We start from the raw sequence: 104,931 nt of genomic DNA on the forward strand, positions 1-104,931 counted from the left end.
TTCATGTGGTAAACTGTCATTTCTTATTTTAATTGCCTGGGCTGGTAATATCGCTTTTTTTCTTTTTAACCACACATCAAATAAAATGTACTTAAAGTGTTTTGGTTTTGAGACAGTCATTGTGGTTAAAGACAATTAGCTTTGTCCTACTATTTTGCTATCTACACATAGATAGTGCGATAATGACAAAAATAAATATCTAGACATGTTTTGCAATATATCTAGATTTTTTTTTGCTTTTTTTTTTGCATTTTTAATTATTATAATTATATATTTTTTCCTGTTGTGTGAAGCACTTTGAATTGTCTTAAACTTTAAACTTGCCTTGCCTTGAAATACAACTTTTTACACTTGTTTGAGCGATTACACTGGACATTTCTGTTTCTTCTTGAGGTAATGTTTAATAGTTTTAAATAGACAATATACTCAATATTTTAATATATAATATCTCAAAAACAACAATTGCATTATAAAGCATTATTTGATTTCTCTCTCAACTCTATCTACACAATATATTGCTTTGTTTTGGTTAATTAGTGACTCTGTTAGTCCCAAAAAAGGACGATATTGGATACGATTAAGTGTTGTCTTGACCAATGTAATTGTACATTTCTTTCTTCTTCTTTCCCCCCCCAGTATTTCAGCCTGAATTTGCACTAGACTGCACTTAGACGCTCATATCCCACATTTAGCTCGCCCCTCAACATGCATTACTGTATTGTGTGTTAAATGTCATCCGCAGCTGGGTCTGAGCTCTTCAGCGCTCCACTTTATTGATAGAAAGGTCATCACATTTGAAAAGGATTGGCATGGTTACAGACACACCGTAAAATTGCAGCTTCCTTTTTAATTTTATATCATCTGTATCTAGGATGGCTGCTCCTCTCTAGCCTTGTAAAAGAAATGTAAAGACTCTAAATATCACCTCCATAAAGGTCATCGTTTATTTCTAATATACTGTAAAAAGGAGCAATAGAAAGTGATTGCACAAGGTAATTGGATAGATGATAAATGTATTGTTTTTTCTTCCTTTTTTCTTGTTCTTTTAACACAATGTTCTTGAATAAGATTAAGTTCAACAACGTATGAAAGCCGTGTACAAGTATTAATAATATGATACATCATTTTCTTTTGTTGTTTTACTCTGTTTTTATGTAATGTCTGGCTAGATATGTTTAGTTTGAAAAGCCTTAAGATGGACAAAAGCTTTCACAGGGCCATTTGAGTTGCATATTTGATTTTAATTAATCCATGTGCTGTGCAAAACAATATTTATGTTGCACAAATCAGCTCCAACTATAAGTTTACCATTGACTTTTCAGTTCACTGTATGTACTGAGGTATCTAAATGAGAATGTGAAATGTAGATTTAGCTTGAAAGAGTTTATTATATATATTTTTGAAAAGTCTTGAACAAAATGACCATATGTAGTTCATTAATCGATCAATGCTTGGTTGACTAAATGCTTTATTTCATGCTGTTCACAAGTACTTCTCTGTTCACTTAGTAGTTTTAGCTCAAAATCCTTCTAATTTTGAGAGGTTTTTCCAGTGCCATGTTTCTTCCTTTCTTCTTGTTCTTTCACTCAATTTATCAATACACATGTCTTTAGTCAACCAAGAATGTCGACTACGTCCCTACAAAAAGTATTTAGGATTCATTTGTTACATTTTCCACAAAACTAGAATGTCGTAGCATCCAATAAATATGTCCTGTAGTTTCGATCAGGTCCAAATTTATTATAACAATATTGTTTCAGGCTCGTAAAACAAACTTGATCAATACTTTGTCAGTGTAGAAACTGTTTTGCTAGTCTTCCCAGATTGTCGATATTAAATGCTTCCCGTGATGGAAAGTCTTACCAGTTTTCAGTATCCACAACAAAGCAAACAGAGATGACAATTTGTATGACTTTTTTCCGGTTAGCATTTCTAAGGAGGTAAGAAAAGTCACAATAAAAAACATTTCACGTGTTTCATGTGTCTTTAATAAGCCCATTTTGGAAGTTTTTACACGTTTTCAGTATAAACCACATTTTAAGACTTCTCCAGGCAGTGATTTTGTACTACCAAAACCACAGCGGGGGTCCAACCGAAACGCAAACAAAGAAATACCAAGAATATATGGTAAAGACTGATATTTATTTTCTCACCACAGATAAAAAGAAGAACCATGCGGACTCATCACAGAAAGTAAAGCAAAAACAGTCCATGTCTTTGATCGTATCAGATTGCGGATGATAATAACACTCTATCCAGTTTTATAAAAATCCGAGAATATGTCCCCACACACCTACCCCATAGACTTTACACTCCAATCATTGAGTCCCGCCCGAACAATGATCACAGTATTTGTATAAGTAATTTGGTGTTCGCCTCAGTCCCCAGAAGTCTTGATAACTTGGAACAGTGTAACGTTGTAGAGCACTTGATGTCCGTTATTCCAAGTGTACAACACTCGCTCTCTGGGATTGTAGTCCATCATAGAAATGTGTGAATACTGATTGTGAAAGGGGATATCCGTGTACTCGTAAGTGGACGTGTTGGTGTAATAGGCAAAGTAGATTTTGGCCCCGGCAAGATGGGAGTTGGTGACATAAAGCGTGCCGCAAATCATGAACGACTCTCCGGCACTTCTTTTGGGGAAACCGGTGTCCCACGTCTGCAGAACCTCCAGACTTTGGGGCTCCATGCGGCTGATGATGATGTTCCCCGCGTTTGGGATCGTTGTGTACACAGCCCATAGTCCGTTCTCATCCGCCATTAGATCGATGTCTGAAGAGCCGCCCCACGAGTACGGAAAAGTGTTGTTGTAGCCAGCGCCGCTAAGACTTCTCTGGATCAGCACGCTGCGGGAGCGAAAGTGGTATTTGATGATGATGTTGCTCTGGTATTTGTTGTAGTACAGGGAGCCGTTGAAGACCACATGACCAGTGCCGGCCCAGGGGTGCGGCAAGAGATGCTGCACGAAATTTTGCCCCTTTATAAAGTCGTTCATGGTGCGGTACTCCAGCACGCGGCGCCCTTTGAAGTAGCCGTCCATATACCAGACCTGCAGAAACAATACAATCATCAAATTAAACACATAAATAACTGAAGTAAGGTACACAAACAATGGCGCCCTGGATGAATTGTGATTATTTTCTCAGAGGGATAAAGGTTTTTGAGAGGCGATTGAGACAGCTATATGATGGAGGGTACAAAGAATGCATTTATATAAAGAGGGGTTCTAATTGGTATAAAAGTTGCGGTTTTGGCCAATGGTGGAATATTTGCCAGAATCTAGTAGCTTAGAACAATGGTTATGAATGTGGGACTCTGGGGGACACTGTCCATTTTTAAAAAACTGAAACAGTATGTTTCAGTGAAATTGTGTCAGATAACATAATAAATTACTCAAATTTATACAAAAAAGTATAATTTACAACTTGGAATTATTAGACGTCCATTTCATTTCACTGTGGGGTCCCGAGTTGGTTGTACTTATTTTGGGGGGTCTCGGCCTGAAAACTTTGGGAACCCCTTGTTTAAGACAAAATGCCAACAAATATGAGATTTTACTAAATTTGACCGAGATGCAGCCAAAGTGATGCCACTTGAGAACAAAATGGAGGATAATTACAGATTAACTAGGTTTTTGGGCAAAAACACAACATGTAATTGCTTTGTCTGAGTCATAAAACTTATTTCAGCTCATAGCATGTTTTGAACTGTCTCTATAGTCCAGATAATGATTTTCTAGATTTTTAAATATTGAAATAACATTTGTTGATTATTACTTCAATAAACAATTAGTTGAGGTGAATTGATTAACTTGTTGCACTCCGAAATAATCTATATGCGCTGCAATCTTTCATCATCTCTAAAAAACAATTTACACAAACAAAGTACAAAGTTCTAACAGAGCTAAAAAACAAACTTTAAATGTCCAAATGAACTAGACACTATCATACTACTGTATCTATACACTACACTTTTGGCTTTACACGTTTGATTTTGTTAAGTGTCAATTAATATCAGGTTTTAGCAGAGCAAAGTTCAAATTGAAGTAACAAAACATCCCAACAATAGTTCAGCCTTTGTGATCGACCACAGCTGGACTACGCTCGTGACGATAGTGATAGTGTTATTTCGCCGCGAGCAATGCCTGCAGCAGAAAGCAGATTGTGTATGCTACAGTGTGTGCCATTGAGCTGTGCCAAATGCCTCTCCGTGTGTGCAGCACTATTGATCTCAGCCGAATGTGGGAGTGAAGACATTGCATGAGCTTTGCAGTCAACCACCGCCTGTGCTCTCTGGCCTTTACAGTCCACAGTTACAGAAAATCAATCCATTTAGCAGCTCTATCTTTTTCCTCAAGCACTCTCAGCGGATTGCTCCTCTGACATAGGCCTCGCTCCTCCTGCATTTCCCTCAGTGCAACGCTCAGGCACAGTTCAGCTCCGATTGATTCAATTAAACCGCACTTGGCAAAGATATTTATTTTGTGCTTAACATATCAAGCAGGGCATTACTGAAGCCTAATTCACATTGAACTAATATTTCCACTTATCCGTTTTGCCACGTCGACAAATACAAGTGTAAAAAAATTAAGGCGGTGTGTAAATTATGCCGTATTTTATTTAATTCACATTAAATCATAAAACATTTAAAGTAGAGATGTTATTTCAGTTCAAACAATACTGTAAAGCAATAAACTTGAATGTAAAAAGCTTTTATATGTGGTTATTTATGTTAACATATTACCTTTTCATTCAGAAAGTTTGATTTTCTAAAGTTGGTCACATACTAGAGACACTATTAGACTTGAGATCATTTTTGGGGGGGTTCTCCTCTGGGCCCTGTGTCTGTGTCCTGTAGCTGCAGGCGACTCTCCTCCTGGTGCAGACTGCCGCTCCTCTGATGGTGCATCCTCAGCTGGTTCATCTGTACTCAGTCGCATGTATTTTAGCGTATACGTGCGTGTGCTTCTGTTTACATGATGTTTGGTTGTGTGGCTCAGGTGGTTATGGAGTTAGGGTGGTTGGGTGGCATGTGCGCATGTTTTTATTGTAAAAACACTTTATTTGTTGTAATAGAATCGCTTTGTCTTGTTTTGGACAACATACTGTCTATTTTTCACACCGTCCCAAATGTTTAGGAATACGCTTTTTTTTTACAGATATTCCACTCTAGGCGTTTTCACACTGTAAGAGCTGCCCTGAAGTGTGTGAAATATAGTGCAAAGACGGGGGAGATTATGAGGCATTAGGCATTGTTTCTCCTCTGGCTCACAAATGAGTCCCCTGTGCTGAACTCTGTAGTGGGAATTTGGCCAAGCTCCATTTGGAGGACATTGAGACAAAGTGGTTTTCTTATGCTTCTTAGCATCCTCAAGGATTTAATGTTTCCCCAAATATAATTAAATCATGATTTGTGTCGTTGATGATAACAACTTTGCTGATGCATCATGGGATAAATGCTATAATTGATTGATGTCACAAGCCTAAATTAAGGCATAAATATCAAGGCATTCAATCAATAGTTTTATATGACCTTTTCTGTCATGTAGTGTTTATTGTGTATGATTTAGAATTATTTTTTCTAGTGCTGCATAATATTGCAAATTAATCATCATAAAAAATTTGACTTGTCGAACAAGCCTCGAGCAGAGTGTACAGTTGTTGTACAGTTGGTTTTGATCTGATTTGGTCCTCATGTTGTACAATGTTAACTGCTGAATTAGCTGTAAACATCTTTAGTGGTCCCAGTACACGGACCTGGTTTAATCCTGGCATAGTCTTGGTTTAGCTCATGTTTGTCCTGATTCAGTTGTACTTGTGGTTTGGTTCTGGCTTTGTTGTCGTATTACTTTGATGTGCTCCACGTTTAATCCTTGTTTTGTCCTTGTTTATTCACACTTAAGTCTCATTTCCGTCTCCGTTGAACTTGGCTCAACGTCTCTATAAATTCCTCGTCTGTGAAAAACCATATGTCATCTTTAATCAGGAGGACCCTCCACTAAATCATGTGCCTGTGGACCATCTCTCAGCACACTTCTTGGTAATTACTTCAGTGATTTAGAGAACTTTAGCCCAACAGCTCTTCATTTGCCTGTTTGATAATAAAGTGATTAATCAGAGTGGATGGGCGGTGGCAGAGGGAGACGGGGATGAGCGAGCAAAACGGGTTCCATCCATCATTGACTCAGTTTTGCATTCCCACCTCAAATCTGCTGCTGCCTGTGCAGGAGGCTTCAGTCAGGCACGGCACTCCGTCTGCATCATAAGCAACATGACAGCCGTGCAATGAGGACGTTTTTCACCTGAGTAGATGGCGGAGTTGGACTGCTCTGCGCAATGACTATTTTGTTGTGAGACGTGGTGCCAACAAAAATGTGTAAAAATGGTTGAAACTGGCACAAGACTTACTCTGTTGTCTGAGCTGGGGATCATGGTGTCCGTCATCCAGGAGCCAAACCTTGACCCCGACGCTCGCACCGTGATGGGATTACTGACTCCGGTGAGCTTCCCGCAACCTGCAGGTCAAGCGCAACAACGGTGACATTTCATTTATCGATTACGTGCCCACAGACTGCCAACGATTTGTCATATATCCACACGCAAGACAAAACATTGTACACTTAACTTAACTTTCTGTGTAGCATTCTGTGTACTGGACCTTGACCTTGAGTTGAAGTATTACATATTTGATGGGCAATAATACTGGAATATTCCAACAGTAGCTTCCTACATGCTTTCAGTCTGACCGGAAAGTTCACTTACTTTCCTCAAGACTCTCAGCTTTATTAAAACTCCCTATCAAAGTATATATCTGTCTATTTACACTTAAGCAGAAATAGCTTTTGGCACACGTCCTCCTACATATATCAGGAAGATTGGCTCTGACTTCATTCACACATGCACCGCATGTGTGGAGAATGTGTGGCTTATATTTTCATTTCCGTAAGAGGAACTAGTCCGGGTGGCTTAGTGCTCAGAGAGAAATGGTCCTGAATGGTTATGACAGCAGCACACCGTACCTAGCTTCTGCATGCATGAGTGCAGCCTGGTTTCCAACAGCAGAACTCTGTGCTGCAGTTCTTCATAATCGTAGGCGCCCATCTCTTCCTGGATGGCCATCAGCACCAGAGACAAATTCCTCACTTCTTCTCTGAGTTTCAGGATCATTTTGGCATCGGTTTTGTACTGTTCCAACACGGGCAGCAGTGGGAGCACTTGAGTCACCTTGTCTTTCAACTCCTAGAGGACACAAAATGTAAAGGTCAACAGCAGGTCTGCATATGAAGAAGACAACATTTACTTTCTTAATAACTTTCTCTTTTTTTAAAACTCTTCTCGACTCTTAAACCCAGGAGTCCACTTTGATCGTATAACTTGTTTTATTGACTGTTTCGGTGCATTTTGCAGTCCCAAGATTATAGTGAATTTTGTTTGCAAAGGTTTGTTAGTTCGATATGCTCAAAGTGAACACCATGACTCCATCATCTTATGGATAAAAGAGAAAAGGCCACTTCATTCTAAAGTTCAGTGCAGGCAATGGCGCCCAGGGTCTGCTTAGAAGACACATGGCTCACTGGGAAAATAGGTGTATCAATAAAGCGTGCCGGCCACAGCGGGGGCGGTTTCCTCCTTGTTAGGGTTTATCGTAAATCTGGTGATGGAGCTGCTCTCAGCCTTATGGCCCCGCATCATAAATCTCATTTTCCCCTTTTCAAGCCACAAAAATTTGGTCTCGTTAATCTCCCATGCGCCGCCATCGGCAACTTTGAGCTCCGTGCATTCATCAGCCAACCTGCGCTGGTCCAGTCCCACTATTGTAAAAGTAGACGCCTTTAATATGGAGTCTTATTGGATCGCAGAGATTTGCATTCAAACTATAAGTAATACAATATGCATAATTTAGACAGCTAAGACAGATGCATTCACTAAGTTCATAAGCACCTTTATTGCGTTTACAGGCAATAGAATTACTTTGATGTAATATACAGAAGCAAGTCACAGTCAGTCATATCTGTGCCGAAGTGCCAGCAATGAAGAACTTTCACCATTTATCACAGCCCTTTTAATCAAACTGTTTAATGTGCAATCTAATATCTATAAGAGATGTATGCTGAGTGCTGGACAGTCCCTGACAAGGAGACAAAAAGCCACACTGATAATGGCAGTGGAGCCTGAGCTTGTAGAAAGATAAGAAGTAAATGCACTGAACGCTTTTATGCAGCGCTGAACAACACAATGTTAAGTCCAAGAGAGAAGACAGGATGTAAAGACCAGCTGTTTAATAATTCAGTAACGTGTGAATTTGTTAAAATTTCTGCTGTTTCTGGCTCAATGACTCAGAAAGAGTTAGAATTGAATTGAAATGTAGCAGTGCTTATGCAGGAGTCTGCCGAGAGTCGTCCAGAGTTTTATTGTCTATGAGGAGGAAAGGAGATTGCGATCCATCTGCCAGAGTTTGCGCGTGCACTCACAATGAAGCGCCGCGTACATTCACTGCTAACCAATAACACACACATTTGTACACACGGCACTGTGCTGGAGGTGACAGGCAGCCAATTACCTGAAAGCCCTTAGGATTGAGGCTGCGCGGGTTATCAGAGGCCACCTTCAGCTTCCCGTCCACTACTTTCATCAGACTCTCGGTGTTCCTTACATACTGGAGGTCTCTGTATGTCCGTAGATCCAGCACCTCCATTGACTGGCTGATGTTTTGGACCTGTTCGACACACAGTAATGGAGAGGGAGCTAAAAATCATTGTTTTAACCATTGTAGATACACCTCAAACACTCTGTCACAGTGGTTAGGTTTGCACACCAGTGATCAAATACACAAAAATACGAGAGCACAAAATCGTGTTTTGCTTCGTCAAACCCTACAAACAGATTCACAAATACTGTATAATGTATGGACTCTGCTCCTTAACAATTAATTGAATATGGGTAACTTCGGTTGAGTTATAGGCCAATTAATATAGAAGAATTAAAAGACTAAGTACTTTTGTTTCAACGCTTTTGTCGAGTAACCAATCATATCCCTATTTCACCACAGGTATCGAATATCTATGGAATGAAAGCATAGAGAACAAGAGAACAAGAACTACTTTATTCAAATCTGACTTGAAACCGCTCAACATTTAGTTTCCTCCAGGGCGGTGACAGTTGGACAGTAATTATGCCCAAGTTAATATTTACAACATGCAAATGAAGTCAGTTTTATGAAGTATGTTGGGATGCGAGAGAGCTCACTTTGCCCTTAAGTAAATATTTATTCCGCTGTTAATTTTTGGTAAGTATGTTGCTTGCTCATTGCTCCACAGCCCACTCTGTTGCTGCGTAACAGGCCTACTGTTCCTTCCGCCCCCTCATCGCCTGCACCAAGTTCCTCCTGACAGAGACACACCACATAGGGCAGGTGGTCTTATAGGTTTGGGTTTGACCGTCTGCCCGTTTAAAGGGATGAGCCGCGTCCCCAGTTCATTCAAAATAAAATTTGTATTTGAGAAACGTTCTTGATTGGAACTGAACAAAAACACGACGAGCAAGTGGCATGTTTCTGAGGTCATGGTTTGGCATGAAGTTCGTTTCGCACCATTTGCCTGTGAGCGCTCTGACGGCCCCCTCAGTTACTTTGCGTTCAGCCTACTGTTCCTCCTCCCGACTCGTCTCCCACGACGCAGACGCCGACCAGGGAACGTTTGATCTCTGTAAACATTTTGCTTCAAGTATTAAGTCGTATGGCACGACCAGCCGATAGGTGTTGTTGGAAGTGAGGGTGTATGTAACCAGAGGCATTCAACAAACACAAAACCCCATTCAGGCATTGAACGTTCTCCGAATTATCATATGAAAGCACAAATCTGGAGTAAATACTGTGGTAAACTAAATGCATTCTAAGGGTATGTTTGCAATAGCATGAACCTCAAGGATCACAGCAAAATAGGAACGAGGATTGTCAAGATTATTCGTTAATTGTGATAATTCAAGTCACAATAATTTATAGTACTTTGTATATTTGGCTGTTTTTGTCACATTTACTTGATTTTGTCATTCAAAAAGTTACATTTCATAAAACTGGTCACAAACTTGAGGAATACAAAGACAATGGAAAATGTCTCTTGTTTGGTCATGTTCTCAGTAATCATGAATAATAGTTGAATCTTGATGTTTTTTCTCACAATAATCCTAACACTAAAATGTGATAGTGACATCCCTGGAACTAAACCCATTCTAGATCAGAGAAAAAAATAATTTAAAAATCAGGACAACAACAGGACCTAATTTGTTTTACATCAGGACTAAACTGGGCTCAAAACTGGACCAAACCAGGACCTAAAAACTAGCACTCAGGCCTGATCAAGCTTGCATTTATGATGATACAGCATCCACTGAATGTCAGGCCTTCACTCATTCCTAACTAGTTCAGGGGTAAATGCCCCATCAAACAGACCCTCATTCATTCATACTGTGGTCTAGTAGTTGTTCCTTCCCTTGTGCCTGGGTTAATGTGCCTTTGTCAGCTGAGCTCTCTGATATTTCCACTATTTCCCAAAACAAATCTAAACCAAATGGGATCAATGAGGGCTTAAACAATGACTAAATGTGAGGATATTTCCATCAACTGATAAAATTACCGAAAAATGAACAGAAGGGAAAAGTGCCAAGCTCCAAATGAAACAGTTTCTATTCAATGTATGATTTTTTACACCTTGTGAATCTGCTGGGATGATCTCTCTGTCATACAATCTCCTTAACAATTAGATTACAAATAAGAAACCAACGGATGCCTAACCTGTGGCAGCTCTTTTTTTCCCCATTTTGTAGTCTCTCACAGGTTAAAAGATAGAGCACTCTTTCTAATTTGGCTGAAGCGGCGCACTTTTGTCCTTCAGGCGCTGCTCGGTCGCATTTTATTTGTCTGTGCAGAAAGCTCTCAGCGGTGGCTAGTTTACATTCTTTGAACATTGTGGCTTTGTCATTGTTAGCATACCCTTGGCTCTCTGTTTCCGAGGTAGAGCATCAGTCTTTTCCAGCGCTTTAAGCCTTATTACAGTGGGTTCATTTGAGGTTGTCCCGACAGAGACGGCATCGCACATTCACTTGAGCGTGACTCAAGTAGCTGACCACAGGAGTTCTCATTAGACCGGACTAAATGGAAGCACTTGCTCTGCATCTTATGGGCGGTTTTAGAGAGCAAGAGACGCTAATAGAAGGAATAATGAATGCAAAAAGATCACAACTTCGCCCCAACAATTTTGCCATCCACTTATAAAAGTAAAAGGGCAGTAATGTTTCAGCATTATTGCATTAAGCTTTTAGAAGGGTTATCTTTACCGTTGCAAACTTTTGAATGTTTTTGCGACTAAAAGTATCCTCGTTCAATAATAATCAAGTGAGCTGATCCGTGCTGGTGTTTTAACCAGAATCGTGAATTCAAATGCGGTTGAAAAAACATACTTTTGTCTACTGTCTGCTGTGTTTGACGTTACAAAAACAGGGTAAAATAGAAAAGTTGGCTTCCTCCTGCCAAGTGCTGATCCCATGCCCTTAAGTCTGATACTCAAATACGAGATTTCTAAACTGGATAAATGTGTTTTTGGTGTGGCACGACGTAATAAGGAAGTGAAACAGACATTACTGAGGGAGTAAATCTGTTTTATGGATTTTAGCGTCTCATTGATTTATCTCTGTCCTGAAGGATCTGCTGGATTTTAATTTACCATAGCCCTCACATTCAAGCCTTCTCTCAAAGCTCACCCTTTTTCTGAATCCTTATTAGAGACACTTTCCATTTTAGTTTTGAAATATAATCTGTTATTTTCGTATGGCTTGGCTTGCTTTATGTGTATTCATGTTAGACCAGAGCACGGGAGGAAATTACATTAGCATACACATTACAGTAGGCTAGCTCTAATTAAGATAAACTATGTTTCCATGTTTCCAATTACTACAAATATACATGCAACTGTATTTCCTTTTGAATCAGGAGAGAGGGAGAGAGAGAGAGAGAGAGAGAGAGAGAGAGAGAGAGAGGGAGAGAGAGAGAGAATATACATATCTATATGAAATGTATTATTATTTTAATAATAATATGCTATTTTGGTGTTATTGTCAGATAGTGATTGATTCATTCTGTTTATGCTCAAACAGACATACTTTTCCCTGCTCCTCCTATTGGTCAGCCTCTGTAATGCTCTGAGAGATAAATGCATTGTAGATTAAGATTAATTGCAAAACACAATTTAAATGAACGCAATTATAGAATCAGCATTTTTTCCCACCACCAACAACAGCAACAACATATTCGGCATAAAAACTGCTAACCCTGTACTTTGGGCATTCGTTTATTAGTTTGTCGGTCAATTGTCCTGGTTGTGATTAAAATGTGATCTTTGAATAGGATTTTAGGATTACTAAAATATAAATTACAAACATAACCGCAATCTCAATACTGTACCTGTCACTGCACTGTACGATACATGATGACTTTTTGGCTTTATCACCAAAGTACCGCGTTTCCACAAAGGAGGAACTCATGAAACTGCGGAGAACTGTCGTCTTACCCGGAGATCGCCACGTTATCCCGTCGCAATACTGACCTAACCTAATACTGATGTGCAATTCTGTCATATGTGCAATTACTGTGAAATGCATGTGCAATCTATGTGCTGTCGTGACACATGTTCATGTGCAATTACTGTCGGGATCACATGCCATGGTATTTATTTATTTGTCTATGGGAGTTTTTATATTTATTTATAGGAGATCTTCTACTGAAAGTGTTTTTCAGACTTCCTATAAGTGATCTGTTCTTCTGTATCTACCTCTGTATCTACCTGCGTTGCACCAATGAAATTTCCCCATGTGGGACAATAAAGGAATATCTTATCTTATCTTATCTTAACATTTATCAAGTATTTATCAAGTTTTGGCCAAAAGTACAACACATATTCAAGCGTTGGACTTCTGCAAGTAATATTTGTTGCTGTTTGCGAGGCAGTCGAGTGTTAATGACATGCAGGGTTCAAGTGAGTGCATGTGAGAGCGTCGTGTCTCGTGGTGCGATGGGCAGTTGTCACCTTCTCCATGAGCTGCCGGAGCTGTCTGCTGCGTGGGTCTCTGTTACACATGTTCTGAGCCGGAGCCAACACGGTGCAGATACACTTCCCATCTGCGTCCTGCGCCGAGCTGTAGATCTGCCAGCCCTCCTCGGGACTGGGGTACAGGCCCTGCAACCGAACACACGGACACGTTTCAATCAGGAGAGTCTCAAAAAGGGACAAATCAGTTAGAGTTGAATGAATAATGGAACGTTTGCGCTTGGATGATGCCCGGTTCTGTGCTGAGGATGTCGCACAAAAGAAAATGTTAATGTTCATTCATAATTTTCTTTCATTGTTGAATATGTTGCCGGTCTTCTGAGCAGCTTTACGGCGTCAAATGAAAAAGTAATAGCTACACTGTCTGCAGTATACATGTGTTCGCGGTGACGTCATGCAGCCGGGACTTCCCCATAGCGGCCATTTTAAAAGGGGCACGCGATATATAAAAAACAACACGACTGCATCCTTTTCTGCGACATAATGAGCTATGAATACTTTGATTCTTTAGATGATAACGGCAAACTAAGGTACACGACAAAGCTATCATTTCTTGGTCTGACAACAGAACAATGTCCTAACAGAACAATGACCTTACAGAACAATGACCTTACAGAACAATGACCTAACAGAACGCAGGTTTTTGGCATTTTGGCCTCATATTTCCTGGAGTAGTATTTCTCTGTCCTATGTAGTAGACGCGCTGTTGTGACCATGGTTGTGCCCCTTTCAAAATGGCGGACTCGGTTGCCACTGCACAAGTTCCCGGATGTGCGAACGCATGTATCGTGGTTTGAGCAAAACTACCTGAAGCAAAACAAAAATGGCGGTGCTGTACTTCGGCCGGAAAATAGGGATTAGTTTGTTTTTATGAATGAAAAAGAGGACTGCTTTTGTGAACACTGGATTTAACACACATTTTGATTGTTCTGCTTCTTCTGCTGTCGTGACGCTTCGACCAATCAGCATGAAGTATTTTTGTTTATGTCCCGACGGCTTTTGGCGAGTGCCTTCCAAGATTGATTCATGTGAAGAACTCAATTCAGAGTGAAAAACAGATCAATATGCCATGAGACAGGTTAGGAAAGAAGGCCATAACAAAGAAATGGATGACACCAACTGAACCGACTGGACTGACATTATAACTGACATTCAAAAAACGGGATACATTATATTCAGAATGGATCTTTTTGACAGACTTTGTACTAAATGGGACCTTTATGCTGGACGTGTTATGTTAATTTACTTGTGTTTTTTGTTTGTTTGTCGATTTGTTTTTGCGCTCTCTCCGTGTTGTGTTCTATCTTCAGTATTTTATGTGGTTAAAATTCAAAAAAGTCAAGATCTATTAAATAAACGGCAAGAAAAAAAAAAGAAAATAAAATCCTTGCTGTCTTTTCCAGATTTATTTTTTATAGCACAATTTGTACACAGCGTAACACAATAAAAATATGTTAAAATGACAAAACAAACACTTAAAAACGTAAATAATGACTTTAAAATAAATGAAAGAGATACAATGATGGGGGACAATTAATTTGAGGGAGGTATGTTTCACACTGTCAGCACGTATCAACAGTAAAGAGCGTTTTTCCCGTTTCAAACATTTCTAAACTAATCCATCTACGTAACACTTATGAGAGTGGTAGATGGGAAAACGACTCTCTTCTTCAATATCTTGATTAAACCAGCCCATTCTGTCACCATTCGTTAGTCGCAGTCATATTTTCAATACTGCGCACACACTCCCTCTTTTGGCCTTGTCAAAAGTTACTCCTTCCTAAATTGAATTAAGAAGTATTGATTTATCCAAAGTCATTTGCAGCGGAACATTAGACGAGGACGTGTGGACAGTAATAAAATGCTGAAGAGGTATCTACTCTAGATTTGGTTCATACGGATTATTCATTTATGGTTTGAAACACATTTTCTATCAACTAAAAACCCTACAATCTCACAAAGAATACATAGATTTAAGCTCCGTTTTGGCTTTAAAAATGATCAAGGATTTGTTCTGCAACTACAACAATACATTGTACGAACAAACTAACAGATTGATGGAAAAGTGCAATGTAAAGTACTGTAAGTATAATTTTTAGGTATTTGTAATTAACTTCATAATTTACGAATGTTTACTTTTTGCTTTACTACATCTGAGAGCAAGTATCTGTACTTTCCCTACATTTTTGAACAAGACGGAAAAGCAGAATTTTTTTTTTCTCACATATTTTTGAGGTTTTTGGCATCCAGTTTTTGAGTTCAAATCCTGGGCCTCGACTTTCAACAAAATATATAAATACAAGTTTTAGTTTTTTTAATCTGAAATCGATTCAGTTGCGTCTGATGAACACACATTGGTACAATCTTTTTTTTTATCAAGACAACTACATTTGGAAAATTGATTTCTGTGAAAAACGTTTACATTTTACTCGTTAAGTACATTTTCAAAACAGGTACTTCAAAACTCTGTCAGTACATTTGTATATGCTACATTTACTAGTATTAGTATAGAGTAGAGTATTTATAGAGAGCATTTTTTGCCACTATACTTATAATGGTAGTTAAGTAACTGTCCACTTCATCCCAAAAATATAGATAAAAAGAGTGTTGCTGCAGAGTGTAACAATCTTTGGTACATTTTCTTGAAAAAAAGAGGGAAGCTGAGAGAATCCAAGCGAGCGTCGTGCGGACAGAGAACATAATACGTTTGGACGGCGAGAGGAAATGGAGCCGTTTGGAATCGATAATGCTGCACGATACGAGTGAGGGCGGGGCAGACCTGATTGGTGAATAAATGTCTCTCTCCAGCTAATCCAATCCAAAGTAATTTCTGTATTGGAGACGCGCTCACACACGCGTAACCGAGCTAGAACACGCTCAATCTCACTGCTTTAAAAAACGACAAACAAACAAACAAACAAACAAACAAACACTTAGCTTAATGCAATGAGGAGAAGAATGCCCTTTTTAGTGATGACTTTAAAGACCTCTCTGCATAAGTGGGTGGGATGAGAGGATGCCGCGCTCTCTCTCGGCTCCGGTTCAGGCCGATCTCATTTAAAGGTCTTAAGGGAGGAGAAGACGGTGCGATTGGAGTTTAAACTAGTAGCTATGGCCACCCCCGCCCCTAAAATAAAAAGGCTTCCAGTCTGAATATGTGAATAACTAGGCGTGTCACGATAAGATGGAGTCAGATTTATTGCTACAGAAAATATCACGATAAACGAATAATATTGAAAGTACTTCCTGACTCAATAATCTTGAATCTTGTCAATCCCTTGTAAACCTTTTTCTAAATGTATATAATATCATAAAAAAGGTATCTTATTCTGTATGAGTTACTTATTTGACCCTCTGCAGCTACAATATCATCGTATTACGGTACTAAACAACAACAAATTCTCCACATATGATAAATATTGAGCCTGTATAAATATTGTTCCAGCCAACATTTATTGAACAAGTTGGAATAGTAATTATTGTGACAGGCCTACAAATACATGTTTTTTGTGTGGCTATACAAAGCTAATTTATACATTTTTGTCGTTGTGTCTTTTAGAAATATAGCTGCTTGACATTAAGAGTACAATATTTTTTTCCATTCCATTGTTTTCATTGCTGTGATCTCATTTGAAACAATAATGTCTTCTTCAAGTCCTATTTCATTATTCCCAGTATTTTAGCCTCACTTCAGGCATACGGGCTTCTGTGTCAGCGTCTTTCGTGTCATTATTCGACTCTATAAAGCAATTGAGATGCCTGTTTGGTGGAGAGACGGGGAGAAGTCTGTGGAGGCCAAAGATGAAGGCAGCGACGAGACAAAGGAGGCAGCCTTGCAGTCGGATCTTGCTTTGAAGATTTTGTTGCGCTATTCTCATGCTGTCTGCTCACCTGATGAAGACCTGTTCTATATTAAACTTTACTGCCAATGTTTACATGCAGCATATTGGTACACAGGTATTCATATCACCTTTTTGTGTTTGATGTCGCTGAAATATATTTTAGCACTGTCAGTTGAGGGTTTTTTTCCTTTTTCTTTTACTGTCATAGTCTCAAAATGCAATGGATACATTTAACACACAGCATATTCCTCTTTTATCACACCATATATTTGAAATAATTGCAGTTTTGTTGTATGATGTCTACACCAAAGATTTGCAACCTTTGAGGCCAAAGTTAAATAATGTTGAGCCTGTCACAATAATACATTTTAATATATATGGTATTGAAAAAAATATACAGAAATAATTGTATGCCATTGATTATATATCAAGTTTGTTGCACTTCAGATCAGGTCTCAACATTTTTGTCTTACAGACCCACTGAAACAGGAAACCACTTTCCTCACTCTCTGTGGAACAAAACACAGAGAGTTTTTAAATTAAATCATTTTATGCCTTTTAATGATTTTTAAAGCACTGGCCGATGCACTTGTTTTATATAATTGTATCTCATATTGTGAGTGTAAATGTGTTTTTAAGTATCGGTTAATTTAGTAGACACACACACAAACCGGCGTTTCCGTGTCCGATCACCGGCTCCATCACGAGCGGCACGCACCGCCACGAGCGGCGCCGCTTCTCCTCCGCTGCACCGGCGTTTCCACGCCCGAACACCGGCTCCGCGCTCCCGCACCCGCCGCCCTGGAGGTCCGTACCTGGGCGAAGGTGTGGCCCCAGCCCGCCACAGGAGCAGACACGGAGAGCGGGGCACCGGCTCCACCCGGAGAAAAGCAGCCCCATACAACCAAGGTACAGCCCCGTTTCTCTGCTTTCCCCGCTCCACAGACGGGGGCGATCTGGTCACAAAACTGGACTCAAATGCGTCTTGATTGGGCTAGAGCAACGCCGGCGTCTGGTATGTGGACTGCCGCTTCTGTCCCAATGTCTTTGTTTTGTTAGTCGTTTCCATTGTTTTGTTTTGTTCCCGCGTCTCTGTGTTGTCTTCTGTCTACATCCCTGTTCCTTAACTTCATCGGACATTACTGCACCGTCCATCGCTCATCTCCTCCCTCACTCCTGGACTATCTACTGCCCTAGCCGCCAGCTAACAGCTGGCTTAACACCTGCGGAGGTCCGTCATGGTATCGCGGGGCCTCCCTGCCGTGCAGACAAGGTCTGGGGCAACCAACGCCACTCACTCCACCAGCTTCAACACCCGGTCCACTGCTGCTTTTTCACAACTCTCTGCCCACCAGCTTCTAGTTAACCAGCCTCTAGCCACCGCCAACATTCTAACTGGATTACTCTCATCTGCTGCTACGTTCCATCTCCTCCTCGGACTATCACTCCCACGCCTCCAGGCCACCGCTCCACCAACTTCTCGCCTACTCACCTACACCGCTGCTGACCTTCACCTCCTCAACCATAACCACCGTCTCCCAGCTGCTGCTGCCTCTGCAGCTAGCTCAGCTGGGATCCTTTGCCGGCCCCGCTACATCCACAGGGGCTCTGGTCTCTCCCATAACCAACACTCCAACGACGGCTCACCTATCCCCTCACTCTGGACTAGTTTTCGCCCCCCTGTCACCCCCACCTGCCGCACTGCCAACCTCAGCAACCTCCGCCCCCCCACCCCTGCGCCCCCATCCATCTCCGTGCCCCCATCCATCTCCCTTGCACTGCTGAACTGCCGCTCCCTCGCCAACAAATCACCTGTTATATCTGAACTGCTACTGGACAATAACATTGATCTGCTTCTCCTCTGTGAAACATGGCAACAGCCCCTGGACTTCTATGCTCTCAACCAAGCCACTCCCTCCAACTACACTTACACTGCCAAACCCCGCCTCTCCGGGCGTGGGGGAGGTCTTGCTGTTATTCATAAAAAATCTACATCCATCACTGAACTGAACCTCAACCTTCCATCCATCTCATCATTTGAATACCTCGCCTTCTCCCTCCCCAACTCTATCACCGCTATCCTGATCTATCGTCCCCCAAAGCCCCACCCCTCTTTCCTCACTGAATTGTCTGAACTCCTCACCATCGCATCCTCTCTCTCTCTGCCCGCCTCCTACTCACTGGTGACTTCAACATCCACATTGACTGCCCCAACGCCCCACTGACATCCGACTTCCTCTCTCTCCTGGACTGCTTCCATCTCACCCAACATATTGACTTCCCCACCCATACCAAAGGCCACACTCTGGACTTAGTCTGTTCCTCTCTCCTACCCATATCTAAGCCCCACCCCCTCCCCTTCCCACTCTCTGATCATCTCTGCATCCTTTTCTCCGCCCCCCTACCCTCGCCCCACAACCCCAAAAAACGCACCATCACCTACCGCAATATCAAGTCAGTCAACCCCCTCACGCTCTCCCAGCTCATATCCTCTGCTTTCCCCCCTGACTCCCCCCCCTCTTCCCCCGACGACTATGCTGTCATGCTCAACACCACCCTCTCCGACTCCCTTGACTCCCTAGCCCCCTGGAAAACCTCCTCCGTCTCATACATCAACCCCGCCCCCTGGTACACCCCTGAACTCCGCACCATGAAGCAGACTGGCCGCCAACTCGAACGACTCCTCAAAAGAACCCGCCTCACCGTCCACGCCGAAGCTTTCAAATTACACATCTCCTCCTACCGTGACGCTCTCCAAGCCGCCAAATCTGCCCACCTCTCCACCCTCATCAACAGCTCCCACCGGAGCCCTCGCACCCTGTTCTCCACCGTCAACAAGCTGCTCCAGCCACCGGACATCACTCCACCCTCCTCCCCTGACCTCTGCAACTCTTTCCTCCTTGCCTTCAATGACAAAATTTCCAAAATCAACAGCTCCATGACTGCCGTCTCCATTAACTCCATCACCACCCCCACCCCTGCCCCCCCTCCTCTCCCTGACCACCCACCCTTCCCTCCCCTCACCACCTTCTCCTCTGTTAACTCCTCTCATATCATAGACCTCATCACCGCTTCCAAAACCACCACCTTCTCTCTCGACCCCCTCCCAACGACTCTAACCAAGGCCTGCCTCCCTGCTCTCATCCCCCATCTCACCACCCTCTTCAACCAGTCTTTATCCCTCGGCCATGTTCCTTCCATCTACAAACTGGCCTCCATCACCCCCATCCTCAAAAAACCCACCCTAGACTCCGCCAACCTCTCCAACTACCGCCCCATCTCCAACCTGCCGTTCCTCTCAAAAACGCTGGAACGCATCGTCGCCGCCCAACTTCACACCCACCTCCAGTCAAACAACCTCTATGAACCCCTCCAATCTGGCTTCCGCCCACTTCACAGCACTGAAACAGCCCTGGTCAAAGTACTCAACGATCTCCTCACCTCTGCAGACTCCGGGGCCCTCAACATCCTGTTACTACTAGACCTCAGCGCAGCCTTTGACACTATAAACCATTCCATCCTCCTACAAAGGCTGCGCCAACTGGGTGTTGAGGGCTCTGCACTTGACTGGCTCACATCCTACCTCACCAACAGGCAAGAGTTCATTTCCCTCTCCGGTCACTCATCCACCCTCTCCCCAGTAACGCAGGGGGTCCCCCAGGGCTCAGTCCTCGGCCCCCTCCTCTTCATCTGCTACATCTTCCCCCTTGGTCACATCCTCCGCCAACTCAACCTGGACTTTCACTGCTACGCTGACGACACCCAGATATACCTCACCACCAAATCCACCCAAAACCCTCCCCTCAGCCACATCGAAACCTGCATCTCTACAATAAAATCATGGCTCACTCTCAACTTCCTCAAACTGAACAGTGACAAAACAGAGCTCCTCCTCATTGGCACCAAATCCACTCTCAATAAAACTGGTCCCTTTTCACTCAGCATCGACACCTCGACCATCACCCCCTCTACCCTGGTACGCAATCTCGGTGTCATCATGGACCCCACCCTCTCCTTCACTCCCCATGTCAGCCACATTGTCAAGACCTCATACTTCCACCTCCGCCGCATCGCCAAAATCCGACACTGCCTCACCCTCCCCGCTGCTGAATCCCTCATCCATGCCTTCATCTCCTCCCGCCTTGACTACTGCAACTCCCTCCTCACTGGCATCTCCTCCCATTCCCTCCATAGACTCCAAATGGTCCAAAACTCCGCTGCCCGCCTCCTCACCCACACCCGGTCCCGTGATCACATCACTCCCGTTCTCCGCTCTCTCCACTGGCTCCCCATCAAGCAGCGCATAAACTTTAAAATACTCCTCCTCACCTTCAAAGCTCTTCACCACCTTGCCCCCCCCTACCTGTCTGACCTCCTCATCCCCCACCGCCCCACCCGAGCTCTCCGATCCTCCTCCTCTCTCACCCTGACTGCACCAACATCCCGACTCAAAACATTCTCCCGAACAGCACCCCGACTCTGGAACTCCCTCCCCCAACCTGTCCGCCACTCTCCCTCACTCACAACATTCATATCCCGCCTAAAAACATACCTCTTCACCCAAGCCTATGACCTCCCCTACCCCTAGCCTCCTCTACCCCATTGCCTACACTTCTACCCCCTGTTACATCCCCATCTTTTTCTCTCTACTTTTTCTGTCTTGTTCATTTTATCTGTATATTAATGTGTTCTGTACGTGTTGTCCCCCCTGTCTGTAAATACCCCCCCCTTTTTTATTATGTTCAGCGTCTTTGGGTCACTGAAAAGCGCTATATAAATAAAAGTTATTATTATTATTATTATTAAAGTTGTATTTGTGTTTTAATATCCTGAGTTTGTTTGTTGTTGTGTTTTAACCATGAAAAAGAGAACTTTTCTCATTGGGTTTTCCCTGTATGAATGAATAAAATGAAAATGAAAATGAATTTAATCGACACAACAGCCCTAAAGCAGGATTAAGGAAATCTTATCCTTGTGAAGAAAAATAAAACAAAATCCAACACTATTACAAAAAGAAAGTACCCACAATAAATATTGAGCCTCAAAAGTGATTGTTCCAACTATCCTTTAGTGAACAATAAGTCAATATAGTAATTATGGTATCACATTTTCATCATGCTAAAAGAACTTGAAATTCAGTCTCATATTATAAATTCAATAATCAAACCTATAATATTTTATAACACTTTCACACTTTCGTTTTGAATCGGGCGTGTTGGCAGAGTAAGACACATGCACCAGATTGTCCATCATTTCACAATTAGACATTAGTCACTGTCAGTGGTCATTTGGCATAGTGTTTTATCTCCCGGAAACAATAAAAAGTCTGGTGATTACTGAGTGTGTGACATTCACTTTGTAGTCTCATGGGCCACATCCAGTGCAATAAGCTCCTACAGCCACCTGCCTTCACTATAATGTAATCTATATGTGGGGGGGGATCTGCCTACGCTCGGCAAATTCCCTGTAGGTTGAGCGCTTTCTGTGAAAATTGATGTATAAGGGTCCATCCATTTGCCATATTGCTTTTTTCCTTCCAAGACATCACCGTTATTGGAGTCGCACTGATTTGAAGATAGGCTACATACCGGGCTGCAATATGCTACTCATTCAGAATTCTATAAGGGCAATATCGAAACCTTTTATGCTGTGCATTTCTTTTGCTCATTTACCAAGTGGAGATGGTTGCGCCGGCCTTTCTTCTTCTCATTAATGTTTCATGGATACTGTGCTGAAATTAACAGCGTATTTGAATCAGTTCCAGCTTTATTACCACCCACCTGCACATTCGGCTCCACCATTCACAATTTTTGGGCCGTTCAGAAATCAGGGGTGAAACGATTGTGCTCTTTTTGCAGGAAAATCCCTGTCTAAGAACTTTAATCAACCCTTCTCTTCCGGTGCGCAGCTGAACAGAAGTCAAACACTGCCTTTATGTAAATATAATGACACCCTTACTCTCCATGGGTCATTGACACTGGTTAATTTAACATTGCATTCACGCAGAGTAAACATGCTTGCATCAACTCATTAAAAAGAGAAAAAACAACAACAACAACAACTGTGAGTATAATATTAGCAGTATACGCAGACATGAAAGGAATACATTTGCACATTGCACAAGGGCAGGTATCAGCGGCGAAACCAAGGCTTTTTTTAAGGTATTTTGCGTGTTAAATATGGAAAGCAGCATTCAAACTTTTATATATTTATTTTTATTTATGGGTAGATTATTTGTCTCTCTGTCCCAAACTACCACCACGTTTACCAATTAGAAGTGAAGGACGAAACGGTCATTTTAAGTGGCAGGTTTGAAACCGAAACTGTCGCGGCCGCTCTGCAGAAGCCCATTAGAGAATAGGAGAGCAGCGATGGAAACAACAGGAAAACCGCAAGGGGTAGATGCAGTTACACTCAAGAAAAGTACAACATTTAGTCTGTGCCTCCCCTCCTCTGAACAGGTGACTTTTCTGTGTCCAAAACAATCACAAAATCACTAGTTAAGTTGTCATTGTGTGTAACTAACTCAATTTAAAGCGTCCTATGCATCTTGAAGAACTGTTGCACTTTAAGGATAAGTTATAAAAGAATTAGGCTTAAGTCTAAAGCCTGCAATATATAGTTCTATTTCAATATGTGTTTTCGAACTGACTAAATGTAAGACATAAGTATTAACACCAACGTACAATTTAGCCTACATTTAGCATTGGCTTGAGTGAAATCCTTTTAAGCTACATGAGATTTTGATGTGCTTTTTACGTGACATTGCTCATTCTTCCTGACAAATCACCAAAGCTCGTGTGTCCCAAAGTTAACCTCCATAACCTCCAGTGCTCCCGACAGACAAAGGTAAAGTTTCAGTGAGGGAAGGCTTGTGGTTTGGCCGACAGAAGTGAAAGATGGCTCTCATTTCCTCTGGCTTTGTTGAATGCCGACTTTGTGCACAGTTACAATTTTAAAAACCCAACCACAAGCGAAATCCCTGCTGAGCGAGGGATACTGACAAAAAAACACATCTTTTAATCCCCCAAATTAGAGCTGACACTACACAATTAAGAGGCAATTGAAAAGTTCAAAAATGTTTCATGTCATTGAACAAATTTAACACTTTGTCATTTTTAATAATTACCGAGCGTCAGAGAGATTGTCCTATGTCCAATTATGCATTAAAGGTGCTTAAATCAGAGCAGAGATGTACCGGATGTGCTTCTGCTGGCGATTCATTAAACTGAGCCGGAGTGAGACGCCCGTAAAGCCACACTCAAATGAGATCGTAAATCTGTAGCGCAGTACTTTATGGGCATGACAGAAAGTCTATTATAACTTTCATAAGGAGCATGCACAGAGGCCAGGGGCAGCAGCACAGACATGGACTTTAGCCAATGTGCAAAAGGGGGATTCACACTATATCTAAAAAAGAGCTGCACAGATTATACAGGAGGAGTGTTCAGATAAGAGCTGTGAAAAGTCTGGAATAAAACTTGCCCAAATGTTCATCTTGTATGACATCGTTGGGTCATAAAAGTCACCCCAGAGGCGCTGTTATGCGAACATAAATATGTATTGGATTCATTTTCACTGAGTAAACAGTTCAGCATAATTTGTTTTGCACCGTGGCAGAGCTTGAGTTTGTACTTAGCAGTCGCATGTCCTACTTGTGTAACTGTTGTGTGTAACTCTTTGGATACTTAAGAGTCTTAAATGCATAGAATCCAAGGATAAACACATGTATAAGAAATCCAAGCTAATCATTCTTTAAATGGCTCAAAAAAGTTGATAACTGAGATAAAGCAGGAATTGCATCAAAAGGACAAAGGAAACATGGTGCTCTTCCACCATAATTCTGTTCTGGAGATGGAAGTACTCAGTTTCACATTCACTTTGACAAGTAAAAGTTTTGAAGCACCTGTTTAAAAATGTACTTTTGGAGTAAAAAAGTGAAAGCATTTTGATTTCCCCCCCAAAAGTGTCAGGAGTAGGAATCGCAATTGAAAAAAGCTGATTTTGTTTAGCTGAAACAACTGAAATGATTTCCAATTTTTTTCTGGCTGTTTCTATTTAGTTTATTTTGGTTTGCTCAGAGTTGGAACACTAACTTAAACCATGAAAATATCCAAATTATCCACAATCAAATTTAGCACTGTGCTTTCCACCACTGTGCTCTACTTGTAATTTGTGCTCCTCAACTTCAAAGCTGAGTTGTATAGCCCATTTTATCTTGTAACTATTTCTTACTTGTTCCCAACTTTTTTTATTTTTTAAACTTAGGCTGCGTGCTTGGCTCCCTTGCACTTTCCCCGTCTCGCACACTATTTTTAACATCCTCGTTCTGCTGCTCGGAGCAAAAATTGTTGTGCCTTCAAGACATGAGCTACAGTTATTCGTATATGGCCTACAGACACGCACACGCACACGCACACGCACACGCGCACACGCACACGCACACGCACACACACACAAACACACAAACACACAAACACACAAACACACAAACACACACACACAAACAAACACACAAACACACAAACACACACACACACACACAAACACACACACACGCACACGCACACACACAAACAAACAAACACACAAACACACACAAACAAACACACAAACACACACACACACACAAACACGCACACACGCACAAACAAACAAACACACACACACACACACACACACAAACAAACACACAAACACACACAAACAAACACACACACACACTCGCTCTCGTCTAATAAATGATGTGTCCATTGGCCAGCTGTTGGGCTTTCGAATGTAACCCAGCCAGGACTCCAGATGAGGCCTCTCCTGCACCCAAGGAAAAGCGATTACAACAATGAGCGCGGCGTGTTTGCCAGTTAATAATATGACTCATAAACTCATCTCGCTGCTCCCCCTGCTGCCTCTTCTTTCCTCCCTGCGGCCTCGAGCTCCCTCCCTAGCTCCTACTCCCCTTCTCCTTCCCTCCCTCCCTCCCTCCCGCTCCATCCATTTATCTTGGCTCTCCTTCGTTCTCTACCGCAACTTGCTCCTGCGTTTGACTAACAGCGGGACGGGGGCCGAGGTACCGGCTCTTTACAGGGGTCGATCTAAAACTTTTAAAGCTTCTGGTGCACGGTGCTGTCACTGTGCCCGCTGCCCGCCCTGTAAGAGAGGGAAACGTTTGCCAACGCATACAGCTGGTTGACTGAGAGCAGGAGGAGGTCTATTAGCATTAAGTAATTACAAGAGATACAAGAAAGCATTTATCCATCAAGACGAGCCTTGTTTTTTACTTGAATCTGGATCATAATACAGTTGTTCTGATCGTTCTGATTGTTCTGACGCTTTGACAATAGTTTACAAAGGTGTTTTGGTCTGGAGTCGTGTCCTGTCAGCGTGATTTCTAATGAGCGTGATGTACAGACAGATTAGTCAATCAGGGAGACGCATGGCCCGCTCGTTTCTTAAACAAGAGGCGATTTGCGAATGAAAAAGCAGAGAAAATAACACAGAGTACTGAGAAACGGAGCGGATTTCTGCAGAAACAACAAGCGAGAAAGCTTTGAACTCTTATGCATCTGAGGTAATTGAAGTTATGTGTTTTGTTTTGAATGTTACAAGAATATTTGAGAGGAAATGTCTTTGTATAGTGAGTTTCTGACGCTCTTTATGGTCCGATTCCATACTCTTTTGCTTTTGAACAGAATGTAGAAGAGACAGGGCTAGCCAAGCGACTGATGACATAGATTATAGCATATTTTTCCTTTGAAGTTGATGTCTTAGATTCTGGAACAGTGATCTGAGCTTGTTGCACGCAGACTAGACTAAGATGGTCATCAAGTTGTCCAAAGACCACTGGTGAAAGGGCAATGGCGACATTTCAAAGATTGCTGTTATTTAATATAATTTTCATCACAAATACATATTAATACGTTTTCCTAAATTGTTCAACTGTCATCATCACCACAGACAATTGATTCTTAGATGGACTGTTCTCAAATCCTATCCCCAAATCCTATTTATTGGATAGGTACCAGTTTGTTAATGTAAACCAGAGCTCCTCACCTTGCTCTAAAGTAACATACGGTGTGCCTCAGGGGTCAGTACTCGGCCCAATTCAGTTTACTCTTTACATGCTGCCGTTAGGTAACATTATCAGAAATCATGGCATTAACTTCCACTGCTATGCAGATGACACTCAGCTGTATTTATCAATGAAACCGGATCAGACCGATGAAGTAGACAGACTTAGTGCTTGTGTGAAGGATATAAAAGCCTGGATGACACTTAATTATCTGCTTCTAAACCCTGAAAAAAGTGTAGTCTCAGGTTCTACTGTAATAAACCTTGATGTCTTATTTGATCAGGAGCTCTCATTCAAAGTGATGTTTTACGGCTATAAATCAAGCCTGAAAAATATTCTATTTCCATCTCAATATAGCTAAAATCAGAAAATCTTGCCTTAAAGCGATGCTGAAAAACATATCCATGCATTTGTAACGACTAGATTAGACTACTGTGACTTCCTGCTCGCAGCGTGTCCTAAAAGCTCCATAAAACTTTCAACTGGTTCAAAATGTAGCAGCAAGATTACTGGCTTCCTGTCGAGTTTAGAATCACATTTGAAATCCTACTCCTGGTTTACAAAGCCATAAATGACATGGCACTATATATGCAAAGATGCTATAGTTCTATATCATCCAAACATCCCCAAGGAGGTTTCGTAGTTTTTCCTGGCCGAGAAGGAGGGTCTAAGGACAGGGGAGCTTGGGACATTCATTTTGTCTAAGTACACGGGATGCTGGGACATTGCCAAGTCCCTATGAACATTATTTAATCAGTTTTTTCACTGTCGCCCCTCGAGGCAACTGCTGTTGTGATTTTGGGCGTTGTGAATTGATTTGTGTGTTTTTGTTCATCATTTGGGATCATCTACAGAGATCTATACAAACTAGTTTTGCATAAATCCTTCCCAGATTGTGTTGATGTGACAGGCAGAGGTGCCACATCTTTACAAGACAAGACCGAGGCTTTTATGCCTTTTGGTCGCTGTCACGGTGCCTGATGCCCCGGTAGAAAAAACATTTGGCAAACCACTCTCTGGCTGTTAGTCTGGGAGAAGAAGTGCTCTATTAAGGCTGGCACTTAGCGGGGAAGGGAGGTGAGAGCTGCGAGAAAACAGTGCATAAACTGTTAACTCCCTGCTAGGTCTTCATTAGAAAAAAAAATATGGATTACACAAGTCTGTTTCCAAACCTCTCGGAGGAGCAAAGCGATACATCCCAGTTGACTTATTTCGGACTAATCAACAATGTCTAATGATCGCTTTTGTGGCACTCGAGGATCAATGCTGTTTGTTTACACCTTTAATTAGGTTCTTTACAAAAGCGTTAATATGACAAATGCTAAACAAGATTACAAGATTGACTTTCAAACACCGTTCGCTGCGCCACATTGTCCTGCCAGTTGAGGACGCCTGTCAATGTTTCAGATACCTCAAATAAATTAAGAGGAACGGGTTGTAAATGTGAAAGTAAGTGCTCAAATAAAAGCCTCAGCTAGCGTGGTTTAGTCTTTAATCTATTGCCCAAAATCAATTTTTACAATGGGCTTTATGGGATTGAATAGTGGATGTGATAAAGTTTACAATGCGGCGGACAGACGGTGGCTGGGTGCAGCGAGGTGACCCCAATCATTTTCGGGGCCGTGTTGGTCTATGGCGTCTTCAGATGTGGCAATATTTTCTCTTGCTTCGTAGCTCTCTTAAGTCACACACCAAAGTGACGGCGCCGCCCGCTCTGTCCTTCAGTACAGGGCATTTCACTCACGCTTTGTCATTTCTTATTATTTTACACAGTGGTGACTTTTTTTGTGCTGCAGTAAAGGTTAGACCAGGAATGTCACAATATTCATGATTATTGAGACTGTGCCTAGACAACAGTGACATGTTTAATTTTCTTTCATTCCTTTTGTCTAACATGTTGCTATTCCTCAGGTTTGTGACCAGCTTTACAAAACTGAACTTACTGAAAGCAAAGTAAAAGTTAAATATAACAAAAAAAGCCAGATAAATATATCATTTACATTTAGGTCTATTTTTTGGACTATAAATTAAAATAAAAAGACATAATTTTGCTTCTAAAATTGTCACGATTATTATTTTTTAGGTTTTACGATGTAATTATCACGATTATTAGGTTAGACATACAATGCTCCAAATATATGTGGGATATTGCATCATTAATGAAGTAAAAATGCAAATGTACTGTATTTAAGTAACATTTTAGGTACAGTATCTACTATATGCTGTATAGTAGATACTATACTAGACATACTCTATTATATACTTTACTTAAGAATATTTTACAGTGAATACTTTATACTTTTACTTCACTACATTTGAGAGCATGTACCCCACTACCTACTTTTTACACTTGTGTACATTTTTAAATGAGCACTTGAATACTTTCACTTAAGAAGATTTTTATACTTACACTTTCAAATGTTTATTCTTTTGGCCCCTATACCTGTACTTTGCTCAATTGAGTGCTTCTTCCACCACTGGACACCATTAATTCAACAGTGTAAGTATCGACATCCAAACTAAAAGTATTGGATGCATTTTGGCAATTTATAACTGCACCTGCTAACATGCTCTGGAAAAAGGCCAAGATGTTATTCATGTGAGCTGTTTTTGAAGGCTAGAGGCATTCCTACCCACTTATTATTTTTAGCATCTGGTTTTCCTCTGCCCACAACATCTTTACACTAAACCAAGAATACATTTATGTAATATTCCATAATACCAGTACATTTGTTAGAAAGTTTTCAGTTCTGTCTCCTCAGTCTCTCTGGCACAGATCGCTTTGGATGTGTTCTCTTGGGCCCTGTATCTCGACTCTTACAGGTTATGGAGAAGTGAAGGTCTTGCTCTATTTCAAGTGTCATTTATGGTACACATTTTGAATTCTGACGCCATAACATGCCTCACGAAAACACCATCTCCACATTGATTGACTTTGTTTTGGCCTATTCTGTCAATCAATAGCAATTTTCAGTACATTTCACACGCATGCCCCAAAGCCCCGTGTAGCTCCATTCACGTATGGCTGACTGTATAATGATTCTATAGAGTCTATACGTTACTAGATGCTGTGATACGAACCTGCCCAAAGCCTAATTGAACATGCCAGACCAGTGTCAGTGTGTCAGCTCTGCTCTGCTCATTAAAGAACAGAGTTTTGCTCAGTCCAGATGTGCTCGAGCGGGCAGGCGGCTCGCTGAGTGGCACCAGAGTCAGTCATCTGTGCTCCCGGATCAGCTGTTTAGAGACGAGCGCAGAAAGCTAGTGAAGCAGACTTAGAAAATAGCTGAGAGCTGGGCGAATGTGGGGCGCTGTACCACGCATGGGTGCCACAGAGGAGAGAAGAACAGCATGATGGCCACTGGCGGACTAGCACCAAGTGTCAAAACGCTGTGGTTTGATTGTCTTTGATTGGTGCTCCAAACATTAACTGAGTCATAATTGCTGCACAGATCATCACTCAGAAATGTGTCATTTAAAGTGATGGGACTTTGAGGCGAGGATTCACATTAAAATTGTATTTGGTGTTGTTTATGATGCCAGGATATTCTAGTCTCAAAGGGGAGATGTTTTCTATCAAATCACCTCATTTATATTAAACTTTGATAAAAGTTATTTCAGTGGTACATTTTCGCTCTTCAGTACTTATGAATGAGGGCTGCTTCAAGGAATATATCCTCCAGAGGCGGCTCCATTGTGACTCATCTTTTGAAATGCAAATGATGGTGCCATGATTAAAACTTTGATACTCAACAATGTTATGAAACCCTTTCAGCGATACTATGTCTTTAACCATCTAATGAGATTATCCAGTGGAAAATTTGAGAATTTTGGATAGAAGAAGAAAGCCAAATCCAATTACAAATGCACACCTTGCTCCAAACAAACACGGAAAATGGCAGAATGTTGTATTTCAACAAACAAATAATGAAAATCTTTCTGAGACAGATGGACCTTTACTCATGAGAGCAGTCTGCTTTAAGACAGCTCGCTGTGCATATTCGAACACAAAATCACTGCATGAAGTGAGCATGCAAGCACACACACACAAACGCAGATGGTTCTACCTCTCCTGGGAAGTTTAATACCTCTTAATCATTTTAACAGACCAAGGTTGTGCTGAAAGAGACTGAGCCAAAAGAAAGGAAGCAATTATTGACTGCAGATTCACAAGGTAATTATCAATTTCATCACTTCAGATGTATTTCTGATAAAGAGCATACACGGCCAATCTCACTTCAAACTTCAAAATGCATTTGTAATACAATACTTCAAATAACACAATAACACTGGCTGCACCTCACCATCCTGCCCCAGTAACCTCTAAATGAGAGCTTCTTCCTTCTGCCCGCAGCACCCTGACAGATCACATCAGTCTGAGCATCACTCAGTTCGGCTCTCTAGCCGTCAAATAGGCAAAAACATATGATTTATCCCAACCATCCCCAATGCATTTTCTTTCCCTTTTAGTGCCACTCACTGGGCTTTGTTATACATAATGTAACTCGGCTGTGCAGCCTCTCACTGTAGACATTACTCACACATTTACACATTTTCACATGAAAATGAACAACATGTCTTTTGTTTTTTGAACAACTGAAGAGTTAATTTGCAAAAACAGATGTGTGCCATTTAAAAAAGTAACTAATGATTTTTAGTTTGTGTTTTTGTAAAACAATGTTTTCAAAAGCCAGACATATTTTGCAATTGAACTACAAACTCAAGCAAATCAACAGATCAACATGTGCTGCATAACAAACATTCATTTTAGCAACATTTTTCTATCACAAAACAACTTGTGCATTTCTATTTTCAAACTAAACTGAAGTAATACATACACTGACGATCCTCTCAGAGGTGCCACCTCTGGAGATGCTGGTGCCGTTAAGTCCCACGAGAGAGGGAAGCGTCTGGGACATCCAGTTGGTCACCATGGCCATCGTACTCAGCACCGCCCCGATCTTCAGCATGGGGACACTCATGTTGTCAACCCCCTGTTTGGGCTCCCCCGTGCCCTGCCCTGCCTTACACCGGACCTCACTCTCGCCCCTGCAAATCCTGAAGGCAACGTGAAGCAGCCAGCCAGATCAGCCCGGTAGGATTCAGTGCACCGTTACCGAGCTCATCCACCAAAAGGACAGCTGGAGACCAGTGAGAGGAGAAATGCTCACATCCAGCGGCACCACGACAGCTTCCTCCCTCCCTCCCTGCCCCTCTCGCTCGTCCCCACTCCCCCATTCTCTCTCGCATTCTCTCTCTCCCATCAGCTTCCTCAAGATGCAGGGCTGAGCATTAGCTGCCTGCGCGCCTCTCTTCCCCTCCCAAACAGCCACGGCTTTATTCTTGCCAACCCTTTTTCACGTGTCAATCCTTTGCTCTTATTTCCTTTGACATTTTGCCTCTTATACTGCGACTCATATACTGTGATGTCGGGGTTTGCGACATAATATGGAGCTCAAGCATGAGCTCATAAGGATGTTTAGTGGGACATATAAGAGCCCAGAATCTGCCCCCAACCATCCTAGACTCAAAGTATCAACAGAGATATAGTGCTGGCCAGGGGCATTGTGGGAGTTGTGGTCAAATAAGGAACACCATTAATCAAAGAGAGTGTGAGGAAACCCTGACGGCTAATCTTTCATTCGGTTTGAAATACATTGCTATAGCTACTACTACTGCCTGGAGCTGATTTGTGATTGTCATTCCTTTCAGCGCCTTCTTAACATCTGTTGCTCTCCATAAACAATGTATTTGGATGGTTTTAGCTCTAAACTCAATCTTTTCTTCTGCAGTAGAAATGTTGTGTTGTTTCTTCCGTATCAGACAATAGGTAAGAAATTATGTAATAACCTTTTTAGCTCAGTCAATTACATATTATTTTTTGTCAATTACATCTTTTACCTACTGTCTGATATAGAAGAAGCAATAATCTAAATACAATCTAACTAACAAATGTGTTCTGCAATACACAAATTGAATTCTAACTGATATTTTAGAATCATAGTCACTTTTGGTGCCTTTTTCAATTGGATTTAGCTGGATTTAACTTGAACTGCCAATGCTGGCCATTCTATTCACTGTAAATGCACACGTAAACATATTTGCTCAATTCTTTAAACTAAATTAAAAAAAATTCCACCCCAACTTTTGTCCTTGCAACATCTTTCAGCCGAGTGCTACAGTGTCATTAAACGGCCAAACAGCCATGCATTATAATGATGGAGTAGCTGCCGAGACAAAATGCCCAGGTCATCTCTCCCTCACTCTCTCTCTGCCTCCAGGTCTGCTGACTTATTCATTTTGTCAGTGGTGGATGGTGTGCCCGCTCCGGCTGCCACACAGCCTGAGTGATAGGGGCTTCTCGGTGTGGAGTGGATGCCGAACTTATATGAGAAGAGACAGCTTTCTGTGTCCCATCCAAAATCTGTCAGCCCTCCTCAGTTCACCTGTTGGCTTCAGCCTCAGCCTCAGGTCTGCGGGGCTCGGTAAGGGCGGTTTATGAGGACACACTGCGCTCATGTGGTTAAAGAAAGAACTGCACCTTGTCTCCTGCTGTGAGACTGGACTCAAGGCACAAGTGACGATGTTAAAACAGATGATGTGCTTTAATGGATTAGAAGTGAAAATTATTATTATTTATGATATTGACCAGGCCTACATTTAACATTAAAACTATTTTTGAACAAGAACAATGATAGTATGTGAGCCAGGCCTATTCAGATAAAGCCCGGAGGCCTGATCAGGCCCCCCAAACACATCTTACAAATATTAAAAATATATTTTTTCTCTTGTTTACTGGTTTAATTCTGGGTTAATGGCTCTTTAGAACTGAGTTGGCTATGGTTTAATCCTTGTTTAATTCTGCCTTGGTGCTGGTTTAGTCCTGGTTTGAATGGTTCTGACCTGAGGCCTATAATTTAATTCTGGTTCAGTGGATTGGCATTTTTTCAAAGCAATGTTGGTAAAGCATTTTGTATTTTATTTTTCTACCAAAATCCAATATAACAGTTATTCTATCATTATTGATGGGGATGGTTTGTGCGACCTTACATTTTCTTAAGTGGTGGAATGTTGTGCCCCTCCGGCTAGAAGCCCTGTTAGCCAATTTTAATAATGACATAAAAAATAAATAACAAAAAAAAGCATGAGACTGCCCAGGGAATGCATTAACGCCTTGTTCCACCTGAGGGCAGCAAAGCACTACAAATCACTTGCCACACAACTGGACTCTGGCGTCAGATTTAGTAGATTAAAGCGACAGTCGATTAAAATTATGGTAATTGAAGCAATTAATTATTGATTGAAAAGAGCAAACTTCCAGTGTACAGTCAGATTGTGGCCATGCACTGTGATGGATGATTAATCCTGCAGGGTATTTCAACTTGTTGTTTCAGGGGTTAAAAATCACCCACCCACATATTCTGTGTCCCTGTCACAATAGGCCTATGACCCACATGCTGTCATAGCTCATCACATTATCTCAGCAAATATGGGCCTGACGGGACTTTTCCTTTCAAATGGCCACAGTAAGTGCTCCCCTGTGGTATTGTGATTTAAAGAGCATGTGTACTGTATGTATAGTACAACCTGCTTGCTTCCCGGCCTTGACTCTCTCCCCATTCCACGCTACAGTTTTAAGAAAAAAAAAGAAAAAAAAAATTAAATAGTGATGAATAAATACAACTGCTACAGGGGGGCAGGAACTTACTAATGCCTGACACCCAAAGTCATCTCTGAAGAGAACTGAAGAGGAAATTGAAGAGCAGTTCGTGTACCACTAGAACAACCTCCACTGTTTCAGAACCACTGATGTATTCACTGTTGTATTCACTGTACACAAAAATAACTACTATGTCTTTGGGATGGAGGAAAGCAAGTTGTGACATGAAAATGCGCAGAAAATAACTAAACTTCCTGTTCCCCACAAAATGTCACCTGTCCTAAAACAATGGCTATGACAATTTTACACATTTGCAAAAATGCAGGTCAACATTTTCCAAAGTTAGATATCTGTAAACTTTTTGACCACCTGCTTGTGCCTTCTAATCATCCTGCATTGTCTCCTTTTTGCTGCCATAGTTACATTGATGTGTACAACATGTTATCATGTCAAATGCCACTCTTTGTAAAGAGCCGGCCATAGGAACAATGTGTATAATTGCCATGCTGAGGACAATGTTCTGCCAATGCGGCGGTGTGTGTGCCAGTCCACTGTCTAATCACAGAGTGTGCTGGCAGAACAAGCTCTCATTAAATATTAGCCAGAGAGGAAGTCGACCGTTTAACCTGTATTCACTTAATGCGTTTTGATTAATTTTCACAGCCTTTCCTCGTCAGTTCCATTTTAATAATTGCCCAGCCTCATTTCGTCTGCAACCCTGCTTTATCATTATCTTCAATTTTCTCAGTCACTTTTGTCCTCTCTTTCTCTGACTTTTATTTAGCCTTTCACTATCTGCTGTCTGCTGTCTCCTCTGGCAATGGGTGAAAATATCATATCATGCGTTCTCTTTTACCCCTGCGTGTGTCCTCAACTCTATTTCAGTCTCATGCTTTGTTCCCGCGCTCATCTTTCTGCTTGGATATGATTGTTAGCTGCAATTTGGTGGCAGTTTGTGATACGGACATGCTGCGCGATATTTTTTTCCATCACATTTCTGGTGAGCTTCATAAACAACAAAAATCTCTGCTCTCCTCACTGCCTGTGGATATGCTCTATAAAGGGCACTTTTAATCAATTCAAATGGAAAAAATGGCCAACAACTGCAGAGACGGCAACATTTGTGCACACCCATGGATGGCACTAGAGCTCCACTCAGCCCTCAGGCCATAAGGACAAGTTATGACTGAGATAACCATGCTGCCTGGCCAGCACAGTTTAAGAATAAATGTAATAAGCAGTTCATATGTTCAGTATTGTGTTATTAGTGTTGGAGTGTTATTTTGGTGTTTGCTCATGAATGAAGGAACGCACATAAGTGGTCATTTCCTGCCTTAATGAAGAGTATAATTATAATTTCTACACATTCGGGATGTCAAGATTATTGGGTTAATCGATGATCATGATTATTCAGGTCACAATATAATGATAAGAAGTGACAAATAATAATCGTGATCATTTTAGAAGCAAAATTAAATTAAATCTGTACTTTAAAGATGTATGCTTTTATATCTGGCTGTTTCTTATCCTTCTGGAGGTTTGATTTCATGAAGCTGGTCACAGACTAGACAAATGGTAAGCTATCAGGCACTTTGAAAATGAAAGGATTTGACTGTTGTTTCGTTGAGGTGTCAACAATCGTGACATTCTTCTCATCATAATCATATCACAACTCATAACAGAATGATATGTATCCATGCAGCGCTTCTCGTAATATTCTCTTTGCAATCATAACCCTACAATTTGACATTGTGACATCCCTACTACAGATTTAAGCTTTGAATTGAGTTTAGATAAATGTGCTATAACGAGCAATCAAATACTCTGTGGCCACACTAAGAAGAAAATGTAATATGCACATTTTGGTTCCATGGATTACACTCTGAATGCTATAGTTGAGTTATGTTTTTTTCCCCCTGTTGAGACGTAGAACCAAATTACACCTCTGGTAATTATTCCGCTGGTGGAAAAGCTGTTGTGGCTGCAGTGTTGTCTGTGCTGCTGCATTCAAAAAACCCTCGCTGCGCTCGTCTCTCTCTGAGCATACTGGCTATTTTGTCTGAGTCATAACTCATTAATTAGATGATGGACACGTCCGTCACGTCAAAAAGCATCAGGATCAACATTAGTGTAAACAAACCGTAACCTCATTACCATGGCAACCCTGTACATGGCATAAATAGGCTGTACCACTGGGTTTAGGCTGCGGACGCTGCGGTGATGTATTGACATTCAGTTAGATCTATTAAAGACTCCTGAGGGATTCTGGATCGTATTCGAAGCCAGGCAGACACACCCACTACTACACAGTCGAAACATGTGCACCGCAAACATTTCGTGACCTCTGTGAATCTGGAGTGCTCATTCTATCACAGCTAATACATTCACTGCTTTGAGTAACGTTCACGGCAAGCTCAGGAGAAACTCTATTGTACAAATGTAGCTGACTGTACAGAAATTATGACATTGCATTTGAGCTTTAACCTAATTTTATTCTGTCAAGATGCCACGGATCTCTAAAGCTGAATACTGCATACCTCAAGACACCTTGTACTTATGGATTTAATGACACCACTAGCCCTTTTCATAAGCTTGTGTTATAATTATTATTGGAAGCTATGATTAACTGAGCTCACATGGAAGGAATCCACTTGTCAATGCAGGTCGTAATTGAGGTTTTGCAGCAGTCTGATTTGAATGGTGAAATGTTCTCTTGTAAGTTTTAAATGCAACTAAAATGGGATAGAGCTGCTACAGTCGAAAGACAAATATAAAGGAATACAACTCTGCCAAATATTTAGTTTTGTACCTTACATCTAAAATGAGAAAATCAAGAAAACATTTGTAAAAAAGCAGATAAACAACAGGAACACTGCAGCTACACAATCAGTGGTGCGGTGCCCATATTTCTGCCAGAATATTGAGACGTTTTCAAATAAAAGTATGCCTGCATAATCTCTACACAATAAACCTCAGGCAGCAGAAAAGTACATGCAAGAAAAGATGGGCAATACACTGAAATGTAGATAATAGTGAGAATGTTGTTTGGAAGATATGCAAAATTTGAATATTGAGTACATCGTTTATATTAGCGGTACAGGGTGGAGTTTGCATGTGTCTGGGTGGGTTTCTCCCTGGCGCTACAGTTTTCCTCACTATTCTGAAACATGTATCTTGGTCAAATCCTCCAGCTACAGTGGTCCTGACCAAGCCCAGCACAAAGATCTGGAGATGGGTGACTGAGCGCTGCACTGCTCCTGAGGAGATGCCCCTGTGGCATTGATAACTGCATCAAATGCAGAAGACTGATTTCTCTTTGAAGACAATAAAGCGTACCTTAACCTTAGTAGAAATGCTACAATAAAATACACATAAAAATGAATAAAGGAATTATGTAAACTTTCAAATAAGGGTATAATGGGTTATTTCTGTACTTTTATAAGAAGGGATGTTACATTGGTTGCGCAAATTGGTGGAACCATTTGCGCATCAATGTAATGCAAGCATCTCCACGTGTCTCCCCACGTGTCTGCGTACTGTTCTATCATTGATTTTCATCATATTTCAGCCTCTCTGGGCCTGTGCGCACTTGTCTTAGCAGAACAGTCTCTCCACTGGTCTGTGAAGCCTGCAGAGCTCTAATGGTTAAATCTGTCATGGAGCTGGCTGAGCTGTGACAGGGACAAGACAGACCCTGGACTCACGGCTTCCACTGTACTGAACCGAGGCCAACGTCAGGATCAAAACAGCTTAACGGCACCAGGCCTTACCCAATAGTGCTCAAGTACAATAGCATCTGTTAACAGGTGAGAGGCAGGGTCTCCAGTGGGAACACATGGGAAGGGAAATCGGTAGTGAAAGTGGGTCTGCCGGGCTGCATTGACTGTAACAAATAGCACCCAATGTGATACACATGGCCATGCATGCACATCCTTTATCCATTTCAATCAAGTACAAAAATAGCGAGCACACTAAAAACCTTGAAGACTGAGTGTCTAAAAATAACTGGGATGGGACAAGGCGCAAGGTAAAATTGCAAAGATTTCCCACATGTGTTTTCATTTGGCCCTTAGAAAAAAGTTAAAGTGCAGTTGACACGACAGTCAATACATTTCACTAAAATGTAAACGTAAATGTAAAGTTTATGATGTCAGAGGAGACTAATGCTGTGTTCATCTCTGGAGCTCGTGTTTCTAAGATGACAAATTGGGATTCCGACATGTGCTTTTATCTCGGAAAGTGGTGATTTTGATGTCACCAATAATAAAATCACTGATCCTGCTCTTTAACAGCCTTTAATGGAGCTAAGCAGTATGATTTGTTGTTGTTAACCAAAAGCAAACCATCGTTTTTTTTGGTAATTAAACACTAGTGTCTGGTCTTCCTGTGCAAATCTTTGGCTTTAATGATATGGTCTGACAGTAAACCCCTAAATGTAGTAATGGTTAGTCAAAGAGCTCAAATTATTAGCATAAATTGAGAGACAGACAGACGCCAAGTATGGTTTTTCTGTGTTTTCTTTTTAAAGTTTTTCTTTGCCCGTAGGCTTTATTAGACAGGAAAGGACAGTGTGAAACGGGAGGACATGCAGTAAACTGTCAGAGTCGGGAGTTACTGAGGACCACATAAATGCAACAAGTAGAAGTAATGTGTTACCTAGCAACCATACTGTTAACAAGGGCCAAACATTGTGTCCATTGTGTGTAAATTATTTCTGCTTTTTCAGTTAAATGGTGCTTATTGATGACATAGACACAGGGATTCTGTTTTATAACTCAGCTCTTCTTCCTGTCATTGTCAACCTTTATTTAAAAAAAAAAAATCTACTTACTACAGGGGCTATCCCATCAAATAAAGTCACAAATAGAAAAACTTGAGAACTTGTCATATGCACTTTAAGCAATGATAGCAAAATATATGCGATCAAATAGATGGACAAAATTGTGAATGTGAATTGTATAAAAATCTTGTCTTGCTGTTGTGGACCCATTCATATGTCTTGTCTCATTTGGATGAAGAAATAAGTACTTGGAAGTGAAATATATTTTTTCCATATGGATTTCTGATTTAATTTTGCTGTTTGTATTACTTTGCTAAACAAAACACCGCTGCTTTGAAAATTACTTTTTCCATTTATTATGTTTCACAACTATATGTTTTCAGTCCTTCAGTAAAGCTTGTTCTTATCTCCTTAAATCAATAATGATCTTTTATAAACTTGGAAATTATGTATTTATTATGTTACAAAAAAAATACGTTTAAAAAATAATTGCATCTTTGTCAATATCTTGTAAAGAAAATAGTGCAATAAAGTATACAGATAAACTGGTGCCATCTTAAAAATACCATACGTCCTATAAATAAAAATGCTAACCAGATAATTGCACAGAGCTGTGGAAGGAGCTAATCAACAATAGCTTTTAAGGAGGCCCCGTTCACTTAAGCCTCCCCTGTTACCCACATTGAACATTCGCATTCAGATTGATTCCTGCTGATTACTCCCCTGATTACGATCCGCAGTCATTGGGAGGTTATATTTCTCGGGCAATGCTGTGAATAAGTCGCATTATAAGATGGAAAATGAGACGGCTCAATCACACACAAGCAGGGGTGGAGCACATTCTGCTAAAGAAAAGCCTTGATCATTGCAATGGTTCACAGAACGCCACAGAACGGCAATCAGCTGCTGTGGTGGTGCATTCTGGGTAACAGCATGCATCTACCCAGCTCCAAACCAATGCCAAGCGAACCATCTGAATACAACCCCGCTTAGCTACTTCCTGTCACAAAATGTCCCAGATGAATTGCCCGCCCACATCTCATCCATGATCTGCACAATTGCTATAATAACTTCCTGGCTTACACAGTACAACCACCTGATTACGACGCCCCTTTTTACCAAAATCATCGTTTCTCGTTGAGCGACTGGAGCGTCCTGACCTTTTCCACCATCCAGCTAATCAAACATTCTCTGTGTGGCCTGTGGGAAACCATTCCTGTAAGTGAAATAATTACTGCTGCAAATTGGGAGCCCCTTGACCAGCACAAAGGTAGTCAGGGTGCAAAGAAGGCCTTTTAATTGAGGCTTCTCCGCGTGGCCGCTACAGCCTTTTCAGAATGCCCTTCAGCCAACTTGTATTATCAGCAAGAAACATCTCATTTGTGACGCCGGGTGTTCCACAGATCGCTGCAGGACACTGAGATTATATGTGAGAGCAGTCCAACACAGAAGCCAGCGTGTTTGAGTGATTAAAATATACCACTAATAATTTAAAGTAGTATTTGTGCACTAAGCAAGTTGCCTGACCAGCCAGTCCCAACACGTTTTGACAGATACTTTACAAAACCGTGAGGGTCTGGGATCCAACCCAGTCGCTCCAATTTCCAAAGGGAGTGATTGACAGACGGATTAACCAATCAGTCTGTTCGTGTCTAAATAAACATGGTGCATTAGGAGGAAAGAATAAAAATAACATAGACTGAGAAACGTTGCTGACTTCTGCTGATAAACTCTGTAAATCTGAGGTAAATCAAGTTATACATTTTGTTCTGAATGTTCCGAAAATATTTCAGAGATGTCTTCTGCATTTGAGAGACACGTGACACAAATTAGCGGCTGTGGTTGGACTGCTTCATGCTTGGAGAGTTTTTTTGACGCCCCCCAATGGTCCAAATCCAGACCCTTCTGCATTTGAACATAATGTAGGAGGGACTGGCTGGTCAGGTGACTAAACAAGTTGATATAGGGGCCTGTGTGTGCGAATGAACCATCATTGTAAAAACACATCTTCATATATTTTTTTGCATCATTGCTCTACTTAAAGGCGGTATGGACGATTTTTCGGCGATTTGAGAACGCAGGCGGAAGTGCGCATACGCACTCCACCGTGCGGACTGATACAACACACACATGCGTTTGTTTATTAGCGCAACGGAGCGCATCGCATCTCTCGTCTCCCGTAGATTTCTGTCTACTTCTGCGTCAGCTCGAACTGTCTTTCTCCGTCTTCATTTTGCCCCGTGCACTGAGGGAACTATATTAGGATAGATCCATGCGCTTAGGCACGCGGAAACGTGGGGACGAGCCTGACGCGGCTGCAGATGAGCGATAGGTGCGTTTTATGATTGATACGTTGCAGGACAAATGATTTATCCACGCCACGAGGAAATATGATAAAAAAAATTGCTGAAAAAAATCGTCCATACCACCTTTAAGGTTTGATATAATTGCAAACTACATGTAAAGTGCAGAACAATCATTTGCGTGTTCCTCAACAAAACCCAAAGCTGTTGCCTGTGAATGATTGTGATGTGTGTGAGTGACTGGTGGCGGGTGGAGTTAGGGCCTACAATTTTTATCATGATATGAAAGAGAATAACAATTAGAATATAATTTACTTACCAGATACTTGACGGCGGCATTGAAAATATTTGCACCAACTTGCAAAAGGATATTTAATAGACATTAAATTGATAGTTATAATATAATCCGCTTCCACTCAGCACACCGTTTTTCAGTCAATATTTGTGTTTTTACCCTCTGCTTTCCCCTTTCAGCGTCAACACATCTCTAAACGGTAGAAAAATGAGCTGCAGTGAACCCAACATGCAGAATTATATCTTGATATTCCAAATTTCACATTGCCCCGAAAGCAAATGTCAATATAACATGAACGACATGGCTCAGCTCTAGTTGGCCTGAGCGCTGGAGCAAAATGAAGCCCTGTTTCCACCTCAATAGAGTAACTAATCTCCACAACTGGAACAGAGATACACAATTAAAAAAAACTACTGATGTTGTGATTTCTAGAGGACCAGATCTATATAAAATGCTTGATGACGCAATGTGGATCAAACTCTTTGGTCAACAACATTAGGGCTTTGTGGTACTGGATTTGGTGAAATATACATACATACATGTTTTCTTTAAGGATGTTTTTGCAGAAAGCGCGCTGATATGGGAACAAATCAATCTAAAAGTGATGTGTCCATCCCGGAGACGCCTGTCATGCTGCAATGTCAAATAAATATGGGAAGGAGTGTCTGGAATGCCTGCCAATGTGGTCCGATAAATTTGGATTTGGCTAGGTGTTTTTTTGTTCTTTATTTAGTTAATTTTATTGTATTTCGGTTTCTGTCATTTTATGTGTAATTTGAATGCATTTTTCCTGCTGCGTGAAGCACTTTGAATTGCCTTGTGTAAGAAATGTGCTCTACAAATGAACTTGCCTTGTCTTTTTGCCCATAGGCTTTACTGGAAGAGCAAAGCGTGAAATGGGGGAGGAAAGCAGGGAGGACATTCATCAATTTGTCAAAGCCAGGACTCGGTGTCATGACGCTGGCGCCTGCACAGATCATGGCATATGCGCTGCCCGCTCAGACCACTCGTCCTCAAGTACCATATACTCTGCATTGCTCCTAAATTGTTTATGCAGATTAATTAACAGCAGCTAACAATGGCCCCGGCCAATCATCTTTCCCATTACACATTTGTGAAGGTGCGTTCCGCATGTATCCTCTTTGTGCACTCTCTCTCACCAGAAGCCTGTCCTGTCTGCAGGTCATTATGCTCTGAGCGGCTGTAACATTTAATTAGGGAGACATTATTAGAACAACACAGGCCCGCTGAGCAGAAGCGCGGAGAAATCCCAAAACTGCCCCTAACTCAATATTGCATTTACAGACATTACGTTATGGGATAATGTGGTTAGGACAATGAGGTTAACGCATTTGTGAATATGATTTTGGACAAATTCTCAAAAGCAACTATGTCACAATGTTTGGCTATACATCTGAACTAAAGTGAATACATTTATGCATCGCAAATCAGATGTTGTGGTGGGACCAAAGCGTGTTTTAACACAGTAAGAGCAGAGCCAGGGTTTGACTAGAACCAGTCTGTGAGCACATCTAGACGTGAATCACTACAACAGGTTTGAACAGTGCTCTAACTAAACCAGGACTCTAGAGTAAATGTGGACAATAATATTAAGAGAATAAACAAGGATCAATTCAAAACCAAACCAACTCAAATGTGAAGAAAACCGGCTGCAAACACCTGCAAAAATAAGATGTTTTTTTTTTCCTCAAGTGTTCTTCTTAATAAAACTAATAAAGCAAGCACAGTATTCCAATATATCTACATAAACTAAACCAGGGTCTGAAGTAGTCTAAAACCTTAATTCAAGTTTGGGAATAACCAATGTTTAAAATGGTGAGGCTGTAGTTGACTAAAGACATGATATGCATTGATTAGTCGACTAAAAGGGGGCGTTTCCACATGTTTTTTAATAAAGTGGAATAAACTATTTACAGATAAGTAAAAAGCACATTTATTTGAACCTTTTTGCTGTGGCCCTATAAAAGTATCGGTCAACTAGTACAAATCTTGTTCGACTAAGACTCCATCAACCGATTCATTAACTAAACGACCAAAGGACAACAGCCCTATAAAAGGCATCTATATAATCTATGCACATTCACAAATCACTTCTGAGATCCCTGGCAGCTCCCGCACCACAATTTGAACCAGTGGCTATGAAATAATTATGATCTCAAAGGAAAGCCTTACGCTATCTGGTTTAGCACAATCCTGTTGCATTATTGCCAATCCGTGTATCGTAGACGTAGCGGCGCGTAAAGCCCCCGATCCCCTCGCCAACAAGACGGGACAATGTCAACAAAGTGGAGAAAATGAGGCAAGCGAGGACAAACTAGATGTTTTTGTGTTGAATATTTTAAGGCGGTAATATTCCGGGCAGATGAGAAGTGATGTGAGGCGGAGGAGAGCGAGGGATGGGCTGGACCTTAATGGTGTGGAGTGGCCGCACAGGCTGGTGCCGCTCCACAGGGGGCTGCACTGGATCATCACGCTCAATCTCACAGCCAGAGCCATGGACTGCTCTACACCGCCGAAATATTAACACTATAGAGAGGCAGGGACAAGGCTACTGGTATCAACGCAATTCAACTCGCTCCATGAAATTGCTTTTCAGTCAGGTGTGGTTTATGTAGTTATGTGTCTGTGATGTGATAGTGTCTTTAGCACGCGCATAGATAGCTCACAGGAGATTGTGAATGGCTTGTACTTTTGTGCTGCTCTTTGGTGCTCAGTAATGATATCTGTGAGCTCGCTGGGTACGATGAAATGGGCCATTTAATGCCAGCAGAAAATTGGCATATTTTTTGCTCTAATGTAATTTTTATGTTAAACTACATTTGTTTGGTAGATCTATGGAAGCGTCCTAAATTTCCTTTAGGTTGTAACCATTAGATTAATTTATTCTGATTCTTTTTAAAACATATTTCATCAACTTGCTTTAAGTATTTGGGGTCACCTGAGTGAATTTGTCGTGATTTGGCAGAAGTCCTTACCATTGTCATTCTTTATATCCTTGTTTTTTAAGAGCTTTAATACCAAATGTAATGACACACATTGTTTCAGATTCGCATTAGCTGATTTAATCTGAGACGCAGTCTTGACTATAAATACTGCCACACTGACTGGCTCTGTATAGGATTAGATTGACAGAATTACATTTAATGAGTGTTGAGACAGTGACATGTTCTGGGGACGTTCTTCCACCCACAGATTAAATCACTCATTTAAATTTTAATGAGCCGCTCTCAAGGACCCACTTCTACACAACATTTGTGTATGAATGTCCATTGTAAAAAAACAAAGGATCAAGAGAACAGCGGGACCTGCTTTATAGTATGTGGGAGATTGACTGGACCAATTATTCAAATTATCTTTGACATTGTTCAGGTCTGTCTTTAATATTTCACCAATGCATTTGCTACAGTGTAAATGCAGCTCATTAGAAAGAGAAAGCGAGTGACATTCTGTCCATCCTTCATGTCTAAACACAGTGCAGAGCTTTGATTATGCACATTGAGATTCAAAGTTAGAGTCAAAGTGTTGGAGATGAGTTTCTGTTGAAGAGAGCATAGGGAGATGAGAGCAGGGCCTGAGAGGCCAGAGCCCGAGGCAGACGGCTTAAAGAGGAAGACCTCAGCTGAATACCTATTCAACACTTCCCCATTAGTGCAGCTGAAGTGCTCAACTGTGCCACAGAACAACAATGCTCCCTGCATTAGTCTTCACACATACACTCTGACTGGTGTTCTCTGCAAGACTTAATCCTTAATTTAAATTATATCTGTTTTCCAAACAGTTCAATGAAGCATTGCTAGTGTTCTGAAAGTATCAGTATTATCAATGCACATCTTTCTTCTGACTTTTCCTTTGTTAGAGGTCTTGATTTTCTGTCATGTCAAGTGTCAGGAGGCACATGTCACTGTTTTGTCCTGATCTTGCCTGTATCGATTAAACAATGTGAAGCTAATTAAAGACAATCTGTGCAGAGTGTCATGTCAGAGAGACACTAAACCAGAGTGAAGGAGCAATAGGCTGTCTCATTATTATTCTCCTAGTTCCTCCAATAGCACAGACAATAACACTCCTGGTACAGTCAGCAGGCCCAGTGACTGTTTACCTCTGCTTCACTGTCCACCATCACCTTTTGTTTTTTACATTAACTTCACTTCATTTATCCAGACCTGTGTCCTGTCGTCTTACTCATTTATAACATCAGTATCTCCGGCACTAACTTTATGTGGCTTTGAGATCCACAAATAAATATATGAGGCTTTTGGCTTAAAAGTATTGCACCTTCGACTTACATGTGACTTACATCAGTCATCAGTACATCAGTCTCTCTTAGCTTTGTGGAAATACTGTTATAGGGATTCATACCACTCTGTAAAAGCTACTCAAAATATACCTTTTTGTTGATTTACGTTTTTACTTTTTATTATTGTGTTCTACCATCAATCCCCGAAAGGCCTCTATTGGTATAGCAGTTTTTTTCATTATCATTAACACATTATCTCTCATGTTTTAAACTTTACATATTAAGGTCAGTTGCTGCCTGTGCACGTGCATATCGGTGAACTTAATTTGCTCATCTCTTTACAACGAAGCAGCATTATTCGATGTAAGCTGGTGTTTCCTGCACTGAAGCACCGTGTTATCTCCCCTCTCCCCTGCATCCTGCGTCTCTATCAAAGACGCTCTACCTCGCTCGCCGTGGGTCTGGGCGCCGGCTCCTGCTTGATATGCAGCCGTGTCTGGGAGTCTGACTGAAGCCTTAAGCCCTGGTGCACAAGTGGCAGAGACTAGAATCCGGCTCATCAATGGCACCAGTGAGAGGCTGCGGCAGTGCCACGCGGACAGCACATCCAACCGAACGCTTCCTGATGCTATTAGCTTCACAGCAGACCGCCCATCCTTTTCACTGCCCAAAGGTGAAAGGTTTGTCAATGCTTTCAACATGAAGGGGACAATGCCGCCACACTGACTGTATAGAGAGAGGAGAGGATTTTGTGAAATAATAAAGTAATGATAAGGTAGAATGCATGTCTGTGGCACATCTCCGCACAGCTCTGTAATCCAGCTGCAAATGTAACTGTTTAACCCATTGTTCAGAGTAGAAACATCACGATCGCTCAGTTATTGTATTGTAGCTGTGAAATACTTTCTTTCACAAGTCCAGCTTTATTAAATCAAGCTGTCTGAATAACAGAACAAATAATATGACCACATACACCTTCATAAACAATCACAATTAATAATTTGCCAAATAATCTTAACATCCATACTTCCAAGATGGGTTAATTACTTCATGATGTAGTTATAATACAAAAGTAAAAGTACTGTACTTAAGTAAAATGCTTAGGTATCTGTATAAATACATTTTACAGTGGATGCTTTTTACTTTTACTTCATTAGCACATTTATGGTGACATTCTGCCAATATGTTTTGAGTTCAAGCCAAACAAAAATATATAAAATGTCTAGAAACATTGAGAAATTGATCAAGATCACCACATTTCTCTCTTTAATATGATTTTAATCTGTTTAAAATACTTTTTACTCTGAAAGTTCTACTTCAATACTTTTAAGTACTTCTTCTACCACTGTCTATAAATGACTTTGTCTCAAGACTAAATACTAATTATGGCCTGTCATCATAATTACTCTATTGACATCTCTTCACACTTTGGGGAACTTTTTCTTTGTAGATAGTTAAATTAATAACTTTTATGACCCATTATTTCATTGTGCTATTTATTTACTGCTGCTAATCTTTTTTAATGATATTGCACAGTTTTTGGAGGGATTTTCCAGCAGCCAGTGGCACAAGATTTCAATATTTCATTCAATTTTATGGTTTATTGTGACTTAAATTACCCTTAAAGAAGTTATAGAGACTAAGGAATATACTTGATATTTACTTAGATACTGCAACGATAATACTTTCTTTTTGTTTTAATAAAACACTTTTTGTAGACAATAGAATGTGATTTTCAACAAGCTCAAGATCATTGTAAAACTGTTCAGGAAAGGTCACATTTTGTCCTAACTATGTAATATTTTTAGTGTAGATATTTCAAATGAGTATCTAGTGTCAATACTAGAATAGTATTAATTAGTGTCTGATACTCATACCCTTCTCTGCACCATTTACTATTGTATGAAAATAAGACTTTAGGAGGGTGTGGCAGCCAAAGAAAAGGTGTCCATTATGTGCATATGTTCATCTGTAATGACAAATGTAACTGAGTGGGAAGCCTGCTTAGGTTTAACCGTTGATTTTTCATTCTTCCTTCAAAGGCTCCCATAATTTAAATTATGCACTCTGAACAAAAGCGGTACCCCCTTACGGATAGGGGACTATTTTTCCCAAAAACGCCTGAAAAAATGACCCCCAATTAAAACTGAAGCTGTTCCTGAACCCTTTGGAGTACAAACAATTGGCTGGCGCCTTTGTGAAGCTGAGACTCTGATGTCTGTTTGACTTCAATTATAAGCAAAAACAAGCTCTGCACAGAGGAATTCAGACTTTAAATTCCAGTTTTCTTTGTTAAATGTATGAATGAATAAAGCTGGTTTCAGGAGGGATGGTTTGATTGACGTTAAAATTAGTATTTGTTGGGTTTTGACAAAAAAATGTTCAGGCTGAAGGTGAATTATCTAAAAAATATTAGGGACTTGTAATAAAGCAAGCATTTCCAGACGGAATCCAAATAAAAGTCCTATCATTTTTTTTAATTTTCTTTTAGGATAATTTCTTATTTGTGCATTTGGAGTACAAACTGACCCTGGTGCTTCTCAGAATGTTTGATCTGACTGGAAATAAGTGGGCTACAGCTTTATTTGTATGTATCAAGCAGCTTGAGAGTTCTCATTTATAAGATTGTGGACAAAATGTGATTAAAAAAAAAAAGTCAAGCGTCCCGTGCATGGAAAGCCCTAGGTCCTAAGTGTATGTTGCAAATCAAACTGCAATAACGATTTATTTTTAATTGCTCAGCCCCTATACATTTATACACACGTTTTTTTCTCACAGTTTGGATTTTCCCACGGAATTTATTAGATTCCTACTAACTTTTTTAACTCGGCCGAGATTTATGTTGAGCTTAAGCATGAACTCGGTAGCTTGCAGAAGCAGATTTCCCTGGAGTGTGTTTTGTTGTCCAGTTATGTGACATGGAGCAGGTAGAGGCACAATCTCGGCCTGCGGTTCGCTCGCACGTATAATGCTTTTGCCCACACACGTATGAGAGTTGTGATAAAATGGGAGGAGAGCACTGTTCAAGTAGCAGCTTGGCCAATCTCCTTCAGTCTTATGAAAGCTTTTGTATCAGCACAGGAAAGAAGAGGAGCTCTAGGCGCCACACAGCCATATTTATATTCCAATCTTCTACACAGAAACCCACATTGCCAGGCTCATAAAAGATTCATCGAGCAGGGGGAAAGCAAGGTCGTACAGAAAACTGGTCAGGAGGTGCCTTACCGCAGTGCAAAAGCCCAGATGGACGCTGGGCAGGTCCCTTGGATGCAGTGTCAGGGGAGAGAAGAGCTGCGATTTTAGCCTTATTAGTGGTGGTGTGGTCTGATCCAACAAGTCCGGTCTCTAATTGGCATCTGTAACTCAGGCTGCCCGCAAACAGCTCGCACCATGTTCCCGTCCATCGATTTCGTGATTGTTTGGGCCTCACCGTGAAGAACATTGTTGACATGTTTGTGAATTAAACAGAAAAGGGGAAAGTATTATGTACAGAGAGTAAAGTATTCCAGTATAAGTGGAAGTATTTGAATGGAAATTAGAACTGTACATTTTAACTATTTGGATAACATTATTGACATATTTGAAAACGTAATTCTTATGTAATTTTGAAATAACTGCATCCGTCTCCATCTGTCTTTATTTACACATATTTTGTAACTTCCATGCAGCCATTCTATGCAACAGTGTTACAACAATTCTTAATACATTTTCCTGCGAAATGACACCGGATGCTAGAATTTTCAAAGCAGAGATGCTGAAAGGAGAAAAGGTGTTGTGAGTAGCCACAGGATTTCTCATTTTCCTGTGTTAAGCCTGTCCTCGCGATGCTATTTTTCCCCCAGTTGTAACAGAACAGACCAAACAGAAAAGTAAATATACTATCTTGGGGGAAATGTGTCTTTGGATGGGTCTGCTTTTCATTTGCCTGGGCTCGATAATACACAATTACAAATATGTAAGTCTGGACAACTGTTTCATCCTCCTGAGTTCAGGGGGCGTGATTGACAGGTGGATCAGGGACACATGGTCTGTCGTTTCAAACATGGCTGCTTAAGAGGGAAAAAGATAAAGAAAAATGGATGGATGGATGGATGGAATAAACACATCTAATTGCACCGTTCTGTTCGAATTTATACTAGTATTGTGAGTATTTGCATGCATCAAAATCTACTTTAAGTCTATTTTTTGTTACTCTTGACTCTGCCCTCCTCTTTATGCTGTTGAAATTGAGAGCAAAGGGGGTCAAGGCAAAGACAATGGGCTGTGTGGACTGTTGGCGTTGTCAAGAGATGTGTCACTCTTGCTTAGAGTCACACACCGAAACCTCTGGGAGTCCTGCAGCCTCCAGCAGAATCGCACACCGCGACGAGGAGCCGAGGATGCAAACGGGATGCACAAGTGATATGTGTCGTGCGATATTAATTATTGTTGGAAAAATGCCTCATGATATCATTCATTCATTCATTTAACCAGATACGGCGTACGACCTTAGACGGGACACACCCGGACAATTCAGAGACACAAACTGTATTACTGTATATTAATCTAGGTACAGTACACGGACAATATAGTATGCACCTGTTATATGTGGACTCTGCTTCTGCTAAATATAAAACATGGAATTAAAGGAGCAAAGTGAAACAAGTGTTAAAGATGGGCTGTTTTTGTCGACAAACTAAAATAAGCATTTGTGGTTTAAACTCTGACTCTCGATTATAGTGGCAAGTAGTTTGTTTTTATTTTTCCTTCTTCTTCTTACCATTTTGTTTAGATGTTAGTCTGACCCTTTAAAGTGTTGTTACCTCCTCCCTTCAGAGCTGCACCACAAGTGAAAGCAGCTACACAACTATTGTGTAAGGCTCCATAAGGGGAACAGTGTTTTAGTACAGCGTTTACGATTGTTGAGATAATCAAAACTGTGATACTTCAATTAAGAAGTAAAAATTAGGCTGTGAACCTGCCCCATGTACCCCAGCATGGACTTTAAAATCATCCAGACACATCTGTTCACACATTGTCTATCCTTAGAAAATAAAATGCAGCACTGAAACAATATGAGTTTGTAAGATTGTGACCTGGCCTTAAGTCTAACTCAATAATCATGGAGCGTTGTAGTACTTTTAGGACTGCAGGCTTTGGGGTTGCCCAGCTAACCAACATAGGTCATTTCAAAACTCACATCCCCTCAGCTGTATTTTGTCCATCTGAATTAATGAGTGGTCAGAGTGGACGCAGACAGAAGGTTACAAGACTCTAGCAACCCTAATCTGAGCCAAATCCCCTAACGCAGCAACAGAACATTCCAAATAGACAAAATACATGAATTTGAATTATTTTGACTCAAATAGATAGACAAAAATCCACCAAATGTTTGAGATTTAGTAGTGGTTTCATACACGTCCAAATAACTATTGTCTCCTATTATTCCATTTCATCTACAATAACTGCCTAATCTTTGACTGGAAGCGTTAGTCAGAACCATCAGACCTGTGGAGGCCATACGTCAATTTTGAATGTCGGTGGCTCCAGGGAACTTGCTTGGTTTTGACCCTTTGAGCTTTTGTTACGACACTAAATGTTTTTGACACATTTTAATGGTGTATAACGTCAGTGCGCCACGGTTGTCTTTGATTGTTTTAACAAATCTGTGTCCATGTTAAGGACACACAGGCACCCTCTCTCTCACTGTGCTGTGGAGGAGTGTAACCACAACAACATCACAGTGATCAGGCCAATGACCCAACATGCTCCTCCGCCCAGGCCCCCATCTGTCGCCTATTACACGCTCTATTCGGACAGTGCACCGGTAAAGCCACCGTCATTTCACCCCCAGCACCAGCCGCCATCATTACAGTGTGATCTGCCCCCGTGTGAGTCAAAACACCACATTTAGACACTGAACCAGAAATAGGCGCCGCATTACGAGACTGCACTTTTGCCCTTTGAAAGTCACTTCTCTCAATGTTCTTAGTTCATAATTACCTCCCTCACAGCCAATACGTTTATACTTAAGAATAAAGATAAGCAATACGTATATAGAAATGTAGATCATATTATAAATGTTGTTTTGAAGATGTCCATCCATCCATCCATTTTCTACTGCTTGTTCCCTTTCGGGGTCGCGGGTGTTTTGAAAATGTGCAAAATTGGAATGGTGAGTGTACTATTATGGTGAAGAAGTATAAAAATGAAAAATAAGTGATGTTGTAAACTTTGAAATGTGTAAGGTTATTTTTCTGTGTGATTTATTTGACATTTCACATGTGTCTGATAATCAAACCTAACTAATACTTTAACTCATTTCTGTTAAATTGACATCAGAATCAGAATCAGAAATGGGTTTATTTCCATTTTCAGTAAACAGAATTCACAAGCTTTGGCATTAAGGTGCGACACACACAAATTTCAATAATAGTAGCAAAATATAACAAAAAGGGCATGCATTAAATTACAAAGAAAACAAAATACACTTGTTCTGAATAAGGTATACATAATTTACAGTTGGTCAGAATAGTGCAAAAAAAAAAAAAAATTGAGCAGTGCAGTGAATGGTTATTGGTTTGAATAATTGTTAAAGTGGCAGGGGTTAATTGTCCATGAGTCTAAGGAAAGACAATGTTCTTGTGGTGGGAGGTTCTGGTCTGGATGGACCGTAGCCTCTGGCCTGAGGGGACTGAACCTCGCTATCGGGATACTCCAAAAAATATAGAGATTAGTATTTTTCAATTTGTTATTGCGTTAGTTAATATCATCCACCCCTACCAAAGGACTTTAGGTCTCAGCTGCCATGCACTAGGTTCTATTTTTGACAAAAGATAACAGCGGAAATCTGTACTGAATCAAAGGATTTATGAATGTATAATTTGAGCATTGCAATAGGCAAACTATCACACAAAACATTTGATTTGCAGCAAATGATTCTGTTATTGCCAATGTAGTTTTAGAAATGTAAATATGTTTAAAGGTGCATTATGGATTACATTTCTGGTGGATAAGGACAAGCAGGTTGCGCCAACAGGTCAAGTTACAGGTCAGATCTGTGGAATAGTGACCAAGCTTACAGTAAGAATGTACGTTTTCAAGGTATTTTAGCAATAAAAAACTATTTATTTGAATAAATGCATAAATACATAAATACATTTAATTCCTTTTCACGCAAAGCAATAGCATTTTAATGGAGACACGCAGACAATGCCCAGTGCACCTTTAAATGTGTCTTCATCTTCTCGCTGGCCAGTTACTTTCCCCGTCCTTTCCTTAGATGCAAATTGTATTGATAGTTACAAAATCGACTTATGGCTCATCTCCAAATAGTTTTCCTCCCAAGGACAGACATGTAAAGCTCCACTCTGCATATATTATTGTCCCGTATTGTTAATGAATTCATATCACATGTGCACAAACACGCCTCTGATTAGAAGCACCCAATCATATCAGATCAATGAGATGAGATGAGATGAGCGCCTGTATTGTCCCAAAACCTCTATTCGTCAATGCCTTTCTTTTTTTCTTCTTCAAGTATTTTTGTGCAATAGATTTCTTTTCAGACTTACACAATGTGCTATCATCATTGTCACCCAGCACTCATCCAGGCTTTAGTCTAATCAGTCATGACACAAGCACATACTATTCAATCTCCTCAAGCAGCACAGGATTACACATAATGCAACCTCATTATGTGTGGCTGATTGTCAAGCAGCACCTTTGTATATTAATATGGAGTGCACTGGGTTAGACAGCCACAGTGGCTAATGTAACTGTGTCTACTCGCCTTCCCATCCCAATAGGACTTTGCTACTGAGTGATGACAGCAAAGACATGGACACATTCAATTCCTCCTAAATATAAATGTAAGTTGTAAGGTCTTTTCTTTTCATAGATCCTGGCGGTGGGAGTGCGGAAGTGGGGCTTACAGCAAATGTATTAGCTTCACATTATGAGGGTTAGTCAAGACGGTTTCCACTGCAGCTGCATCTTAAAGATCCGACAGAAAGGGTTCATTAATGGACAGCTGGACTTTTTTTCACTGTATTCAGTGAAACCAGGCAAATGAAAAAAAAGTGTAAAACTGTGGTCTCTTCATCCACTGAATGTTTCAGATGATAAAATTGTTCTGGCCATCATCCTCAGGTTGAGATTTATTGTAGCAGCAGATAAGGCATTGGCCCTCTCATTATCTGACATGATTTATAATTCAATATTTGTCATTGTGACAAGCAGCAGACTTGCAGTAGAATCTGGAGGTGATTATAACAGTGTGTGTGTTCTCATAGATGACAGATTTACACCACTCCTGCTGATTCTCATTTGTAGGACTCATAATATGACCGCACGGCTGTTTGGCCAAACACACTCCTGCTTCTTGTACAGAAGGGCATCGTGAGCCCTAAATGTACTTCTTACCTGACTCTTGTGAAAAACGATTAATGAAAAGATATTTAAAAATATGTAATCCAAGACAAGCATTATATAACATATAACATTTTACATTATAGATAACATTTAACCATAAAACCCCAGCCCCTTGAGAGGAGTGCTGTTTTTTTTACTTGTGCAGCTCTCCTCACATTGCCCCGACAAGAGGAGGAGAGATTTTTGACCGAGGGTCACTGTCCATTACGTGGACTCTCTAAAGCTGTAAGAGCTGGACTGGAGCCAGACCTGCTGTTTGTCTCTGCCTCAGCTCACTCCTGCTGTGGCTCACATGTGGACACCCTTCTGTGCTCAACAACAACAACAACCACCATGCAAGCGTAAAAACATTCCTCTTAAACTAATGTTATAATCTAGCATTATTTCAAAGTACTTGTTTAATTAATTACAATGAAACACAAACAAAATATGCTCACATTTATTTACAGCCTTAGACCACTATATTATTAGCTCTGATGCGCTCCCAGTGCTAAACAACGCTTAAACAGTGGCATGCTTAGTCCCTATTCCTGTGTACAATAGTGATCGGGCTATCTCTGTAAACTTACTGACGTCAGTGTGTTTCTCGAGCAGCCTCTTTAACGTCCACAGTGAGTTAGCACAACTTAAAAGGGGTTCTAAACAATGACTCTACAGTAATTGTATATTGTCAACTCAGTTTCTTGCACAAAGTCTTTTCTCTGACAGCGATACGCAATTATGTTTCTTTTCCATCTGCATTTGGGTCTTTGAACACCAAAACAAAGCAAGTGTTCACTAAACACAGTTGCCACCATGGTACTCTTCTCTTAGTCACAGTGTCCATGGTTTCACATCCATATGACACTATTTTCTCTGTAATTACCCTGGAAATTGGCATAAATCTAGAAGCAAAATCTTGTTAGTTGATTTGAAAAATTGATATGATCAAATGATTGTTTTTTGATGTATTTGTTGTGAATATGTAGTGTGTATTAAAGGCATGGTCACAGCCTGTGCTGTTTTGCATGCTTTAAAAGCAAAGTTCACAACATAACTGTGTTAAGGTCAACACACCTGAACTTTAGATCTTTAGAGCTCTGGCCCTGACCCTGGACGAAACTAGTTGAATAACAACATGCCACAAAGCTATGATTTCTTTACGTCATTACATCAGTCTAAATTTCATAAACCCTAGTGCCAAGACTACGACCAGAACTACACGTCTCAACACAAGTTTAGAGAGTTCGGCCAGATGCTGCTGAAAGGAAAGAAGCCATCAATTCTTTATGTTTGCAGTGCAATGATAGGCAGATGAGCCACGCCATATTTTATTTTAGTGCAATAAATACTTTATGGAAACATTTGCAACAAATTGTCCCCCAATTACGGCAGCTTATGAGCCAAGTGATGATGCAGCATGGTTAAGGCTACTCACAAGTGGCACAAATCATCGGGTTAAAACTGCGTAACTCTGCTTTTTTCTTCTTCATATTCAAGTGGTTATTTTGTGTGCATGTATTGAATTTGTGTTGATGCTTATTATTTCATGTGCAGGTAAATGTGGATATAGTAATTTTTAAATGGTTTGCAATTGTACAAAGGTTGTGCAAATAAATAAACTTATTTCAATATGACACACAGGTGATCAAAATATCAAAAATATCAATATAAATCGATTTTTAATGTTGTTTTTAAGAAAAGGGTTAAAAATGTATTATTGAGTATATTCTTTATATTTTTTTATATTTTGGGGGTAATTTTATTCATTTAAAGGGCACATTTCTGTTGGTTTGACATAATAATTTAGTCTGAAAACCATTACAGGATACTACAATATCAAGATAATAACTTTTGTCAATATTGCCCACCCAAAACATAATCTACCTATAGTTTAGTCTTCACAATATGACAAACTTGTTCACTTAAACCTTACATATTATATGATATTATGACTAAATAAATATTCACACTGCATTATTAGCTCACACCAGTCCCTCTCTCTCTACCTTTTTGTCAGTGTAACTATCATGTCACAAATGGTTTGGTTCTGATTCAGTCCTAAATTTAGACCAGGTTTTGCCTTCTTATGTAATTATTTTTGAATCTCTTCATCACTACAAATTTTAAACCATGCCTCAACCTTACTGTGGGTATTTAGTGTTTTGTTTGTGATGATCTACATATTTATTGCATTTTTTAGCCGTAGTGCAGTGAAGCTTTTCCATCGCCCCCTCTCCCACATACACACTGATCAGACCATCTTCAGCTGCGTTTAAAGGGCAAAGCCAGTGTCCATTCGTCCAGTATGGCACATAAAACAGTCAGGCCTGAGATACATCAACATGACCTTTACTATTTCCAAACACCACATCACATTCCAACTATCTCAAACAGAACAAAACAAAAGAATTGCTTGTTAAATAAACATAGACAGTGGATGTAATCTGTCCACGCTTCCCTAGAGCTTTATGTTTGTGAACCTAAAATACTTATGTGCTTTATCTCCACCTCTTAAGTGAAATATGGTGTTCATTGTTACTGGGGCATCTTTAAATCAATTGCTAAATGATGGCAAGAAAGGCGCAAGAACTGTCCCCTGCGCTTACTATACTTAAAGGCTCTGTCCATGGTGCTGAATACGTGTTTACAGTTTACTACTTTTCTTACTTTTAAAATGCAAAAACTCAAGCTTTATAATGTTGCTTATACACGTCGGAGTGCCAAGGGACATCTGAGGTGCTCTACTGACCAAACTAACCTTCATTTTAGAGATGCATATTTCTGGTTCAAACACTTTTCTGTCTTTCAGTGTGATTTTCAGTTGCCACTTCAAGCAATTAAGAACGCTGGCTTATGTTAGGGTTTCACACACCTCTGACTTACCATACATCACATACTATATCTGTCAAGAAGCCCTTTTTCTCCTCTGATCCCCTCATTACGCATGCTTACGTTTCACACTCAATTAGACATTCATTGAATCGTCTCCTCATAGGGGCAACACTATTTTATTTTTATTTTTCAGGGGGCACATGCCAGTGAGTAACAGGGAGCTCCTACATTATTTGCCAGAACTCTTGGCTGCGACTCAACATTAATTCCCATTTCTGCCACGTTTTGTTGGTGGATGATATACCAGACATAGCACGTAACATAGTAACAAACTCCAAGTGCCAAAAAAATGTGCCAAACGCAATCGCCTCTATAAATAGGTTCTGTAGCAGTTTAGCAGCAAGGGCTTTTCAGTTTGGTGTAAATGAACGTGCTTTTACGCATGCAGCAAGGCGAGACAACTTTTCCACTATTGTCATTCATTCAGAGCATGCACCATTCAGTTCTTACCTTGCAGGGCACGGCAACTAACATCACAAGTAGAAACATGGCACTGAAAAGATGCATTCCGGTGGAAATGATAGCGTCCTGGCTGGCACCGCAGACAGTTTCTTGCTTTTTTCCTCTTCTTGTCCCTTGTCACTGGGGCGGTTTCTTGAAACACTGGGGGATTTCTTTAACGCTGTGTCGGTGGTGTCTGCGCGCCACCAACCGCATCACTGGGAAGAAGCACGGCTCTAGCCTTTGGTGTCTTCAGCTAAGCAAAAGCAGCCAGCAGCAGAGACCAACCGCGTGCACTAACATTGAACAATCACAAACATAAAACAAATTTGAAAAAAAAAAGCTCTCTGGTGGAAAAAGTCGGGGGCAGAGGAGACTGAGCAGCGTCGGTCGTGCAGAATAGCGAGGCGGGCAGCGCCGGTGGACGGGAGCGGAGCCCAGTTGCAGAGGTTGGAGAGGTGACTGCTGTGCTTGCGAGGTGCAGACGCTAGGAGCAGCACGACTGTGTGGATGATCCCGGGTGGAGCAGCACAAGTGGCGCTCATTTTGATGCATGCAGTGCGTGTGAGGCGCGTGTGAAGCGCGCCAAGTGTGTGTTGGACGCGTGCGTGTGCGAGAGATGCCGACGCGTTAAGTTAATGCACAATTAGCCTGGTCGATACAAAATACTATCGCGTTTCTACTCTATTTCTACTACTGTGAGACAATTCTACTTTGCGTTTTCAACATTGTGTTAAAGCTGTTAAGGTGTATCATTGTGGCAGGAAACTGTGCATATTGCAAAAGCTAGAGGATCAAATCTGTATTAATACCATCACCACAGCTTGACGCATATCCAATTAGTGCACGCCAAACAGAGGGATTCACTGGGGTTTCGAGGAACCATAGAGCCGGTCTTTCCCCCATCATAATGCATATAAGCAATGTTCCAGGCTGAGATAACAATTAGTTAATTGCATCGCAAAGCACACTGCGTAGCTTTTCTTAGCTCTAAAACATATTCTACTGTGTTTTAATTTCCATTGCAACATTGTTTAAAGGTCACGGACGCCATATGTTTTCTGCAGCTATACTGAGATGCACATTTTTGGGGGATTACTCATTTTATTTTTAGCTTCTCTTCTGGGGTGGCAACAGCAAATAACCTGTATAATGATTTACATATCGCCTTGTTTTACATCAGATGTCCTAATTTGTAATTTGTAACTTATTTATTCAAAATAGGGGCTGGCACAAGGACTATTTTGGTTTGTGCGTCAGATTATATGATAAGGTATAGTTAAAGTTTAAGCTCTCTGTAATGTTTATGGTAGTTTATCTCCATAAATATGATCATTTCTATGTTGTTATTGTTCTTTCTTTGCATGGACAATATGACATGAAACATATTAATCTTGCATCCATCTAATATTTATTCAATTACAGCTAATGCAAAAAAAAAAAAAAAAGTATATCAAATGAAAAACCTGCATTTTTACTGTGGTATCATCTCTCCGAAGATCTGACCTGTAATTTGGCTTGCTGTTGCCATGTGCTGGTCTGAGATGGATAAGCTTAATGCCACATTTAGGAACATTAAAAGATTCTCCAAACGTTCAATCCTAATTTTGTTTCTTGAAAATTTGGACAAATACAGAAATAGGTTTTTGCACAAAGTGGAAACAAATACAGTAAATATGTTAAATAATGATCAACCACAGCCTCTGCTTGACTTCCAGTGCCCAGAGCAGCGGGGTTGGTTCATAGTGCATTCAAAAAACATTAGTAGTTGAGAAAGCCTTTATGGTTGGGCACAGCGCTGACATGCTCCACCCCTGCTGCTGCCCTCCGTGCCACAGTGCACAGCCCACTATTTTCCCAGTTGGACCGAAACAGAATAAGGTAAATTGAGTCAGTGAAGAGAGGCAATAAAAGCAGAAACAAAAGCGAGAATATGTGGTATGTTCTAGCTTCCCCGGGCACCATTTTAACACATAATTTGTATTTTCTGTCATGTGAATAGCACCTCTGACTAATAGGGGCAAGTATGATACAATATTGAATCATTTTATTATAGGTCAGTGTGGTGTCCCGTGCTGTTTATGACACAACGTATGCTCCATTTGTCAGCGATAAAGTAACACATCCCTTTATCTTTAGACATGTCCAAGAGAAAGGACATAATGGACCTGGAGGGGATGTGGTGTTGTCAGGAGAAGCTTTTTGTCCCTCACAGCCACCTCTCCATGTGAGTGCACTTGAGAAGGACACAGATGTGCATTAATCTAGCAACTTCAGCCACCTCACATTTTCTCCTCTGCTTTAAATTCATAGTGCATGGCTTGATATTTCAGGCTCAAGGATAAGTATAGGCAGCAATATAATCTTTAAGGCATATTGTGTTTTTTATGAAGTTGAAATTGTATATATATGTAGATCCTGATTTTACATTTTGTTTAATTAAAGTAAATTAATTAATTAATTAAGTAAACCTCAACTTTAGTCTAACCCATTGACTTCTTCTTCAAAAGTGGCATTTCACTGTAGTTGGACTGTAGTCTGCACCTGCTCTGTGCATCGATTAGTCAAGTAAAAGATGTTATGCTGGCAAAAGTCTCTGTGATTTGTACCCAAAGTGTATTCACAAGATTCACAAAATCACAAGATTATAGGCAATTATGCAATAATAAATATTTATATAGAAAACGAACAGTATAAAATATAAGTTTTGTATTCATCAGTAAATAGACAGATCAAACTCACAGTTCACACCCAAATCTCAAGATAATTCACTACATCCCTACTCCTGTTTTCTCCTATGAATATAAATCTCCCAAAAATAATAAGTGGTCGATTAAACATCATCATCAACCAGTTAATCAACTAGATGACAATAGGTAAGCAGCAGACTTTATACACATGTTTTTTTTTTATTTTTGAATAGTGGTCAAGCTCATACATGTAGGATACAAAAATGTTTATATCCTACATGTATGAGCCATTCTTAGTACAGAGCTGTGGGTGGATAGGTATCTCATGCAAGACATTAAGACATTATAGGATTACTCAAACATGTACCAGTATGTATTACTTCAAAACAAATTCAACTTTGAGTATGACAAGGGGAGGAAAAATATAGACGTATATATATATATATATATATATATATATATATATATATATATATATATATAAGTCACTCCTCCAGTTTGGGGGTCACTGCCCCGAGTGGTCCCATGTCCACGAGCACCACTTTTCTTTCTTTTTATCTCCCACGCCTTCTCTAACTCCTCTCTGAGCCCTTGGTATTTTTCCAGTTTCTCGTGTTCCTTTTTCCTGACGTTGCCATCACTTGGTATTGCCATGTATTGCCATGTCAACCACAACTGCTTTCCTCTGCTGTTTATCCACCAGTACAATGTCTGGTTGGTATGCCATCACCATTTTGTCAGTCTGAATCTGGAAGTCGCACAGGATCTTGGCGCGGTCATTCTCTACCACCTTTGACCCTATAGTCAAAGTGTCCTTTGTCCTTGGAGTCTCTGGTCCGTACTCCGCACAGATGTTCTTGTACACTTTGCCTTTATGGCGCTCCTTGTATGCTTTCCCTGCCATCATCTTGGACCCTGCAGTTATGTGCGGGATTGTCTCAGGAGCCTCTTTGCACAGCCTACACCTTGGGTCTTGTCTGGAGAGGTAGATCTGAGCCTCTATTGCTCTGGTGCTCAGGGCCTATTCCTCTGCAGCCATGATCAGGGCCTCTGTGCTGTCCTTCAGTCTGGCCCGCTCCAGCCATTGGTACGATTTCTATGTAATATGGCACATCCCATGTAGGGGCTTGTCCTCCCATGATGGTCCCTCCTCCTGCACCTCATCCTCTGTTCCCATTCACTGAGCATGTCATCTGTTGGGGCCTTTTCCTCGATGTACTTGTGGATCTTATATGTTTCATCCTGGATAGTGGCTCTCACACTCACTAGTCCACAGCCTCCTTCCTTATGGCTAGTGTACAGTCTTAGGGTGCATTTTGCATCTTAACATCTGTGGTCTGCATCTGCTCCTTTGGCCACCTTATTATTCTTGCAGGATATCTGATCACTGGCAGGGCGTAGCTGCTTATTGCCCAGAACTTGTTCTTGCCATTGAGCTGGCTTCTTAAGACTTGCTTTACTCGTTGTGGGTATTACAACGATATTTATAAGGATATACTGTATAGCTAATTCAATAAGAAAATAGCCAGTTTTTTGCAAGAACATTTTAATCATCATAGCGGTCTCAAATAAAAAGACAGATCTGTAATTTGTTTTTTGTTTTTGACAAAATAACCATGTTTTTATGGATAGGATAAGATGAGTGGTTTGACATAAAGGTCATTACCCCAGAGTTCACTGAATAACCGCATTAGTCCATCGGTACATATCAGCCCCAGAGCTGATTATCATTGATCTTCATAATGAACATGCTGCTCATGTTCCTGAGTTATTGCACTACAGGATTATGGCAGCACTTCTCAAGGCAGTTTATAGTAGTTTTGTGGTTCTATGAGTAATGCTGATTGTGTAAAATGCAATGTCTAATGTTTATTTGACACACCAGACACATTCCTAGAAATCACACCTCTAAATGCCGATAAACCAGACGGAGGAGTGTTAAACAAGACACTCAAACATAACACAGATATTTAGTGCAAAAGCCGCATGCAAACATTTCCCAGCATGCCCCTTGCCGCTGACAGCCATGTCTCCAAATGACTCTAATCAACTCGCGCCTGTGTAAACAGCATGTTGCACCTCATTCAGTTTTCCCAAGAGCGCCTATGTAAAGCCCCCGGACTGCCATAGATACACACACATCCTGCTGAGCCCAGACTGCACAAGTTAAATACGTCTCCTCTTCATCACAGCACTCTTCATTACTTTTAACACATTTCATTTGACTTGAATACAGTGCACTTAAATGAATGAGCAGCTAAAAACACCTTTGAGAAAGCTTGTGCCGTGATGGAAGAAGATTTCAAAACATTAGCATTTGTCTCCAAATGTGAGAGATAAACATGTGCATTAAAACATGTTCTCAGGTTATTACTTAGTCTAGTGAGATAGAACCTGCGGTAAATACTTAACATAGTTTTACATCAGTCAAGTAGTGACAGTCTGTGAAGAAAATTGTCAAATAAAAGTTTAAAATGACAGAAAGTTTGTCTCAATAAGTGACTTTTCATCCAAAATGCAGGGATCATTTACACACAACTGGCACATTTTTTCTAACAGTTAAAACAATAATTTAACAAATTAAAGGTTATGTCATTCTCCAATCTGGGTCATTTTCAATGCAAGTTATTAGCTTACCTATACAACCATAAACAGTTAAACAGGTTCTCTGTCAGTTGTAGCCTTAGTTCACCAGTCATTCATAACATTTAATAAAGGCACATCAAATATTGTACCTGCCACAGTCAATACTACAGTCAGTTGACCTCGATAGCAGTTAAGTGTGTTTTCACAAACACTGAGCTAATGTTTAAAGTGCATGTGGCAGACAACACTTTTCATTCAAATTGAGAGAACATAATTATATTTGCCTATTTCCCCCTCAGTTTGACAATTAATTAATGTTACTTCCTGGTTGGAAATGAGCAGCAGATGGGACAGTAGGTGCATAAGCTAGACTTGTGGTATCTAGCTTCATATCTAGCTTATGCCATGCTAATTATGTCGATCAAAGTGATCAATTATGTTTCAGATTTTACTAGCTTTGTCCACCTAGATGTTGCCGTAGTATAAAAGAGCACTTTTGATTGAAGCATAGACTTTGGCACTTACTCAAATTGAGTAATTGGGTATTATGATCAAAACCTAATTATTGTGTAATATTTATGTTTTCTTTTACCAGTGTTTACATGGTTGCCAGGTAACCGTTATGGAATTACCTCTACCTATGTCACATCTGCTGTCCAACCAGTAAGTACAGTTATAAATGTCACCAAAAAGTCTAAACAGGAATTTCTTTATTTTTAAAACAATGATATCAACATCAAGTCATTTTTTCCCCTCAAGATGATTTATTTAATACAACCTGGAAGACTTGGTTTATTGCTAAGGGAAAACAATATTTTCCCCCACAATAGAATAATAAATGCAAGTCAATCCTTGGGTCGTGGGGTTAAGAGTGCTCTGTTACCATGGCGATGCTCTTGTAAGTGGCCAAAGGGGAAGGTGTGAAGCGCTTATGTGTCTGTCTGAAGATGGAATTAAACATGACTTTTGGCTCCCTCCTTTGAATTGTCTCAGTTTATACCTGCATTTATGACCTGTATCCACGGCAACCAGGGGCATGGACGATGGGGGACTTTAGCAGGGGTTTTTCACCGAACATGTGCAGTCATAGTTCATCCCCCGTTTCACCAAACATCATCCATCTCCATCTAGATGAAGTGAACCATAACAAGCTTACATCTCCGTATAAAACATGAAGCTAAAGGACTTCTTCTTACAGACAATTTAACCTTGAACTAGACGATCGCCTTCTGAACCTAGACTCTGTAGCTCTACTGGGGTTAAATTAGATACAAGTATTACATGAAAAGCAGTGAAAAATCTAATTCCCAACTCAAGAAAGGAAAAAAATACTGGTTTGATGAGTGTTTTATCCAGACCAAAATCCACCTGAAGTAATAATAATTTATTTTTCTGTGGGTTGTGCCTGTTTTACCACATTATTTGGCAAACATCATCTCTCACCGCGGAGCTAATGTGAATGCAGCTTGCTCACGTCGATGAAAACAAACGACAGGAAAGGCTGGCCTCCAGACTCATACAAACGCTCACAGACTGGCAGAAATACACATTCGTAATGCCAAGAGGTGCATCTTTTAAGTGAGGCCACCTGGAGCAAAACAAAAATACATGATTTTTTCAGAAACATCCTTTGTTCTTCTACCTTTCATACTTCTATCCCCTTGTTTACACGCTTAAATACGCAGTACTGATGCTCAATCATTCATAGCCCACAATTTCAGTTTAATTGGTTGAAAGATGACACACAGTGCAAGTAAAAAAAAAAAAAAACAACACTAGCGAGCTGAAGTCCGTGTCGCCCGCGGCAATAGAGAACCAGCAGCTATTTGTTGTTGACATTTTCCCCGCTGCTTTTTCTGCTCCATTGAAACAGTGGCACATTCATGTTTTCATGTGTGCTTTTTTCACTCCGCAGCCTCACATTACGGGCAAGTTTGTGCACATCTCACGCTTTGTAAGCACATAAATCTGTACGGGATTGTTGTGCAACTGGAAAGTCACTGTATCCATGTTGGTTTAGTCAAAGTAAAGTGTTAAGACGGCAGGTGTTTTCCTTTCATATGCTAAAATATGATTAATAGATTAAACTAAACAAGATTATGCCACAGTCAGTGAGAATTTTTATGCTAACTGCGTCTAGGCTTATTCCACGTTAATTTTGTTCAACGCACAAGTAAAACAGTTCAATATTTTAGACATTTACAGACATATTCACAGGGGAACTATTGATACTATATATTACAGTATATACAGCTTGTAAATTGAGTTGGTGCGGCTTATGGTGCGCTCAATAGTCTGAATTCTTACAGTAAAAGTAAAATACATCATACAAAAATACATCTACTATCACTATCTTAACTGTTGGATCAAACGTTATTCAAACGCAGGGAGCAGCCATGTTGGATTTTCTAACTCAGAGAAACTGAAATGCCCAATTTTCCAAGAAGAAACGCAAGAGTGATGTAAGAGTGTGAATTTACCAGTCTGAAGTGAGACAATCCGACCTCCGAGGACAAATGGAACGCAGAAGAAGACTCACACTGTTCAACGCGCGGCTCCTCGTTGTTTAATGCTTTTTGAAACATCTTTAAGTGTTGTTTTTTATGTTGCATTCTGTGTCATTGCGAGACAGGGCTGACGATTCAATTTGTTCTTTTAATGGGTCCGAAAAAATGCTATATTGTGTTTTATGACGGAAACTTACTACATGATTTATGGAAAATGTATTAGTTTAAGCGGTGGCCAATGAGCGGATTGTTACAGTTGAAATTGGTGGACCTCAGAACATATTTTCTGTGCAAATACATGAATTCAGCTTTTTACTTTTCACTTTAATATGGTAAAATAAAAAATAAATAAAAACATCCACGTAATTGGGTAGATGTAAAAAAAAAAAAAAAAAACAGTGAATGGGATTGAAAGCACTCAACGTTATGATTTTTCCCTCTATTCCTGTGTAACTGCATGGGCTGAGCGTTTTTGTGACAGCTCTGTAGTGCTGAGTGTAGTCAGCTCTTCAATTGTACCATGGCCTTTTGTCAACCTACTCTTCTCACTGTACTTTATCTCGCAGCATCTTTTCGGCGCTCACAATTGGCTGTATAGTCGTCTCATAGTTGGTATCTCCGCTCTCATTCCGCCTGTGTCATTGTGCTTTTGTGGAGCCTGTTGTGTTCAGAAGACGAGACCATGGCTTGAGTTGGAAAGAGCAAGAGAGACACTAGTGGGATAAAAGAATGGTTTTACATAATTAAACAGATAGAAGTGATTACAGCGGCTTATCCACAGAGCACGAACTGCGCACATTCAGCCTCATTATGAAGTTAAAGACTCAAACTGTAGCTGATGGCTTAATTACAGTTTCACAGTGGAACCAATGTTTCAGCGCCATCGTAACAGTTTACACAAAACACTTCCCTAACGCCAGATGAGGAGCTGTCTTATACTCCTCAAATGTAAATGAGGTCTATGCTTTTTCATATAATACAACAAATTAGTGTCCAAACAGTATTCCTTCAACTTAATCATTTCTGCTTTAAGAAGGATATGTATGTATGTATATGTGTATATGATGATGGAATATGAACCTGAGAATATAATGTATAAAAAGTCTTAATTGTTAAATGTAGAAAAAGATTCAGTTGTTGTTATCTGGACTCTGTTTTTTTTGTTTTGTTTTTAAACAATACTGTAATTGTTAACTGTTTCATGATTAAATGAAACATTCCAGAAATACTGTCTGTGTTCCTTCCAAACTCCTGTTCATTTGATGCAGCAGCAGCAGCAGCAGCAGCAGCAGCAGCAGCAGACTGTGGACTCAGCACTGTGAGCATCAGCCACAGGGACTGTCTCTGCATTATTGAACCAGTGTGAGGCCTCAAAACCTCACGCTGGACATGACCTGCAGGAACATGCAGATTTGATCAATCTATATTTTCACTTGAGCATTGTGGAGCAAAGGAGCAGTGCTGATTGGATTAGACATGGACTGTGACATGTATCTGTTACTTATGTTGTAGCACCTTCAGTTGATGGGATGTCCGAAGATGTGCACTAGTTCCTTGCCGTGTCACACCTCTTTACACACACGCCAAAGGCACGTGCGAGCGTGCACAGCATGCCCCCTCCCCTCAAGGCCTTCATTAGATAAAAGGAAAACAGCTCTTTCCCGAGCTGCAGAGCAATTATTCAGTGTAGCCAAGCATGTCTATGTGTGACAAAGCAAATTGCTTTTTCACTGTGCTGTTCCTGATACAGATAGAGCTTTGAGAATCTGAGGGAGCCTCGCACCACTGCTCTCAGCGCTGACAGATATAGTACTTATTTACCCCTCTGTGTGTCCATGTTTACACACCATTCCACTAATGCTGGGCATTTTCTGTGCAATACTGCTGTTCTCCTCTTGTTTATGTCGATCAATCAGCTTAGTGCTTTTCAGTGAAATCTGCTGTGAATAATAGTGGCCTACTGTAAAAGACAACATTATAGTCTCCATCAGAGGGGATTAATAACTTTGAACGCCTCGTATAAGTTTTCAAAGCTCACACAGACACCAACAGTTGTTTGCCACGCTTGCTCTTTTTTCTATTGATTTAATTAGCATTGGATTAAAATGGCCATTTGATACATCTAAGAATGTGTGTGATAAGGTTATTGATAGTTCAATAGGACAAACTTAAACATTGACTGAACAAACACAAATGCAACCCCTAAGAGTAACATGCAGTGTGACTGTGGTATTGTAGACCTTTAGTCATTTAAATTATTGTTTTTTTATTAATCGACTAATTATTTTTGGGGATTTTTTATTAGCAGAAGGGAGAAAGTATGAGATATTATACATTATGTAATCTCATGCACTTTGAGTAAGATACATGGTCAAATCCTACAGATTCTTTAGTTAACCATAGTGTTCAAGCATGCTTAATAACATCTGACTGAACATTGGCAGGAACTGGAACATGCTGTCATTATGCTGATCCAGAGCATCCCAAACATGCATTCATTGTTGTCCCATTCGTCCACAACCATCACCTCATGTTGCAGCATTATAATGCACGGCCCCATGTTGCACAATTCCAGGAATCTGCCCTCAGGGAGGAGTTTCCTGATAATGGCCTATCTTGATCATCTAACACTGCCTAAATTTCACCTTAAACTAATGTTCTTTATTACCCTAACAGCCCTATTATGGGTCATAGAAATCTGCAGCTCCCTCAGCACTGATGAATACCGGATTAGCATATGACTGGCCTGGTGACCAGGGCATCAAAACCTGGTTCTAAACATCCAGTAAATTGAACCTTAAACCACCATTTCTGTTTTTTACAAATATCTCCTCCTTAACTCCTCAAACCAACTCTTTTCCTGCTTAGAAATGTCATCTCACTGTCTTGTGGCTTTCAGATGAATGTGCACGGCGTTCTGCAATCCTAAAATTGCGTGTTGTCTGTGTTGATACTGCCTCTTGTGTTTGGTCTCACCTACGTATGTAGCGCTCTTTGCAACTTTCCTCTCCTTCTACATTGCTCTGTTTTTGTGTAGGAATCTTGTCCTTGGAAATGTCTAAAACTCCATTATAGTTTTTCAGACAGCTCCTTCCTGAGGGCAGGTTTTACACAGCTCCGAGTAGTATACAACTGAGCTCTCAGACCAGGTCTGCAGATTGACAATGACTTTTGGATGAACGTTGAAACATCTTGATTTTCAAAACAGTTTCCACATGACTACACTACACATGACTAGACTCTTTTTCTATAATGGAACACTCCTGGACAAATGAGGCATTACACGGACTGTATTGAGTGGTTGTCAAAGTATAAAATCATCAATAATCCAAATCACAATATGTCAATTATCAGTATTGTGCAGAACAATAAAAAATAAAATAGTCATTCAGCCTCACAGCTCAGGACCACACAGAAGCGTCAATATGAAGCTGATCTCTGTGATGACAAAAGCCAACATAGCTTAATTTGACTGAAAGCGGCCCGTAAAAAACAGTGTCTCTCAGATGTGGCAGATAATTATCCTTGCCGTCATGTTAAGGCGGGTAAGAGAGGCGCTCATGACCACCGCTCTTTATTTATCTTCTTTTTGTTCCCTCCAGTAGGTCCCAATCAATAAGAGAGACTGGGAGCACAAGAGACAGACAGAAAACAAGCCAAGTGGAGAAAGCCGGAGCAGAGAAAGTACAAGGACAGAGCAGCACTGTCCGATTTATGTGCGCTGCTGTCGGACTGTGGCCACACACTTCAAGACGAATGCTCATGAGACGCCCCCAAGTCTCCCCTGTGATTATCCAGCACCTCCATTGATTTTGTAATGATTTTGGATGTCACTGAGATATTGGCTGGTCTTAGGTGTTTGTAGTTTATAGTGACACTTACAGCTGATAGGAAAAGAAAACGTGCAATAAATACTCGACAGTATAGTGCAGAACTTTATTTCTTATTTTGTTTCTTAACACTAGAGCGTGTTGTGGTGAGTGTGTGTTGGCACATTGTCAGTCAGCAGAATGATTTGTGAGTATAATGAATAGAAGGAAGGATAAAGAAGAGAATGGTTGTTATATTTTCAACTTCAAAATCATATCTGAAACTATGGACATGTTAGCCTAAACCTTTATTCATTTAATTTCTATATTTAGATGTATTCACTAATTAAATTTGTATCATTATAATCAAAATAACGTTATCAGTTTTGAATAACTGTGGCCTTGACTGTAGTTTGTGTGCTTTGCTGTTTGTGGGGGTCTTTTTATTGCTGAAAATATACATTGAAAAACGAGTAAATGACTTCGCTAGCTGATGCTAACCGGACTTATGTCAATGTTTATTTCATGGTATTTATGTCATTCATCCGGGCTCCTCATCAGTAATATGTAAAAGAAGATGTTACCAGTAGCACACAGGACATTTCAACTTGCTGTTGGTTAAACTTTAGCTCAGGTGCCATGTTTTAAATGCTAATTATTATCTAAAATAAAACACCAAAAGGTTAACACACTCAACAATGTATTTTAGCAAGGCTTTGACCTCACGTATGTGGCCAATGGGTTGATACCAGTGTAATTTTTTGCAGGCTACCGCTAACGGCAGTAAAAAATGTGGCTCTGGAGTCCTTTGAATCTTAGCGGACGAGCCGAGCGGCAAGTGATCCAGAGCATGAGCATCCAACGCTGCTTCTACTAATGTATATATTTTAGGGGCCATTGGATTGTTTTGACAGGCCAGTTTCAGGTGGAAAAGGGATGAGAGAAAGAAGGACATACAGCAAATTGTCGGAACCATACACACGGCAGCTGCACGTGGAGCCAGTCACATGTGTTATATCCCCTTGGGCGGCATGTCGGCCATGTGTAATGCCATACTGAGGAATATTCCAGGCAAAGCAACACGTGAAGTGGAAACAAGCAGCCTGGGTCAAACCCTCCCGAAAATAAATGAATGAATGAATGTATGAATCAAGCTACCAAGTTGTCTGTTGCCATAGGGACATGTTGTCATGCCAACCAGAAAAGTACAGTACAACATTCAGGTACGCACACAAAACTGGCACAGCTGGACTACTATTCATAAAGCACTCGGTTTGGGCCATCATAAAAATATTCATTATTTATGCTCATTAGTTCTAGCCATTGTGCCTGGAATACATAATCTACTCCGGCAGTGTAGTGCCACTCATATGTGAACGTGATGAGAGGAAATAACATGATTGTGACAGGAGGGGTGGACGAGACATTGAACGAGCGGAGACTGACTGTGTGGTCCTGAAGCACTCAGGATGTGCTGACGGTCAGTGCGGATAGATGGAGGTTAAGCACTGGCCTTGTGGAAGTCAGTGACCACGGTAATTATCTTCAATTCTCTTCAAAAATATCTGCAACGCTGCGATCCGCTCCCCAGAGACGCTACTCGCACCTCATTTACTCTGAGATTCAATTCGGTTCCATCCGCCGCTGTCTTTTACATATAAAACACTTTCTCAATTATTCGTGTGACGTTCATAGCTGCATTACGTTACATGCTCGACTATTCAAAATGACTGCTCATTTCACCCCTCTCCACTGCGTCTACAATCCATCTGAGGCTCACTGGAAGGCAAGGGCAGCAGGGTTGTGCGTGTGGAGACTGTTTGGTGAGAGTTACTGGACACTACAGCAGGAGAGACTGAGGAGTGATGGAGCAGGTGAGAGGGCCATGCATAAGGGCATTATAAGTGCAATTGTTTTTTTTCTCAATTCTGCTGAACTATATTGTTTTATTGCATTTTTAATTGATAGTTTTTATTTGTAGGTTTTTGCTTGTCAACTGTGTGTTCTTCGTTACCACTGTGGGTGAAATAATTGCCGTTGAGGATCTAATAAAGTGTTGAAGTTCATGTGTCTTTGATGCCAAAGAAGTGGTTGGACCATTGTAAATTTCAGCAGGTCTAGTTAATTGTCTCCATTTGTTTTTAAAGGGAGTTTGTAGGACCAAGACCTACCTGTGTCCCGGATACGAGGTAGACATGTTCAAAATAAATATAGGTTTTCCTAATAACACTAATAACACTTATGACACGTAATGTATGTTTATTGTTAATAACTAAAACATTGGACATGATGGCCAGGTTGTTGATGATCGTTTTGAGCCTCACATGAGTCTCTTGCCTGTGCGGAAATCTACAAGGTCTCTGAATTCTTACTACCTAAATACCTGCATCCACCACTGATCATTAATCATTCATAACATTTATTTGCACACCAGGAAAACTAGCTTCATCCAATTCAAACAGATTCTTCAAAATGTTAGCCCAGGAACTACAATTAAGTTGCCTTGAATTGAATCTCCAAGATCGCCAATAACGTATCTATCTTGCATTAATTGGGTGTTACCCTAAAAAACATACATTTTAACTGTGAGTGGCATGCCTTTCTCCACAGATCTGACCTGTAGCCTGGTGCTATCGCCTGCTTGTCTCCATGGAGATAAGTTTAAAGTCACACCAGGCAAAGCAATAACATCGCCGTGAAGACAACCCTTACATAGTGCTCCTTTAAAAGAAGCTCTTACTTCTTTGGGTGTCTGATGCAAAGCGAATATTTAGCATTTTCTTTGAACTTTTTTTTTCAAAATCCTTTGACACTGGGCAGAATCATGTTCACATCCTGTTCTACTTGTAATAATTTGTATGCAAAAATCCACAAGAGGCAAAACAGTATCACTCAAATGCATTTAAAAAGCACGGTGAAGGACTTGCAGTAGTGTGAACCCGCCTGTATTTACCCGTCCTTGTCTATTACCTGCTGCCTTTGTAATTTCCTGTCTGAGCAACATTGCCTGGTACGCCTCGCGGTCAGGTCATTTGTCAACATCTAAGTAGAATTTGTGTTACGCTTGTAGTTATAGTGACAAGCAGATAAATAAGCCACAAAAAAGAAGTCTGCATTTGCTCTTGAATCTTGCTGACAGACACTTGTAGCGTCTAACTCAACTGCTGGGCAATTATATTAAATCACAGACTCTGGACAGACATTAAAAAATCTTGTTCCCCAAACAGCACTGCTTCTCGCCTCTTGTTGCCCAACTGTGTCTGTCAATAAAGTGTTTTCAAAATAGAGCTGGTGCAAAGGGATGAAAACATATTACGGTAGTTATTTTTTGCGGGTTCAGTCTGAAAGCAATAATAATAGACGGTGGTGGTTTTAACTATATCAAACATTTAAAGAGCTATATTTATTTATTTTGTCAGGAAAAATGTATAGGTTTAAAATGTTTTGGGCTTTTTTCCTTTTCATGCGCTGCTACACAAAATAAACGTTACATCCTCTTATCGAACTAAAGCCACAACATATACTCTTGTACTCCTGTTCATGTCTCCAGGGAATTTAAATTCAATAGGATGATTAATATTGGAAACAAACAAATTCAAAACATGAATTTTGAACATATTTTAAATGTATGGGATTGGCTGTATACATTTTTTGTTCTTGCATTGTATCTTAATCATACAACTTTCAAATATTTTTAGTTATTGAGATAATTGTGTTGCATTTGCATTAACAAATTAATGTCATTAGCACCATTTGACATTAAAACGTTCTTGCATAGAAAAATGAATGGCAAAATGTGGCTTTTAGCGCCACATAAATTCACTGAAGTGCAACACAATAACTAGGTCACCTTATGATAGAATTTTAACATTCTTTGCGGGTTATTCTGTTTAAAGAAAGACAGACAAACTCCACAGGGATTGAAAACTTTTAAAGAGAATATTCCTCTGCAGCTTTTGCTTCAAACCAACATCTTTATCATCGCACATTCCTCAATATTTACATGTGCCAGGTGTCTGTGTGTGTTTGTTTGACTTCATTGGGTGCTTTGGGATCACATGGGTAATACTCACACAGAAAGGGGAGAGTGCATGTGTGTTGGGCCCGGGGGGACACAGATGAAGGGGAGACAAACTGGTGGTTTGGCTGGTGCAGGCTGTGGAGTGCGTATAAGTAGGTATCGGTGTGTTCTGAGGGGCTGCTCCAGTCTGTACCTGACAGACAGTCTCCTGGTTAATGAGCAGCTGTTGGCCATCACTATTCATGAGCCCTGTCAGTCAGCTGCTCTCTGTCCTGCCACCCCAGAAACCCCCTCATTACTGCACAGGTATACACAGTTTCCTCTGTACAAGCTGCCCTGGAAACATTGTAGAGAGTATGACTAGATATGATGTCCCTTTGGTTCTAACAGCACACATCCTGCTTCGTTGAAAATAAAAGGTTGCACAATGGACCTCTAAATGCTGTTCCAATACAGATTTTACTTTATTAAATGAAAAAAGTGGGTACATCCCCTTAAAAGGCTAGCTTGTATTAATTCAATTATAGTATATTTTAATAAAGATCTGTTTAAAAAGAGTCCAGATGACTATATGCAAATATATATATATATATATATATATATATATATATATATATATATATATATATATATTTGCATATAGTCATCTGGACTCTTTTTAAACAGATCTTTTACTACATGGAACACTCCTGGACGAATGAGGGATTACACCGACATGTTTCTAATTAAATACTGTCAATATATCTAATATTTGTGCACAAAATAATGATTTCCATTTGTTCAAGATTAAATCCATAAATATGAATTTATTATTTTGAAATATTGTCCAGGAGCAAATCTGAGTTTCCTTTTCCTTCCCTGAGCACATGACTAATTATCATGTACAAATGGAGTCTACATATATTATTAACTACAGAGCAGTGGTTCAAACAGAGAAGATCTCAGTCATCTTTTCCCAGAACCTTTGCAGTACTTTTGGTCCTGCAGCAGTCATGAGTCCTGTGAGATTTACTACAAACAGCAGCTTGATGTGTCCTGGTGGGAAAAGAAATCAAACACATGGCAACTCTTTTTAGAGATTTATTCTAATATTGGTGTGATAAAATGTGGACTATTTGTGGAGCGGATGTTGTTGATAGGGTCAGAACATTGAGGTTTATCAAAGATGGAAGAAATATGCAAATATTTATTCAAGTACGAAAACGGAATAACAGAAAGGGTCACTTAGTGATAATAAGCTGTTTACTTACACTCCTTGAACAGTTCTGAATGTCTAATTATATGTTCCATTATTTACTTGCCTGGGATGACAGCTATTGTACACCATACTACCTCTGTCCCATTTGTGTTGAATTGAATGAATTACTATATGGACAGAGTGTTACACTGCTCTCTTTCATCTCTTATAATAGGCCTATTTATTTCCTGGATAAATTAATGTGTGTAGAGTGTTTATAGAGTCCTCACTGACTGGACAATGTTTCCAGGGACAGCAGATGTTGGTAGAAAGGTCCACGGACAGCGCCAGAGAATACTTAAACAATTACTCGAATATGATGGGCCCAATTCAGTGTTGTTGGAAGAAACCTTACAGTTGGGGCACCTGATTGTCAAAGCTGTGTTGTTTTTCAGACGTAGGAGCATAATTCTTAATGATTTGTTATCAATAGAAGGCTTTATAATCAGATGCATTGTTCCGTGATATAAGTGCTGCGTTAATTAATGATCTTTCCTACCTTTCTTTCTAATTGTTTAAGCCTTAATTGTGTATTTATGTATACATATTCAAACATATTTAAACCTGCATTGTTTTGTGATAAATTAAGAGGAAATGTTTGGGAAAGGCTTGATGAAACGATGAGAGATAAACATGAAAGATGCTGCAAACAGTATTCCCTTTTGCAAATGCAAAAGTGTTGCTTGATGTCTCAGGTGGAGATTGAAATATTAAAGCATGCGGGAGCCAGGCTGTATTCATTACTGGCAACATATGAAAGCATAATTCAAACGGTGGCACCAACAAGTCAAGGGAATGAGATGTTTCTGCAGCCTGTAAGTGATACCTGGTTCTATCTGTACTTCCCATTCAACTACACGGTTTATTTCACATCCCAATTTTCCCCCGATGGTGGAAATCCATCTCGAAAAGCTTTGCAATGTCAACGGTTAGAATCTTGTCTGCGTGCGGCGCGGTGGTCGAGTGGATAAGGCTCCATGTGCAGCCGGCCGAGTTTTATTCCCAACTCCGACTATTTACTGCATGTCCTGCCTTCTCTCTCATCTGTCCTGTCCAACAAACCCTAAGGGCCAAAAATCCTTTAAAAAAAGAGCCTTCTCTGCATGAAATGAGGCTTTGACGACCATTATGTTTCCTCTTTCACTTTTTCTAAAGCTCACCTCTGCCAACTACTATTCATAAATGTCCACAGGCGCCTTGAAAAATTGCGTGTCACATTCTCTGACATTGAGAAACAACCCCGGCAGTGCTATTAGGGGCCGGCCGCAATGATCATTTACTGACATAGAGGGATGGAGTGTGCAAGGTGGAGGTGGAGGTGAGGTGAAGTTGAGGATTTCCTTAGCATTCAAGATGGCCGACATGAGGAGCCAGTTACATAAAGGTGAATGGGAATGATTACTTGCTCTGACCTGGAGCTGGAGCCTGTGCCATGAAGTAGGAGTGCGTTTGCTGCTTGAAGCACTCGGTCTGCGTAAAGCTCTCTGCTCAGCTGCAGGGGCTGATTTATGGGGGAGAATCATCTTTATTGAGCGATGGGGTCATATAGCTTCCACTCTCAAGCTCAAATTCACTCACTAACAAATTATAACAAGCACTAAATCAAACTCACAGCTCCTCCGAGACACTGCGATATTTACAGATGGGGTCAATACTCTGTCTAGTGTCCGTAGGTGTAAAAGCAAAAGCAATTCATCATTATATCAGAAAATAGCTCAGAAACAATTGAAGGCATTGTCTGGGTTTTGTAGCCATTAGCATTTTCCAAATTTTGGAAAATGCTTATTGTATGTTCAATTTGTTGAAGGTGCACTATGCGACGCCGTTCACAGTAAGATTCCATGTTTTTGTTTTGTTTCTGATCAATAAAAACACCAGTGAAGAAAGAAATGCAAGAAATATATGTTTAATGCCAACATGGATGGGCCCGTCATCAGTAACTTTGTGCACCTTTAAGCTATGTATTATAATGGCTGTGTAACTGTTATTAAAGAGTATTAGTACTATGAAAATGATATATGTTGCTTAAATTGCCTCCAGATTGTATTAATTCAGATTAACAATTATGTGTGCTCCGACCTCTCTTTTGTCAAAATGTTGAGGAATAAGTGATAAGATTAACAGTCATCTATTTGTGCATACTACTTGTGGGATGAACATGGCAGAACTTGGCATATATTTATGGTAGTGGTGAAGGTGATTCTTTTCCTCTCCAAACAATCATCCTCACTTTTGGGACCTTGGAGGATCAGACAAATCTCCAAACAGTCCATCCATCCACTCCGGGCCTTCAATCTCCATGCCTCATCTAACAGCTATTTTTTCCAACTGGTCAGCTAATGTTAGCTTTGCAGATAAGGGCTTCTGACGGAAAAGGCATTTTCAGAAATAATTCCCCGCCCTGTGTGTGATAAAGCGGCTGTGGATGGGCCCTGGCAGGAGAGGCAACCGCATGCACACTAATAAGAAAACCCCTGCTAGTCTCCATGATTTTACATCCCCAACACATTCTTAAGAGTGTATGTTCTGTGAAGCATGTTTCACACTAGCTCAGGAGGATCTGGCATTTCAGCTTGTAGTTGTGTGGAATATTTGATATGTAGAGAGTCTTCTTTCAGGTCAATAGACACACAAATCAGTATTCAGGAAGGATTTACATGGTCAGGCATGACTTTTCTCATGTTTTAAATCAATGATATACTGCTTGCTGTTTATCTGAAACAAATTCAAGTGCTTGATGCAACCACCTAGTACATTCTTATTTATTATATCTAATTTTAACATGTATGTTTCAGTAGCTTTATCATGTGTTCTTCTGCATGGCAAAAGTATACTTCTTCACACTGGTAATGTACTCCCTTGGTTATACATTTGTTAGAATAGGTGTTTTTACAATAAATGTAATACAACCCACAGTGTTGTATTAAATTCACTGTGTGTGAAATGATCATTTTACAGATATGCTGGGAGAGACATACACATATTAACATCAAGTCTGCTGCTGGTTAATGTGTCGCTTTAAACTTGCATACAATGTGATAAATACATGCGTTTTGGCCAGGACTTTCCCAATAATACTTCTTTCAGCATGTCCACATGAGCATGACCTTTAAACAGACCCAATAACAACATCAAAAAATATGCTAATCCTCAATCTTGATGGAATGTGTCCTTTACCCCACTGAACTCATTTTCTGCTGGTTTCCTGCGCGGTTTAATTTTCATCTGCTGTGACTAAAGTAGCAGGTATAATTACAGTAAGTCTGACAGTTTGAAGTTGCAGCATCCGCAATGTCACTGTGGAAGAAAACGCAAGGTGAATCGTTGTACAGCGGCCAGCACCTGATCATTATTCTGAGGTACTGGCAACTCGTGACCTTTCCTGGATGACAACTCACGGTTTCAATTCTAAGAGCAGTACAAAAAATAAAAAATAAAATACAACCAAGAAGAGGAAGCACATACTAACCTTTTACTCTGTCATTGATACTAACCTTGAGCTAAGGGGCCCCAAAGGGAAGAGCGTCTTCTCTTCAATGTGCTGAGACAATAAGCTTCCATGTGTTGTCTAGCGTGTATTGCCTGTGTGTGTGTGTGTGTGTGTGTGTGTGTTGAACAGGAGATAAGGAGAAAGGAAGGGGGTGGAGAGCCCAAACTATTACTGACACGTTTATAATAAGTCATTATGTCTTATCTTTTCATTTGCACTTGTGATCAAGTCGTGTTAATCATAATCTCCATCAAGTCACGTTTTTGATGATGTTGTAATCAAGAAACGATTAGCTTTGGGCAATGCGCTTTTCGCATTGCATGAATTCAGCATTTACCCCTGAACTACAGGTCTGGGCCACAGTGCCATGGTTGTGATCTGAGTGCTTAATCTTTTTGTATTTTTTTTTAAACAACTGATTTATTTAGTCGATAATCAAGCATTGGCGGAATAAGTATTCAATTTTGTTACTATTAAAGTACAAATACAGGAGAAAAAAAATACTCTAGTAAAATTAAAAGTAGCACTTAAAAAAAAATCTACTCTTCAGGTACCGGATTAAAAATGTACCTTGATTTTGATAAAGAATAGTGTTGATTTTTAGATTTGTTTCCCTTAGTTAATCTTTTATATGTATTTTTGTCTGCTCAAATCCTTTTTTGCAGAATGTCATTATGAATGTGCCACAAATAACCCCTTAATTCATAGGAAAGTTCTTTCTCCTTTTCAGTCCAGCTCCAAAATACAAGAGTAGAAGGTACACATAGATGCTACTACAGTACTTTTGCTTTTGTACTTCGTTCCGTTCCACCACTGTCTAGTTTTGTAGTAAACATGGCTGTATAATTGTCTATTGTCACAATTCACTCAAAGAATAATTTCCATTGTTTTAATTCACATCCATTTTACTCAACAGGTTATTTCTCAGAACAAAACTGTACAGTACATTAATTAGAACACTATACAAAAGAGGTGCGTAGGACAGGGGAAGATGGTTGATGCAAATATAACCAAAGTGTACTGCCTAACAACAAAAATAAACATACATTCAGTTTACAGTTTTACAAAGCTTACAACTGCAAACGTGTTTTAAATAAATGCGTATGACACATGTGGTGCATGAATAATGTTAGCAAACTTACCATGCTAAAACAGTGTATTGTACCATAATCCAACATGTAGAGTTTACAGAATGTTTTCCTTGACTAATGAATTTAACGTCTTTACTTAGTGCTCAAATGCTCCCATACAGTGATGTAAAATGCACCTTATTAAATAAATAAACAACTATGATGCAAAAGCATTTTTGTGTGCCCTAACAATAGCCACTTTTCCCCATGTCCTATATTTTACAGAAAACATTGACACAATAGTTTTAGCACCATTATTTGGAGTCTTTATCCTTTGCCAATGAATATACACTGACCCGGCTTAATATTATGCCGTATTGTATTGTATTCTATCAGAACCAGCAATAATACATCCTTTTCCATCATAAATAATAATGTTACGTTTGATCTGTGTATCCACATTCAGAGTGACAATAAAAACATGTGACCACTTGTCCATTCAGTGTGCATTTGAACCAAACCGTCCAGTCGATAAGCAGTTTTTTTTAATAGAAAGGGGCTCATAAAGCTGTTTAAAATCAAGTGAGGCTGCTCAATGAGGGAAAAAACCTTATCCGTTCAAGTAAGGCTCAATAACTACATACACTTATTGAATACTAATCAAGCTAATTCACTGGTGAAGGGTAGAAAGGACAATTTAACAACACTGGAAATTAATAGCGTCCCCGGTGCGGAATTAATATGCAAGCCTGGTTCACGACAGCTATACAATTGCCTTGATAATGAAAAAAGATCTTCTCTGGCTTTGCTCAGTCCCAATGTTTAAATTAGGTAGTTTCCATTCAATGTCTAGAAGGTCCCACTTAACAGACATAGAATAACGGCGCAGATACAGTGGTGTTTGTCAGGCAGTGCAGCTCTTAAAGACAAATTACAGCACACTCGAAAGCAGAGAGAGAGAAAAACAAGACAAAACACAATTCAATACAAACTGTATAATGCAGCATTTCCTTTTGGTATTTTACTGCGTGTGTCTCGTGTCCATTATAGCTGTAAACGGAATCTCAAGCACCATTTGGTCACCACATAAACGTAGTCATAAATATTGCTGGTGTTAATTGTCAAAGTCTTGGCTTCTTCTGTGCGTTGTTGGCAAGTGGTTTTAACCATTGAAACATACTGGTCCGACTTGGAATCCAAATTTCTGATTGCTGCGACCAAAATCCACTGGAGCGACATCAATAATAGGGAGCAACTCGGCAGAAGTGTTGATTTGTAGAACTGTCCTCTCCTGGCCAGTGCGGGACTGAAAATAAAGCAAGGTTCTTTTAGTGGCATTAAGTAGAAAGCCATCAAATGACTCTATGTAAGTAATGCCAGTCTGGAAACAGAAACATTTTATCAAACTATTCTAAAAATATGTATTCAAGATCATCTGCCAAGTACAAATGTGGTGTGTATGTGTGAGTGGTCGGTGGTTGATGGAGAGGCACATTGGCAGCCGATCTTCATTCAGTCCACCCCTGGGCAACTGTGGCTACAAGTACTTTACCATCACCGAGTATGGAGGGCATGAATAATGACTATAGTGTGGTTGTACTTTGATGCAAATATAACCAAAGTGATGCAAGTGTATGTGTAATTTTCTTTTGTTAAGAGACGCTCACTCTGGATACACGGTAACAGAACAAAAACAAAATGGCATAAAGCTCCCAGAGTTGCTCTAACACACTGAACATTAAGGAACATCATTAAACAATGTAGTGTTACTTTAATATGCTTTAATACACTTGCCATCTAAAGTGTTTTATACTTCTCTCTCTCAGTTTAACGCTTGTGAAAAGGTATCTCATTATTGCTCTCCAATAAACCATTAATGTAATTAATTCATCATTATATTCTTTGAATATTATATTAAAGGCTGAATCAAACAAAGCCGGACTTACTTTGCATAAACTGTTTCAGGGCTTGTGAATATAGGGCTTGTTCTCTGAGTACGAGCACCACTGACCTTGCATCCGTCATACACAGCGTGGATAAACGGGCTCTTGCTCTGGCTAAGCTCCTCCTCGGTGCTGGCCCGGAGGCGCAGGGCATGCCGGTAGGACAGGGACGTGCTGTCAAACCATCCCGCTGAGTTCTGGCATGTGTAGGTGAAGCTCTGTTTGGCTGTGGCACTAAGCAGTTTGAGGAAGGTCAGTTGAACGACATGCACTGGGCTCCCATCTCTGTCAAGGTAGGAGAACTGAAGGACACGCAGAAGGAGGGGAAACGTGTGAGACGAGCTGCAGGGTGGTGGGAAGTACTCACAAGCACAAGCTGGAGTTGTTAGAGTTTCAATAAACAAACAGGTTTAGAAGAAGGGTGTGAGAAGAAGTAGGATCTGCCTGTAAATGTAAAGGTTTTGATACATACGCTGAACAAAAATATAAACGCACCATAGGGCGTGTTTGAGATGCTCTGGATCAGCATATACTACAATGTGTTCCAGTTCCTGCAAATATCCAGCTATTTCAGTGGTCGCACCAGATACTGACTCCCTCAAACCCCCCAATAAGACAAAACTGAACATTTTTGAGCCTTTTATTGTGGCCAGCCTAAAGCTCACCTGTGCATTATTCATGCCATCTCATCAGCACCTTATTATGCCACAACTGTGAGGTAAAATGGATTATTAATATTTATTGCTCCGTTAGATAAGACAAATTTGTGAACAAGATTTGGGAGATTATGTGTTTTTAGAAAAAGTTTCATATCTGCGAGGAGCAAAAACAAAAGCGTTGCACTTATATTTTGGTTCAATATATGACACTTTCAAGAAGAATTCGTTCAAGAGCCAGCCATCTCCTGTGTGTGGCTACTGTGGACACTATTATGCTTTTAATTCTAACAGGTTCTAATATAAACATACTGATGATGAGGAATTAGGGCTATATGTTTTTTAAAGAATCCTTTGGAAGCAGCTAAAAATGAATGTAAGTACCTGCTTTCTTTTCCTGTACTGGCTGTACCAGCTTCCAGGCTTCTCCTTATTCCATGATGATAATTTGACCTAGACAGAGAGAGAGGAGAGTGAGCATGCTGAGTCTCATAAACGTACAGTGGTTGAGTGATTTGAACTATGATGCAATATGACAGCATTTTCATTGTGAGGCTTGATAGTTACCATCTCAATCCTTTTGTCCGGAGAGAGACAAGTCTCCCCTTCTGCAGTGAAGTTACAAAAGACCTTGATAGAGTCCTTGTGACAGCCTTGGTTTGGGTCTATCCAGTACTCTCCTACAGAAGAGACATCAATCAACATTAACCTGGTGTTTGACAATGGACACATTCAAGATAATAGGATTACTGCTTCATTTGCTGCTAATAGGCTGAGTGAACGCACGGCTAATGAAATGGCTTTACCGTCTTTGTAATTCGGCTGTACCATCATGAGCTCTTTACAGGTGCGGGCCGGGCTCTCGAAGGTTCCCAAGGGCCGCCTCATCAGTTCCACCTCTGTCTTCATGGATGCGAGAGAGGCAAAGACTTCCTCCATGCCCTCTGCATCCTCCAGAGCCTCGTCTCCTTGGAGGAACTCGTCTTCTGTGGCCAGGGCTGATGCTGCTGCTTGCTCCAAATGCCTTTTTTTCTTGCGCTTGCCCTCCCTGATGGGCAACGGCTCAACATATGTTGCAGGTGGCCCCTAGAGGTGATACGTAGAGAGAATGAGGTGTGCATACAATTAAAATACAGTAAACATTTGGGACAGAAAATTCAAGGAACGTACTGGGGGTCCTGGTGGTCCTGCTGGTCCTCTGTCTCCTCGAATGCCAACAAATCCCTGTGAAAATGAGTAAAGACCTATGTCAACCTCCAGGCACCTGAAACACTCTACAAGCTGAGCCCAGCCCCAGCCATGCAGTTATGAGGTTGTTTATGGGATTATCCAGTTGCGCGCATCAGCACTCTATGGCCGAAGCCTTAGTTTTCAAGACACATTATAGTGCTTTTCATAATATCAAATACACCAGAACCAAATCCTATTACAAAGGCCCAGTGGAAAAATCGCACATAAGCTGAGTGTGGTAGTGCAGCAGGCTCTTAGCTCAAAAGGCATGCACTAGACTCACTGGAGCACAATTATAAAAGGCATGGTACATTTATCCAACAAACTTACTTCCCCATCACACAGCATATGGTCCTGGCAGCTGGTGACCAAACTGAGGTGTGAGCACAAAAATAAGATGGATTACTGAACTCACCGTGTCTCCCTTTGATCCTTTATCACCAGCTGGACCCTGAAAGTAGTAAGAAAGTTTTACACTTTAATTTTAGCTTACATTAAATTGTTACCCATAAATAATTGAATGGTGTTGCATCCATCATTGACTTTTTATGTTTATTCATTAAACTGTCACTTACAGATAATCCAGGGGGTCCCGGTGGGCCGGTAGGACCTTTCTGGCCAGCTGTACCCTGCATACATAACACATATGTTTTATTAACCTTTCATATTCTCAATTCACAGATGAAATCCATAATGTACCTGATCTCCTTTAGGCCCTTGAGTACCCTCAGTGCCAGGTAATCCTCGGTCTCCCTTTTCTCCTATCTCTCCTGGTGGACCAATTAGACCGATCAAGCCACCATGACCCTGCACACAGACATGCTTCATGACCCCTGCTTCACTGGGATTTTGTGTGCAGTGTATCTCAGCCAGGTCTAAAACCAACCTTGTCTCCCTTTGTTCCTGGGTCTCCTTTAAGCCCTGGCAGTCCTGCTGGGCCCTGGAACATCGGACGTATCATTGTTTCATGTCATGTATAACTAATAGATAAGGTGTGCATTATATATGAGCATCTTACGGTTGGTCCTGGTGGTCCTCTTTGTCCTGGAGGACCATTCAGCCCTTGCTCTCCCTGAAAACATTCACATATAAACTGTTGGCCCTGGTTCAATTTTCAGTAACACCTTTACTGTATAAAAAGTATACTAAATACTTTTTTTTTCATGAAATACCCACCGCAGGCCCTGGGATGCCTCTGAGTCCCTCGGGACCATCTCTCCCTGGCTGTCCTTGAGGCCCCACCGGGCCGGTCTTTCCAACAGAACCCTGTGTTCCTGTCGCACCCTGCAGAACACAAAAACTCATTAAAATATATATATATATAAACATATAAATATTCAAACAAACAAGCATGAAATTATCATACAGTGATCATTTTAATAAGCAATAGATTACTTGTTAAAATGGCAGTATTCTTACTTTAGCCCCTTTCATTCCCTGCTTTCCTTCCTTTCCAGCTGGGCCGACGTGACCCTAGAAGTGATAACATCACAATCATGATTTAATGCAAGTCATTAGCAAGTCAGTATGTTTGCTCCACTGACATCATTTCGCTCCCTCAACACTTCACCATCTACCGTGGGCACAATCACTGACAAAGAAATTAAGCTACCCGTCGTCCAGGAGGGCCAGAGGGTCCTGGTTCCCCAGATGCTCCAGGGGGTCCCTACAAAAATATAAATACATTTTTTAAAAGAAGTTCAAAGACACTACTTATGTAAAAATTGTCAAGAAATTGAGATGAAGCTTACTGCTTTTCCTGATTCTCCATGGTCTCCTTTAGGTCCTGCTACTCCATCTACCCCCTGGGTAAAAACAGAAGAAATAAAACTGGAACAAAACAAAAAAAACACCCACAAAATATATGTCTGAACTGTATGACACTTACATTGTCACCAGGTTCACCAGCGGGTCCAGGATCTCCAGGAGAACCAATGGGACCCTAATAATGGAAGATTATTCTGTGAATGTACTATTTAACAAATCATTCAGTCTACAGAGACACTTACAATGTGGCCCTTGGGCCCATCCTCGCCCGGCGTTCCCCTTACTCCCGGGGGTCCGGCTGCACCGGGAGGACCAGTGTCACCCTTCTCCCCAAACTCGCCCTTATTACCCTGCAATAACAAGAAACTGTGTGTTGGTAATTCAAAGGACAGTAAAGGAAAAACAAAACAGATTGTGTGACTCACAGCAATACCCGTTTCACCAGGGGGGCCTGGGTTTCCTGCTTCTCCGTCCTCACCCTGGGAAAGAAAAGGCCTTTATATTGTGCAAAAACAGGCCATACATGCTGTTTGTGTGCTTATGGCCATAACTGACCTTCTCTCCAACGAGTCCAGGCTGACCAACTCCACCAGGCAATCCAGCGTGGCCCTGTGGCCAGAGATAAAACAAGGCTCACTTTGAAATATTCAAGAGCTTGAAAAAACAGTGACTTGTTTGTAAGCATTTGTGTTCAGGTGGATAGTCAGTTAAGTGGGTCAGATCAGGTTTGGTAGTGTGTGCATATTTGTGAATGAATGTTGGATGAAAATGTGCGTTTTTGTGTTTTGAGACGAGACAAATAAAATCTTTGGTGCACAAAAGAACATGCTCACTCACTCTTTGTCTCTAGCTGTCATCCACTCACACCTGACAGCACTATGTCTCACAATATCTGTATCAGTCCATTTATGGATGCAGCCTCTACAGATTGTCCACTGATTATCCTGACTCTGCAGTGAATAATTGACCAGAGGATAAGACTGTAGAGGGCTGGCCATTACCAGAGGTAAATATGACGGGCTCCTAGGGATGATAGTCTAATACTGCTTAATGATTCATAGAATGGTATATATATAACTCTCTCTGTGGGATTACATACTATTAAATAATTCACATTTTAAGAGAAGAGAAGAGACTTCCAGGCAAGAACAACAATTGTGCACAAAAAGAAAAGTAGCAGATGTATTATTAAAATGTATATGACACTCTATATTTAGATTTTAGATCATATTTGAGCTTGTATATAATGTATGAAACAGTATAAGTTACCTGTATTTGAACAATGATAAACATAGTGTTTGTTACCGCCAATTCACATCTTATTTAGTTTTTTTGTTTGTTTATGGTCTGTCAATACCAAATTTTGCGCATTATGTATTGCTTGTTCTTTATATTACGTCAACTTCAAATTACAAATCAGATGTATGTAATCCTGAATTTGCGTGTCTTCTGCGCTGATAATGCCTCTTGTGAAGTGGCTGTTCAGTCTCACCTTTGCTCCGCTCTTCTTCACTACATTGGATAGAATAAAGTAAACTACACTGCTCTGTTTTTGAGTAGGCATCTTGTCCTTTGAGTGAACCAGTCTTAAAGTGTTGCCCAGTTTAGAATAAACAGCAATTACGTTCTGTCTGAAGTCCTTTGTAGTTTTTCAGACAGTCCAGAGACATAAAGGGACAGAAAAAAGGGACAGAACTTTTTGGCTCTCTTATATTTGTGAAGAGCACTCCTGGACGAATGAAGGATTCCACCGAGTACACATTACGGCTACTCTACCCACCTCTGAGAATAATACATATATACCATTAGTAGTCAGTAGTTATAGTAGTACCAGTAGCAGAATGGTTGATACTTTACCTCTCCACCAATGGGACCCTGTGGCCCTCTTGGTCCATGCAATCCTGGGGGTCCCTGTGTGAATGAAATTACATTATATTATTCAAATGTCAAACCAGCTGTCAAGTATAAAACCCTGTATATTTTACGCAGAGGCTGATTTCCACCTGAACGAAACGCTGGTGTCTATTGGTTCAGTGCAACGACCCTCACATTGATGATTAGAGCAGCAGTGCCACGATGAAGACATCCAGACAGGTCATTACCTCCAATATGACAACGCCTTTGATCCATCCTCATTTCTGCATAACCTCTCACCCACTCATTCTTACACTTCTTAATACAAAACAGCAAGTCTGGCACCGGCAAGACCATTTTCTTACAACCCGCCATGACATTAGGTTTTGACTCTACAACAAGCAATTAATCCTCTCTGCTTGCCCGGCTTTCGAGCAGCGCGTCGCTCTGATGTCTCTGAGCGGGCCTTGTGTTTTTAAAGAGCTAGAAAGACAGACAATCTGCCCTTCTCAACACTGCGAGGGACTGCAGAGGAAACATATCTTTTGATGGGGAGCTGTTTGAGCATTAGAGAGGAGACGTGTGTGATTCGCACCACTCGCACATGAATGAAACTTCCCCACTGAGTGCTGAGTGTCTCTCGCGCTCTTTTTCTGCTTTTGTTTCGTTTTGGGTTCTATTTTGATGCGTTTCCTCTCTAATCTGGCTGCTGGAGAAGAGCGGCCATAGAGGATCTGGTGGAGCGTGCGTTCATGGTTGACGGCGTTGTGAGATGACTGTCACAAAGGACGACGCTCATTAGACAGCACTGGCTCAGGCTAATCTGATTAGCAGCCATCACACCGTCGCCCTGCGCACAATCAGCGGCCGCCTCCATCGCACACAACACGGGTCTGCGCCTCTCTCATCCATCTTACCAAGGATGTCATGATGTCAAATGTTAGTGCTACAAGTACTATGAACTATGAGAAAACATCAGTGTCAAAAAGGAAATCCTCTGTTCACAGTGTCTACGGTAATTGATTAACATGACCTGCAGTCTGTGTCCTACATCGTATAAATATACTTTTGTTTTTCTGTGATATTAAAAGGGATTTCCATTTAGGATGATGTTGTGTCAAAGTGTACTTTTTTGGGGGGGGGGGGGTTGAAAATAAGAAATGTTTTAGCTCTAATAAAGAAGAGCATGAGAATAGATTACACAAATAGTTTCCTTTCAGAATATGTGCATGGTTTAATCCGTGCATGTTCCAAATCCATATCCAAAAAAAGACAGAAACAGTTTTGGGGTTTTCATCTGTTAAAAAAAACAAGAAAAATGAAATTCTACAACTCAGCAATTTAGCCTTTTAATTCAATATTTTGATTCCTGCATTGGCCAATTTAAGTTTCCAAGGGCTGATGCTGCAGATTCGCACATGTTCCCCAGTTACCAGCGCAAACCAGCTCGCCAACTCTCTCCACATCCTCTAGTCCCTTTGGGGGCAGTTCACCTGTCCTGGCCAGTCTAGTCAGCTTTTTCTGCCCTGTCCCCTTTAACCACTTTCTGCTACCGATCGGCACATCCATTGTTTTGACATTTCCGGTTGAGCGGGAATTCCATTCACTTAGTGGAAAATGAGGGAAACATTTTGCTGCTAAAATATGATATAAAATAGATTTATTTGTGTATAGTGTTTGCTTGACAACTGCTTTGTGTCTGTGTGGAACTTATTTTCTGGTAAGGTCGACAGGTCAGTTTAAAAAATTAATAAATGAAAAAAAGCAAACCATACCCGGATTAGTCAGCACAGCTGAAAGTGTGAAAGTGAAAAGTGTGAAAAATCATAATCCTACAAGATTTAAAGTCAAGTATTGGAGAGAGGGAATATGAAAAAATAGTTGCCTCAGCAGTAGGCTTAAGATGGGTATCGTACTTACCATTGACCCAACATGCCCACTTTCACCCTTCTCTCCAGGCAGTCCAGGCATCCCCTTTGACAGACACAGTACATCAGCTTTAGCTACTGTTTTATAAGTGTGCATCTGATTAAATGTAAGCCTCTCTTACCTGTAGTCCAGATGGACCAGAAGCACCTTTGAAGCCTCTTTGTCCCTCATCTCCTTTAGCCCCGTTCATTCCCTGCTGTCCCCGAGGCCCAGTCTCTCCATCTAAACCCTGCACAAGAAACTCACATCAGCCACTCAGTACTATAGCCTGTGATGATTTTGATCCACTGACATACCGGCGGTCCAGGCGGGCCAACAGGTCCTTGAATTCCAGTTGGTCCTGGTGGGCCCTATAGGAATCATTTAAAAATACCATACCAAAAATTAATTTTAACAGTTTAAACTCCCCTGTTATCACTTATCTGTGAATAAAAAATATAATGCATCTATAGTACTCACTGATTCTCCTTTGTCCCCTTTGCTGCCTTTCTGGCCTGGTACTCCTATTTCTCCCTGTTAAGTGAAATAAACACACCATCAAACCCAACACAGTGTATCTCCATCATCAGTAGCTACAACAAAGGTAACTGTTTGAGAACTACCTTATCTCCCTCCTCTCCTAGAGGTCCAAGTTGCCCTGCAGACCCTGGTAGTCCTAAAGGTCCTTGTTCACCATCCTTCCCCGCAGGGCCCAGAGGCCCCTTCTCTCCCTGCAGAACACATTACAGCAACTTGAGTGGGCAGGTTTTATAAAACTGGTATGGCAACACCACAAGTTGGTTAATAGTTCTTTTTAACTTTTTCATTTGTTTATACCAACAGCAAAGCTCATATGTTCCAAAATAGAGTCAGTTGCCAAATAAGCTGTTATTTTATGTGTCAGTTCTTACCGGATCTCCTTTCTCACCCATGGGCCCAGCAGGTCCCACGCCTCCAGGCCGTCCTTGAGGGCCAATCGCGCCAGCTGGCCCAGCAGGGCCCCTCTCTCCGGTGGCACCCTGAAATGAAACGAGAAGTGAGATGAACATGATTCACTCTCTGATTCAAGAGCTTTGGTCAAGATCACACATCACCATGGAAACAGCCTCCAATCATATGTTCCACTACTCTGTTGAAGGTCTATGTGGCATTGTTATGTTTGCTGTCTGTTATATGATGTGGAATGTGTTGTTATGCTGTGTATGTAACAGCCATCGTTGTTCTCTATCACCCCCTCGAAAAAGAGATGGATCATCTCGAGGGGCAGTTTAGGAAACAAACTGTTTCTGCTTACTTACCACTGGTCCTGCAACACCAGGTAGACCCTCTCCGCCCTTCAAACCTGAAGCACCCTGCAGAACACAAGAGAGAGAGAATACAATGCATTTATTTCAGAATTTCCAGTATCATAAATATTTATGATTAGAATAAAGGAAATGAGGGCCTGATGAGGTATGTACAGATAAAGGATGATTAATGCAGCAGGATGAATGTGGACTTGGGATGTGGGATGGGATGGAGGGCCAGCAGATGTGAGACACACTATGAGGGTTCTCGTCTGTTCTGACAAGAGAGCAAGAACGCCCCCCTCCTCTTCTCTTGTAGCTCAACTGGAGTTAGTGAGCACATTTTATGATAATGAAGGAAGGGGGGTATTGTGGGTTTATAGAGTGACTGGGAAAATGGGGTGTGTGGTTAAGGAGTATCTGAGGAGTTGGGACGTGGTTGAGGCTCCCAATACCAAATGAAGCCATTAACATTTATATTAGCCATTCAGGTTTTTCTTTTCAAAGTCAAACAACTGCACAAGTCATAACGTTTGTATTTGTCTGGTATAAATTACATACATGCATCCATTTTTCAGATCAATTTGAAGAAGAACTATTGCATCACCATTACTCCGGGGGTTCCTCTGCTGCCTCTAAAGCCCTGAAGTCCACCTGGACCACTTTTACCTGGTGCACCTGCAGGACCTGCATCTCCCTGCAAACACACAAGTGATTAGAAAGGAAAGAAGTGAAGTGGCCAGTGGACAGCAGGCTCATACACAAGCTGAAATTGCATCCTCATAGAAAGGAGAACAAATCTTTTGGGAAACACACACAAACAAGAGCAGAATGAATCTCTCTGTCTCTGAAACCCACACTGCACATTAGCTCATCATTTACTGGTTATGACCCTGACAATGATTACTGACCTTGGCCCCTTCTTTTCCAGCTGATCCGGGTAGACCGTTTTCTCCGGGGGGGCCTGGTGGTCCTGGGTGACCTCTGTCTCCTGTTGAACCAGTGTCCCCTGTTTTACCCTAAAACACAGACAAGACAAATGATCTAAAATATTCATGACTATTTGAGAACTCTAAGTCATAACAAGGCATTTTCTGACCTGTGGTCCCACAACACCTGGAGGCCCCGGAGGCCCATTTTTGCCTTGAAAACCCTACAACATAAGGCATATTAAACATTTGCTTTTGGCATTTAGCAGCCTCTTCTTTACAAATCACTCACTGGTTCGCCTCTCTGTCCTGGATGACCAGGTATACCATCTTTACCCGGGGGACCCTAAAAGAGAGTTTTGTCAATAGAAAAAAATAAATAAAGGACAAGCTGGACGAAATGGACGGATAAATAAACATTTTGCAAAAGTATCTTACATTAGGTCCCCTTTGTCCTGTTTCACCTTGTCTTCCCTGTGGTCCTTGTGGTCCCTGGAAGACAATCGCATTACAGCTGGGTTTCTACTTGTTAATATGTCAGTTTATCGCAACATCATTACGTCGACATGTACTTAAATCTTCACCTGTTCACCGGGAGATCCTGGGGGACCATCTTGACCGGCAGATCCCTATTGGAGAAACAAAAGAGGAGGAGGTACATTTTAGTCCTGTGATCACAAACAAGATATTTCCCAAGCTGCTCTTTGGGGGTGAGAGTGTAAACCAAGGCGTCCCCTGCCAGGCAGCAGCAGATGGCCCATCATTTAGAAGGGAACAGCAACAACCCGTTCCAGCTCAGTCTGTTCGTTCATCCATTCTTCATGAGGCAACCAGGTGTGTGTTTGCTGTACAACGTGTGTGCGTATGTCTTTGTGTATGTGTGTGCGTATGTCTTTGTGTATGTGTGTGCGTGTGTGTTGTGGTCACCTTTTCTCCAGGTTTTCCAGTGGGCCCTCTTGCACCTCTACCCCCTCGAACTCCCTGTTAGAAAACAAACAAGTGTCTGTGCATAACTTATCTGTGAGTGCACTGCAGTGATGCAACAACATGGCTGTCTCCCACTCACCATGGTAACCACATTTTAATTGGTTGTGTTGTTCACCTTTCCATAAGAATGTTTCAAAGTGGTATATTAGTCGGCAAAAGTGTGTAGGAATTTTAAGATGACTTGGTTAATCGCTCATTGTGATTATTCAGGTCAAAATATAAACGTAAAAACAAAAACATATTTACAGTCAAAACTGAATATTTTAAATTCAATACACTTTTTGGAGCTCTATCAGGAAAATAGTTTGAACTACCAGCAAAATACTGGGTATTATTCATGCAGTCTGCAAAACAAGTATACTGTGCCGTAAAAGCCTTCCATAAAGTTAATATATTGCAATATTCAGTTCACTTGTAAAAACTGTACCTGATCATGTAATATGTAAATATGTTGCGAGGGCAAGTTCAAATGTAAATCTATTTGTATATATAGTGGGGGATAGCTGATTAAAAATATTTGATTTGTTTAATATTTTAATTTAATATTTTTTATTTAACTTCTACTTCTTCTGTGACAAAGAGAACTTCCCCTCAGGGATGAATACAAATAAGTCTGATTCTGATAACTATTAATATAACCTTTTAATGTTGTATTAATGTAGTATGTAATGATGATGCCAAGGTTTTACTCATGGCTTCTGGTCAAGCCTGTTGTTTTTCATAATTAAACATGTTTAACATTTATTATTCTTATTATCTTTGTATTTGTTGTTGTTGTTGTTGTTGATGGGTAATTTGCAGCCTCTGTTCCTTGTTAGGCTATTAGTATAATAGCATACAAAACAAGTATACAAATCAAATACAAATGATGATCAAATACTTCACATTGTGCACCATGTCCTGTTGTCACTGCAAACCAATTTCACTGTAAACTAATTTCTTTACAAGGACAATAAATTATCTACTACTATTACAAAGGTAAACCCAGATGTATCTGGTTGATTTGATAAAGCTGATCTCATACTAGACAAATGCTGTGACAAATCTAATCAGAAAAGTTACAGTTGCATGCTTCCTATTTTTTTTTATAGCGTAAAGTTCATATTTTGAAGACGTACAACTACAGTAGGTGGCGGTAGATGCACTTTTTCAGTTGGCTGCCAAACGCCATTAACAATAACACAAGAACAACAACAACATTGACATTTTGGCCAGCATCAAACTCTAATTTGAACACAACACACAGTGGATGGCAGTTTGGGGGACAGCGCTGGTCTGATACTCACGTTGGGACCTCTCTGGCCGCCTTGCCCCTGTTGACCAGCTGGACCCTGCATTTAAAAGGTTATTGGTTATCCACAAAGTCATACATTTAATCATCTGGGCAATCATTACTTATGCAGACTCGCCCTTACCCTTCGTCCTTTCTCTCCTGAGGCTCCTGACACACCGAGGAAGCCAAGTGAACCCTTAAGACAAAAGGTTAATCAGCACCAACTTTCAATACATCACACATTATCCACAATGACTTATTTATCAGATTACAGCGAATTGAATCCACGAGTTCAACACAGAATTAAATACACCATTAATCAACACGTAATTAATTGATGTTGCTGATTAACTACTAATAAAATTACTCTTTTTAATAAGCTATTCATCACACTTAATTTTTAATTAGGCAGGATACAGACTGCCAAAGACCCATACAAACGGAGTAGAGTGAAAGGCAGTTTTTCAGCAAATTGTGAACAAAAACTAGAAAATCTTTACCAAGGTATCGGCCCTATTCAAGTTCAAGGTGTCAAGTTCTCACGTTTATTGTCCCATTCGGGGACATTTGCTTTTCAGCCCCACACAACACAAACAATCTAAACAAACAGACACAAAACAAAAACTATACAGAAGATGTACAATCTCGTAATGTTAAACAAATATTGCTTAAGTTGATGGGGTAAAGGCTTTTTTCGCTGCACTTCACAAAACCAAATATCTCATAAAAATAAAAAAACATGGAGCTATGTAATCAGTGATCTGAAATTGAAATTAAATATATTATTTTTTCACTGACCATACATGCTAATTCTGTATTTTTAAAGCACGTTCACAGAATGTTTTATTAATTTTTTTTTGCGGCGCTGTGTTATAGTTAATACAATAAGCTCAAGCACAAACATGTATTCATTATAGCTTTTTCACCTTTTGTCCTTGTCTTCCTGGGTATCCGGGCAACCCTGGCACACCGAGATTACCCTAGGAACAGACCAGCAAAACAGAATTATGTGAGGAAAGTATGAAAGTGATTTGAAAATGTTAAAGTGCAGGATAACCGTTTAATTAAGTCTTTAATGCCATGGTGCTGACTCTGCACATGATATTACTGGGGCTATCTCCGAAGTATTGCACACCGTGATGACAGAGAGATTAAAGCATTTACTGTGGTTCAGCAGCAGTCTGGCTTAAACATGCAGGTAACTCTGGATGTCATATGTAAATGTGGGGACATAAAAGTAAATATATTTCAGTTTATGCCTGGCTGTAAAGACTTACGCAAACTTATTTATTTGATGCTGGTGTTTTGTAGTGTGACATAGATTAGACTGTACCTTTTCTCCGGCAAGACCCGCTGCTCCTGATTCTCCATTGGGTCCAGCCTGTCCTTTCAGTCCCTCTGTTCCATCCTCTCCTCTTGCACCCAGGGCTCCGCTATCACCCTAAAAACGACATAGCACAAGTAAACAATAAATATGCATCTCGACAATTAGCGTGGGCTTTTGTCAGCGCTTACTCTGTCTCCTTTTGGGCCCATATCACCTTTGATCCCGGGGAAGCCATCTTCTCCCTGTGCGCATTTAGGTTCCATTAGGTAAATAGTATTGACAGCTCATTGATGATGAATGATGTCCTTAAAATGCACTCCCTCAATCTTTTGCGGGAAGCTTACCTTCTCTCCTTTGTTTCCTTTCAGACCTCTGATGCCATCAGCTCCCTACAACAAAAAGTAAACAGACAAACACTGGGAAAACTACAGCATGATTCCCATAATTCCATATAAGGAAGAAGTGAAATTATTATATTTGAACAGCTGAAGACAATTGTGCTCCGATTTACTGATACAATGTATGCAATATACCAGAGTTTCTAGGTTATCTAATGTGCATTGATTTTCTCTTGACCCAACACTTTACGGCTATTGATACTTCATTCAACTGATTGAAAACATCAAACTTTCTGCACACGGCTTTAGAGCCAATAACAAGCACAATTCAATTTTTCTTGTTTCCAATCTTCCAAACCCCTTCTAACTCTGACATGTCTCTTATCCATCAATGTTCCTGTTCGTGTTAGCAGTTCCCTTGGGCTCCTTGGTGCTCACCCTCCACCTGCCAACTGTCAGTCAGGCACTTAATCAACTTGTCCACAGCAAAAAGATTTAGTCAGACACAAAGTGTAAAAAAAATACAAATCATGCTGGACATAACCCCAAAGATGAGGACTTACCTTGACTCCACGGGCCCCTGGGTAGCCAACTGGACCCTGAGCACCAACTAAACCCTGAGAGAGAAAGTACATTTAGTTTATCGAACATGATAATGATGGACATATTTGGTACACATGCACATTCACAAAGAAAAATAAATATACCGGTAGTATAAATTACGATATTAAATCAAGTTTAACTTTATTTAATCCCTGTTAACTGGTATAAGCTCACCGTAGAAAGAACTCTGAGGGTCCAGTTCATACAGAAGTGGCATAGAGAATGCCAGAGTGTGATGTCCTGTGGTGTTTCTATGTAATTTATGTGAGAACAAAATTTAGAGGTAATCCATTTGTAATCTAAGAACTGGAATTAGCAGACTGTTAAAGCGTGAGTAGGATCTACACACTTTGTGCTTTTAACCATGAGTTTCAGATAGTGACCTTGTTTAATGAGAGATATTTATATTAAATGAGGTTTGTACTACATACGTAAAATAAAAGTTACAAAAATATTATAATAACCATAAGTTGAAAAGGTTCTTTCTTTGTTAAAATAGTATTGTAATTCTTTGTGCTGTATTGTAGAATATGATTCAGTTGTAGTCATATTCATTTTGTGCTTGTGACCCACACCATAAATATGGTTGTAGTTGTGTAAGAAGTATTCATTGTGTTACTTAAGTAGGGGCACAATTACATTACTGAAGTAAAAGTAAATGTAGTCACTCAAAAATGTACTTTAAAAGTAAAAAGTATAAGAATTTCACACAGATTTTAAAGTTTTAGTGTTAAATATAGGGATTTTGAGAAAGAATTGTGCTGATCTTTGGTCAACATTATCAATTCAAATAAATGTCCGAATAATTGCAGTACGTCTCTTTGTATATATTTTTGTTTGTTCAGAGCTGGGGCTTGAACTCAAAACCTTTCAGCAGAATGTCACCATGCTAAAAATCACCCCTCAAACCACATGCAAAGATTTAGAGGTGTAAAAAGTGCAGAAACCTGCTCTCAAATGTAGTAAAGTGAAAGTAAAAAAGATCCACTGTAAAAAAGTGTCAAAGACAAAGACAAAGTGTCAAAGATTTGACCTAAGTACAATACATTAATACTTCATTACTTTACGCCAATGTATGGTCGTGAACATTAAATTAATTAAAACGCCAAAATGATATCACAAAACCAAAATTCTGTCATATAAATGCAATTGTTATTAATGTCAAAAGGTCTTGGGTCTAAATGCATTGTTTTGTGCAGCAACACAATAAAATTTCTCGTACTCTACAGTAATATTGGTTATATAATCATTTTCCACTTACTTGGACACCCTTTTCTCCGGGGGGCCCCTCTCTTCCGGGATGACCCTGATGCAGAAAAAAAAAAGGATTAATAAAATGTACAGATGGTCGGAAATAGTGCAGAAAGTGAACAGTGCATGAATAGTATTGGTTGAGTATTGTTAGAGTGACAGGTGCTAAGTGTTCATAAGTCAATGTCAGAGAGAAAGAAACTGTTCTTGTGGCGGGAGGTACTGGTCCGGATGGACCGTGGCCTCCTGCCTGGGGGGAGTGGCTCAAATAGTCCATGTCCAGGGTTAGAAGGGTCAGCAGTGATCCGACCTGCTCGTCCCAGAGCCCTGGAGACGTACAGGTCCTGCAGAAATGTGCTGTAGTCTCTGTTTGTCCCTGGCTGTGGCTCCAGCGTACCACACGGTGATAGAGGAGGGGAGGATGGACTCAATGATGGCCGTGTAGAACTGCACCATCATCTGCCCTGCAGCTTGGCTTTCCTCAGCTGCTGCAGGAAGAACTTCCTCTGCTGGGCCTTCTTGATGAGGGAGCTGATGGTGGGCTCGAGGTCCAGGGTGATGGTGCTGCCGTGGAAGCGGAAGGAGTACACGGTGGTGATGGGCGAGTCTGTCATAGTGAAGGGGGGCTGGGGGGGGCGGTCCACCTCTCTACTGTAGACAGACTCATCCCCGTCCTAGATGAGCCCGATGAGGGTGGTGTCGTTCACAAACTTGATCAGGTTTACAGAGTCGTGGCTGGAGGTGCAGCAGTTTGTGTACAGGGAGAAGAGCAGAAGAGAAAGTACACAGCCCTGTGGAGCTCCTGTGCTGATAGTCCGAGTGTCTGAGACATTCTTCCCCAGCTGCACGCTCTGCCTCCGAGGAAGTCAGTGATCCACCTGCAGGTGGAGTCAGGCACATTGAGCTGGGAGAGCTTGTCCTGGAGCAGAGCAGGGATGATGGTGTTGAATGCAAAGCTGAAGTCCAATTTACTTTTTTCCAGCCTTTTTGATGACCGCCATTTTAATTAACCTTATGACAGTCGCCTATTTTGCCCTGTGCACAATAGTTTGACATACCCAAATGACATTGCTTATTAAAAGACAAAATTACAGCCCACATGCTAGTGCGATACATTATTATAAATCTTACAACATCTAGTTTGTGCAGATGTGCATATGAGCACTGTCAGGGCATTCAGAACACTACAGAAGCCCAAACATAAAAAATAAATCATTTTTTTAGTCTCGCCTGAATATTGTCAATTTGTAAAGGTCCTAGGCAAGACATACTTCATTGTGTGCTTATGCTATTCACAGTACTTTCTGTTTATCTTGTTGACTACAACTGTGTAAGTTTTACATCTCTAGGAATAGGAATTTTGGTGCTGTTGACCTTTTTTAATAAAAAAGTATATTCGGAACAAATTATCCAATTAGCCAACTGTTCCAAACTGTTTTACTACAATTTTAGCTCCTCAATGATAATGAAAAATATAGTTTGATGTTTTGGAAACTACAAATGCATATTATAACTGAAACAATGTGTGTGAAAATGTGTAAACATGAGTGTAACCATGAATTTCCAAATAGAACCCTGCATTAGAGGAGGAAAAAAACAAAAACGTTTTACGATATACGTTTTGTATATCAACAATACATATATCTAACAAAATGCACGTCCAAAAGGCTAACAAGATCAGAAAACATGGTGCACCGAATAAAATGGCTGTTTACTGCTTTTACACTTCTAAATAGTCAACTCCTCGTCTGGCTTATTCCTAAAACCCACCAACGGTTCGAAAGCTTGCCTCATTGGCTGGAGTAATACATGGATCTGGAATAATATGACAATCAAAAAGTACAACGTCACTTCCATATTATGCTAGCCTAGCACAGTTAAAAGGCTAATTGCGCACGCGCCAGAAATGGGAGGCTTGGTTTGTCTGAAGGGCTGTGACATACGAACCCTTGAACGGAAAAACTCGTGGATGGTCTCATTCTGTAGCTGAAAGTCTGGAGAAAACAAACATACCAAATCATAACAGTAACGCACGTTTGTGATGGAAGGAGAGAAGTATCGGACACGCTTTTCCGTTGTTTTCCGTTTATTGTCTGTAGTTGGTTTTAAGAAATATGGTTGCCTTCCATTAAAGCAATTTCTCTTAAACTCAATTGCATGTATGTTTAAGTATACTCACAGGAGGACCATCGATGCCTGGTAGACCCTGCATTCCATGTTTTCCGAGTGGACCCTGCATGAGATAAAACAATATTAAATTGTTAAATATTTCCACACTGGCTTCTAGTAAAATGTTCTTTAAAGAGCTTTTAACCTTGTGACAACAGTTTTTCCTCATCATTAGTTGACTCAATGTAGTATTTTGATTCATGCATGTGTGCGTTATGCTGTACTGTCCTGCAACTGAGGCTCGAGTGCTCAGAAAATTCTTGTTTTCATCTACACCCACATCGCAGTACTTACATTAGTTGCAATTATATGAAAAATGAAGACTCTAAGTGATACCATTAGGGTTCTAAAATGTCATGTAGGCTCTTTGCAAAACTATAAACAAGTAGATGAAAATCAGTTGCTTGCTACAACGAAATGTCACCATTAAGAGCTTATGAGTTCAAGTCAAATTATTCATTTCTATAATCAAGTCGTTTTAAATAAATATTGTAATTTAAACTGAACAAAATGTAAAATGATAATATTCTTAAAAAAATAGAATGAATTTGTCATTATTTTGGTACATTTCGGACAGGTCTGCCACAGCCGATACATTTTGGATACATTTATTTTGCAATTTATTTGAATGTTTTATGTTTTGGTTTTTTAATGCATCTCTTTAAATCTCCAAACAGAAACAAATCCTGTCAGTTTACTTAGAATAGTTGATGTAATGTGATTTTAAGAATGATTCTTTACACATAACATCACAGTCTACACAATGCAAGGGTCTTTGCTACTGTCTCTCATGGCTACCTGTGTTTCCTGGATATTGATTTTCTGTCAAGCTCTTTCTTGTCCGAGCACTGGCCAAAGTGGTTGGAGTGCACAGTTCTGATCTCCTCAGAGTCTGTGATGACAGGGGTCGTGGGGTCGCTGCTTTAATTCCTAAATTAAGTGGAAGACATGTTACCCACCTTCTCTCCAGGCAATCCGATGGGACCCTGAGAACCTGGCAAGCCCTGAACAAGAACAAAGCACCAATCAGGTCACAACAGTGGTGGAAGATTAGAGGATGAGTGCACAGCCTGTACATGGTATATTACTATGATGCTACTGCAATAGCCTCTGCAGATATGATTGCCTCAGTGATGTGTTCTTGGTAAATGCATTTTTCTCTCAATTGTGATGAGTTAGATTTAATAAAACATTTTACCTGTACTCCTGGATTTCCTTGTTGACCAGGTGGGCCTAAATCTCCATGTGGTCCCTGTAAATATGTAGCATAGCGATATTTCATTATTACTAGGGATGGGCGATATGAACAAAAAATATTTTTATTTTATATAATATGAAGTATATATTATGCCAATCCAACCAAAACACTTAAACATACCTAAGGTTTAATTATCAGACAAATGTGAGATGTCTGTCATATTTATCACACTAGTGCGGAAATATCATCCTTCTATGAAGCCTTTTTTTCCATTTTATTTTTAATAACCTATTTGTGTGACATCTTTTACTATAAATGATAAATGTTTTACTATACATTTAATATACATTTCTCATGATGATGAGAAAATCTTGTAATAACATAGCAATTCAACAATCAGTTATGCAAAATAACATTTACTATCAATGCGTTCCCAGGGGTCAATACTGACCAAGTTGCCCTTTGACCCTTGAACTCCATCAGTTCCAGTGATGCCCTACAAATGCAAACTTTATTATAAAACACATCGAATAGTACTGTTTGAAGTGAACAGCAACAGCAGCACATTTTTGCTCTTCATGCCAGGTTTGTACTTTATTTTAGAGAATTGTATCTGGACTTGCAGACTCACCGGCTGGCCAGGTGGACCGGGCGAACCCCTCGGCCCAACAAGACCCCGCGCTCCCTGAAGACAAAACAAAGCATTTAACCCGCAAACCTGATGAAACGTGTTTGTTTGTTGCATATTAAGCACCCAATTAGAATGAAAAGGAAAGAAACATCACAGAAAAGCGTGCATGCATGGATACGGCTGTGCATGTAAAAGCTCTGACTGTCTTGTGTGTTTGTGCGTTCGTTTTTCCCCCCCTTCCTCTTTGTAGGCCGGCCAAGCCACCTGTTCCACCGCCACATCTGTGATCTCCTGGGAGGTGATTGATATGGAAATATAATCATTCGGGCCAGGATTTTATCTTCTCTCCCTTCGTCTCTACATCTTCCCTCTAACGCGTCTCTTATCGCATTTATGTGCAGACCAAATTTCTGACTGATTATTGCTGTCTCTGGGTCGCCTCCATTTCTCTTCTTGTGCAGTGTTGCTGTTGTCTTACACAGACTTATTTTAGTCTTTTTTATATAAATGTTGTTCTTTTTTTTCTTTTTTTTAAAGAACACTATTTCTTAAAACTCCCAGACATCCATTCAGAGGGACAGGACCCCCGCTGACCTCACCCACAGGCAGGGAGATAGGATGTGAGTCATAAGCAACCAGAATGAGACACATACAGACACAGTTTAATACTAATTCTACCTGAATGCATTTGGGCAACTTTTTTTACTCCTTTTTCTAACATCTATAAATTTGTTACGGTTGTCAGTATATTCCTATTCGTATTAGTATTAGTATTTTTTAGTCTTATGCTAGCTATTTTTACTTTACTTTATTTTATTATTATTTTATCTTATTTTTATCTTTATCTTTATCTTTTTATTTCATTTTATTTTATTTATTATTTTTTCCTCCATTCCCTATTAAGATATGAGAGGAGTTTTGTTAAAGTTATCTGTCCTTTCCCCCTGTATCTACTGCGTTCTAACACCAAAATTTCCCCATGTTTGGACAATAAAGGATTATCGTATCTTATCTTATTCTGATCTAAATGCGTGTTTCTTACTTACAGGCTCACCCGCTTGCCCTCTTGGTCCCACAGGTCCGTCAGCCCCCTAAAAGGAAAAGTAGTCAAACACAAACCTACACATTCAATCAGATGCGAGCCTGTCACATACATTTCCGCACAGACATAATCTGTGAAAGCAGCTCGTTAAAAAAATACAATGGCTGACAAATACTACACGACTCCCTTCAAGGAAAGACTAATAGACTTAGCTCCCCAAATTTGCCAGTTTGCTTGTGTAAATGGATGCAATCTTGACAAGAGCTTCAGTCTGTCACATTTTGTCATATTTGTTACTGTTGCATTGCAGAGTTTTCTTGTTTTCAGCAAACCGTGAAACCATTTGTACTGCCTACATATCTGTACTGATGTAGAAAGGCTTTTACTTTTTTGGAGACTTGGGCTGCAACAATCAATTGGAATAATTGTGACTCATCAAATACCAAAATAAATGTTGATTATGTTAACAATCGTTAGTCATTGTCTGGACTTCATAGACTCTAAACACATGCCAATATATATTTTAGAACAAAACAGTGGCGTTTTCAAATCAAAATGACAAAAATAAACTATTAGTGTGTGGGTTTTTTATAAACAAACTTACCCTTTATTGTAAATATTACTACTTAACTACAACTTAACTTCTAAAATAATCATTAGTTGCAGCCTTATTGTGGACATAATTCTGTACTTTTCAGATGTCCTTTTCTTTGTAGATTCATTTGCTCAAAGTTTAAAAGTATAAATACCTTTTCCCCTGGCTCTCCAACAGGCCCGGCAGGACCTGGCTTTCCTCTGTCACCCTAAATGATAAAGGGATTAGTCACAATCCTTGAGAAATTTCATACCGTTTTGTTCAAAGCAAAGCAGCATCAAGCAGATGCTTTTGGTATACTGTGTCATTACAGAAATCACACAATCATGAGGATCATATTATGCAAATAAACATCTGCCACAAATCGTGTCATGCCTCCTCAAATGCTTGGTTGTCATGCAGTGTTAATGATGAAAAATAAAACAGTGACAATGTCACATTATGGAATCTACTCACTCTGTGGCCCTTGTTTCCCGGGAGACCTGGCAGACCATCAAAGCCCCTGTCTCCCTAAGAAGTCATAGAAGAGCATTACACCCAGAACTCACATATGGTAATGTGTAAACATTAGCAGAATAGTGCTCAAAGTCTCCCCTGACAGAGCGCCCCATCTGCTCCATGTGTATAAGAGGCAGCACTCACTGCTGTGGATTTACTAAAAAGCTGCTTTTACTGATAAAGACAGTGAGTCGATCACATCAACATCAGGGAATCTGTTTTATTTACTCTTAATTTGTCTGCGGCTTCAATGTATTAAGTTGCTACATGTCAAAACATGCATATATAGCTTTTACACATACTGTACCTTAGCGCCGGTTTCACCTGGTGCTCCACGACCACCATCTGCTCCTGCACGTCCCTATTTAAAGTAAATAACAACTGCTCTTAAATGTTTTTTTTTTTTTACAGAGTGGACATAATCCAACTCCAGAAGACCCCTTACTCTCTTTCCTGCCTTTCCGTTAGGCCCTGGAGGACCGAGCAAACCAACTGGACCCTAAATGTGAAGAACCAAGCAAATTCAAAATGATTTTAGATATGAAAATATAATATAAATACTTTGTAAAGAATTGTGCTTTATTGACTAATCAAATATGGTATAGCCTTACAGGATGACCACTGTCTCCACTGTCTCCTTTAATACCAGATGGTCCTGGGACACCCTGAAAAAGGCAAAGATAAAGTCGGTAACATGGTATGTAATAGTGTATGTAACACGGTTTGTAAAACTATGTAGCTGTGTATGCAAAAGGTATGTAACATGGTATATAACACTGTATGTTAGGCGTCTTACCTGAGGACCAGGTCGCCCTGCCAGACCGAATGGTCCGGGAGGGCCCTTCATTGAGATCTAGAATAAAAGATACAACCACAAAAACTAATTATCATCAATTAACATGACAGAATTCTGCACTTGGGGTGAGTCTACATTAATAACCATCATGTGTAATAATGCTATGATTAATAGAGCTCTAATATGCTTATTATACCTGGGCCTGCTGCAGGATGGCCTGTGCCTGGGCTTCTTGTGGCGATATCACTGGACCCTTTTGGGAATGACCTCCATATTGGAACTACAAACACATGAAAACCATCGTGTAGTTTGCAGTGATCTCTGAATGCAAATGTTTGAAGAAACACAACCCCCCCTTGTGGCCATGTTAGCCCACTGCAGCAGTAGAGGCTGCCCTAAAGGAGCACAGTGTGGAACTTCTTACTGGAAGCATTAGCACGGTTCCTGGGGGACCTGGAATCCCATCAGCCCCTGGAAGACCTGACCGTCCCTGAGGACCCTGTGGAGTGCAAGCATAAAATATACTCTGAATGGATTTTTGTGTGAGTGTGTGTTTTGATAAATGAGAAAACACAGAGAAACCGACTGCACAAGCGACAATACACCTATCTCAAGTCAAAGAGACGTGACCTGGAACTAATGGACAGAATTCTTTCACAATGAAATAACTTGCACAGATAATACTGAATAAAACGCTAATTTCTACAATGTATTAGATCAATCAATTATTATTTGTTATGTAGAGTTACTCTTGTCATAGTTATTCTATTCTGTGCTTATATTAAACACTACAGAATATTTAACATTTTTTTCGAATAAAAAAAATAACTGATACACATTTAGGAAAATAAAACTCACCACATCACCCGGGTCACCTTTCGGTCCTGGGGGGCCGACAGGTCCCGCTGGGCCACTCATGCCCTGCGAAAATAACCCAAATGTCAGTGAATGTCAGTTGTATCTGATCTTTAACCCAAATACAATGTGTAATCCCGCTGACCTGTGGTCCTTGTGAACCTGGAGACCCTTCAATCAACGCTCCCTGTAAACAAAGACATGAGCAAACATTCTGATGGTTTATCAGTTTTGTTCTTTAGAAAATGACTGGAGCTCACCGGCTCCACGACGGCAGGTTCTCCCTTCTGACCCTTTTCTCCTCTGGCAGCGCCCTGTGAACACAAATACACCAAATAAAACTTGCATTTGT

At 40.4% G+C, this 104,931-nt stretch overlaps 2 protein-coding genes across 3 annotated transcripts in view; both read right to left on the bottom strand.

The window, feature by feature from the left end:
• Positions 1-1,977: 1,977 nt before the first annotated feature.
• Positions 1,978-58,402, bottom strand: olfm2a (olfactomedin 2a). 2 transcript variants are annotated; one of them, XM_072443131.1, is made up of 6 exons: positions 31,849-32,189; positions 13,079-13,228; positions 8,563-8,718; positions 7,022-7,241; positions 6,411-6,517; positions 1,978-3,052 (listed from the first exon to the last, which is right to left on the bottom strand). In XM_072443131.1, the coding sequence occupies exons 1-6, from the start codon at positions 31,990-31,992 to the stop codon at positions 2,378-2,380; spliced, it is 1,452 nt and encodes a 483-aa protein (XP_072299232.1). In that variant the 5' UTR covers positions 31,993-32,189; the 3' UTR covers positions 1,978-2,377. The 2 variants fall into 2 exon arrangements, with proteins under 2 accessions (XP_072299232.1, XP_072299233.1); XM_072443132.1 differs by lacking the exon at positions 31,849-32,189 and adding an exon at positions 58,043-58,402 and having other exon boundaries at positions 2,124-3,052.
• A 21,221-nt stretch (positions 58,403-79,623) lies between these two features.
• The window catches only part of col5a3a (collagen, type V, alpha 3a), a 45,415-nt gene continuing 20,107 nt past the window's right edge, over positions 79,624-104,931 (bottom strand). The window contains exons 9-67 of the mRNA XM_072443105.1: positions 104,840-104,893; positions 104,725-104,766; positions 104,583-104,645; positions 104,149-104,223; positions 103,921-104,004; positions 103,725-103,781; positions 103,540-103,593; positions 103,374-103,427; positions 103,236-103,289; positions 102,887-102,940; positions 102,585-102,638; positions 101,840-101,884; positions 100,794-100,847; positions 100,614-100,658; positions 100,163-100,216; positions 99,924-99,968; positions 98,975-99,028; positions 96,806-96,850; positions 95,505-95,558; positions 94,948-94,992; positions 94,792-94,845; positions 94,610-94,717; positions 94,203-94,256; positions 93,419-93,472; positions 93,290-93,334; positions 91,944-91,997; positions 91,601-91,645; positions 91,455-91,508; positions 91,309-91,362; positions 91,187-91,240; positions 90,999-91,106; positions 90,695-90,784; positions 90,100-90,153; positions 89,713-89,820; positions 89,425-89,532; positions 89,282-89,335; positions 89,119-89,172; positions 88,944-89,051; positions 88,814-88,867; positions 86,897-86,950; positions 85,595-85,648; positions 85,465-85,518; positions 85,282-85,389; positions 85,161-85,214; positions 85,024-85,077; positions 84,885-84,938; positions 84,692-84,745; positions 84,449-84,556; positions 84,291-84,344; positions 84,159-84,212; positions 83,972-84,079; positions 83,848-83,901; positions 83,688-83,723; positions 83,213-83,266; positions 82,849-83,128; positions 82,610-82,722; positions 82,427-82,495; positions 81,455-81,688; positions 79,624-80,749 (exon numbers count right to left, since the gene is read on the bottom strand). Coding sequence (XP_072299206.1) covers positions 80,606-80,749; positions 81,455-81,688; positions 82,427-82,495; positions 82,610-82,722; positions 82,849-83,128; positions 83,213-83,266; positions 83,688-83,723; positions 83,848-83,901; positions 83,972-84,079; positions 84,159-84,212; positions 84,291-84,344; positions 84,449-84,556; positions 84,692-84,745; positions 84,885-84,938; positions 85,024-85,077; positions 85,161-85,214; positions 85,282-85,389; positions 85,465-85,518; positions 85,595-85,648; positions 86,897-86,950; positions 88,814-88,867; positions 88,944-89,051; positions 89,119-89,172; positions 89,282-89,335; positions 89,425-89,532; positions 89,713-89,820; positions 90,100-90,153; positions 90,695-90,784; positions 90,999-91,106; positions 91,187-91,240; positions 91,309-91,362; positions 91,455-91,508; positions 91,601-91,645; positions 91,944-91,997; positions 93,290-93,334; positions 93,419-93,472; positions 94,203-94,256; positions 94,610-94,717; positions 94,792-94,845; positions 94,948-94,992; positions 95,505-95,558; positions 96,806-96,850; positions 98,975-99,028; positions 99,924-99,968; positions 100,163-100,216; positions 100,614-100,658; positions 100,794-100,847; positions 101,840-101,884; positions 102,585-102,638; positions 102,887-102,940; positions 103,236-103,289; positions 103,374-103,427; positions 103,540-103,593; positions 103,725-103,781; positions 103,921-104,004; positions 104,149-104,223; positions 104,583-104,645; positions 104,725-104,766; positions 104,840-104,893 — 4,194 coding nt within the window. The 3' untranslated portion in view covers positions 79,624-80,605. The remainder of the gene's footprint in view (positions 80,750-81,454; positions 81,689-82,426; positions 82,496-82,609; positions 82,723-82,848; positions 83,129-83,212; positions 83,267-83,687; positions 83,724-83,847; positions 83,902-83,971; positions 84,080-84,158; positions 84,213-84,290; positions 84,345-84,448; positions 84,557-84,691; positions 84,746-84,884; positions 84,939-85,023; positions 85,078-85,160; positions 85,215-85,281; positions 85,390-85,464; positions 85,519-85,594; positions 85,649-86,896; positions 86,951-88,813; positions 88,868-88,943; positions 89,052-89,118; positions 89,173-89,281; positions 89,336-89,424; positions 89,533-89,712; positions 89,821-90,099; positions 90,154-90,694; positions 90,785-90,998; positions 91,107-91,186; positions 91,241-91,308; positions 91,363-91,454; positions 91,509-91,600; positions 91,646-91,943; positions 91,998-93,289; positions 93,335-93,418; positions 93,473-94,202; positions 94,257-94,609; positions 94,718-94,791; positions 94,846-94,947; positions 94,993-95,504; positions 95,559-96,805; positions 96,851-98,974; positions 99,029-99,923; positions 99,969-100,162; positions 100,217-100,613; positions 100,659-100,793; positions 100,848-101,839; positions 101,885-102,584; positions 102,639-102,886; positions 102,941-103,235; positions 103,290-103,373; positions 103,428-103,539; positions 103,594-103,724; positions 103,782-103,920; positions 104,005-104,148; positions 104,224-104,582; positions 104,646-104,724; positions 104,767-104,839; positions 104,894-104,931) is intronic.

The sequence above is a fragment of the Eucyclogobius newberryi genome, unplaced genomic scaffold (genome assembly GCF_026437365.1).
Source record: "Eucyclogobius newberryi isolate DKJ021-1_F unplaced genomic scaffold, fEucNew1.0.hap1 SCAF_13, whole genome shotgun sequence".
NCBI classification, from domain to species: Eukaryota; Metazoa; Chordata; class Actinopteri; order Gobiiformes; family Gobiidae; genus Eucyclogobius; species Eucyclogobius newberryi.

Coding starts and splice junctions, on each gene's coding strand:
- olfm2a (XM_072443131.1), bottom strand. CDS start 31,992: ATGAGTGTCCCCATGCTGAAGATCGGGGCGGTGCTGAGTACGATGGCC. Junction 6,518..7,021: donor CTCATGCATGCAGAAGCTAG/GTACGGTGTGCT, acceptor CTTGACCTGCAG/GTTGCGGGAAGCTCACCGGA. Junction 3,053..6,410: donor TCCCCAGCTCAGACAACAGA/GTAAGTCTTGTG, acceptor TTGTTTCTGCAG/GTCTGGTATATGGACGGCTA.